Source organism: Falco cherrug, chromosome Z (assembly GCF_023634085.1).
Source record: "Falco cherrug isolate bFalChe1 chromosome Z, bFalChe1.pri, whole genome shotgun sequence".
In the NCBI taxonomy this organism is placed as follows: domain Eukaryota; kingdom Metazoa; phylum Chordata; class Aves; order Falconiformes; family Falconidae; genus Falco; species Falco cherrug.
This window is the reverse complement of record NC_073720.1, coordinates 65,517,925-65,662,103: the sequence shown is the minus strand read 5'-3', so window position 1 is coordinate 65,662,103 and position 144,179 is coordinate 65,517,925. Positions and strand designations below refer to the sequence as shown.

The 144,179-nt window shown below is 39.1% G+C and overlaps 2 protein-coding genes across 5 annotated transcripts in view; one reads left to right on the top strand and one right to left on the bottom strand.

The window, feature by feature from the left end:
* The first annotated feature begins 48,286 nt into the window (after window positions 1-48,286).
* On the top strand, window positions 48,287-131,422 carry SRFBP1 (serum response factor binding protein 1). Of its 3 annotated transcripts, none has more exons than XM_055699363.1 (8): window positions 48,287-48,442; window positions 76,251-76,339; window positions 77,387-77,459; window positions 104,950-105,021; window positions 127,702-127,783; window positions 128,707-129,448; window positions 129,865-129,902; window positions 130,640-131,422. In XM_055699363.1, the coding sequence occupies exons 1-8, from the start codon at window positions 48,413-48,415 to the stop codon at window positions 130,825-130,827; spliced, it is 1,314 nt and encodes a 437-aa protein (XP_055555338.1). In that variant the 5' UTR covers window positions 48,287-48,412; the 3' UTR covers window positions 130,828-131,422. The 3 variants fall into 3 exon arrangements, with proteins under 3 accessions (XP_055555338.1, XP_027667853.1, XP_014139338.1); XM_014283863.3 differs by lacking the exon at window positions 48,287-48,442 and adding an exon at window positions 48,804-48,950; XM_027812052.2 differs by lacking the exons at window positions 48,287-48,442; window positions 104,950-105,021 and adding an exon at window positions 48,802-48,950.
* Window positions 131,423-135,614: 4,192 nt separating this feature from the next.
* Window positions 135,615-144,179, bottom strand: part of LOX (lysyl oxidase) — a 13,730-nt gene continuing 5,165 nt past the window's right edge. The window contains exons 4-7 of one of the 2 annotated variants that reach the window (XM_027812078.2): window positions 143,790-143,946; window positions 141,235-141,330; window positions 140,939-141,054; window positions 135,615-139,378 (exon numbers count right to left, since the gene is read on the bottom strand). In XM_027812078.2, the coding sequence (XP_027667879.2) occupies window positions 139,372-139,378; window positions 140,939-141,054; window positions 141,235-141,330; window positions 143,790-143,946 (376 nt within the window). In that variant the 3' untranslated portion in view covers window positions 135,615-139,371. Of the gene's footprint in view, window positions 139,379-140,934; window positions 141,055-141,234; window positions 141,331-143,789; window positions 143,947-144,179 lie in introns of those variants that run through there. The other variant, XM_014283714.3, reaches the window with a different exon arrangement.

The following is a 144,179-nucleotide window of genomic DNA, read 5'->3' as shown; positions in this document are numbered from 1 at the left end:
TACACCCCAATGTCATCTGGAAATGCTGAACACAATATCTACCTTTGCTCTTACATGAAAGTTACTTTGATGTTTAAATTCTTCTTGTTGTTGTCCAGAAGCAACTAAATTTTCATGATACTGAGAAACTGAACACTTGTCTCATGCCTTGATCTTGTAAAGATTGTAATTTTCAGCATCTCTCTGTCTTGCCCAGGGACTTGGTATGGAAAGCACAGTCTGAAGATATGCTAAATAGCCATTTTATATGTAAAGATAATTAGACAAGCATCTTCATCAAAAACACAGGTATCTAAAATTTAGCAGAGAAAGTAAAGGGAAGTTCCACCCTTTGGGTTGATTCAAAACCTCTACCTCCATTTCCCAAAAGGCACCCTCAGTAGCAACTATTGCATACCTTCATTGGCTTTCAATCCCCCTTGCTGAAGGTATTTGACTTTACATGGAATAATTAACCATTAATGAGAAAAAGAAAGAAAGAAAGAAAGAAAGAAAGTAATGAAGAGAATGTGTGTTGGCAGTCATGATTGCCACTGACAGCACGGGAGACCTGCATTCCTCTCCCTCCCACTCTAAAGGGTTAATGAAAAATCACTAAGAACCATCTAACTGGAACAAGAAGGCCACAGTCCACCACCCGCCAAAGTATTATAGCAGAGTGAGGAGTCTACAGTTTCTGAGGTGCACAACTCTAACAAGCTATTGTGGTGCAGCTGCCACTCTGAGGCTATGATGCATGTCTGCTAGTAGGGCAAAATTGCTGCTGGAGCTGCCTGGTAAACTCAGTCTCCACCTCTGAGAAGAAGTGGTCTAGCAGAGGCTTCTGAAGATCACAGAATCACTGAAGGGATGAGCTTGGATGGGACCTCTGGAGACTGTCTTGCCAAACATCCTGCTCAAGCAGGGTCACCTAGAGCAGATTGCCCAGGACCATGTCTAATCTCCTTACGTGGAGACTCCAGAACCTCACTGGACAAGCCATGCCAGTATTCAATGACCCTTTACAGTGAAACAGTTTTTCTCATTTTTACATTGAGTTTATTGATTTGTGCCCGTTTCCTCTTGTCCTACCACTGGATACCACCAAGAAAGGTCTGACTCTGTCTTCTAGACTCCCCAGATTAGGTATTTATACACATTGAAATAAGATCCTGCTGAGGCTTGTCTTCTAAAGGCTGAACAGCCCTCCCTCTCTCTAGCTCAGGGGTCCTCAAACTACGGCCCGCGGGCTGGATACGGCCCCCCAGGGTCCTCAATCCGGCCCCCGGTATTTACAGACCCCCCCGTCCCCGCCCCCGCCGGGGGTTGGGGGGGGAAACCAAGCAGCCGCAGATGACTGCCTGCCACTGCATCCGCGCCGGCCCCCTGGTTAAACAGTTTGAGGACTCCTGCTCTGGACATATGATGTATTATCCATTCCCTTCAGCATCTTTGTGGCCTGTCATTGGACCTCTTTTGTCTTCCCATACTTCTCTTGTACTGGAGAGCACAGATGTGGGCCCAAAACTCCAGATATGTCTCACTGGGGCTATGTAAAGGGAAAGGATCACCTCCTAAAACCTACTGGTGACATTCTTCCTAACACTGACCAGGAAGCTGTTGACATTTTTGGCCACAAGGGCATATTGCTGGCCTTTGTCACCAGAAGCACCAGGTCCTTTCCTGCAAACCTGCCTTCCAACTCACTGGGAATTGAGGACAGGCTGACTGGCCTACAGTACCCAGATCCTTCTTGCCCTTCTTGAAGACTGGAGTAACATCTGGTTCCTTGCAGTCATCAGGAACCTCCTCTGATGGCCAGGACCTTTTAAAGATGAGCAAGAGTGGCCTTGCAGTGGTATTGGCCAGCTCCCTCAGTGCTTCTGGGTGCATCAGGTAACATGGACTTACATATATTTAGTTTTTAAATGCTCCCTGACTTGATCCTCCTTCACTAAGGACGTCTTCCTTGGTCCAGTCTTTCCCATTGGTCTCAGCGGCCTGGGATTCCTGAAGGTCAGTCTTACAAAGTGACTTTCCTGAACTCTCCTGGGACTTCAGTGCCACTGTGTCCACCCAAATCTCTCCTCCATCTGTCAGGTGAGGTTGCAGTTTGTCATTCCTTCATCTGCTGAGGTCTACAATCCTTCTGGTCACCTAAAAATGCTGTCAGGCAGTTCATGGTGATAAAGCCTGGCTACCTGCTAGGCTATCCAGAGATTCCTCTCTATCTTTGGCTTTGTTAGAATTTAGTTAAGTGTCTATAGCCCTTTCAGTGTGAAATACAAAACTTCTTTAAATTTGACAAGGTAAGCATCCTACCCTAAGTGCTTTGACATAAAAGCAGAAAGTAATTGGGAACTGTGAGACCTCCTACTACAACGGAGATCTCTGAGCTGTTGGAAAAGGGAGAAGTGCTGTGGAAGAAAATGTAATGAATTCTCTTGTGCCTGCATATGGGAAAGTATGTGTGAATCGAGGCAATATAACTTGCATATGGGAAAGTATGTGTGAATCGAGGCAATATAACTTGGACCTTTGATATTTTCTTAGTCATCTGCCAACACATATATGTATCCTAATTGATTCACTATAAATTGATTCATTAAATCCTAATGGATATATTTTACAAATATATGTAATGTAAATATTATGCAAAATTCTTCTGGAATCCTTATGACTTTTAATAAATTGAAAACAAGTACTCGAAAACAACACCATCAAAACCAAAACCAGTACTTTCTTAGGATCTTAGAAACTGTACCCTGCTAACATTTGTGCAATATATTAATGTTCATTCTGGTTTTGGTTCACTGCAGTGATCAATATTTCAACAAGTGATTCATGTTTAATATCTTTTGTATCCAGAATGTCTCCCATAAAATCAGGTTTGATGCAAAACCATTTTATGTTATACTGAAATTAAGTTATCTCAGAAACAAGTAGAAACACTTTGCATTTGTAGAAGCAAACTTGGTTGGCTTCACCCTCAGTTGCTTCTCTGTAATCTGCTGATTTTGAGAACATGATTTGCATAATCACTTTCAGTTATTTTTCAGTAATTTTACAGGATACTCATCAATACTCTGAGCAAAAGTAATACTGGAGTGCAGCGATTTGCATAGTCCATACAAGGCCATGCCAGTCTTTCTGTTAGGATGGGTTAACAATCTTTTAGGCTGTTTGCCAGAAGACAGAAAACACATTCATGTATCACTCCTCTGTGTTGAACAGGAGTTTTCACATTTCATAGTTTCCCTGTGTCTCACTGGGTTTTTAACACAAACATTTTGTGGTAATCATGTAACAGAAGACCAAAACTGATAAATAAAACCTTTATATAGCTAGTAGTAGTAGTAGTTGTAGCAGTAAAGAAGAAACACAATTACCCTAAAAAAATTGTGCAAAAAGGCAGCAGCAGCAATATGGACCCTTCTAATTCATAAAATACTCTTTCTCCACTGAGTATCTTCAAAATACTGATCAGCCACAGACATGGTTAAGAAATTTTTGCTCAAGCTTTCATGTAAGGAAGAGGTTCCCTTAAAACTTATAGATATGCCAGTCAATGAGTTCTACTGCTTAGTAGACAGATGCATATTTAAAAGATGTAGAGAAGAAATGAATACTGCCTGTCACTATTAAAAACCCTGAAATTTTATACAGTATGCTTTAAGGATAACCCTACTTTTATTGATATAATCATGTGTCCAAGAGTGGAATGAAGAAACAAAATGAAGTGACCAGAAAAATTGTTAAAGTTACGTGGAAAAACTACTCTGCAGCTTAAAAGATAAAGATGATCAATGATGAAGAGAGGGGAAAAACCCACCACAAATAAGCTATATCTATAGTAGCTATCACAGGAAATGTAGCTATGCTGTTAGAAGACCTTAATATAGACAAAATTCCAAAGCCTCTGAAGAATACTAATTTGATGTTTCAGGAAAACAAACAAGAATTTCTTAAAAATAGAGAATTTCTTCAGAAAATAAAGGAATAAAAAAGAAATATATTCATGTATCATATTTTTATGATGCATTGACAACATAAGAAAAGGCTTTGATGCCAACATGACATGTACATGACAGGACTGTCTAAAAGAAGGACTCTGTAGTTTAAAGTAGTCAAAAAGAAACAGCATGTAGAATAATCTAGTCTGTGCCCACCTGTGGATCTGATCCACCTGGGCCTCACAGCAGGCTGACTGCCTGGCTGGATGTCAGCCCTGCCTCCTGGCAGTGGACTCACCTCCCACCTGCTGCCCTGTGCAGGAGCTTCTCCCTGTTGCCCCTTCCTTAGGGACCACCAGATAGGGTCTGGACCGGTGAGTTACCTGCCCTGCTGGCTGTTGTCGCACCCAGCTCCTTATCCCTTGCTGGTGCCTGACAAATTCAGTATGAGATTCACAATGTTTATGAATGTATTGATTAAAAAGAAGGAAAAGGTAATAGACTTATAGCTTATTTGATGACACATATAAAGAAGACCTGTTAACGTACTGAAATACCAATGTCTTCTTTATGAATAAAACATGGACCTTGTTTACAGCATTCATAATTATGGTAATATTACACCCTTTTGATACTCTGTACTTGCAAAATAAAATTTAAAGAAGAAAAAAAGAAAAAAGAAAAGGAAAAATAAAGTTAGTAGAAATTATGGATTCTTGTTTAGTTCATCACATGAAGTGAATGGCCAGATGGCTACAGAGGAACATAATCAATAACTTCAAAGACCATTGGCTGGCAGAAGAGCAACTGAATAAAAGCCAGCAGCTCAGATTTGGAAACATGATATTCATATGAAATGGCAGATTTTTTATCACATCTCCTTATCAGAGACATATAGATCAAAAAATACAGTTATATAAATAATGCAAAACAGATTTTATTGCAGAAAAGTCAGAAAGATGGAGGTAGTTGAACAGATAAAGAATACATTGATTGCTCAGGCATCAGAAGTAAAGATATTTAATGAATGTCAGTTGCTCTTTCTTGATTACAGAATCTATGAAGCTGATCACTGTAACTGAGAACTGGCTACTATAGAAGGTAAATGTCTCAGGTTGAGGGTTGTTTGGATCTTAGGAAGTTTAAAACTTCAGAAGAAGCTTCAAGGCCAGTGATGCTGCTTTCAAAAGACATCTGAAGGAAAAGACTTAAGATTAACATTGCCTCTGTGTTTCCTCATTGGCTGACTCTCAGCGAGCATTTGCTCAGACTTCCATCAGTTTGCAGCCCCTGGACAGTACAGGCAGAGCAGGCACGTAACACAGGGCCTCTAATTCCATTTGAGAGGCCACACACTGAAAAGTTCAGATTTACAATGCATGTTTTATATATTTAACTCTTTTTACTCTTATTCCATGTCTTACTATGCTTTCACTTAAATGACTATTGAATATTTTTTTTGAGAGGTGTTGTTATTCATCTTTGTATCCTTTCATTAGTGTGACATTACCTAAATAAAAGTCCTGTTTCTAAAGAATCTAGTTTACTACTTTTAATAGACTCCTACATTAGTTGTAAGGTTATATTACCCACAAGCAACAAATAGTCAAAACACTTAACCACAGCACACTGCATAGAAATGAATAAGAAAAAAGTTAGGCATACCAATGGAAAACAAACAGGTACCAGAAAGCTGTCTTTCTGACACAGCTGAAAAAGGTGAGGTCACTAAATTGGTCAAAGATTGCTCGTATGTTCTCCAATCTTTAAAGAATAATTTTTATGATAAACTCAAAGAGATGTTAGTGGTACAAAATATCAGATTGCAAATGGCCACCCCAGCACAGAAATGTGAAATCTAGCTAGCAGGCTTACACAAAGAGAAATCATTGGGTTTCATATGTACATTATTTCACCATGGTGAATCCTAAAAGACAACTTCCTTGTGACCATGGTGACCTTCTTTGTCCACCTGTGAGATATTACTACTTCATAATAAGAAGTCAAAAAGTCCGTCCCCACCATGTTTAAAGTATCTGTGAAGAAACAATATCAGATGAAGTGAAATGAAGCTGTAAGTTATAACTTCCCATTAATGGAAAAGACTTTGAACAAATTTAGTCACTATGAAACATTTCTAAATATCTCTGACTAAGTCACTGGAAGTGCTGCCAACACTGGATTAGCACTGTACCACACACAGTTCCTCTTGTCATACACCAGAGGATACGTGGAGTGATGGGAATAAATTAAAATTTAATCTTTCAGATGACTGTCATTTTTCAGAACTCCCTATGAGTCTGTTTGTACAGAGTTCAAACAGAAGCCTTTTAACTGTGCTGAGGGCAAGCCAGATACCATTTTCTGCATACTGAAAAGACAGAAAGCTTGGTCCTTCTCATCTGTCATTAGCCTGCAGCTGATTTAGTATTCAAATGAATATTGGTTTACAATTATTTAATTTACACTAATGAGAAAAATAGTCACACTTTTTTAGAAAACTTAGGGAAATCCTTTGGTCTCAGTATATGCACCTAAAGAAAAACATGGAAGGAAACATAACTTCATTCCTTCACACTAGGCTGAAAGTATTTTAAAACTAATCAATGTTTATTTGTGCTATGAATTTCTACTGTACATCGCATTAATGACATATACATCTTCAACCTCACCAACACAAACATAGGCATCAGAGAGTGTTTTGATACTTTTGTGCTCCCCAAGACTCCTGACTGAACCAGATGACTGCTCCTGCAGAGAACACTTAGAATTCTACCAGCTTACAGCTGCGACCATTACTTGAAAACAGAAACAGCACCCTTCTGTCCTTCCTGTGACCAGAAGAAACGTTTATTTTGGGCCAGACATATATTCACCAGTGTTAGACAGAAGATCTGTTATTCCATCTAGCCCCCTTCTAGATCTCAGAAATGAGCAAAACAACATTATTTGATGTTTCTCATCGATACAAAAAATAGGATGAATATGCCCCTGTTATAAGCCAACAGGAGTTGGCACTGGTACACTACAGTGTGCCTTAAATTACGGAATAACAGAATACCAATTTACATGCCTTATGTTAATCATTTGCCAGCACTTGAAATGTTTAAAAATGTAAATGGAATGTACCAGCAAAAAAAAAAACAAACAAACAAAAAAAAAAAAAACAAAAAGAAAAAGAAAACCACATGCTACAGAGATGTTGGGAACCATTTCCTTCTCATTTATACAATGTACCACTGTAAAAGTAGCAGAAGACACTGTAAGGCTGCACTGTAAAGAACTAACAGTAAATCATTTAATGTAATCTGCCACATGATTCTTAGGTATACCAATTCACCAAGGCAGAGGAGCAAAGCTGGCTGTATTTGACCAATCTAGTACCGCAGCGGGATGAGGATGGAACGTATCTATTAGCCCTGCAAATTCTGGGCCATTACAACTTCCTCAGTACCCTAATGACTGTAATCCACTTATGAATCAGTCATGAGTTACACAAAAGAGGCAGCTGACACTGAGCTCACATCAGAAAATGCCATGCAAGAACCAAATGAAATACATCAGCCTTCACAGCCTTTGATAGGGAGAGCTGTTAATTTTACAGCCGAACAAGAATTACATAAGCAATTATACCATGAACTGTACATGCGTGAATTTTCACTGAATTGGCCCCACAGCAGAGTTCTAAGGAACACATTTCAACATTTATATATTTATAAAGTTCAGCTACAATGACCTCACTCAAAACTGTCTATACAAAATGCTGAGCATGATCAACCCTTTTCTATAAGGCACATAAAAATTAGAGAAAAACAAAACCAATATAAAACCTGCTAAAGATGAGGTTTTGAAAAGGTTGGGCCTGTGAGACAGCAGAGCAGTAGCAACCATGCCATATAGTCAGTGACATTACCTTGCAAAGCAAGAGTAGAAAGAGGGAGATAAAAGTATCTGACATCTGTTGCCCAAGTTTGAAGAGCAAAAGTTGCTGACAGGGTAATGAATACAGAAGACTATCTTCAAGCCTAGCATTACTGAACAGTGGGTGAACGTTACTGAATGATGGGGTGAGCCTTTGCTCCAAACAGCATTTAGAGTCCAGTGTAGCGATGATTTCCTGGAGAAGGAACAGAGAATTGCTAAGGTCTTCTAACTGATTTTCAAGGATATAAAAACATAGCAAGTCCTGCTCTGCCACTGACAGTGCAGTCTGTCAGCTAGCTAGAGTATATGAGATTCAGATCTTTAAAAACTTTTCTCAGATTGTTAAATAATGGTGGTACTATGAAGAGAAGCTACTTTATGTTATTTTATTGTTACGTAGGCTGAGAGGCTAGAGAAGGACACAAGAGAAATGGTTTTGCTCTGGATAATGGAGTGTGAAAACATGATTAGACCCATTTTACATGTGCAATTATATTACAACTTCTTTTGCGTAGGAGCTGGTTCATTTTTTTCAAAGAGCCATTTACAAAATTAGAACATCATGTTCATACACAGCCAGATCCATGCTCATTGTAGGCAATGAGGCATGTTACCAACCTGAAAATCCATCTGTGTTACTCAAGTTATTGAGATGTGTGGTAAATGGTTCATTGGGAAAACTCATACTTTGTTGCACATTAGATTACAGCTGAAAATGTGGGGTTTTTTGAAAATGAGTTATCTTCTTTGATTTCCCCCACAGATGGGACAAACCAATATGAAAAAAACAAACTAAACCAAATCAAAACTGGTTACAGCCTCCAGGAAAAGTTCACAGTGCATCATTTCTTTGGTATTCCACAATTAGTATCTTGCATCTCCCAGGCTTTCCATATTCAGCCAGTCATCAGGGCACTGTTGCCATGTCAATTCCCTTATCAAAACTTTCAGTAATATTCTGTAAATTCACAACAAAAGAGTGGGCCATCCCAACACAAAAACCTACAAGTCAATGCATGTATGTGGGAGAAAGGCAAACTCTTTTCACTGGTGAGAGGCCACAAAGGGGTCTGTCAGTGTTATGGTGGTTGGGTTTTTTTGTCTTCTACTGCTGTGAAAAGTTAGTATGCTCATCCTGTTTCATATTAATCTGCAAACTTGAAAGTACCTGAAATCCTGAATCTCCCTCTTCAGAATTATCTGCTGCTGGGAGGACAGGGGACAGTAAACGGACAAGAGACCAAACAAGTTAACAAGTATGGTTTCTTCTGTCTCTAACAAGCAGAAGCTCTATGGGAAAACCATACTTCCTTGTTTCTCCACTGAGAGGTTTCCCATGACAGTCTGCACAGTCAGACTTCCCCTCATTAAAAGTGGAGATATATGTCAGTATCTAGATACTTCTTATTACTTATTCTTAGATACTTACAAAGCACACTTAGATACTTAGAAATACACAACTGAAAAGGAAGGTTACAACACACACATAAAAAAGCCTTTATTAGGGCTTTTAATTTGATTTTAGAAATATTATGTCCATTTAATTAAGAAAGCTTTCCTGTTAACATTCAGCCTAGTGTAATTTATGTGAATGGAATGGAATGGAGGCAATTTAGAGCTGAGGGCATGGCCAAATGGTGGTCCAGCTTCTATCATTTCATGTGTCAGAGGGAAATACTACTGTGTAAACTGTCAGCTCAGATGCCCCTTTGGTGATGTCCCTATAAATGTGAGCTGAATGCTTCATTACCAACTCTGTGCAACCACAGCAAACTTGCTAATAAAACAGTAGGGTCAAGGTCATTCAAGACAGAAGTGACATTTATGGAGAGTTTTACATTTGATTAAAGAAGACAAAATTTAAGCTAAATAGGCATGACTAGAAGCACTAGATGCTAAATTAGTCTGTATAATTCTGTGATTCAGAAACATGAATTAGATGATGCTCAAGGCAATGAACTGTTGAAGTTTTAATGTGGAAAGTCCTGCCTGTTGCCATTAATAAGAATTGCCCTGACAAATACCCCTCTCTCACATGCTACACACATCCATGCAATTACACCCAGCAGGGCACAGGCACTAAGTAATTAACTGCAACTTCTCCTGAAATCTACCTTAATACATGCCAAGACTTCTCATAATTCTGACATTTACCTTCAGAAAATGAATAATACATGGTGATGAATAGGGCTGTGAAGTTCAGATTTGGGATTAACCTCTGTTTTGAATATACTATGTGGAGGTATGACAAGGGAAGATCCATCAAAATGGTGCACACATAACAGTGGCAGACCAATGAGGCGTAACATAGCCATACATCCCTTCTATCAGTAATGGTACGTTAACAGCATTTTTTTGTCACGTAATAATTATCTGGGATGAAGGAAGCAATTACAATATACAGTAATTGTTTTAAAATCTTCCTGAAAGTATGAGCTTAAATTTTTAACAGGTGCTGACATGCATATTCCTCCTTAAAGTATTGTCAGTGCTAAGAAGGGAAAATCAGGTTTGCATGCTTTAAACAAAAGAGCACCATGACAGTATTCTGCCTTTGAACCAACACTTTGTCCATTTATTTTGTCTAAAATTATAAACTGAAGTTTTATACGTAACATTTGGCTTCTCTTCTGGTTTTAATTCTTTAAACCACTTGTGTATTGTAATATGAATTTCAACCAAGTTCTCATTTAATTCATCTTAGTTCTCAGAAGATCTGCTTTTCTTTGAACTTTTGGTGCAATTTAAAGGAAATGAGTACCCAATCCAAATTATCTGTTCTAAAACAGCACAGTCACACAGAAACTACACAGCCACTAGTTGCATTTATATGCTATACTAACGGGTTTGTGCTATAGTTACTGTGATCCATCACAATATGGACTACCAATTTGTTCTTGAAAAAACTCTTACCACTAAAGGCAAAATGTAGATTTACAAACACTGAGCCATAATTTTGGAAAATGTCAGAGAATATCAATATAGTGGATTTTAAAAGAAAAACACCATAAAAGAGAATGCATCATCATCCATTTCCATTTTACTAGAGCATTTCTCATAAAGGAAAAGATCATAAAAATGAAACCTATTAGCATTTCTCTTACCTTTTTTTAATCACTAATGTGTTTTAAGAGCTCATCATATCAAGATTTTTATCTTGAAGGCTTGTCTTCATGGTCTGATTATGATAAAAAATGAAAGTTTTAAGTTCTTAAGTGCAAATATAGAAAGAAGCTACCAAGTCCATTTTCTTTTCAAAACTCAGATATGGGTGCAATTAAATATATTTCCAGATCTAATGTTTTAGTTTTCAGATCAAATGTTCAGAAATTTCAACTCTCTTGGCTGTACATGACAATTCCTTTGTACACTGAAGTCAAAGGCAAAATCCCAGCTGACTTCAGTGAAGTACTAGGAAATCTCATATGAACATAAAGAGATTTTAAAAAACAACAAAATTCTGCAAAAAACAGTACAGAAATATCCAAATTATATTAATTACATTATTATTATAACATTAACATTACTTATTATATTAAATATATTGACATATTTTTTTACATATTTTCCAAATAATAACAAAATTTTATGTTAGATAAACCATTATGGAATCTCTTTATCAAAAAAACTGCTGATTACTGAAGTTAATAAAACTTTAACATTTCTGAAAACTGCATTTTCACCCTCTGTAATTTTTAAGCCTTTCTTATACCTGTCAAAACAGCACATGGACACAAAAACATTGAAAGTAATATACTCAAAGAAAAACAGCTTATTTTTCACTTTTGTTATTACAAATAAAAAACTGGGAAAATTATTTTAAGCTGCAGCATAGTAGTAAGAAAGTGGTCTTCATTATTAAATGAGCAGATGGTAGAAAATAATAATGATTATGTTTTATCTCTCTTCTCTAGAAATTAATTAGCTCATCTTTTATTTTGTTGTAAGATGTCTTACTGCTATAGTTCCTCGCATATTCATTACTTGAAAGTTTGACTTTTAGTTTAATTCCTGTGTTTAATAATAATGAGGAGGTTACTGATCAAAGAAACAAACAAAATTTGTCCTACATCAGCTTATACGCAGTACTGTGTCTACAGCAAGACCAATTTTGGCAGGATTCTGGTTAAAGTGAAAGGAATGGCAAAAACCACAGTTACTTCAGTGGGATCAAGTCTGCCTAAAGTGGCATCAAATGTTTACAGTATTTTTCAAGTTGCACAAGATAAATTATCTGTAAAATAATTCATATTTAATGAAAGACTGATAACAATTCTTTAAGGAATATATATATTATTTTTTTTTAAGAAATTAGAGATGTTACCTGAAGTAATGTTACAGGAAAGTAATGTTTCTACTAGCTGTTTTCTGGCCAAGAAATAATTGTAACTGTGACTTATCTATCATCAGCAAATGATTATTCATTTATTCTCTTACATGCAGGAAACTACTCAGAGTTTCACTGTTACTCTATTTCTCATTTGCACTTTTCTCTGCCATTGTGTATATGTTCTAAAGCATTGTTCTTGAAGTTCTGACTTCAGAAAACAATTCCTTCAAGGTCTTTATGAGTCTTTTCACATATTTACAGGTTATTGATTTTAGTATTGGATATAGTTTAGAAATATGCTACTGTTACATTTCTCCCAGATCGTTTGTAGTATGAACTCAGAATAAATTTATATGGCAAGCTACTGCTTACATCCTAGTGAACTTATTAGTGTAACACACATCAGTGAATGACACTTCTAAAAGCAGACAGTACAGGAATTCAATATCCAGCTTTAAGTGTCACTGATGGATGGAAGTAGGTAATAGTTGAGGAGTTCAGTACTTCTAAGAAAAATGAGAAGGATTTAATACCCTTCTTCCCTAAGAGTAAGAAATGAAATATGGGGCAGAATGCACAATAAAATGTATTCCCCACTGCTAGGCTGTGGTTAAAGGTGAGAATTCTTGCAAAATGCTCAATTCAAGAGCAAAACCGTGATGACCAAATAAGTTTTATATTCAGTGCTGAGTGCTCATGTCTTAATTCATTAATTTTCAAACTAATCCTTGATTCTATCACCCTTGCTGCCAACATTTGAGCTGTTTGAGATTGCATTTGAGCTAATTGCTTCCTTCTTCACTGAAATTGGTTGTATACAACTTGACAGTTTGGTCAGAGAACCAGTGATCTGTTGGGTAGAAATACCATGCCACCGGGCTGCATAAGCCCCAGTGGGCATGTTAGACATAGCTTGGCAGTTCTCCATACAGAACATTACAAATTTTAATGGATTGTATGTATGCATAAAGAAAATTATGTTTATGAGAGCCAGTTGGTAGCACACTCCTACTTCTGGTTAGTCACTCCATTCAGACACTTCTGTCACTGCTTCTGCAACACAAAGCAATGTATTGACAGCTGTATTCATCTCTCAACCACAAAAAGTTAGAATAAACATAATTAATCCAGTATTGGGCAGGATAAATATTGGGGTGGAAGCAGAACAATAAAATTCAATTTAAAGTAGATTGTAAGATTTTGAGTTGAGAAAAAAAGGTGGCAACTACACTGCAAAAAATCTGCAGTTATAGTAGAGAACCAAGTATTTCATTTGTTGAAAATACAAAACTTCTCCAGCCAGCCAGCCACTGAAATAACTTGTTAGGCACATATAAATCTGTCTGAAGCAGGTTATTTAAAACTCCATCTGCAACCCTTAGCCTGGAACAACTTGTTAGTTTCTCGCTATTTATATCCCTTTCTTCTAAAGTTAATACTTGAGACAACACAGCAGAACTCCCAGACCAGGCATTGCATTGGAGAGGCAGCTCAGCCACAGGGATGGACAGTCTCCAAATCCAAAACTTCCAGCAAACCCACTGAAGAAAATGTGACTAGCTGCAAAATGTAGGTCTGGATCTGAACTTCTAAATCAAGATATCGTTTTCCATCCATTGATCCACTGTCATTACAAAACCTACTCCACCATTATACATGCTTTTTCTGAATCTACTTCTGCTCCTTCCTATTTTCTTATTTTTTTATCTGACTGTGGTCTTATTTTGACTAATTTTTGAGCAGCACAGTTTCTCTGGTTTCAGGGAAATGGAATTTGATTTACAGTGGTGGGGTTATATTAGAGTTAAACCAGTGATTTTGACATGATCATTGTCAATGCTAGACTCATTTCGCAAAGAGCAGATTTTTTTCCCCTCATTTGCTGTCACTATGGCAACAACATCCAATGACTTGCTGTGACAGCATGGGCAGGGGTGGGAGTTGTGATGAAAATTAAGTCATAAAAATATCCCTCTTGGCTACAAATTAAATCTGAAGTAGTCATAGTACTATTTTCTTTCCACACATCTATCTTTTACATGCTATCTTTCCACCAGTTTATTAAAAATCCCTGGTTGCTATTTCTAAATCATGTGATGTGTGAAAAGTTTTTTGCTTCGGCACTTTTAAGGTTGGAGAGTGCTGATGCAGAGTTCTCAGGCTAATAAATTCAGGATTTAGCATTTACCTTGGCTCTTTAAGGCAATATTTTATTACTTCTCGTAATTACAGGGAAGCCCTGAGGGGACCTTGTGTGATATATGCAGTATAAATGTGAATATGGATTCAGTCAGTCAATCAGCCAGGCATTATTTTATACAGTACATCTACCTTTCAGTGTTCATCTTTGGTCACTGTAGATAAATAATGCAAAGGGAATTAGAACTATAAATAAAGCTTCTGCACAGGAAGAATAGTTCTGACAGAAGATGTAGTACATAATAAATATGCACATGAGAGTAACTTATTAATAAGATAACAAGTATTCTAGCTTCTGTAGTAGTGCTCTCAATCATGCCATGAACCAGATGCCAACCACGTTCCCTAGAGGCCAGCTATTAATTCCTTGGCTAAGCAGCAATATAAGCAACATTACTTTAAACATGGGCTGTTTCTCTTCTACTCTTTAACTATCCCACAGTGCTGAAAGTGTAATGAAAAGAGATATGGAGCTCAGCCAGCCAGTCATTTGCAATCCAGTCGAGTGGATAGAACTGCGCAGAGACAGGTTTTTTCTTTTTATGCTTTTTTATCAAAGTACAGTTAAACACACCTGATTCTTAAAATACCTCCTTTTACTTCTGGAAGTATATGTAATTCAAAGTGACCTTCTTATCTGTAGATACACAGACTGGATGGGACAGACACATGCTGCATAGTGCTAATCCAGCAAAAGACAAAATGCATTCTTAACTTTAGGAGTAATCCAACTCTCATTGAAACAAACATTAACCCTCACCTTATTTTTGAGAGTGTTCGCTAAATTTGAAGTGAAATAGATGTATAAGTGTTTTGCTAGGTAAGATACAAGGTTTTGTAATTTCCATTATTTCCTTGACAAATAATTGACACCAAAACAAATAAATAAATAAATAGTGAATGGAATAACTGAAACCTGGTTAAATTCTGAATATTACACTAAATGTTGTTCAGTAAGAATAGAAGCTTACTGGTATTTCAACTCTCAAACTAGCACTCATATTTACCAGCAAACTGTGTCCTGGGTTGACCTTGAGAGGCAGGTAATACCCCACCCCATCATTCACTCACTCCCCCCCACAGCAAGATGAGGGAGATATTTGGAAAAGCATAAGTGAGTTAAAGAGAGTTTAATAGTGGGAGAGGGAGGGGAGGGGGAGGGGAGGGGAGGGGAGGGGAGGGGAGGGGAGGGGAGGGGAGGGGAGGGGAGGGGAGGGGAGGGGAGGGGAGGGGAGGGGAGGGGAGGGGAGGGGAGGGGAGGGGAGGGGAGGGGAGGGGAGGGGAGGGGAGGGGAGGGGAGGGGAGGGGAGGGGAGGGGAGGGGAGGGGAGGGGAGGGGAGGGGAGGGGAGGGGGAAAAAAAGAGCCATACAAAGGCAACCACTCCTACAAGTAGACTGATGATCATCCAGTCCCCATGCAATGGCTACCTACCCAAAACCCATCTCCCCTCCAGTTTTAATGATGCTGATGTTGTAATACAGTATGTGATATCCTTTTGGTCAGCTGGGTTCGCCTGTCCTGGCTGTGTCCCCTCCCAATCATTTCCCCACCCCCAGCCTACTCATTGGTGAGCCAGACTGAGAGCCAGAGGAGATCTTGACACTGTGCAAGCCCTGCTCAGCAATATCCAAAACATTAGTGCTATCAACACTCTTAGAGTAACAAAACCAAAACACAGCACCATAAAGGCTATGAAGAAAGCTAACTCCAACCCAGCCAGATCTCAAAGAACTGTAATTCCAGAAAAATACAGAGAATTAAAAAAAATTCAAAAATAGATTGTGACGGTGTATGGATCAAAGCACTGTTAGATAATTCTGCAAGTAAAACTGAGTATGTCCAATAACAAACAGAAAGTGTGAAGATGAGCCTGCACAAAGACCTAGACTAACATCATTCCACTGACTAACACTGATGACCCAGCAGGTTTTTTTCTAGCCTTACTTCCCAAGAATAGTACCTGTTTCACATACTGTTTGTTTCAGCAGGAGTACTTGTAAAGCTTTCTTCTTCTAATCAAGGCAGCAGAATTTTACATACATGGGATCCAACCTGAGGTCCAAAACCAGTTTTGAGAAATTATTTCTTGTTCTGTGCCCCAGTCTAGCATGAACTGTTACCAATTTACAGCTCAGTGAGTGGCCTCTGCTAAGTTAATCAGATCTTATCAACACTATTACCTATTAACAGACAACTTAATACCTCCTCCAAATCAGATCTGAAGCACTCTAATAACATAACACTGTCTTGTCACTTCCAATTTCCTATCTATACAACTCAGAAGCAAGGCTGTTTGTCAGTGATGCTGATATATAACCTCTTGGCAATATTAAATTATTTAAAGAAATGTCAATTAATGCCTGACCGCTTATTTCTTACTCTGTTTGGTAAACCTTTATGGGATTCTTAAATAACAGCTGAATAAATAACGGAGTTCATATAGAAAAAAGTAATTTACTAAGTTATTTCAAAATGGCATTTACCAGAATTATATTAGTGAAAAGCACATTATTGTCTTGCTTTTTCCTTGACAGTATACTGAAACATAAAGTACGCTTTCGAGGGGTCAATTACTTTGTTCACTTTGCTCAGTTAGATTGATCTTATTTCTGATTTGACAGTTGCTCTCCATGCCTTGACAACTAAGCTTATCCAACTGTATCACAGCAGGCAAGTTTTTAAACTGACAGTCTAGAGAGCAAAATGTAAATATCTTCATATTTTCCATTCAAGCATTCACATATTGACAAGTACACAACTGCTGAGATACAAGGATATTCCAAAAAATATGTAAAAGAGCTTCAGTACCAAAATTATTTGAATTCTTGTCAATTTATGTAAAAAAATATATAATTTATACTTTAAATAATATTTCATAAACAGGGAAATAATTCTGGAGACGTTCCTGTTTACTTGCCAGAGCTGGCCAAGAGGTTATTATTCTCAAAATCCCCAGAGCATCCAAGTGTATTCTCAGGTATACTCAAAACCAAGACTATTCCATCTGAACAAATTTGTTTTAATTGTCTTTGCTTTGAGAACTGTCAAGTAAATAACAAATTAACATCATTATTAGCATTGTAACTCTACTAGGATGACTGAACGCTGACTAATGTAGAAATGTAATGCATAAGTCTCATTTAAGTCTCCATTTATTAGATTCAGTCTGACCAAGATCTCTTTGCAAAGACTGTACAAACCATTTCCAGTCTTTTACAAACCTCTCTTTACTCATACATTGTTAGGGGGAAAACGTCAACATTTCTAATTGCCATTTAGAAGGACAAAAGAGGAGGGGAAAAATGGCACCACAGAAATCTTGCTACATACCTATCCTCCCAAATTCTGGCTGCCTTGGCAAAAATAGACTTTCAGACTATCTCATCTCAGCTATTTAAGTATATAGATACTTCAGAAGTAACAAATATGCTTCTCCAAGTAAGGCTAGTTAAAACTGAAGATGTTCAGAGATGCAGCCTGGCATTTTTATAGGATGAAGGTGAAAGGCACCTCACTGCGCAGGAGGAAGGCAGGCATCCCTGTTGGAAATGATTAAATGTAAGCTGAGTCCAAATAACACAAGGATTGTCAGACCTGGACACACTCTTCTTTACATAAGATTCCTCACTTATAAACTCTGGCAATTTGCAAAGGGACAGTTCAGGAATTCTTTCTTCTCGTGTTCTTCACCTGCCCCTATGCCTTGACAGAGATGACAAAACGAACAGAGTCTGTATGAAGAACACAGGGTCATTCTGGTGGGAAGGAAATTCAAGTCCTTGTCAGCTTCCTCATTGCCCACCTTGACACTACACAGTTTGGTCACCTCTTCAACAGCTTCTTCCTCTGCAGCTCTGCCAGGACCACCACCTCCTCTGGAGGAGGGGAGGCAACAACCAGTCCTGAACCCTCAAGACCTGGACAGCAACATCCTCCTTGAAGAGCTCCAGCTAGGTCAATGCCTCTGATGTGTCAGGACAGCTTCTCCAGCTGGTGCTGGGATCATCCTGACACATCACCACTGCATCACTGCACAGTGTCAAGCAATCCCATGCTGCCTAAAACAGAGTTTCTAGTGCCCTTTACATCCACCTTCAGTGCCCAAGTTGCTATTAGTTGTTTGTGTTTGCTGGATTCCTGTTAATAAGATAAATGCTCCTACACAGGCAGTCATCTGCTACGTGCAAATCATGCATCAGTTAAAGATGGAGACTTTCCTAACCAAGAAACCAGTTAATCAGGAAACACCTAACAGAAGCCATTCAATGCAGACTCTCTCACAAACAAATAAAAGCAGAAATCCAAATCTAAATGAAGGAAAAGCTAGTGGGCTACAGCATGGAGTAGGCCCCAGACCTTTGCAGAAAGGTCAGGAGTTCCTCATGAAAGGCTCCTCTTTTGCAGCCATTCTCAGCCTGGCATAGAGTGTTGAGCCTTCAGTGAGGGCCAAAGCTGCACATGGGCTCCAGCGTGGCCCACAGCTCAGGGGAGATGCCTGCAGTGGACTTTGGAGGCAAGCAGCCTTGTACAACTGTTGCCAATCTTTCTCACAAGTAGGCAGATCCAGGTTGAAGGCCACTTCCAAGTTGGTCCATCTCATGTTGACTAACAATACTGTACCTTCCAGGCAGCCAGTCTGTCCTTACACGGACAGGACTGTTGTCCTGCATCTGGCCTGGTGCCTACCTCATTGTGCAAGCAATGCTGGCCCTGCTCCTCCCAAGCCTCCATGTGCTTGGGTTTTTGCAGCCAGACCCAGAAGGGGTCTGCCCACCCCTTCCCCCATCTCCTTCCCCCTCTGTTCCTGGACATCTGTCTCTCATCATCTCTGCAGCTGAGCTAGCTATGCAGCAAACTGGCTACAAGGTAAGTCAGATTACTTTATCACTTAGTGAAAGATGGGATGAGAAGATGTGGCTGGTATCACAGGAAGACAACAGAAGAGACAAAAGGGGCATCATCTTGGGTTGTTAGATCTGTCTCATGGCATTACACTTGGAAGTCTTCAGTCTTCCCTGTTATCCAGAGAGCATATGCATTTTTCAACCCAGACCTGGCAAAACTTCCCACAACTGACCTGGCTGTTGTGGGAACAGTATGAAGTATGGAGGGCTAAACACTTTCCCCTTTTGCTCTGATCATGGTTACAGCCAAATTTACATGTTCCATACACAAAAAAATAGTCAATACAATGAATCTGGGATGCCCATTTAGGAAAGCATATCCTAGAGCATTCTTCTGCAAGAAGTTATTCATGCTTCCTTGTTTCTGATATATAATAATAAATTACAGTGGAATTTGTCTTGCTCTAAGTTTAAGAGAGATTTATTTATGTGTGAATGAATAAATGAACAAAATAGCATGATGTACTCTCTTCTAGTGAAATTCCTGCTTTCAAAAATGTGGTTAACAAATTTGTATACAACACTTATGCATTAATCAATATTCGGTCACGTTGACTTATGATGAGAATCATCTGTTAACACTCTTCAACAGCTATTAGAAACACTAGATTAAGGTGGCTTGACATAATACTGTTTATATAAATACATAATTAAAAAGCACTAGATATTGCAAGAATGTATAAATCAGCTTTAGTAGATAACTGGGACAATTATACCCTCAGCAAAAGTTGAACTGAGAATATAACACAAATTATTCAATGCTGTTTTTATGAAGGGTTTTTGTATGTCAATTTGTGATGCACAAAATAAAACAAAGTTTCTCTCAGGCTGCAAAAAATTATGCCTCAGTCTTGGATATTTGTTTCTTAGCATCTCCTTTCTAGAGATCTGCTATTTCCTGAGGCCAGAGTCTCCATGCAGATCTAGTAATTTTGCCAGACTGGCACACATAGAGCTTCTAATTAGATTCTGGTAAAACTACAATCTTTATAACTATAAACATTCAATAGATGAACTCAGGAAAAGACATTACTCTCCATAGACAGATACATGTTGATGACCTGTAGTTCAAAAGCTGATATTATCTATCCAAAATAACCAACTCGGGATGTTCCTTGCCAACGCACACACTAATAGTCATTGTCCATCTATCACTCACACTTTCAGTGTTTACATAAAGCAGCCACCATGATTTTAATAGACAAACACCACCCGTAAAACATCCAAATTGCAGCTACAGAGCCTGGGGTGAGGTGCATGCAGAGCAGCCTCTACGCTCTCCAAGGATTTCAGGGTGCTCACAGCCAGCTCTGGAGTGGTGCAGCCCCGCGGCCCCGGGGCAGCCTGCTGGGACAGAGCTGGGGGGGGGGCAAAACCTGCAAGGAACCTACCTGACCCCCCCACCTTCACTCAGAAGATGCATTTCAGCCGAGGCCCTCACCCTTTGCCTGTTTGTTCCCAGCCTCGTGCTTTCCTGACCCCAACCCGCTGGCTTGGCTTCCTGGCTTGGCCTCAGACCTGCCCCTTGGCTGGGGCTGGTGTGGTGGTCGCAGGTCCCTTGGCTGTCCCCATCACCCTGGCCCCGCACTGCTCTCCTCATTGGCATGTGGTGGGCTGGTGCCCTTGGTGCAGCACAGTGCTGTCAGCTTCCCTGTCCTTCTGGAACTGCCTGCTCTCTTGCTGTCTGATACCTGTACTCAAAACAGATCTGGTCTTGTGTGCTCAAAAGCAGTCAGGTGTGGATTTTTTATTTATAACTGTTAAAGATATGGCAAGTCAGGATGAAATCCAAAATCACATGCTGGAAGTACATAGGTTTAAATTAATCTCCTATATGTCAACACTAAACACAGGCCTGTAGTCAACAGAAAAATCATGTACAATTTCAAGTGGTTCACATTTCCAGTATCTACCATAATAAGAATCAAAAAGACCCTCAGGGCTCACATGTCTGCTTAACTGTGGTTTTGCTGCCACTAAAATACTGCACCGAACTGAGAACTCAAAACCCAGGACAGGCACAGGAGTTTCTTAAGCAAAGTGTGAATCTTTCCTATGGCACTGTCAAACTTAACTATACCTTTAATTCAAGAAATGTTTTTCATTACCTATTCTAGAACTATTCTAGAACTCAAAATTTGCCAGTGAGCCAAATGATAATGAGCCAGAGTTAATACACATACTTCATGTACTCTCATTTGGTTCACATTTTTACTTGTAGATCCCAGCTACCCAAAATGAATAAGTAACTAATTTCAGAGTCATCATGTCACAACTAGGTCAGAATCCAGGATACTGGAAGAAGAAATCAAACCCAGTAACTTTGCAGGGAAAAAAACTCCACAAACGTAATAAAGGTCAAATAATGCAAATAAGAATAATATAAATCATAACTTCACAAATATTTAACTGACCATTGCAGCACAAAATGTCACAACGTTGTCACCCAATACAATTTCTGTGACTGACTGGAAAAGAAGATAATTTCTGTCTCCTGTCATGAACTATTAAAATATTATAATAAGCTATGTAAGTAGTAAAAAGATGTTCAGCTTTATAAATTTTGACAGCTAAGCTCAGGAAACATTTTCTTCCACAATAGCTGGATAGTCTCATTACTTTGTTGTTTATACAATTTCTTACCTTAATTAGCTATCCCTGAGCTGTCCAAAGGTCCCACCTCTACACTTCTATAGAATATCAAAATATCTATACCATCAAGTATTACAGTATATAGACAGTATATAGCAAGAGTTTGCAGTGTCACTCATAATTCAAACTGAAAGTTTTAACATGCTTCAATGGGCAATAGAGCACTGCTGCAGAGCTCCTAAACTACAATCTTTTTGTTCTCTCCTCTCCCATACACAATCTGCTGTTGTTGGCTTTTAACTTCCTCAAAAACTAGATATTTTTGTAATCTCTATGATTAAAACTCTCCTACTAGATGCTGGTCTTCTATAGCAATTGTACTGTCACTTGTCTAGGTCATTATTACCTTTGTTTGTCCCTTCTCATTTCAGATAGTTACTATCCGAATAATCTTTCACACTTAGAAATCACAAAATATCTTACTTCTTATCTGTTTTTTTGATTTCTTACCTCTTGTAATAGAATTTTGCACTTCTCATAAGCCTATGTCATCCTGCTTAATTGCTTTTCTTGTTTTTCCTCAGTACTACCTTACCAATTCTTCAGTGTTACATCCTTTCCTGCTTAACTCACATGCCTTCCAACATACAGCTCCAACACCAGTTCTAATCTACTGAAAAATGTCATCTCAGAGAAATGGGTGCAATAGTACATATATGATCTATAAATGTCAGTGCACAACAACGAGCCATTAAAAGCATTCTGCATATTTGAAATGTGCCAGATAGCAAATTTGTGCTTCAAACACCTAGAACAGTCAGCCTGTTCTCCTGCACCTTGGAAATGGAATGCACATCCTCATTTTCTTCATTACTGGTCTGAGTTATGTAGCTACTTCTCATATCTTGTATAAATTGCAAAATGTCTGGAACAAGAAACTTACACTTTACTCACGTAGATAAAAGTATCATTTATAGTGGCCCTACATATATGTGCTGATTGTGATTATTTACTAAGTCTTAGGTGACATCTCCGTGCTTACCCGATTTGCAGTGAGCTGTAATGCAAAATTTAAAACTCACTGTAAGCTTCTCTGCTGGCTTTAATCAGCATTTTGTTCTGGACTTGGCTATACATATTCAAAGATCAACCTGTTTTCTAACCTACCTCTTCTATCTGAACCTCTGTAACTACTGCTAAAAAATTACTCCCTGCATAAATCAGTATAGCTTCACAAAATGTGAATTTGGCCCCTAATGTTTTGCATGGTCTTTTATTCAGGATGAACATTAGGCAAGCGGAAAAGTTATTCTGTCTTATGTTTTCTTAGTTCATATTCTTGCCATTGACTCATTCTTTCTTACCTTCTGAAATTAAATCATAGTAAGCAAGCCTAAAATGTTAACCTTTTATTCCAGAAGTGTGTATATAAATTTTTAAACAACAACTCACCAGTTTAAAAAAGTGTATGCATTTACTGACATTTATGTTACTCTGTTTCACTGTACCTCCTTTATCATCTATGCTTTATTACCCATGAAGCCAGTATGGTTTAGTCATATCTTCCCTCGGGGAAAAACTAGATTTAATACTGAAACCATTTAATTTTTTACTATCCTTTTCAATTTAATTTAGATTTCACCTTGAATTGTTAATAACTTTTTCCCTTTACTCATTTGCACTTAAATAAAGGCAGAAAGTTAATTGGCAATGAGATGTCATTTCTTGACTTCTGTTCTTTCATTTTAATCTACTTCACATGGGTTTTGTGTTTGTTTTTTTTCACTTGGAAACTGTTTAATATTATTTTTCAAGGCTCTGTTTAGCTAGCAATTAATTCCTTGACTCAGGTTCAACACACAGACAGCTGATGTTCCAGAGTCCCCATTAGCTATTGAAAAGCCTTCTCCAATAAGAGTCTTCCCTTTTATTACTTCCCATTGAAGTGAGAAGGCTCCGTTTTAATTCAAAATAATGTTTGATGGTGTTTTGTGAATATGTTTGCTTTTTGCAAATGTAGTCTTAGCTAAAATAAAGAATCCAAATAAAAGAAAGCATACAGGGAACAACTTGTAGTCGATTTACCTTTTGTAGAAAGGTGTTTTTTGAAAAGATTGATACACTCACTAGATCCAACACATGATAATAAAAGTCAAAGGCTGAATTAATCCCTCAGCAAAGAATGCCAAGAAACCTCTAAGATTAGTCAAACTGAGCAGTTCAAAATAAGAAGCAAAAGGCAATAGCTTCACCCTTGCTTGAGTCTATTACCTATGTAGCACATTCAGTCTACTAACTCAAGAGTAGGCTAAATGGATTTATACTCAAATTCATCAGCCACATGTGAAATGTGTAGTCACTAAGATACTATCATTATGTTCAAAAGATTATAGAAATTCAAACTTTTCTTACAAATCACATGTAGATAGATGGAAAAAAATAGATATGGCAGCAGGGGAGTTTAATTTTCCAGTATGCCTGAGACGATCAGCTGTTTTTAAAATTGTGTCTTACCAGGACTACTGACACTGGTAATTAGCTAAAAGTGACAAGGTACTCATTGTGACATATTATGACAGGGAAGAATTCGTATCACATCTCTACTTTACTGCTTCAACATATTATAATAAAGTAGCCTCATGGCCTTAAAAGGATATTAATTTCCTTCTTTAATGCTTTGAAACTCTCTTGTATTTTCTAGTGTATTGCTATAAGTATTTCCATACAATCAAGCTGTTTAGAGGAGTGTCTCTATAAAATAAGGTTGTAAACCTCCTAACCACTGACTTGATGACTTTCACCTAAATGCACAGCTACATAGAGTTCTTGCTAAAGCAGAAAAATCTTGCAGCATAATTTCCTGTTTACCCTGAAATAAAAATATCTTTAACACTTCTGAAGATGTACTCATTCTAAGGGTTGGGCTTTTGATTTTTTATTTGTTTGAGAATTATGAAGGTCTGATCTTTTTGCTTTTGTTAGTACTGCATTTTGGTGCATCCCTGAGAGAGAGCGAAAGCAAGAGAGTTTAGGAACACATTAAAACTGACCCAATACCTTACAATCTGTGCTTGCTTGAAGCTATTAATGACACATCATCAGAAACACTAGATGCCTACCTAAACTTTAGACTAATGCCTCCTAGATGAAAGGACTTTTTGACATGCAAAACAGCACAGACAGCCTAAGAGTACCTACAAAAAATACTGCATTTCACTTATTTTTTAAAAATTGGTTTCTAAAGAAAAATGTGGCTTTCTGACTTTGATCATTATGCACCAGTGGAGGGGGGAGTGAAAAGTGCTCCTTTGTCCAACAGTAGTCACAGCCTCTACTAACATAAACACTGTGAAAGTCTTCAGAACGTCCTATTGTTATTCAAGCAATAGTTCAGTGTCCTTAGCTGAATTGGAAGCTCTCTAACACAGGCAACGACCATTCAAGGATTTAAGGAAGTTACTGAGATAAACAAGTCTGCTTTTTAAAACTTTGACCCCATAGAGGAGAGACACACCTTTGCTCTGTGCCAGATGTTTTATAATTCAACAGCAGCTTTCTGTGAAAATTTCCACTTAAAAATCTTGATAGATATAAAAAAATATGATTCATAAATGTAAAGCTACAATATGTAACATCTAGGAGTTTCTTTGGGGTCTATTAAATCATTAGCCCAATTATAAGAGGATTGCTTCAGCGGTACTTTGTGTGCTCATTAAATGCACAGGAACATAAATGGGGGGCAAACTCCTTTGCCACTCATTTCTCTTAATAATAAATCACAAACTCTGGGTTCTCTGAATAAAAAGACTGCATTTGGCTAGCACCAGCAGTATCTTTTCATTCAGACTCTGCACAGGGATGTCAGTTCATTTCCTTTCAAAAACCAGTAAAGCAGCTCTTCAACAGGAGGAAGGCTAGGAGAAATTCTAGGTGATACTGCTAATCCTCTTTCCCTAGCTCTACTTACCAAAGTCAGCTTTGCAGCCCAGATCTTGTTTTAAAATCATATGCTTCTCTATGTCATACAAAACGTTGAAGTAGAAAAAGTCACCATCTGTGTTTCAGATCCTGTGTGAGAATTTTACACTTCCAGTGATAGGACTGGCACCATCTGGAAGGCTGTCATACAACTGCCTGAGCAGAACTGCTGATGGGGTCTCTGAAAACACTGCTAGTCTACCCTAGGCAGTAATAAAATTCTGAATTTCAAGGTGCTAAGTCTGATAAAATTACACTTAACAGCACTGAGCAAGGAACTCTTTGCACACATAACAGTAGCCTCAATCACACGTGCCACTAGATTAGTATCTGTGGTGTAGTAAGTCCGAGACTTTGATCACGCAGTATTTTCATAAGACCTACTGAGACCTGAACTTCTGAAGCAAATTCTCTTTTAAAAGTCTTTTTAATTTTAATTTACATATCATCCCAGTGCTCTTTTCCTGATGCCCGTCCAGTAACACAATATACACATCAGCCCACACATTACTTCCAGGAGACTGAGACCTAAAAGAAAAAGTTTGAAGTAATTAAGTAAATTAAACTCTTTTATTTCTTCAGCTATGTACTATGAATAGGAGATACAGTCTTGAAAAGATTTTCCTCTGGTCTGAAAGTCAACAAGTTTCAGTCTTTTCCTTAGCTCTGTCTCAGATCCTTAATAACCTTGGGATATTTTCCACATCTGAAAACAGTAACTGCCCAACAGCCTCGAAAGTACTTGTAAGGCTTTATTCTTCAATGCTATTAAGAGCAATTAAGTGTTTGTCAGAAGGCAATGAAGTACACAACTGTTCTTTCACATGGAGTGGACTGCAAGAACCATGACATCTGGGAGGACGTCTGACCGCTTTTGCTTCTGCGCTCATGTCTACAAGTATTTCAGACTGACATGTGGGCTTCTCCCATTTTTAACAATTTTTGAAATATCACTTCAGTTCTCTGTTTCTCTGAGCAGAACATGAGAAGGCCCTACCTGCTCTCCACAGGATTTTATTTCATAGCAGTAATGTAGGATTACTGATTACTGCTGAAATCATTCAAACGTGTCTACTGTCGTTTCCAAACTGTGCAGATGACTTTTAATATACAACTGTTGGCATACCTCTAAACAGGAGAGGTGAAATTGTGGAAAAAAAAAAAAAAAAAAAAGTTGCAGAGGTGTATAAATTAATCCACATTTGAGCACAAAACTAGGCAGATGCCATCTATGGAACCGAGCAGCAGCTTAGAACCAGATTATTGCCTGAAAACATCAGCTTCTAGTTGAAAATGCTTTTAGATTAGAGTAGTTGTAAAGGAAATGATGCCTACAAATGCTTCAAGATCAAAATTTGTAAGAACTGATTACTGTAGCTATGGGCTGAGAGCAGGGGGGAAAGCAAAGGTTTTGATTCATTCTTTCTGCGTGTTTATGGTTAAAAAGCAAAACTTCTCTTTTCCAGTGTAAGTACTCACAATGCTCATAGTTTAAATATGTCTATGACAGAAATTGTATGTAGTCTTTAGAAATTAGTTCCTTATTAATTTTTACTAGAAAGAACTGACTGATATTAGATTACCAGTTTCTACAGAGATGTTGGTCTTCCTGAAGGCTGTTAGATTCACATTAAAAATCTACTAGAGCTACCGCAGCTCCACATGCTTAGTGAATAAATGCTTGTGAATTTTCCACAAGAATGATTTTACCTAAAAACTGATTTTCTGATGTAAAGTTAAAATCAAATATTTCATTGTAGGTGTCTCTGTCTCATACATTTTATATCGCACCAAAAAGAACATTCTCATTTTTGAAATAACAAAATATTAAATAGCATTTACCAGGCTCTACACTGCATTACAGAAATTATGTCAGGTTTCTATTCCATTTTGGTCTAGGCTCTCTGAATAATGTTTCCCACAATGCAACATGAACTTCCCTCTATTCAAGTTGGCTGGTACTACATGACAGAAAAATCTGAAGTCATTGTAGAAGGAACTGGAAAACAGAAAGGGCCCTGATGCAAAGGCATTGCACAACATATTCAAATTAGTCTTTTCTTCCTTGTTGACTACTGGAACATTGAAATGCCATCATACATTAATTTAAAAAAGATGCAGGGAGTTGACTGATACCTCTCAAAGTAGTGTCTATCTGAACTTGTTTGGGCAAAACAGATCCTCACCTCCATTAATCTTCCTTTACCACACTTTGTGCATAGTACGCTCTTTTAACGCCTAGCACAGGTTTCACTTTCTGTCTTTGACCATGCTGCAAACACACCATGTTTGCTATCAAAGTGCATTCTTAGTGCCAGAGTAGTTCACACCAAGGCTCCCAGTGTCACAGTCCTTTACCTTGGCAGTCCATGACTGACCTAACAATGTGCTCTAGAGAAATTTCAGCTTCACAGGATTCTAAGAAAAAATTTCAGTCTTTTAGAAAAATATCATATACAATTTTATTCTTGCACCCCATTTATATGTAAAAACCAAAACCATTTAGAATTTTCTGACATTACTCATATGCTTTTTTTTTTTTTTTTTTAATGAAAATCCAGAGACATGTCAGTTTCACTAAATCTCCTTAAGAAACAGCATGTTCCTAAAATGTTTCCACTTGATGAGGTGGCAGATGGGTAGTACTGCAAGTTCTTGCCCGTGCAACCTGGACCAGATCTAGCAGAGTGCCACATCTTGACAGCTTTTCAGAGCGTCTTGGCTTTTCTGAGGTAAATGGTTTCAAAAGAAGGACTGCTGCTCACCGAGTCCTGGTAAGTGATTTTCCTGTGAAGGATGACTTCGTCCAGACCAACAGAGTGGCAGACCTATTTGCAGACCACAATCTCTAAAACATCGTTTGGAACCTGAGAATCATCTATCAGCCTTTTTTGCTGCCTTTCTTCCATCATAAAGTTGGCTAGACTTTTTCCTGAGAGAAAAAATGGTGAATAAAGGTGAACGCACATTCATGTCTGGTGGTTTAAAAAAAAACATTGCAGAACATTGTTGCCTGACCACAGTTTCAGGGGACCGGAAACTTCTTTCTATTTCTTTTTCCCTTTGGCAGCTCCATTTCACAGTGAGGCCCAGACAGGGCAGGGAAATAAGGGAATACAGAAAGTTCAAATGAGAAACAGATGTTGGGAAAAAGTGTTGAAACAACACTTAATGTCCCAACAGCTATTTGTTTCAGCACTCTGAATAACCCAAGAATGTCATGAAAATATATTATAACAAAGCATATGTAAGTATGGTAATGGAAATTAATAACATGTCAGCTTTTAAAAGTAACCTTCTGAAGTAAAAAGTACTGAAAACAGTATTCTCTATTTAAATAATTATTTATGAAATAATTAATTTATGATTTACATGATTACTTCCTAAGAATACAGAGTCTGGAAATATGGTTTTGTAAGTTATTAGACAGAAAAAATCTAAAATTAAATTCATAGGCAAAAACATAACCAAAATGAGAGTTAGCAATAAAATGCTAACTGTCCAGCAGATCCAGCAGGAGCTTTTGTCACTACCATGGTGTTAGTACCTGTAGAATAAATTCAATGCCATAATATTAAATCTCTAATGACTATAACAACTTTTCCAAACTGGAAGTCCTGTTTTGTTTCAAGAGTTGCAATGTAGACTGACCTAATATATTCATGCACTGCTTTTATCTCCATAGGCAAGCTAACTGCCCTTTTTAGTTAAGATCAACACAGTGACTTCTCCAGTGAGGGTCTCAGAGCATGCATAGCAAGACAGCTTTTCTACCACACCATTATATAAATTTCCCACTCCATATGAATCATGATTTTGGGAAGAGAACATGCCCTATGCAATACTTGCTCCTTCATTTTCTTCCCTTGCAAGAGGTCTGTGTCATATTATATTACATCGAGGTGATTGCAGGTAGTTGATTAGGTTGTCTAAGGTGTTTTCAAGGGCACTTTGCCCAGTTACATTTTTCTGAAGGTAATGCCACCTCAGTCCCATTACTGCTTGCTTCCATACCTTGTAAAAAGTCCAAAGGAACAATTAAAGAAACGTATTTCTTACTTTGGATGAGCTGTATCTGGTTATATATCTGACTACTTCATATACACATTCATAGATTTATTATATTGGTTGAATTGTATTACAGTATACTTCTCACTACTTCATATATTAAAAATCTTGAGTTTTGCTACCTTTTCTGCAGTAGTGGAGGCCTTCTCTAAAAGAGTTCAAACATTTGAGTAATTTTTTAACTCTACCCTCTAACTTCAACTGCTGTAATTTTATGTTGCAATTTTTCTTCCAGCTACTGCCCATCATATTCTTTGCCAAAAACCATACTGGCAACAACCATTTGTAATGACAGGTCTCCTACAGAAGGCTGCTGCAATAATCAACCTGGTATCAAGCAATTTGAAGTGAATCAACAGTAATATTATTGTTAGTAAAATTCTGTTCCTCACATGTCTTATGGGCTCTTCTTATGTCAAGAAGTAGAGATTGCAGATACGAGCTGGTATTCACATCTAAACCTGATTAACAGTGTCTTGTAGATAGAAGGATCGATTTTACATATTTCAGAAAATCCCAATGTTCTAACTGCAATTTATTTTTACTTATAAGGAGGTGAATATTAAAGTAACTTTTAAACAAACCTTGGTGGACTTTTTAAGGAAAAGTTTTATATTCCCAAGAAAGCACAGGATTTAAGGATGTATATATAAAACTGATTTCTACCAATATACAAAAGTACAATGCCTTCATGAAAGAAAGCAGTTTTATAGCTAAGTCACTCCCTATTAGTAAAAACCGTGGAATACATCCTTAAAGTCAAGATAATATCTAAGCATTACATTATATGCATATATGTATTTTATACATATGCACTTATATATGTGTATTATATGTAAATATTATATATTCTAAATAGACCAGAGTCCACGTTTTGGAAAACTTGGTTAAACTTGTAACACTAAAGAACATTTACCTTCAAAATAAAGTAAAAACTCCTGACTGGTTTCTTGTAACTTTAAACAATATCAAAGGTCTTGTGATTGAATTTAACTTTCAAAAATGTTTTGATAGATTTTTAATTTATTCAGATATTTTTTGGGTCTCAGATACTAAACACAGTTACAAGAAAAAACTTCACAGTAATAAAATGAATGATACACAAGTATAAAGAGTTTTTCTGTTTCTCTCATGACCTGAACATCTCTGCATCTTGCCCCTGCTGTCAAGATTTCCCTTGAAGATTGAAAAAGAAATAATTCTTTTAAACAGTGTGAACTTTTAGAAAAATAGTGTGAACTTAGAAAGCTGTCCCTTCTAGCAATGCAGAGTCCTTGAATGACTCCAGCAGTAGTCCCAATTTTCTTTCTTATAAATAAAAGGATTTCAGTATAAACACAACAAAGAATGGGACACACGTGCTCATAAACACCTAAAAGTCTCCTGTAATCAGTGAATACTTCCTTTCCAAAGGTTCTTCCAGGTTTTGGTGTTAGAAGACAAGGTATTTATTTGTTAGTGAGCAAAATTTGTAAGAACGGCTATAATACTTTATTAGATCTGACTGTTGAGTGATGTCTGAAGGCATTGCTCAGTGACATTAAAAGCTGGAGAATGTCTCCTTCCATATCCACTTTAATTAGTAGTTGCATAACATAAAATTTAAAATATCAGCTTTACATTTTTTCTCTTTCTCGAAAGAAAACACTGTTCCAATGTGGTGTGCCCCATGGCCCTTATCACGTGGCTATTTTCATAGGCTGCTATTCCTATCATGTAGAATTACCACAGATCAGACACATGATGTAAAACCTGCTCACCATAACAAGCACTTTCATGGATTTGTATTCATAAAGCAGATGGAATTTGGCCACTGTAACTTTAAAATTATTATAAGCCTGCTGACTTAAACAGACTGAAAATCCGTTTGATCAACCTATCACTAAAAATATGCTACAAAATGAATCTGAACATCCATGTAAATGAATGTTGGTGGATTTTAGAAATCCTGCTGGTAATAGCCAATAACACACTCTGTAGCACTTCTTCCCTTAGATGCATTAGCCTAACTGCAAATCAGCCTTCTGAGAGTCATATAAAATAAACTTTTGTGAGATCTGTTCATTTCTTCAGCTTTCCAACCATTAGGGGAAGTACTGACTTCTGCTGCCTTCTTCACAATCATTCCTCAATTTACTGAACATGTTCAAAATGTGTTTAAAACTTCTTGCCATTGAACTGACAAACATAACAATGAAAAAGGTTTAGTTACAGAGGCTCTACGTGATATGCTGCAGGGATAAGCAAATTTCAACAAAGTATTTGCTGAAAAAATCCAGCTGTAGCCAACTCAGGCCTATAAAAAAAAAATGGGTTAAACTTACTCATTTCAGAGAAGAAAAAAGGAGGAATAAAAACTAGAATTCAGAAACCAGGGGAGAATTGATTGTATAGTTTACTCAAAGTCCAATTGCTAGGTCCATTTTTACTTCATCCTTCACCACAGGCACCAGAACAGCTATTTCCTGTGACAGTATTCTAAACACCATGTTAGGGTATACTACAAGGTAGGGTGGTTGTTGTTGTTTTTTTTTTTCTTTTTGAAGTTGCTCCATGGCTGTTTTCATTAGGTCAGAGAGACAGAGAAAGTAAGGAAGCCTCCACAGACCATTCCTTAAGGAGAATACAGAGAATACCAAAACCTGGACTCTAAGACCTTGTTGTACTGAGCAGTAATTTGTGTAACTTCAGAAGGCAGATAAGAGATCAATTCATAGAATAGCTTAGAAGTTCATGAGGACAAACCAAAAGAAACTGCCATTCTTAATACATGATCAAATTTAAAATTAAATTGCTGTAACAGTCTTGATGGAAATATTCAAATTATTGAGGAGGTATCTTGTGTATCAAGAACACATATGCTCTCTCTAACGTTCAAGATGCAGAGGAAAATCTGCTTGAAAATCTAGATTTTTATAAAATTAGAAAGTGAGAATTTATTACTTCGTAGTGATAACGTTACAAGAGTAATCTACCACAGACAACCCAAATCAGGGATGTCAGGTGGAGGAGGCATCTTATGAGTCAATAGTAGAATCATCCAAAGCATCATACATGGCAGCAGCTGGGGATTTTAATCATTCAGACATCTGTTGCAAAAACAGTATGGCAAAACAAAGACTGTACAGCAAATACTTTGAGTAAAGTGGAAGTAATTTATCGATAACTTTTCGATAATTTTTCAGACAATAATACAAAGAAAGGTGTAGCAAGAAATTTTTTTTAATGCTTTTCCAAGTGCTATTCTATACAACAAGAAAGATGTGGTTTAAATGGGAAGTGCAAAATTGGTGTAAGTGACCACTACTTTAAATTTATAATTGGGTAATTTTGAACTTCTTTCTTTCCAGTTTCCAGATTTGACATGAGGCCACAAAAATAAATTATTCAAACAGCATTTTTCAGGCTATGCGTGCAAGGTGAATCTCCTCATTCTTTTGCTGTACTTGCATAGTCCATGGAGGCTCATGTATTACTTTAATGACTGTATGATCATTCAAAAAGCATTGTGGAAATTGGCTTCTGGTCCTTTTCACCGATTTTTCATTCTAATGGTATCATAAATAAACTCATCATCTCTAAACGAAATACCTCCTAGAGATAGTAGCAAAATCCCATCAGTCAATTTATTATAATGAGACTAACCCTCTTCCCCTCCCAAACCCCTGGGACTCTAAAGTAATCTTAATTAGTGAGCTTTAACAAGAGACTTGAAATGAATTTGTATCAAAAAGGTCTGGCTAAGTGGATGAATTACTTACATGAGCTGAAGCCAAACTCCTTAAGTGTGAAGCCCACACACACGGGTGCTTATGCACTGCAGATTTCAGCAACACCAATTTCAGCTTAGATTTTCTGGTTCCCAGTCGAGCTATGCTCAGCAATGGGGTTTTTGCCAGTTTTGAACTTCCAGCAGCTCTGCAATTGGCTTAGTTGACCCTCACATAAATTAAAGCATCCTGATAGCTTGCTGCCAGTAACGGCAGAGAACTCAGTGGCAAAGGACTATCCTGACCTTGCTTCCTTTCCCCAAGGATCTTCCATGTCAGGGTGAGGAGCACAATCGGAATCCATTATCATTTTTTACTCCCCTAGCAGTTATGCAGAGAAGTCATAAGGAGACTGAGCTACCAATTTTCTGTCTGCTTTCCAAACCTACTGCATTGCACAAGTCATAAGAGTCAAACCTTTCACCTATAAATAAATGAATGAGAAACCAGATGGACTGACATAACCTTCCTTTAGAAACCAGTGGTTAAAATGTTGTTAATGCAGTAGTTGTGTTGTAAAGCAAAAAAAACAGAAACCAGACTTATTTCCTTGGGTTGACCACAAATTTGAGGAAGACCTTTGAGCAAGCCACTCAGGACCTTAAGAGGTTAAATTTCTTAAATCCTGAGGAGTCTGAAAAGACCTTCTTAACATATCTATTACTGTGGCTCTCTAAAATTATCCCAGAGGTGGGTATGTATCATTGGACAGCAAAAATCAAAGAATGTGAAATCATTTCACAGGATTTCTGATTCATATATTCACTTCAAAATTGCTCTTGAAATATGCTTCTTTCTGATTGGAACAAACTGAATATACTCATTCATTGTCCAGGCATGACTGCCATGAATGGCAGAATTACAATCAGGTATTAATCAGGAAACTATATAGGCATAGGGATTTTGTACATTCATTGGCAGAGAACCAAACCAGATCACTATGTGCATGCATTTATTCACAAAAAAACTGCTATTCATTCAGAGGCTTATATCACCATAACTGCCATCCACTTACAGATATTCACTTACGGTGACTGTTTTCAGGAGAAATCATATGCATATTTACAAACCAGTCATCACTTTCCAAAACTGATGAAAAACAAGAGCCTACAACCAGTCCCAGAATATTGTAACTGAACAATTGCCTGCCACTGTTGTCAATGCTTTGGGGAGTTTTCTGTTGCAACAGAAGCAAGAGAGGCCAATTAATCCACTTGGCTCCTCACCTATTCTATTTGTCTCAAAAGAAACAAAATCTCTACGTAGCTGTGTTTGCACTAACTCAGCTGTGCAGATGCTGCTGCACCAGCCTTATGAAGACCTTGTGAATCAATTCCTGCAAATTTTTCAGAGTAGTACAAAAGAAATTTCTATTTATTCTGTCATGTAGTATCAAAACAAATGCACATGTCCATGGCACACATGCACTCACATAGAAGTCACAGAGTGATCAAATAGAAACACTAATGTATGGTAATATATTTATTAGCAGGCTTCACAAATATTCTAATGCTAAAAAATCAAGGAAGAAGGCAAATAAGGAATTAGAATATGCTTCCTAAAGTTATTATAAATCAAAAAGCAGGGGTTAATAAAATTACTGGAGTGCTAACCAAAAACTTCAGTGCATTTGCAAGAGAAAATCAAAAAGAAATCAACAGTTCACTACTTACAAATTCTGCTTCACAGCTTATTGTGTCATAGATAGGCTTTTATTACAGAAATGAAAGACAGACCAAGTTGGAACCAAGTCCAGCTGTATGCAATTTTAGCAATTTGAAAAAAAGACAGGAAGGAAAAAAAAGAAAATTCCTGACAATAACCAGACTGAGCCTGCACTAAGTCTACTCTTGAACAGCCTGAAATATCAAACTTATATTGCAGAGTGCAGGTGCCCAAACTGTTTATGCAGTAATGCAATTCATGAATCTTACATGTTCTAGCATATCTCTTCACTCGCTACAGAAAAAAAAGCCCATCTTCTTAGAAAACTATGAGTCAGAAAATGAAAAATCAGAAATAGAAATGCATCCTCTTTTGTTCAAATAATTCAAGTCTGTAGACAAACACCTCTTTACCGTTCTAGTAGAAAGTCAGATAACCAAAATACTAGAATCTACCACTGATGTGTTCCCCCAAAATATGACATTAAAATTGCTCAAAAAAAACCCAAAGAATTGAGCCATGATCATACACACTGATCAGTTAAGGAACAGGCCATTTTTCCATCATTTACCTATGTTGTGCTTCAATATAGAAAAAAAAACATGCAAAACTTGATTATACCCTAGGTTTTGTTATTGTTATCAGTTTGTGCCCACTGCCTCTTGTTCTATCAGTGGGCACAACTACTTCCATCAGGTATTTTTTACACACAGGTAAGATCCCCCTGAGCCTTCTCAAGGCTCAACAGTCCCAGCTCTCTCACATGCTCCTTGATGCTCTCTCACCTGCTCCTAGATGCTGTAGTCCCAGAGTCATCTTCATGACCCTTCATCTGACTTGATCCAGGATGTCCATGTCTTTCCTGCACTCAGGAGACCAGAGCTGGACCGAGCACCTCAGATGTGTCTTACCAGTTCCAAGCAGAGCGGAAGGATCACCACCCTCAGCCTACTAGCAATGCCTTTCCTCATGTAACCCAGGAGGCTGATGGCCTTCCTTCTCATAAGACTGCTTTGCTCGCGCACGGTCAGCTCATGTCCACCAGGACACCAAGGTCCCTTCATGCAAAGTTGCTTTCCAGACTGTCAGTCACCAGCATAGATGGCTGCAAGAGTTTACTGCTACCCAGCGGCAGGGCTTGACATTTTCTTCTGCTAAACTTCAAGAGATTTCCTCTCTGCCCTTTCCCCAGCCTGACCGTGCCCCTCTGAATGGCAGCAACCTTCTGGTGTACTCTTCCCAATTCTTCACCTTCTGCAAACTTCACGAGCACACGCTCTGTCCTATTGTCAGTGAAGATGGTAAATACTACAGACCTCAGCACTGAACTCTGCACTATACCACCAGTTACTGGCCTCCAGTTAGGTACACAGTCGTGCTGTTACCAAAACCCTTTTTGCTCAGCAGTCCAGCCGGTCTTTGACCCACTTCACCGTCCCTTTAACCAGTCCCTGCCCCCTCAGTTTGTCTGTGAGGATGTTACCGGATACAGTGTCAAAAGCTTTACTGAACTACAGAGAAACAACCACTGTGCATCTCACCCACCACACTACTCACCTCACCGTAGAAGGCTACGAGTCCGCCAAATGTCATTTGCCCACTGCAAATCTATGCTGACTATGCCCAATCAGCTGCTTGGCCTTTAGGTTTTGTGAATGGGTTTCAGTGTTACTTGCTCTGTCCATCACCTCAGCAACTGAGGAGATGCTGCCTTGCCTGCAGTACCCCTCACTTTCCACTCTGCCTTTCCTGAAGACAGGAGTGACACTGGCTTCTTCCCAGCTGTCAAGAGCCTTCTGCCCGCACACCCCAAGTTGGTCCCACCAGGACATCTCAAAAGTGACCAACACTGGCAACAAGGGCCAGCCTCCTCTTACGGGCACGCTCCAGCAGGTCCCATGGACTCGTGTATGTCTGCTTTGTTTAAATGTTCCCTAACCTGATCCTCCTCCACCAACCGCAAATCTCCCTTGGTCTGCACTTCCCCACTAGTTTCAGGGACCCAGGACTGCTGAAGGCTACTCTTGCCACTAAAGACTGCAATCGAGAATGATGGCCTACCTTGGCCTTTTTAATGTCCTTTATCAGAAATCTCACGTCTGCTTAACAGTGGGCCCACGGTTTGCCTAGTCTTCCTTTGGCTGCTGCTGTTTCCTGCAGAAGTCCTTTGTGTTTGCCCTTCATGTCCCTCGCCATGTTCAACTACAGGTGGACACCTGGATAGCGTCTCTATATTCCTTTCCGGCCACCTGTCTCTGTTTCCACCTCGCATACCTCCCTTCTACAGTTGAGTTGGTCAGTGCTGCCCCTGACCTTCCTCTTGCCGACCAGTTCTTCCCTCCTTGTATCTATCAGGTCCAGGGGAGCATCTTCTTTGAGTGGCTCCTCCATCACCTGTGTTAGAGAGTTCTCATCAGCCCTCTCCAAAAACCTCCTGGACTGCTCGACACCTGTGGTTTACACTGCTGCAGCAGCTGGTGGTGCTGTTCTTCTGCAAGAGGCTGTGGACACCAGGCCTCTTTCAGTGGTCTGGAGAAGGTCCCGCCTACGCCCTGGGCAGGGTGCGCGTGGCCATGGGGGAAAGCTGGTGGTGGAGCAAGCGGCGCCAGGCGAGGGGGCTTTGGCCAGCGCTGGCACCAGCGCAGGCAGGGGACAGCATGTGCAGCCACGCATTAACGGGCCCAGTCTGGAAAGCAAAGCGGGCTGGGCCCTCTCTGTAACGGGACGGGAGACTGCCTGGGGAAGCCATTCTGCCTCTGCCCCTTTCCGGTTTGGGTTTCCCCCCTTCCTCTCTTGCCCTGCATTTTGTTGCCCTAAAGCCTCCTTGCACACGACGTGGGAAGTGGCTGCCCAGGCGCACAGAAGCGCAGGGCCATCCTCCCACCTCCCTTTTCTCCCGCCCGCGTCACCGTCTGCAGCGTCGGCACCTTTGGTGCTGGCCTGTAGACTGGGAGCCACGTCCTCCACCTCCACCTCCTTGGGGTGGGGTGGGTGGAGGTGTGAGCAGGTCTTTCTGCCCCACCGAGGTGGTGCAGGGGCTTCCTTCGCCCCGTCTGAGGGGCTGGGGCAGGTCCCCAGAGCTGGGCCAGATGGAGCGCGGGGTGGCCTGGGAGGGGGTGGGAGGCAAGGGCACGAGGAGGCAGGCAGGGCACCCATGGCAGAGCGCCAGCGCTGTGGGTGCTGCTGGGGAGCACGGGGAGGCTGGACACTACCCAAGGCTGGGCCTTGCTGGTACACGGCTCCCTGACCGGGCAGGCTGCCACGGTGCTCCAGCCCACAGCACGGGACACGTGCGCACTGCCCTGGGCGGCATGGCGGGAGCTGCGTAACACGGGGAAGTTGTGCTCTGCCGAGGGGATGGGCTGCGTGAAGTCATCTGGAAGGGGGTCTTCATCTCTGTATCAGAAACAGTGTGGCCAGCAGGACCAGGGCAGTGACCGTCCCCCTGCACTGGGCACTGCTGAGGCCGCCCCTCGAACCCTGTGTTCAGGTCTGGGCCCCTCACTGCAAGGGGGACATTGAGGGGCTGCAGCGTGTCCAGAGACGGGCAGCGGGGCTGGGGAAGGGGCTGGGGCACAGGGCTGATGAGGAGCGGCTGAGGGGACTGGGGGTGTTTGGCCTGGACAGGAGGAGACTCAGGGGAGACCTTATCGCTCCCTACAGCTGCCTGACAGGAGGCTGTAGGCAGGTGGGGTCGGTCTCTTCTCCAAAGTAGCAAACGACAGCATGAGAGGCAATGGCCTCAAGTTGTGCCAGGGGAGGTTTAACTTGGATATTGGGGAAAATTTATTCAACAAAAGAGTTGTCAGGCATTGGAACAGGCTGCCCAGGGAAAAGGTTGGGTCAGCATCCCTGGGCGTATTGAGAAGATGTGTAGATGGGGCACTTTGGGACATGGTTTAATGGTAGGATTTGGCAGTGTTAGGTTTATGGTTGGACTTAATGAAATTAAGGGCCTTTTCCCATCTAAATGCTTCTATGATTCTATTATTTACCTGAGAACAAGCCCAAACCTAAAAAAAACCCCAATACTATCTACCTCTGGGGTCCCTCAGCTATGTTCAGAATCCACATTCCAACATTCATGAATCCCAGAACAGTTCTCTCTTGGTGACATTAAAAAAAAAGGTGGTTTTTTTTCCTAATTTGAAACTTCTGAAATATTATTTTTAAAACAACACTATCATTTTTGGATTCTGCGGGTAATACTGAAAGTCAGTTAAAAGTTCAGTGATTTTAGTAATGTGTATTTTTGCTAGATTTTCAAACCCAGCAAATCTCAAAGAAAAGTAAATCCAAAAGATGTAATTCAGAAATTAGAGGTTATCAGTAGAACAGATTAAGAAATACAAGTGTTTTTTTGGATACAAATTCCCACATAGACTTAATTTTTTTCAGTGAAAACACAACAAAACTGAAACATAATGTCAGCACGATAGATTACCTGGAAGCTCAAAAATAAGGAATATTTGTGTCTGTAGCAGAAATATTACAGCAGTGATTCCCTTGCCATCACTTTCATACCAGAATCCCTTCTCCTCAAACTGAGTATAGAAACAAGTGCGTAGTCACTGATGTTACTTTAAAACATTGCTGTAATAGAGAAAATATTTATTCAAAATGAAAAAATAATATATTTTAAGTCTTCAGAATTCAGGAAATTATGTCCAGTTTTTACTGGTTTCACAGCAAACATTCAACAGTTGCCTTGACATTGGAAAGACACCAGATTTTTTCCATCATTTTGTGCCTTGTTTTTACTGGTTTCACAGCAAACATTCAACAGTTGCCTTGAAATTGGAAAGACACCAGATTTTTTCCATCATTTTGTGCCTTGAAAGCTCAGGAAGTTTAATTTTTGGCAAAGGGTCAAATGTTACCTAAACTCAGGGTATATCACATAATGTACTCTTTTGCAATGATACAGAGTGCTTTTAAATTAAACCCTTTTTGCTGCTTTTTCTGGTTCAACCACCTTGTAAATTAAGAAGACTTACTAATTTTTCATCTGTATTTTTCAACTCCATTTATAAAAACTCCGAACCACATTTTTGCTAATACTGATGCAGTTACAGATTCGGCAGTCAGAATTTCCACTACAGACTTACTCTCAAACTGTACCATAAAATTTTGTTTAGATATTAACATAAGCTTCAGATTGCTTTCTAAGGCTAATTTCTTTCTTATGTGGCCAGGACCACATAAAAAAAACGCCAAAACATTAAAGCATAAAGTCTTCCAGTTTTTCTGTTCCTACAGGTTGTATAAAACAAAAGGCAGCCTGTTTTATAAACCACATTTTGAAGAGAGATTATACAAAACTTAGTTGGAACCTTCTGCTCATTTTAATAATAGAAATGATGGATTCACCTTTGAAAACCTGTTACTACAAATGAATATTCAGTGATTGGACTCACATGCTTACAAGTAGAACTTGCTGATCTGAAGTTGCTACAATCCATCTGTTATATTATACATATCTTTAAACTGACCAGTAATGTGTCCTCCTGTTCAGAGTTGCAACAGATGGCCAGGTGAAGACATATAAGGGCAGTTTATGAAATAGCTGTAAGAACATAAAATACAGTATGCACCTAATATTGCAAATTTTACTCATGTTCCTAGGCACCCACATTTTTTAAAATCTCCTTTAGTTCTGTAAGTAATTATGCTCTTAATTGTCAGCAGCTGTTTCTGTAAAACCAGTAATAGAAAAAGTGATCCTTCCAAGAACTACTGTGAATAACTAATTAAGAAGTCTTATAGTGTATCCTAGACTTTTGCTTACATTTTACTGATTTTCTTTGGGGAAAAAAAGTTACTTTTTTCTAATATAAATCTAGTTTACTTTGAGAAAAGGACACGAGCAAACAATCCCTTTAAGAAGCTTACGTTAAAATGCAACAATCCTTCCCACATTTTGGTAAAAACAACTGCAAATTAGTAGACTGCAAGAAATTCAGAGAACTTACACTATTACAAGTTTGTTCTTGTACGTCTGTTATCTTTCTCCATATATCAAAACTATGATTATTATCAATGCTGAAACAGGATTCTCCTTTATCACTACATAACAATATTGTGCAAATAAGCAATTCCAAAGCACTACTCTTCCAAACTATGATTATGAAAAACTCTAACCTTCTGAGTTACCAAAATAAGGCTTCATTTAAAAAGCAAGCAGGCTCCACCAAATCAGCTTCTCATCTGTGAAGTTTGACGAGTTCCTTTGACTTAACTCCTCTGAGGGAGAATCCTGTCTGAATTCTGCTCAGCTCCACAGGCTTAACTCCTAGATCAGTTTTAAAGGGGAAAGAAAGCAGAGAGCAAGCTTGATTAGTCAGGTGCCCCTTGGAATAACCTGTAAGACTCTAATCCCCAAACTACTTTTGCACATGAATTGATGAAAGATGACACTGACTCAAACACTGACTTTTCATTACTGTGAGGAGCACTCAAGAAAACACCTTGTGGTATTTGGACTAAGTCACATCTCTTTTATCATTTCAGACTTAGGTACACAGTACATACCAACCACACTCTTCACATTTCTGAGCTTTTCTTCACAGCTGCAACAATGATACCGATGCCAAGATTCATCCTACCTAATCTTTAAATCAAGTCACCCTAGACTTCTATTATCCTCAGCAGCAAGAACTTAGATAAGTTTAAGTACTCTCTTGAAGTATCACTCTGTCTCCCTCTGAAGGGAATGGAAGGGACAATTAACGCTGATTTGGTTCCTGACTAAACATCCTGCTTAAAAGCCTAACAAGGGGTGCGATGAACTTTGGCCTTCAGACTTTTTTATACAAAAAAATTATGCTTACAAAATTTAAACTAGAAGAAAATAATTTCTGAATTGTCAGAGTACAATTAAACTATGATGCTTTGGTTTATATTTTTACGTAAGTACCTAACATTATTCTGTGGATGCTAGATTCTTTTCTGTTTTAGCCAAGAAGTTTGTCATCTACTCATCTATCCACACCTCTGAATTTGCCCTAATGACTCCATGCTATTCCTTACCCCATTACTTTAATTTCACACTACCATTTATCTTTCCCTTGCCCATGCATTCTCTGCAGCTTTTTCTTTACATTACAGTCAGCAGACAGCCCCACTAATCCCATCAGTCACTCCAGCTACTATCCCATAGACTCCTTCCCCGTCCATCTCCAAGCTCCATCACCCACTTCCATATTCCCTCCCACCAACTTGATATTAGCACTCATTCTATACAGCTTTCACCCTACGTGTCATATACACTCCCAGTGCATCTTTTACTATGAATTCCAGCAACCTCTCTCTGAGCAAGAATCAGACCCACTTCACTCATGCCTTTCCCAGCATATCAGTTGTGTCCTTTAAGAAAGACCCACTGTTCATCTCAATATTGTATGCTCATGCAGCTTCTGCTCATTTAGAGTGCTTCTGCAGCTTAATTATCAAGTGATCCAGCTGCAAGGGATTTGAGATGGCTTGGTGTTTCATCCTTTTCTCCCCCTGAATCTTGCCTCTGAGTAATTTTTTTCTGCAGTCACCCCTGGACTGAAACAATACAGGTGTAGCTTTCTACTCAAAACTCACCCCTCATTAAAACTCATGTTTCAGCCTGTCTTCCTGCTCTCTTGTCATGAGTAACCATCAACTAGGCTACCACCGTAATTTTACCCTCTTGTCATTTCTCCCACGTCTTTTCTGAATCAATAATGACAGCACCACCATCCTTTCCATGGACATATACTGGGTATCAGAGCACAAATACTTACTGTGCCTTGAATATTCACACAACTTTGCCATACAAGGCATAATGATTTTACCTTGAACATACAGTCTCTCCGGCCCACTCATGGAGCCAATAGCCTCATCAAGGTTTCTGTTACCACTTTTGAATTACAATTATCGCCACACTGTAAGTCTGTGCCCTGGCACTGTATGCATAGATCATCTTCCTAGAAAGTAATTTTCGTCTTACTGCTCTTGCCTTTCCAGCCTTCCTTATGCATTAAACCCAAGCTTCTTATCCTCAACTTTCAAGATCTTAATATTCTTTCCCTGACACTACTGGAGTCAACAGAAAACTGTGTATAGACAATTATTACACTGAGCTGAGGGAGGAAGCAGTGTCAAACCTGAGGTCTGCCTCTCAGTGCTGCTCACTAGTGCAAGCAAGTAACTATAACATAAAGATCATGTTCACATGGTTTCTGGACAACTCAAGAGCCAAACAGCTTGAGTCTGCTTAGAACATGAGCAAACAGTATCTGAAATAGGCGAACAGAACTTTTTGTCATTGTTCACAATGTATCATGTATTTACAAGGTAATATGAAAAGGAGGACAGCACTAAAATGGCATTAAACTAGGAAATGCAAGAAAGCAATAATCCTTTGCAGAAAACCAACTATTATATGCTCTTTCTTCTCTGTCAGATGTCAGACTGCTTTCACACTTCAAAGAATCTCTATTTCTTAGTATTATTTGAAAAATTCTATTTAAGATTTTTTGAAATAGGCTTTTTACTGTCTTAGAAATATTATTAAAATGTTGACACCTTTGTCCCAATAAGTTTTGCTCTATGCCTTTGCGATTACTGCCATTGTTCTGGAATATCTTTTAATAGCAATTTCAGTTGGATATGTTGACAGAATCCACTGCTTGCAAAGCAGCTGCAAAACCTGCTATACCAGATGTTACTCCTCTGGTGGAGTGTTTCTAGAATGTCTCTTATTTAATATTTTATACTTTTACCAAGTCAGATCATATAAAAAAAAATATGCTTAACATGTGAAATGCTTTCCATTTAAGTTTCTTGTATTATATTCTCAACACACAGAATCTGATATGCCTTATATATATGTACAAACCCAGTTGTAGGTGGATCTTGTTTCATTCAAGCCAACATGCCACAAAATGTTAGTGTCATCATTTCCGTAAGGGTATGTTTTGTAAATGTCATGTAGTTGCTATAATATATGGGTGATTTAACTATATTAATTCACACCAAAAATCCAGTGAACATGCTCTTTATAAAGATTAGTCAGAAAATGTAACTGACCTTGTTTTTAACACATAAAAAAATGTTATATATGAATATATAGTGAACCTGGTTATTAATTTAATTATAATATTGAAATGTGATTTCTTACTTATATAAGAAAAAGATTGAAAAATATATATTTAAAAAATCCTTGGTGGCCTGTAAAAATGTTTTATGAAACGAGTCATTTTGACTTTTGGGACACAACAGAAAAACTGGCTCTTGTTATTGTGGACATATTTTTCTTATTACTTTCTTCACTTCTAAATTTTTTTGCCTTCATACACACTTAGCAGCTACTGCCCTTGTTATGTACACACTAGAACAGGTTTTTCAGGGAAATTCAATGTATTTCAATCCTAAGTGATCACATCCCTCTGTTATTAATGAAGCAGAATTAACTTTGAGATTGCTTCCTACTTAGTATTCATTTCACATATAGTCACCCTGTAAGCACTTACATTCCAAAAATATTTATGCATTTAATTAGTATTTTAATGTATAGAAAAAAACAGAGCCTGGAAAGATGATCTTGTGACAAACTCAAACCTGGGACATTAAATTTAAATGTGTACTGCACACTGTTTTCTTCTGCAACCCATCATAAATCAATTCCTATATCCTACATTTCCTTTTATAAGAAGCAGTTTCATTAGTTCATCTGGCTATTTCAGTTGTTTGTGTGATGTTGAAATTTTCTTTTACTACACATACATAGGAAGGTAAGTAAAAAACAGGATCCTAATGTCAGCTAGATCCTTTTAAGTTTTATTGTAATTGCCAAAAAAAGGAATGTAATTTCCAATAAAAGAAAGGGAGCAAGCCCAGAACAGATGCCTTGGTACCAGTAAAAAGAAACTCCAGAGCACAAGCTGCTATACAGGAAGCTACAAGTCACAGAAGATCTTCTGGCTTTGTAGTCCTCAATGTCTAATTAACATTATTAGCACTTTCATTCTGTGAAGCTTCTTAAGTTCTCTAATTTGGTTCACAAAACATGAACAATTAATCGAAATTTCTAACATTTACTTATTGTCATTTTCAATACAGAACACACTAAATGAATATTTCATTTCATCTGTACTGTTCTTATGAGTGCAGGTGTCTACAATAATCACAAATTTTAGTAAGTACTCCAAAAATATGACTTATATGCATGGCCTCTGGGATCAAGGCCAGATGTAGCTGCAAGATGGTCTGCACAGCTGCTACAACATCATATGAGCTTGGAGAATGCCAAGATAAAGGAAGGGAAATGGGTCCCAGACGCAACCCCTTTTCCTTAAATAGCTTACCAGTTGGACTTCCCTGTATTGTTCTGCAACATATTATGTCCTACAAATACATGCTGCCCTGCCATGTGCACATATAGGCAGCTGTTCTCCAAGTAGAGATAACAAGACAGTCCAGAACACTGAGAATGCATGCTAAAATATCTGCGTGAAATACCAACATGAAAGGAAGAAAGTCGGAACAAAGCATCAAAGTGTGAAAGTGTTATATGGGGCAATGCCTCAAAGCATCCTGACTATGAGAAGCTGAAAAAAAAACCTTGACTTAAAATTAATTTAAGTAGAAAACTAGTACCACAAACAGCCAATACATCAGGTGTGAGGCACAGTGATTCTAGGCTCTGGAAGGGCAGTGAGGTTTAGTAAGGTGCAAGCAACAAAAATACGTATCTTCATCAGTGACTAAGTAACAAGAAAACAAAATTGTTGGATGAAGAAAGGCTGTAAGTATGACATCAGGGTCTACAAGAAACGTCCAAAGCAAGTTATTTTGGTACTTCACCATCCAGAGGAAATGGAAAGGAAAATTGAAGTTACAACCCAGTAGGCTACACAGACAAGGAACAACTGATGGGAGGCCAGGCTGGCACTGGTTGGAGTTACAGAACTGCAGCTGGCTCCCTTGTCCTCTTTTGACTTTCTCTTTGCTAACGTGCACAATGGAATTTAAGGCTGACATATCTAAGAATTACTTTTGTATGAAAGTTCAAGACAAAGGGAAGCACCTCTTTATTCTCCTTGGAAAATCTTTCCTTATTAAGTTTCTGATTCCAATTTTACACTCAGTGGATACAAATCCAATCTAGATAGGAAATCATATTACTTGATTTTTAAAAACATATTAACAGTATTGAGTACATCACATCCAAACATGCTTTATATGCAGACATAATCAAATACAACTACTTCTTATGTAGGACACAATAGCTGCTTGCCATCAGTGGCACTACAAGGAAAGAATACTCTCTGACTTTAGGTAGGCTGGATACAGCCGCCCAAGTCAGAATTTTTCCAAGACAGCAGCTGTGGTAAATACCCCTCACCTGCAGTCAAGAGCCAAAGCATTTTCAGCAACTATACATTTAACCTGGAATTCAGTTCCTGTTAGAACAAAATACCTTTACTACATTCTGCAAGGATGGGTACAAAGTAGTATCAGTTGGCTCTTTATTAATCCAAATGAAATCCAGACTGCCACTGAACAACCAGTACCAGTTTCTGAAACATCCTAAATGGAACTCTGAAGTTTTACTTTGAAGGACTAGCCTGGCCTGATGCCACTTGCATGTAAGACTTGTTAAAAATTACAGCCAAAGGTGACTTAGCTGCAGTTCACTTACAAGAGATGCCCTGAGCACCAGTCAAAATCAAATATTAAAATACAACAAGATCTAAATACCAGATCCTGCAGAAAAAAAATGCATTACAGGGACAGCTGACAACAGTCCTATTTGTTTAAATATTCAGACTTCAAAGCAGAATTCCAGGCACAACAGTGCCATCCAGGGGCCAGCAAATCGCTGGTGAACATCCAAAGAATTTCCTGAAACTGATTTTATTCATACAAACAGAAAGGCTTTATACTTAAAACAATTTCCCCAAATATTTTTTAGTATGATCTCAGTTCTTATCAATACTGCACCAGATAAACTGTAATGTGAAACAATAACTGATTCACTCTCTAGACATGCCAAGACTTGCTTACATTTAGGCATGAGTTTTGTAGAAGTCCTGTTTCAGTAAAATAGAAAAATATTTCCGACTGTTTAAATCAACAGTCCCTTCCAGCACAATAAACTGGAAATAAGGAGGAAAAGTTCTGCCAAATTTTTTGAGACTGAGATCTCACGAAGAGCAAAACACATGCTCAGCCCCATTTCTCTACAGCTACTTAAAATCGTGTAGACAAAAATTTTAGAATGCTAAAGCTTCAGACAATATAATTGCTGCACAATCTGTACTGTGCCTTCTTCACAAATGGAAAAGTCGATCTGCAAATTTTAGAACAGTTTGGAAACAGAGTGCTCTTGGGCCACGGGGAAGGGGGTAGGGGGTAGGGGGTAAAGAAAAGCCTAGACATATCTGCCGTTTACTCATGTGATCTTTTAAAGCCGGTTCCACAACGGCAGCACGACAAGCAAGAATCACAGATTATTTCCAAGATTATAAACTACTCGGAAGGGCAGATGTTTCATGTAGTTTAAGGATTCAGAGTCGTACAGCTCTGCAGGTCTTGGGCTCATCCAGCCGACGAAGCACCGCAGCAGCACAAAACGCCGCTCGCAGCAAGGCGCCCCAGGCTGAGCTGCCCCCGAGGCGCCCCGCGCAGGTCACGATCGGCCGCACCGGCACCCACCGGCACCCACCGGCACCCACCGGCACCCACCGGCACCCACCGGCACCCACCGGCACCCACCGGCCGACCCGACCCAACCCAACGCAAGTCCCCGGCGGCTGCGGGCCGAGAACAGGTGCGCACGCGCCACCCGGAAGTCGTGTGGCCGGGGCGGAGTCGGAGGACCGAGACCTGCGAGAGCCGGCCTAGAGAGGCTCTACCCATAGAGCTGCAGCCTGGAGCGGGCCTGCCGCCGCGCGCGCCGCGCATGCGCGCAGTTTCGCTTCGCGCTGCTTGCGGTGCGGCGTGGGGGCGCTCGGAGGGGGGAGGGCCGCGCCGGGTCGGGCGACGGCGGAGCTCTGCGGGCAGGGACCGACGCCATGGCTCCCGTGCTGAACCTCAACAACGAGGTGAGCCCCCACGTCCTCTGGGGTGGCGGTCGGAGGGGGCCGGCGGGGCAGGCTCGGGCCGAGCGGGACCCGATGGGGCAGGTGGTGGCAGTGGCCGTTGGAGGGGGCCGGGACACCGGGAGGGGAGGGAGGTGGCGGAGCTGGGCGACGGCGGCCTGTCACCCTGCGAGCGGGCCGAGCCGGGATGGCCCGGCCGCTGCCCTCCGTGGGGGCGGCGTGGCCGCCTGCAGCGCTGGGGAAGGCCCCGCGGGCCCGGCCGCGGCTGCCGCAGCCTGGCTGGGACGGCCGCCGCCGCCCGCCTCGGAAGGTCTGCGCACCGTGCGGGCGCTCAGCGGGAGGGCTGCGCGGTGGAAATACAGATCTGCCTTGCGATGATAAGCTACCTTTTGGGGGATGCCACGCAGTTGTCCACATGTGTGCTTCGGCTCGACGTCCTGTCATTGAGTATATCTCGTCATCGTATCATGTCGTATCTTACTGCCTTTGTGTCAGCACTGAAGTTTTGCAGGTAATTCTCTCGGACCTACCAAAGTCTCAGCTGCCTGTCTTCTGAATGGCAAAGATACGATGTTGCCCTATTTTTTTGCAGAGAATGAGAAATTAATGGGTTAGCGCTAACTTTTTCCTATTCTGTAGGAAGTCTGGTGTTTCCTATTTCTTTCAGATTTTTTTTCCTGCTTTGTAGCATGGATTAAGTGTGTTTCACTTGTGTTGAGTTTTGGCTACACATTGGCAAATCATTGCGTGCAATTGATACAGCTAAACTGTCCTCTTTAAACTGCTGCTGCAACACCTAAAGAGTAGCTGACAGTTATGCTGACCTGAGTTGTATCAGCTTCTGCAGATTGCATTATACACTTCAAGGATTCTTAGATAATTCACAGTATTTGTCATCAGTAGAACAAAAATGACCGATTATACAAGCACTCTGAGATTACAGTTGTATTTAAAGTTAAGTTTTATGTTGTAGGCATGTAGTGGCTCTGACAGAGGTTGGTTTGTAAATCAAGAGTTTAGTGAGAGGTAGCCTGTTCATCAGAAAAAATGTAGTTTGATATTACATAAAATACAGATACTTACTTGGCATTTTATTACAAACTTTTGTTCCTAGCTGTTAACAAAGGTATGGTCAAGTGTGACTGATTACACTTTGAAATATGCCAATGAATCACTAAAGAGAGCATTCATCACTGAAACAGAAATTTTTTTTGCTTGATCAAGTTCGGGTGGTGATTTGTAGCCTTTCACCACAAAGTTACTCTTACAACACGGGATTAAGGCAGAAGCGTTATTTGACTGAGGAATGATCAAACAGTTCTTCAGAAAAAGACAGAATGCAAGGATTTCCTGTACAAAAGATATAAAAATTTCGGTAAGGACACTGGGAGTGCCGTAGTTCAAACATCACCCTGTCCTAAGAGGAAACTGATAATAAAGTTTGTAGATTTTCTGGAGGTGGCAGCTTTCATCGGAGCTCTTACAAAAAACAGGCATTCTCTAACAACAGGTCCATCCAAGATGTAAGGTAGTATAGAGACTGAAATCCTGGATGCCATCACATCAAGAGGGACAGCCGGTCAGGCTGGCTAGGAGTAGAATGGAGACCTAGTGTGAACTGATTAACAAATTTTTCCATTTCTACGCATACGCCTTTTCATAAGCATTAGAACTGTATTAATTACTATGGTGACTAGTCATAAAATCTGAAATATATTCTTTACCAATACCTGGATATCTTTGGTGGATTTATTACTAAGATGTCCTTGTAGGAATGTGTTTCAACAGGAAAAAGTATTTATATTCCTCAAACAAAGGTCAAATGGTGGAAATTGAGCATGAATAAAGTAAAAGTTTTAGAAGGGCTAATGTTTTAAACAATCTTGGACTTCCATTGTGTATTCTTCCAATTTGTGGAGGGAGATTTGCTGTAATTACAAAGCAGCTTTATACAGTGCACCTTTGGCATTCCACAGTCAACCAATGCTAGGGATCATACAAATTTCTTCCCCCATTAGACTATATCAAATAGGCATGATGGTAGTTGTTGCAGAAAGAACTTTGTGACTCTTACATAGCTGATAAACTTGTTTGTCTTAGCTGGGTTTACAGTAGTTCTGTGTAAGACCTGTGTAAATTCAGCTGTGTTATGTTTACATATTTTGGGTTTTAATTCTGGCTAAGGCAGACTTCTGCTATTAATTAATATCATAAACTATATTGGTTAGCTAAATGATGGAGTCTCAAGAAATTCTGGGGTGGTCGGTTTCAAAAAATTTTTCCCAGTTGTTATTTTGCTTACAGGTAGAACAAATAGTCGTAAGACCAGTGTTTCTTAGTGTTGTGGTAGTTAAGTACCACCCAGCCACTTGCTCACTCTCCCCTCACCCAGAGGGATGGGGAGGAGAATCGGAAAGGAATGTAAAACTTGAGGGTTGAGGTAAGAACAATTTAATAATTGAACTACAATATAAATGAAAGCACAATAATAACAATGATGACAATAACAGTTATAATGCAGAGGGGAAGGGACATAATAAAATCCAGAGGGAAAGGAAGAAAGGAACACGTGGTGCACAATGCAACGGCTCACCACCTGCCTACTGATTCCCAGCCAGTCCCTGAACGACCTGCCCGCCCCAGCCACCCCCCCAAGTGTATGTACCAGGCATGACATGCCATGGTATGGAATATTTCTTTGGCTAGTTTGGGTTGGCTGACCTGGCTGTGTCCCCTCCCAATTTCTTGTGTTCCTCCAACCTTTTTGCTAACAAGGCCTGAGGAACTGAAAAGTCTCACATCATAGCTAAAACACAGCACCATACTAGCTTCTAAGAAGATAATTAACTCCATCCCAGCTGAAACCAGGACACTCGGTTACAAAAATTGGCACCTTTCTTAATGTTAATTATTGATGTCCTAGAACTACTTTGTTCTGCAGTGTCTATAGCATTCCTATAAGCTGTATTGTCATAGATAAAAGTTGCACAGCATCTGTTGTGTACAGGTAAGGTATAGTTGTTTATATCTTACTTCTGAATGGGAAGTATAATTACTTACCACTTGAGTAGATAGCTTCAGTTCAGTGTCATTCAATGGCAGGAGTTGTTTGGGGTATTACTCTTCTGGTGAAAATAAAAAAAAAACCAACCACTCCACACTCTTAATGGAAAGTTTTCTTAGTACAGTGTAAAAATCAAGCCTTTGCTTCTAATATTATAATGAAGCGTATACATGTTTTGAAATTAAAGGCCATTTAATTGAGTGATAATTTAACTTTCTATCACCAAAGAAACTTCGAAGTTGAGTATTACTCTTAGTGCAAAAATTTAATCCTTCAAGGAAGTGAAACAAGTGAAGAACTGATGTGTGTCTCCCTCATGACAGTTTTTGAATTCATTGGCTAATTTCAGGGAATTTGGAAAGGAGTAGAGACCTCAGAAGTTGTCTTGTTTGGGTTTTTTAAGTATTATTTGGTTAAAGAATAGTGCCTCCATGAAGCACCATGCTCCAACTGTTCTGATCTAATAGGGAGCAAAGAATGAAAATGTTTTACTGTTTAGGTGACTGTATGAGTGGGATCTGAAGTTACTGTACAGTGGTCAGGATCCTGGGTGAAAATAAGAGGGAATTGCAATTGTGACGAGGTGAAATGATACAGAAAAATGTAAGAAATCAGTCATAATTTTTCAGCTATCCACAGAATAATTTTGGACAATCTGTTAATCATTTATTTTATTTTTTTATGCAAAGTTATTTTTCTATCAGTGTAACAGCTTCAGAAACTTAAATTATTTCTGTGTTAACAAACAGGTATTGTGCCAAAAATGTATAAATACTCTTTTTTTCTCTAATTGCATATATACCTAGTTAATAACAGAAAAAAGCCACATCTTGGCAGAACCCGCAGTTACCAGGGTCCAGTAATTTTAAAAAGCCATTGTCTTGCTGCTGGCAAATAACGTGGTGTAGTTTCAGTGTGACTGCATGACTGAAAAATTAAAATTGAAAAGAGTTAAAAAAACCAAATGTTTTTATAATTCAGACATCACATTTCTGTATGGGATTACTGAATTTTGATTTCTGTGCCCAAGGAACAGCTGGGGGCAGCGGGAAAGTAAAGACTGCAGAAAGTTAGGACAGAGTGAGGACTGGAGTGTTTAAGAAAGAAGAGCAAAATGCAGTATTTCTTACCATTTTCTAACCATGTTCTTTTATACAGGGGAAAATATAACTTGTAGAATGAAAAAGTTCAGTTTTGCAATTCTGATATATCAACTGCATATGATCATGCTGTTGAAGGGTTTGTCTGTATTAAGCCTAACTGTATTCTCATCTTGTGTTTAATTTTATAAGCTTGCAGGCTGAAGGAATCTTTCTAAAACACTGTTGCTGTCTTGTGCTAAGTTTTCTAAGAATATTCAGGTGTCTTGTCACATAATAGCTTTCAACATTAAACTTTTCTGGAAACATTTGCTAGATGGCAGCACATAATCATCCACAACCGTGGACAAGGGCAAGTTTCAAGGGAGATAGCTCCTGTAATGTGAAAAATTATCATTGTTGATCAGCAATATACAGTAGTATGAAACTGAAGCTTTTGAATGGGAACCAACCCAGATTTGTGTTTTTTCAGAACCTATGCATCTTAAATAATGTTGTTCTGTTTTTACAGTGATACTCTGGTACCAATACTGTATGATGACAACAAATACAGTTATTGCTCTGCCATCCTTTTTACTTTTTTTTTTAAATTAAATTCTGCTTACAACTACCTCAAGGAATGAAGCTGCAGAAAGCCCATGATGCTAGTGGAAATGATGACTGTATGAATTGCTTTGAAAATAAGTGTTCTAATCTGCATCTACACAAGTGCTGTAGTGGTGAAGTTGAACATTAGTAAGGCATCACATTATGTAAAGCAACTTTAAATCTCCGAATTGAGAGGTTTTTCTGTCAGTGGGACCTACGAATTGAATTTGCCAAAGTTGTTTGGGTATGGAAACTTTGGTATCAGGTGATTTTTTCTCTTTAAATCTGTATTTAATAATCAATTGCATGCATCCAAAATAATTTCTCTCTATAAAAACATTATGGACTTCTTGCTGAATTAGAAAAAGTTGAGCTTTATTTACAAAGCTATAGTTTTTAAGTAATAAGAGCTGATATCTACATAATGCTTGTCATCTGCAGCTGGTGGATTGTTCTTCTTTTTTTCCGTAAAAGGTAGGCTCAGGATAAAAGTGTATCTTCAGTGTAATATGTGTGCACACACGTTTTTCAGTCTGCTAAACAAAGTGCAGGTTTAAAAAATGTTATATAGGAAGCTTAGTAATGATGCTTAAAGGTGGTGGATTCCACTCGATAGTGTTTTGGATCCCAACAGCTTGTGTTGTGATACTCAGCATGACAATACTTGGCCCTTTTACTCTTTAGATTTAGGAATGACATCCTGATCTCTGACTTAATCTGGACAGCAGTTTAGGTGAAGACATATTCAGAAAGCAGTCTGGACATGTGCCTAAGGATTTAGACTAGTATACAGTGAAATCAAAGATGGATAGTGTAGCTGGTTACGAAAAAAATCAGACAAAAAGACAGGGGAAATGGCCTTAACTTGTGAAAAAAGACTGACATACGGTCTGAAAGTCTGAAACTGCAGTCTGAGTTATATTTGTAATCCTGCGAAACTTGCATGTGTTATCATAGTTGCAACCAGAAGTAAATGTATGTTTGGAGATGCTTATATAAAGACTGGATTGGCATGGTGTAGCATGGATAGGCTAAATGTTTGTCAGTAGATGGGCAGACGCAGCTAAGATAACAAACATAAATGGAAAGGCAGTTACTGAAATTGCATTTGTACATGCCTTCAGTCACAAATTGCTGAAAGGTGAAGCACATGCTTTTAAAACTGAATCACTTTCGGTGACCAAAGTTTCTGTATAGCAGTGAAAAAAACCATGGTCTGACTGGGGTATCAGGTGGAGTTATTAAAGAATGGAGAGGGGGCAATTTGAGAGGGTCATGCATTCCTCCTGAGACTGAGTTGACTTGTATAGCCAGGAACTGCTTTATGAATTTTGTAAGGTGCATTAAATGTGAAAAACCTGATTACTTACCCATGCTAGTCCTTAGTGCATTATCTATTTCTGTTACTGAAACAGTAGGTCCAGCATGTGAATTTTAAATTGATCTGAAATGAAATTAACTTACAGTATGGTGGTGTTTTTTTTTTTTAATTGATTATTTTTGCCAAGAAACATTCCATGCAAAGTGAGTTTAAAAATTTTCCATGGTATTTATTTGCAGCTACTTAAGGTCTTCCTAATAATTCATTCATTATTGAATTTAATGAACAACAAAATTATTCAGCCTTCCTCAGCATGCCAGGATCAATATTCAATGTATAGGCACTGGACTTGGCAGTGCTAGGTTAATGGTTGGACTTGATGGTCTTAAAGGTCTTTCCCAGCCTAAACAATTCTATGATTCTATGGTTGTGACTGCCGCATCACTCAGATATGATATGCTTCTCTATGTTTTCATTCACTTTGCTGTTCAGTGTGTCTCAGGTACGTGATGTGCCTCTGAAGGAGTGTGGTTCTCTGGCGGATTTCACAGGCAGCTGGGCTCACTGCTTCTGAAGCTGTGGCTTCTCAATCTCCTTGCTCCTCATCCATTCCAGCCACATGGTCCTACCTCCTTCTTCTGTGAGCAGAATAATTTTTTTGCTAGGGTAGTTTTCTGTAATGGATTTAAGGTAGCAGGGTCTTAACAGGGAGTGTGAGCAGCAGGCAGATGGGATCAGGGAGGAATGGAAGGGGTTTGGAGGAGGGGTGAAGACAGACTGTCCCAATGCCACCATAGAGAGCTGTTCAGTTGGCTTGTGGGGCTGGTAGAACTGTGCTGTTCTTCATCTCACTTAAGTGTTTATCTTTAAGCAATGGCATTTCTGTGAAACAAGCATAACATCTGGGGAGGGTGTCCAACCAGCAAAACTTAAAATAGTCAGGATGATTATATGATGTGCAGTTGTGTTCTCTGGTAGGTGTTTATGTTACAGAAATTCTAATGGTCAAGACTAGAAGGGCAGGAGAACTAGATGGTTCAAAGAGGAAGTCAAAGGAGCTCTTGTATTTGTCTGATCTTAATGTTACGTAATGACTTAATTGAAGAGTAGCTACAAATCAGCTTGAAAGAAGAATCTTACGATTTCTCTGTTACACTTAAATAAGTTTATTTTTGGAAAATGTGACCAAGGGTATCTCAAGGGGGAAAAAAACCAACCTGGTCTCTTGTCTGTTGCAAAAGAACTCTTAAAACTGGTTGCAGTCCTGTAATAAGTCAAGCAAAACATTAATTTTCAGGAGTTAGACTTCCCACAGTAATCAGAACCGTGAACACTTAGGCTTGCTTTCTTGGGATTTCTGTAAAATTGCTTTCCTCTATCATGAACAGGCTGATGCGAGCATTCAGTTTTTTAATGTATTATATCCAAATGGCTAGTGTTACCTAAGGTGTGTTCTGATATTTTTAAGTGCATTCCTGGACCTTCTTTACCAGAGATAAAAAAAGAATCCTAGGTGGAAACTTTCAAAGTAACGGTGACTGAGTGCTATAGGCCTTACAGTGTTTACAGCAATCTGAAGCGGGCAGCCAGCCCGGTGTGGTGATCCAGGCTCCACTGTGAAATAAAGTAGCTACCCATAAAGATCTGTTTCATGTGCTATCTCTTGGGCTGTGTGGGAATCTAGGAACTCCTATAGGGCAATTTAATATTCCTATGTGCAGACTTTATAGCTGGCTAAAGGGGAGGTGAGGCATGAGGTGAGCTATCTGACCAGTTATCTGGTATTGGACTGAGCTGTGAGATGTCTTACTACTCAAAATTCAAAGTACCATACTGTCTTTCAAGGCATGCTGATGTCTGATGAGGAAAATGCTTTTTTTTTGTTTGTTTGTTTAATGGCTTAGAAAACTTTCCAGTAGTTGAGAAAGCTGGTTCCCTCAGTCTTAAGATGTTGAATCCTGTAATCACAATGACCAGCAGAGTGCACTAATCACAAATGCTGGTGAATGCTAACGCTGGGCTACTGTCCGGCAAAGAAGGGAGATTTTCTGGGATGAGGGGAGCCTGGTCATGTATTTCACCAGTGGGAGCATTTCCGTAGGAAAAGTCCTTGGCAGTGCTCCAAAGGCTGCTTATCCAACAATTAACATAAAATACATGAGCTCCCTCAAAGGAAATACTCGAACTCGGAACTCTTTACCCCTGAGGAAATTCTTCTTGCTGGTCTACAGATGAGTTCCCTTTTGCTGTTTTGTCTCTGGCTCATGAGCCTTGTTTGTTCCAGCACCTACCCAGCATGCTGGCCAAGCCACTCTGAAGTAGAAACATTTGTCCTAGACTCTCTCACATTGAAGTAGGTCTGTAGTTTTACGCTTTCAGTTCTGCTTAAGTACCCCAACATCTAGACTGTTCCTCAGATGGTGGACACCAGTTCTAGTACTGTTATGAGCTGTATGCCAGTACAGTTAAGCTATATCTGCTTTAGGTTCATCTGTGATCACGTCAACATTATTCTTAAGGTGAAGTGATTAGCACTTAGGTACTTCTGAAAAAGTATGGGTACCTAGGATGCTCTGTAGTCAGAACTGAAGCTGTAACAATTTCTGGCACTGCCAAGACCTGCATATCCCTGGCTTGCATGTGGGCTTAAATACTTCCTTGAAACTGGTCATGCAGTCTCTTACATGTCACTGAAATAAGTCTTGGAAAGGCATATAAACAAGTTATGAGAACCAAGAAAAAATAAATTTCTACACAATTCAAAACAGAATAGCTAATCTTTTCCATCAGTTTATTTCTCGGTATACTGGCAAATCAGTACTTTTTTCTGTAAATTGTAAGTCTGTGCACAGTTAGAAAGCAAACGAGACTTTCTCTTTAAACTCTGGAATACTTGGCAGCAGTCATTTCAGCTCTATGGAAATGCATGTAAAAATTCTTGCATTACTTGCATTACTAATAAGTAATTCTATGTACAACAGTTTCTTGAAGGAGAAGAAAATTGGGCTGGATTGGGCTTGCATTCTGCTTAAAACAGTTGAAGTGTTAAATTACTGACATTCTTTTACAGACCATGTAAATGTCCTAAGGAAAAGGTCTTTTGAAAGCTTATGAAATTTCCAAACTTACACTCTGTGAGATAGAATTCTGAGGAATTGTGGCTTTTTTTTCCCCCTAGGAACTGTTCCAGCAGCTGTTTCTAAAGTTTCTAGAGTTGCCACATCATCAGTTGTACTAATATTAACAGCAAACTCTGATCTGCTATTTGCACAGATTTTGTTTCAGCAAATTACTGAAGCAATTAAACATGGCAAACTATGCAGGTTTTTTTTCTTCTGGCAATATTGTATACAGCCGTTATCAAACTACTGTACTTCAGAACAGAAATGAAAACTTTTCCTTAGCTCAAGTGGTTTATATAAAGTGTGTGTGGTAGGCCACGTAGACTAGTAAGATGCTGTCATAAAACAAAACATCTGTGGTTCCTTGGTGTGGTAGTATACACTAATGAAAAAAACATGCAAACACAGTCATGGGAAACTTTATAACTTTTATTTTAAAGGAACTGTGAGATACTTGCAGTATACAGTATAGTCTTTTATCAGATGTAATTTATGAGTATATATGCCTGCATAAAATACAGTTTTTAAAAATGGTTCTATTACCGTAAATCTGCTTAATAGCTTACTGCTGTCATTGCAGACATCTTTCTGCAGCCTTTACATTGCTGGGTTGAAGCTTGCTGCTAAACAAACAGGGAGGCAAGGCTGAAATGGGTATAGAAGGGAAGGGGGGTGTGTGTGTATTTTTTTCCTAATAGAATTCGGGGTTTTGGGGGAGGGGGAAGGTCTTAAAAGGAGAACAGTAATCAACTGCAAATTCATTGTGAATTGCCAATTGGTGTGGCAATGTTAAAATTCTTTTCAATTTGTCTTATGCTATGAGGGTTGATAGTGAAGAGCAATTGAGGGAAAAGTTTTTTAGTGAGGGTTTTCAGCACAAAAGTGGCCAGCTTCTAAAATTCAGTGACTTTTTTGATTGTCCTTTATGTCATATAAGAGTAGGGGATTTTAAATTCTTGCACTGATTTTCGAAGAAAAAAATTATATTATTTCTGCTACAAAGATGGGTCACAATGGTACATGTTAATCCATATGGCATTTAATACCGAAGGAAATGTGTATCTGTGTGTATATATGTCAAAAATTAACCACCTAGAATGTAAATCAGTGGGATTTTTTTTTTTTTTAGAATGCAAATATTGCGTTCATTTTTATTCTGGTGAATTTTCTGCTCTGTAATCATCTGACTTAGAATCATGCTTTTCTGTTTTGTGATTTTTATGTTGAGTAAACAGGTTGAATTCAGTCCAGCAGAGTATTTGTATAACTGCTGTTAGAGAACTTCATTTAAACCACCAGTAAGCTTGATAATGAGATCTCCATGACACCAAAACTAAGCTAGGAGTTCAAATTTACGTTTTGAGTGAACTGTCTAGAGATCTGGTTGGATTCCTTCAGTTGTGTTGGAAACTAGTTTATTGTATGTTTGTAGACATGTTTAAATTCCTTTTTATCTGTGGTCAAGCAAACATTGGATATAAAGTGGCTCTCAGCAGTTGAGTTGCATAACTGTCAATTTAAGATATTATTGTATAGCTGCTTGGTAGATTCAGAAGCCAGATCGCAAGGTCTTTAAAATTGAGGTAATGTGAAAGAGTTCAATCTCAAAAATTCATTACACTGTCTAGCAGCAGAAATGAGTAATCCAGTAGGAAGCTCAGAGTGAAGAGTAAAATGTGAAGGACTTCTTGTTTCCCATTTTTAATGAGACAAATATTGGAACTGGGGCTTGTCTTTCTCCCAGAAGATACTGTGTGTTAAGGTAAGATTCCAGTGAATCTGGAAAAGCTCTTTGTTTGGAAGCTATTTTAGAAAAAGAGTGCCATCTTATGATTTGGCTTGCTCAGTTTCCAAATAACTAATGAGAGTAAGCCAGTTTTAAATAAGTATCTCCAAACGTGCTCTAAAATGGCCATAAATTTGTGTTTATTCCTTTGTTTTTTCTGTTCTCTATTTTCTTCTGCAGTTCGGGAGTTCTTAGCTTTTTTTGCTAGATTCTGACTTTGATAATTTCAATAGAGAATGGAAACTAGCCAGCAAAATAAAGTTGACAGTGGAAAACAGAACTTATTCCTCAGGGTATAACTCTTAGTACTTCTAAAATTAAAGATACTGAAATAACATTTATTTTGTCTTGAAAGAAAGCGTTCACAAAAAAGCCCACCCGTTGTAAAGAAAATAAATAATTTAAAGCTGATGGTGGAGCAGGGCAAACAGAAATTAGTTTTTTATATAAGCAGTACATACCAGTATATCACTGGCATAGAGCTACCAGTGAATGCTGCATATGGATATCTGAATGTCTAAGTGGTTGGGGAAACATTTTCCATCGAATTTGTAGCCATTACGATGTGTCAGGTAAATGACAATAACAGGCTGTCTTCAATACGTTCAGAATCAGTTTTACCTTTGGAGCCAGAGTACTGAGGGAGCTGGAGGAAGTGCTCACAGCCAATTTCAATCAGCAGTCCTGGCTAACTGGGGATGTCCCAGTTGACTGGAGGTTAGCAAATGTGACATCCATCTACAAGAAGGGTAAGAAGAAGGACCTGTCAGTCTTGGTCCTGGGGTTATTGAGCAGATTCTGTCCACAGCCATCACACGGCATGTGCAGGACAACCAGGGGATCAGGCCCAGTCATCACAGGTTTATGACAGGCAGGTCCTGCCCGACTAACTTGCTGTTCTTCTGCGACAAGGTAGCACACTTTGTGGACAAAGGAAAGGCCATGGATATCATTTACCTGGATTTTAGTAAAGCCTTTGACACAGTTTCCCACAGTATTCTCCAGGAGAAACTGGCTGCTTATGGCTTGGATGGATGTGCTCTTCACTGGGTAAAAAACTGGCAGGATGGCCAAGCCCAGAGAGTGGTGGGGAATGGAGTCATATTCAATTGGCAGCTGGTCACAAGTGGTGTTCCCCAGGGCTCGGTGTTGGGCCCGGTTCTGTTTAGTATATCAATGATCTGGATGAGGGGATCGAGTGCACCCTCACTAAGTTTGCAGACAACACCGGATTGGTGGGGGTGTGTTGATCTGCCTGAGGGCAGGAGGCTCTGCAGAGGGATCTGGGCAGGCTGGAGCGATGGGCCCAGGCCAGTTGTATGAGGTTCAACAAGAAGTGCCGAGTCCTGTACTTGGGTCACAACAACCCCACGCAGCGCTACAGGCTTAGGGAAGAGTGGCCCCTCATTACAAGAAAGACATTGCCCCACCAGAGAAGAGTAATGTAGCTGGTCAAGGGTCTGGAGCACAAGTCTTATGAGGAGTGGCTGAGGGAACTGGGGTGGTTTGGTCTGGAGGACTCTCGGAAGGATCTTACTGCTTTATACAACTACCTGCAAGGAGGTTGTAGTGAGGTGGGTGTCGGTCCCTTATGCCAAATAGGAAATGATAGTATGAGAGGAAACGGCCTCAAGTTGTGACAGGAGAGGTTTGGACTGGATATTAGAAAACATTTCTTCACAGAAAGGGTTGTCAAGCATTGGAACAGGCTGCCCAGGGAAGTGAGTGAGTCACCGTCCCTGGAGGTATTGAAAAGGCATGTAGACGTGGCACTTAGGGATGTGGTGGACTTGATAGTGTTAGGTTAACAGTTAGAATTGATGATCTTAAGGATCTTTTCCAACCTAAAGCATTCTGTGATTCCTCTTTGCTGTTTTATGAGAGCATGTTAGAAGAAGTCTGAGGTCATGTACAGGTATGCTAATGTAGGAAGGGATACAGTGAATAGAAACTGGTTCTATGAGGCTGGTAAGAACTGTTCTGAATAGCAACTCGTTCAAAGTAATGAAGCACCCAGAGGCAAAAATCACTGAGGGACTGCTGCAAAGGAAATGAGTAGCATAGGAGCAGGAGGGCATAATTGACACTTAGTTGCATGATAAAGTAGGAATTCTTTAAAATACAAAGTGAAAGGGCAGGTAAGGTGATTGCTTGCTCTTGGAGCAGTTCAGAAATTACAAGAACTATGGAAGGAAGAGAGAGGGATAGCTGGTAATTCTTTAAATATTGCAACAGTCAAAAATGATAGGTAGGTAATGAGGTGTGTCGGACAAGAGGAAATAGAATGAGGAATTAGGAGGGCTTATAAGGAGGGGAGATGTGTATTTGGTATGAAAAAAATGGAGACTGAAAAAAGTATCAAGCTTCAGAATAAAGAAATCCCCCAATAGAACCAGCACTTGGTGTGGGAGAGGAGTTCTAAATGGCTGGACCATAAACATACCATACCTAAAATAGATGGTTGATATGAGAGACTTCTAACAAAGGGGATTTTGCAGGGACCTTTGAGTGCTGCTCTAAGTAGTTAGTAACTAATACTGGGATAGTTGCATAACCTCTTATAGCTCTGGTGTCTTGTTAACTGTCTGATGGAGAACTAATTGCTTGAAGGTATAGTTTTTAAACAAAAGAGTAGTGTCTGTAAGACCACCTGACAGGGATATTTTAAGCTCTTCATTCCTTTTACTTTTCATACTTGTCCTTTTCCTCAGTTTCTATTTTATGTCATGAAGAAAATTCCATGAAGAGTGCAGTTTATTAGATTATTTTTTCCCAAACACTATCTTTTCCATGTGTATCTGTTCATGAAAAATTCTCATAATGAAATTGTTTGGGTTTTTTTGAACAGTTCTCAGGGAATATAGAACTCTTAACTGCTATTGCAAGGTAATTCTCCATTCCCACTAGAAAGAATTCTTCCTGTCCTTCCAAAAAAACTGAAAAGTAAGTTACATGCTAAGATACCTCACTTTCTAAGATAGTTTTTTGGGGGGAGTGGGGGCCTCATCTGTAACTGCTCTGCAAGAGAAGGAGTTCCCACTAGTCACAGGATAAGTCATAAAGACATGATAGCAGAAATCACCTTAATGGAAGAGCAGGGTTTTTGTGGGAAGTAGGGTACTGTTTCAGAGTCTGGCAGGCCAGTAATATTCAAGCATGTTTGAAGCCAACAGAAGCTCACCTCAGATTCTAGTTAGTTTAGTAGTCTGGGACACAAGGTTGAGTAAGTCAGAAAAATACGAGTACTCAAGATCTGAACAGTGGTGGTACTCACTGGGTATGTTGTGGTATGTATATTTTACGTGCATGCTAGGTGACCTTGTACTAGGGGTAGTGTAGAGCACATGAAAACCCTTATGCTAGACTTTTAGTCCATTAGTAGAGGTCTGAAATCTGCTGTTGTTAGTTAGCATTTGTTAAGTAAGGAAAAGACAGTTTTTGTAAGAAGGTATGCAAAAGTACCAAATATTTTGCAAATCTAGAACTGCATACACATCTTTTCTGTTCTTTCCCTGTTTTCTTGTCTTTTTTTTTCTTTTTTTTTTTGTTAATGGAGTATTTCTTCCTTTGAATACATGAATGTGAAATCCTTATTACATGTTTATTGTCACAGCATTTTTCCCCTATCCAGGCATAGGAAAAAACTGTTCATGATTTATTTTCTCCATGCCACACACCCACCCACCCCACCCCCCGCAACCTTCACTCACTAACTTTTATTTGATCATTTTGTTGGACTAGACATAATTCTTTGCTTTCCTTATACTCCCTCATTCTATGACATACCTCTCTACTGTTCTCCTGATGGTTTTGTTAATGATACGGTGATGCTAGTTATAGACTTTTTATTTCCTCTTTAAACTTCAGAAGTGTTGTATTTGAGGATCACACAAGAAAGTAGACACTCTTGGGAGTTAAAGATGAAAAAATTATCGTTAAAGTGTACTTGCATGACAGAAGTTCCTTCAGCTTGTGAGAAGAGTGTAGTACAGAGAGAGTTGCTTATTCCTCCAAAATGAGTTAGTACTGGTGATACTCATGTGATGAAAATTAGCTTTAGCTGTTGCAAGATTTAACTTGGTGTGATTTGCTTCTATCCAAAAGTTAATTAATACTGTTTAATTTTAATAGTAGGCGTTGATAGTTGAGCCCTTGCTGTTTTTTAATGGGAGTTTTCACATGCCTTAATGAACCTCCCAGTCTTTTGGTTTCCTAATACTTAGTCCTCTTCGTACATGTATGGACAGGGATGAACTTTGTTGAGGAGGAGTTCAAATTCAAAACAAAAACTTTATTTTTCTTATGATAGTAATAACAGGGGTTTTTTATTTTTTACAAACACAGGTTATACATATACTTTATAGACAATCTAAAAGTTGTGGTATTTAGTTCATTTTTTATCCTTCAGATTTTTTAAGAAGTGATTTAATAAGTATTCCTTTACCTTGATCACTCCTCAGCTGATGCTGAGTTTTGTTTAATGATCTTGAAACCCTATTTCCTTTATGATTCCTTTATGCTGCCTGCATAATAACAACTATATAGTGACACTGAAATAGAAATTTTGAAGTGGGTGAGTCTTGGTATGAAATGAGTGGTTGTGTTGATGACAGATTCAAAAAAATAATGCGTTTTCTGGTTGTATTACAATATGGATATTTGGCAAATGTGCTGCTGTAATGTTGCACAGGCTTCCCATTCTTCCCCTGACTACTTGGCATGTGAGACTAGTGTAAGCTGAAGGTAACTATAAAAATGTCTCTTTTTACATGAAGTATCTTGCACAGAAGAACCTGTCCGTCTCCTGTCCAGTTCAGCAAGCTGTCAGTGTTCTAATTTCCCTTGAAGCTTCAATCACCATGTTAAAAACACAGTCCAAAGAATGTGGTAAGAATAATACAAACTGTATATTCAGGTTGCGGAACGTGGCATCTTAGGGCTTTGAGTCCAGTATTTCTTAAACTGATATCCTCAGCTGTTCCTTTGTCTCTACAGGTTTTTTAGTGTATTACCTTTGGAGTTTCTCTTTTTGAGAAACTTTGAGAAAAATCAGTAACTGTAGTTACGGCACATGTTTCCCACCTGTTTGGCTGATCAGGAGATGTGACTTGTGTTTTCTGGCTGATTCAGAGCCAGACGTGCTGGTGAATGAGTACATGTATAGTAATTGGCAGCCAAAATGGGAAAGATTTGAATTCTGCCTGTGTATTTCTTCCATGCTAGGCATACTAATTTTAGTCCTTATCTCCTACTTGGCTACCAGTTTTCACAAAACACGTAGGAGCTCTGGCCTCTGCTGTTTTGTCAAACTTGGTTTCTGTTTAGTAAGCCTGAAAGTTACTGGGGAGGGATAATGACAGGCAAACAATGTGCTGACAAACTTAATTTCCTCAGAAACCAGGTTAACAAATTTAATTCCAGAACACACACAGTTTTAATGTTCCAGTCTTTCAGGACAGCTGAGAAAAGTTATGTGTTTGCTCTCAGGACTTCTGAGTTTTTTCTTTGGTGATGTAGGAGGCTAATACCTCCATCTCTTCACAGAAATGATCAGTATTTAAAGTCAATTGGAAATGCTGAGCAGTAAACAAATGTTGAAAATCTGTGTTTTGAAAAAAGTTGAGAAAGTGGGATTTCTAGGATGTCATGGACACAGTAAGTTTTAAATGTAGGATAGTATATGTTTTCCTTCATTTTTTTAAGCATGTAAATGAAGTAGTTTATCATAATGTCAGTGTTGCATAAGTTACACAAATTGATGTAATACTTGAAGTCCAAGTAAGCAATTAAAAAGCAAAATTATACATATAAAAAAAAAGTCAGCTTGGCTGACAGTCTTCAGAAGTTCTTTCTTAAGCTTTCAGTCATCTCAGGTGCTGATTCTCTGCTTGCTTTTAAAGCCCATCGTAAGCTGTGCCACCTTTCTGATGCAAATAATTGCTTTCAGTGGATGTTGTCCAAAGCACTTCCAAAAGAAATGAATGCATAAATAACATGAGATCAGTTCTACTAGTGCAAAAAGGAGGGGCAGCATGCATTCTAGTAGGGCTAATTGGCATGCAGCTGCCACTGTCCCTATTTCCCCACTCCCATCCCATACCCCATTAGTACTCTAGTGCAGCAGGCTGATCTTAACAGGTGTAGCTGAGCAGTGTTGTTGTGGTTCAAAAATGGATCTTGATGTTTTACTTAATGACAAAGCACACTTGCATGCTAATCTGAGTGAGACAGTTTGACAGTTGACTTGGCTGTGTGGCCATAGGATACTGGAGGCCTGTTGATGAGGAATGAATGATCCACAAATGCTGAAGTCCTGGATTTCCTTGAAAGTGAACTGTAGCATGCAAAGAACAACTGGTTGGCCAGAGCAGTGGTATGAGGATGCTTGAAAAGCACGTTTAATCAAGTGCAATTTACTAGCCCATTATTTTGAACCTCATGAGGTTCAACAAGACCAACTGCAAGGTCCTGCACCTGGAGTAACTTGGATATTGGAGATACTTGGAGTAACCCCCAGTATCAAAACAGGCTGGGGATTAAGGGATTCAGAGCTGCCCTGCAGAGGAGGACTTTGGGGTACTGGTAGATGAAAAGCTGCCCATGAGCTGGCAATGTGCACTCACAGCCCAGAAAGCCAACTGTATCCTGGGCTTCAACAACAGAAGTGTGGCCCAGCAGGTCAAGGGAGGTGATTCTCCCCCTCTACTTCTGTCTTGTGAGACTCCACCTGGAGTACTGCATCCACCTCTGTAGCTGTCAGTACAGGAAGGACATGGACCTGTAGGAATGGGCATAGAGGAGGGCCACAAAAATGATCAAAGGGCTGGAATGCCACCTCTGCCATGAGGAAAGGCTGAGAGGGTTGGAGTTCTTCAGCCTGGGGAAGAGAAGGCTCTGGGGAGACCTTATTGCCGCTTTTGAATTCTTCAAGGGGTCTTGTAAGAAAGATGGGGACAGACTTTTTAATAGAGCCTGTAGTGATAGGACTAGGGGTAATGGTTTTAAACTGAAGGAGGGTAGATTTAGACTAGGTATCAGGAAGAATTTTTTTGCAATGAAACACTGGAACAGGTTGCCCAGAGAGGTAGTAGACACTCCATCTCTGGAAAAATGCAAGGTCAAGTCAGAAGGGGCTATGAGCAACCTGATCTAGTTAAGTGTCCCTGTTCATTAAAGAGCAGGTTGTGCTAGGTGACCTCTAAAGATCCCTTCCAACCCAAACAATTCTATGAATATTCAATAGTCCAGTGCTGTGTGGAAGTGAATGTAAATGAGGAAAGATAGAGAAGAATATAAGGGAAACAGCACTGTGTTTACAGTTTGCTAAAATTTATTCACTCTCTTACCATACCCTTCTTGTAAACATTTCTACGATGCACTTTTTCAAGTGCCTGGTATCCTGTGACTGAGACAATCAAACTGATATAGAGTAAGGGAAAACTATCTGATGAACTGGTTTGACCTTTCAGCTGAGCTGCCAACTGGTTGTTCTGCTGCTGCTTTTCTTGCAAGATGGAGTGATACCTGTTCAAATGCTTTAGTTTTACACTCTGTTGCAGAGGAGTTAGTGCTTAATAGACCTCTTGCTGGCTTCCATAGCAAGGAGCCTTACATCTCTTAGTTTTGTCAGACAAACCAGTCCCTTGATGTTGTGGGCCTTTGACAGATGGACTGAATTTAAGTTCCATTGAAAATGCTTGCTGAGCTGGTAGCAAGCAGTCAGAAGAGAGACTTGCAGCTCCTCACTGGTGGTTAGGCTACTACTGTGTTTCATGAATTGTGGTAAGTGAAAGGGTGGTGAGTGCTGAATAGTGTTACTTGAGCTCGTTTTTAGGTAAGAGGAGGTTAGTCTTTGAAAATTATACATTAACCTTAGTCATATTTTTAAAATACCCTCTGAAGAGAGGTATAAGTTTGTAAACCTCTTCTGGTTTTTTTTTAACCGCAGTTTCTACAGAAAAGCTCCTATCTTACTTAAAAGTGGAAGAAGAGGAAGCAGCAAATGGCAGTGCATCTAAAAGAAAAAAAAACTAACAGTCACACCGCACCCCTGAACTAATACTGGAAACACTGTTGTTGCCTTTATGGTTTTGTTATGTAAAACGGGTCATAGCCAGTTCTGCCACAATTTTCTTTTTATGATAGCAGTTCAACTCTATGGGTCTGGATGTTTCAGATCTGTGTAATTCATCCAAGAAAATGGCACAGGTTGTTTGTGAGTCGGTATAGTCAAGGTGTGGTGGTGTGCTTCATATTATGCAGCTAATGTAGAGATTCATAATGTTGCCATGGGAGCATTGCTGTCTTTTCAATCTACTTTTAAAAAGTTCACAATTTGAAGAGAGAAAGGGGAAAAAAACCTCACCACCCTCATTACTTAATCATGTGTGTTCATACTGATAATTCTTAGGTCACTACTGTAGCTTCTGCTATTACTGTCTTCCTGGAAAATCAAAGCATAAGGGGGTGTGAAATTCACATGTGGCTTCTAGCTAGAGCTCTGGTCTAATTAAAAAATCCTAGACAGAAATCCATTGATTTGATCTTGGCTGTGTTGACTGCCTTGATAACATCCCTCTGCAACATTCCATGGAAGTATTTTTAGCAGAGTGCTAGCTGAGAGTTTTCAAACTCGTGTCCAGCTGATCAACTAAATCCAATCAGATCAATTAGAAACTGCCTTCAGGAAGTTCTCTGTTTCTGAAGACTTGCAAAAATTTTTATTTCCGTGTGGTGACCTGTGTGCTGATTCATGTAATACAGCATCATTGTGCTAGTTTATCACAGTTATTTCTTATCTGGACATTTATAACTACTGCTGTTTTACTTAGAGTTTAGAAATGTGTCTAGCCAGCTCATGATCCTGGTTTGGACTTGAGACATGAATGCTTTCTGAAGTACTACATAGAGCCTGACTCCATACAGTGAGGCACCGACTTTGAAGCAGTAAATCCATTAAATTTTGGTCTTTGGCAACAAGCAAGTAATTCTAGACTAGCCTTACTCTCTCTTGACTATCTGAGATACTTGGAATTGCTTTTCAAAACTTTTAGATGAAAATGATCTTTGCTAGCAGTCCCAGTACTCTATTGTGGTTTCCACTTGGAGAAATTATGCTACAAATGACAACTGTTCTCCACGCAGGATTAAATACGGTGCTATATTGAAAAAAGAAACTCTTATTTCAGTGTTTCAGTTGAGAAGGTACAAAGAAAGTAGCATGGGCAGACAGTGGAAGAAGGGTTTGACAGTAACTTACAAAGAGTGTGTGCATTGCTTTTGCTGTGAGAAGGGTGGAAGTGTGCCCAAGTGGGGCAGTGTGCTTTTCCCATTCATCTTTAGCACCCCCCCTTGGGAACCTGACCATGTCAGTGAGTGTCCAGAAGCCTGAGAGGCTGCAGGTGTTTTGCTTTGTGGGTGCCTCCAGCTAGTGGTGGTGTTTCTGCCTGCTTTGGGCAGAAGAATGCAATATTTTAATCCAGGAAAAAGTTGCCTTATGTTTCATGAACTTTATCTATATTTTGTTAGATGTATCGTGTTATAATTCATTCCACTTGGTTCAAATCTGATTGCATGTAGCTGAAGATAGCGAAAGCAAGATTAACGCTACATTGGTATGGCCACAGACACTAGCTGAAAAACCTGTGTGTTCCTTAGCACTCTCTATGTTGGGATTTGTTCCTTATATTAAATACAGGAGTAGCTCATTTTTCATAGTCTGGTTGTAATCCATTTCTCTGTCTCCTTCTGTGCATTCTCACTTTGTTCTTTTGCCTTGGAATTAGCTAGCATTCATGTGACCATCAGACAAAACAATTCAGGAAACTGATTTGACTGAAAACTCACCTTGTTTTGGGTGTTTTCTAAGGTTAGGCTGTAGGGAGTTTTTCTTTTCTGTGGATATATTTGTATAAAACTGTCCTGGAACTGAACAACTGAACCCTGATATTCCACATAGGTGCATTTACATTGTTCTTGCTGCCTTTACCTCCTACTTATATATGTTTTTATAATGCAAATATATGAAGCTGTAATAAGTCTGACTGGCTATTTTCAGATATTTTGACATGTATAAAATATATGCTGTAATATAGTGATTCTTTTTCTAAAAAAGAAAAAAAAGTAAACTTGGCAATTCCCAGCTTTTCCTAAGTATCTAAAAATCGTTAGATCTTTCAAGCTGACATTCCAGATAATAGAAAAATATTTGTAATGAAGTTCCAGAAACATTTTTTCACTTAGATTATTCACTCAAAAGATTATGTACTATTGTTAGTTCTGGCTAATATGTGAGCCAGCTGCAGGTGTTTTGAATTTTGAAGCTCTGTTGCCAAATAGCACCAAAAATTAACATTTAGAATACGTTGTTGCCATGGTAACTTCTTGGTTTGAAGACTGCCAAGTAACTATAAAATGAAACCAATGCTTTTGATGTGCTCTAAAACGAGGAAAGGCAAGAAGATCAGTGAGAACTGAAACATTACTTAGTTCCATGTTTTTCTTGTAGGTGTTGGAGAGACTTTGAATACTCAAATACCTTTAATCCTTTTTCTTAAGCTAGATCTCTTGCTTTGACTTTTGTTGTTGCCTAAATTATGCATCACACACAACTGGTTTTGGTGTGTTTTTAATGACTTTTTCCCTTTCTACTTTTGCAGTGCTGCTTAAACCTGAGGGGGTTCAGAAGCAAATTTCTTAATGCAGTAAAATCAAGAAGCTGTTACGTACCTTTGGGCACATGCAAATATTTTTTTCCTTTTGCTTTGAGCCATTTTAATCTTAATGGATCAGACCATTATTTCAACCTGCTAGGGTTCTCTTGGCATGAAAGGGCTCCATTAGAACTGACCTATAGCTGCACCTACAATCTCGTTTATCACTATCTTCATTTACTGGACCCAGTTTGTGCAGATATGTGGTAATTACTGACAGTGATGTGGTCAGGTATATTTGAAGTAGTTTCTTTCCTGAGACGGAATTTAGGAGGTAGATTCTTGATGTTTTCTCATTGTCATCCCACTCTGAAGTGTGACCTCCATGTCAGATAAAGTCTGTTAGCCTTGAGAGCACAGGCAGAAAGCGAAGGAGAAAGCAAACTCAGAACTACACTCTTTTTTTCAGGGATCAAGTAATAGAAAAGACGTAAAAGACCTTATGTTGCAAAGTGGATTTGGACATGTCTATGTAAAATTACAGAACGTTGTTAGGAATGATACCTTCAAACTGTAAAGGAATTTTTTTTGTGATTGTGTCTGGACCTTGAAGACAGTCTTCATATAGGAGAGACTTCGCCATGCTGGGGGAGAGGAGGGAGGCCTCTGTTTAATGGGTGTGCGTTTGTACAACACTATAGCTATTTCACAATACTATACATTCTTACAGTGAGGTTTTCCCACTGGATGAGGTTCAGTGCAGTGTCCTTCCTTGAGGAGAACAGTATAATTTGTATTTTCTGGTTACTTGTACAAGAACTAGGACTAGACTGTGTGCTGGTATAAAGCAGAAGTGGATGAAGAAACTCCGGTCTGCCTAGTGGTGGTTGTTAAGGATTTAATAATTTAAGTGCATTATTGGGTCAGGACCAAAATGTTCAGCACCTTGTGGGCTGAAGCCCAAAGAGAACAGTTGTATGTGCTTCAGGCTACTCAGAGGAAGACGACATGGGCATCGGTTTATTGGCTTTCTTGCATTTTGGATAGCTGGGCCTGACTGCGTAAGTAAACTTAGAGTTAAGAAGAATTTAAGATATTCTGGGTCTTTCAGGTATTTTAATGTACATTACTAGCTTTTGTACATGGTAACATGAAAAAAACACTTTCCATATTGTAAGCCTACAGTATTTCAATGTTTTTGAATAAAGTAGATTAAAGAAGTCATGGGCAGAAAGATGTTATTACTTATTTTTTCTCTTAACCCTTTGAATGAATATTTTTTGAAGAATGGTTTCATTTTAAGGATTTTTTTCCAGGGGTGGGTTTAGTTTGGTGGGGTATTTTTTGGTCAAGTATAGTTGATACTACAGAGTAGACACGTACCTTTCTTGATAGATTACAAATCTTTAGTCACACTTTCCTTTATTTTTTTCTAATTGGCTGAACACTAGCTTAGTTTGGAGGCATGTTGCCTGTACAGACCTCAAAACAAGTTTCAGAAGTGGCCAAGTATAACATTTTATTCTAATGTAGTGTTCCTTTGAGAACTTTGCTGCTGTTGTCTTAAAAATGTGAAGGCAAATACCTTTGACTAGTCATGTGAATTTGCATGTAGTATTGTGTGCTGTTACTTTGTCCACATTGCTTAGTGTGTTTTTGTTGCCATCACTGACATGAGGACTGTTCCATAGTGATTTACGGTTTTGGAGCCTGAACCAGATTTTTTTTTTTTTTTTTTTTTTTTTGCTTTCATCTAAACAAACTTTAGATGTCTCTTAAAGTTTATTGAAAATTTTAATGTAAGGGGTTTTTGCAACAGCTTAATTGTGTAGGAGGCTCTTAAAATAACTTTCTGTTCTCTTACATGTGGTTTTTGTCTTGTCTTACATACAATAACCATATCCCATTAATTTAAAAGGGATAATGTATGTGATCAGAAGGCCTTTCCAGTAAGTCAAACACTGATGCAGGCACTGATTTAGCCCTTCCAAGATTTTAGTTAGTTGAAAGTAAGTTTACTTTAATTGTGACTGAAATTTCAGTATTTGAACCGAACTAATTTCTTGCAAAAAAACCTAGAAGGAAAATTAGATATCAAAGGTACCATTAAACAACCCAGTGTCAGTTTCTCTCACTTGGGGGCTTGGACGTGCTGAGAATTGGGGAAGACTTGATTGGATTACCACACAAGAGGACAAATTTCTAGGAATGGTTATCCACCCCTCAGAGGCAGGAGCGACCTGTAATAAGAAAGCAGTGCTTCGTTTCTCCTGTCCTCTGCCATAAATTCTGGGTTAAATACAGTGCTTGTGATGCCTTTAAACACACACTTGTTAGATGCATTGTTTGCTGGAAATGATCCCCTTGGTTTGACATGTACCCTCTTGTTCCTTTGTACCGTGCCAAGCATACTCATGCATCCACAGCAGGGCTCTTTTTATTGCCAGATACTGCTGCTGCTAGCAGTGAGTACCCGGAGCTCGTTTCACTTCGGTGCATTAGTGCAGGTTGTGCTGAAGTCAGCAGTTCCTGGTATAATCCCCCTCGGTAAGGTGCACTGCTTGGGCAAAGGTAGATAGCGAGGGAGGGTTCCTAGTCTGGCCAGTCCTTTGCTGATGGCAGGCTGTGCTCATTGCCCCTTCGTGAAGCGGCAGCTACTGTCCTGCCTGTGGCTTCAAACAGCTTCTGTGCGGTTGGCTGGCGCACATTGTGTGTTGTGGCAGTGCTTGCTGTAGGTTGCAAGCTGTTGGGATGGTGGAAGCCTCTCTTTGTGGAATACCTGCAACCATAGAACTTTTTACATTTCACCTTTGTTTAGGATCTGTAGTAATATAAATACTTACACTGTGGAAGGCAGAATGCAGAATGGATGTAATTTTTATTCCTAACAATAGCTTTTGAAGCATGCTCACGTGCTTCCAGGCTAGTATGTATTGCTGTCAAGGTTTGTTTTTAAAAGTGAGTTCATGTCCCTTATGATTTCTTTTAGATTTAGTAATTTATATATCATCAATATATATTCTTATTTTTATATTACCTTTGGTATTTCTGTTGTATTATCTATTATTCTATATTTCCTATTCTTACTGTGTAAAAATTGTAATTAATAAATAAGTAATCATCAATAAACACAGATGTTTGTTAGTATAATAACATAGTTAATAAATTGTAATGGCTTAATCACCTTGTAGATAATGTTTTCCTGCAGAATAAAGAAAAGTCTTCAACAAAGTAAAGCATCTCTTCTTTGTTGCAAGGTATCCTTGAAGTGGTTATTTCCACTTACAGTTGCAGGCTTCCTGAATTTCCAGGAATCCTACAATGCGTTCCTACTGATAGAAGAAATTGGTTGGTTCAAGATTTGCCTGTGTTTATAATTATTCTTTTTACTGTATTTACTGTGACCTCTGAGTAGATGAAAAATCCTTACTGCCCAGCCTTAAAGCATTGGTAGGTCTGAACCTGAAATACTGTGATGTGTCTTCAGTTTCAGTGTAAAGACGACTTTTCTTGTTGTCTTAACCTATTTATAAAAGAAATCTTATTATGAGTAAGTATTTGTTGTTATTTTTTAAAATCTACTGGTTCTGGTGGGGGAGGTTTTGACAGTATTCTTTTTTCACCAGGAGGGAACTGGCTCTCTCATTTTTAACATGAGAGGCAGATAGTTCAATGAGCCCTAGGAGCCACCCTAGGTCTAAGACCCATTGTTTCTGTAAATCTAAAGCAAAACTTTTTTGATTTCAGTCCCAAAGAGCTGACTGCTTTCTTATGAACTTTATGAGTACTTCCAAGAACACAGTTGATGCATAGTGTCCCATGTGAAAGAAGTGGCCATGGATTACATAAATTGATATTCCTAGTCTGCCAAAGAGCAAATACCTTCCTTCATTCCTTCTGTCATGTATCTATCTAGCCTTGATTGGCTGGCAGTGCAGGAGGCAAGGGTTTGGCTCATCTAGACCCCAGAAACATGCTGTGTCTGCATTAATATTTCTATTAAAAAATACATTACAAATACATTAAAATACAAATATTTTTTGAGAGAATGTTAAATATACTTCATGTTTGGATAGACAGTAACTAATATGTAAAGTATGAGTTATTTAAATTCAGATGTGTTTGTAGCTTGTTTTTAACAGTTATTTAAAAACAAAACAAAACCAAACAACCTCCCTCCCCAAACTTTCTGAGAAGGCATACCCAGTTTGCATCTGAAGTGCCAAACTCTTTGAACGTACATGGTATCTAAGATGTATTCAACCAGAAGATGTTTCCTTTTATTTCTTCCATTTAGAAGAAGGTGTGATATAGGGAGCTGTGTTAATTCCATTCAGTATCTTATAAAAAGAAATGTTCACGTGCTCGGCTGGCAAATGGTGATGTTAAGGATTTCTTCCCTAGTACTTGGCACATGGACACTTCAGCAGTGCTGCTGTCTAGCAGAGACTTGACACAGGTGCTTTTTGGCATGTGGTTTCTGCTGTTAATTAAATTAGAAAATTTTGTAGGTAGACCTGTGTGCACAGTTATATTTTCTAGGATAACCAAGGTAGGTACTGACCTTGGCTGTACCTATTTTAGAACAGGAGACCAATTCTAGGTTAGTCATTCTTGACCCAAGACCTTCTTTGCCTTTTCCTTTTCTTTCTGTGCCAGCAGTGCTGCACCAGTACAATTCCCTTCCCCTGCTTTTCAGGAGGGCACTGCTCCATACACTCCTCCTCCGCCCTGGCAGCGGTGGGGCGGGCAATCAGCATGTGCCCCTCTAGAAATTGTTTTCCTCTGACTGATTCAGCCTTCAGTAGAACCGCTGCTGTGAACAGCTCAAGGCCTAACCGCTTGCTTGTGTTGGGTAACCTAGCTACAAACATAGTCAGGTGTGCAAAATATGTTGGGTGGTTGTTTGGTGGGTTTTTTTAAATAATAAATTATATAGTCTCACCTTTATGGTCTCTGCACAGGGGATATGTACTAGCCAGGCTTTTCACCATAGGTGTGAAATATTCCTCTGTGAGCTCTGAGGATTTTTTTCCCATCTTTTTTTGGTCAAGCTTGATGCAGATTTATAATCCTAATATTCCTGGTGGAACTGACTTGATGGTGCAGTCACCATCAAGCAAACATTTTGGTGTTATCTCTGAGAAATTAGAAAATAAAAGAGAAATCTCAGGTAAAGAACTTCTTTGAGAAAGAGATACCAACTTATTTTGAAGCTTATCCCATTGGATACATTTTAAGAGAAATTCAGCTTTTTGTCAGGAAGACTGATCTTTTTTTTGTTTATTTTAATATTTTGTATTTTCTAAGATTAACTGTTAAATAAAAAAGCTTAATAGTGATAGTAAGAATCATCTGAATAAATAAGGAGGTTTTTGAGTTGTAAAAATGCAAGGTTATAAGTCACTGTTTACTCCCTGTATCTCCAAAATGTGCATTGAGAAGACAGTGTCTAGGCTTAAGGTTTCCTGTGATGAAATTAAATAGCAAAAGATTCCAAAGATTTGTCTGTTTATACCATCTGTCTAATAATAATTAGAATTCTGTTTCTTTTATTTTGGGGCAAGAAATAAAACGTTTGAAGTACATTTTGGGAATAGAGTACTAGGTTGGATACAAAGTTGAGAGACAGTAATGAGCTGGAAATCACTTTTTTATTTTCAACAAAAAACAGTTCAAACATGAAAAAAAATTTCATATCTCAAATTCTGTTCTAAAATATTTAGTTTAGAAGTCTTTCCTTAATCTTTCAAAATGTTTCATAATGAGAATGCTTTTGCATATTACGTACTAATGGAAAAGTACTGGTGCTGTTTTACCTGGACAAAAATAAAACAAGTGAAGGCAGAAGGTGACTCTTTTCAAACCTCTAGCTCAGTCTAGCTGTAAGAATAATATTAAACTATGGCCAGTTAGGAATGTCTTCTGTTGCGACCTTGGACACATATTTAGACTGCTGGTTATTCTTCCTCTGATGTTTATTGAAGCAATTGGATTTTAAATGAAATCTGAATTCATTTGACCTGGGATTTTGTTAGTAGGTGAATGCACTCTGTTTTAAAAAATAGTTCAACAAAAGGGACTGATTTCTATAATAAGGCAAATGTAATTAATGTATTGTTTTCCTTGATTGGTTTCCATATACAAGCTTTATTAATGCCTTCCATCTTTCTGACAGGTTGTGAAGATGAGAAAAGATGTGAAGAAGGCCAGAGTCCTGACTATTCGCAGACTAACCAGACACATTGGGAAATTGAAGTTGAAAAAGTCAGTTTTAAATATCAATGTTACTTGTGTGTTTTTAAATGATTCGATACCTTAATTGTTTTCCCAAAAATGGAGAAGTGAGAGAAGCATGTATTACATTTTAAACTTAAGGCACTATGATGCATAAATTCTGTTTGTCTTAATTTTACATCACTTTAGATAGAATAAAAATAGTATCTAAAAAACAATTTCATAAAGCAGAATTGGGATAACTTTTTTTTGAGGGATTTAGTGTATTGGAACTTAATCCAAATCACTTGTAGGACCTTCTACAGCACTTTTAACAATGTCAGATTTGATCTGCTAGGTTATTCAGCTGTTGAAAGTAAGTTATGCAACATTTTCTCACTGCAGTTGTCTTTAAGGTTCTATAGCAAAAAACACTGTTCAGTTGGCATAGATATAGAGGTCATACTTGTTTTTTTAATAAAATAAATTTAAATTCTATTTAATTAAGTTTATTGATTAATTAAATAAAACAGTTTAAAGTTTATAATTAATTTTAATTAATGACTTGGGGTTATAATTTTAAATAATTTATTTTTTTAATAATGAGTAAACAGATAAACATTTTGTAGATTAAAAGATAACTGGCCCAGAGTAATTTTCAATGTGGCTTATTGGAGACAATAGAAGATACACCTGTGACTTTGTTCAAAGTGTAAATTGCCCATACTGGTCTCCCATGAGTTTAGCATATTGTGCAAAATAGGAAGCAAGGCCAATGATCTTTTAAGTATTATACATCTTAAAATGTAATTCCAGTTGAGAGATCAGTGTCTCCTGTACATTGTTGATAGGAATTGTAGTTACTGTTTTCTAATGAAATAACATTTGTCTGTCTTACTGTTCTAGTAAATCCCCTGGTTTTTTCCTCTGTTCAGAACAACAGAAGCATTCAACTGTTTGCTAAAACATTCATTTAACAAGGGAATCTGTTTATGCTCACTCTTGTGATATTTTTATTTTGCTACTTAGTTTTAGCGCACAGGGAAATAAAGTGAACAAAACCCAGATTTTTTTAATGAAGACAGACTTCATTTGCAGGGGTTCAGAAGACTTGAAATTGAAGAACCAAAAACGAGTTGAGAGATTAATTGAAGAAATCCATGCCATGAAGGTAATACCATGTTTAGATATTTAAATATTAGAGGCAATTAATTTTCGTTAGGAAAAAGCTTGGTCTGTTTTCTGGGACTGTACTACTGGAACTTAACTGAAATATTTCTAGAGTCAGCTTGGTCATTAATGTAACATAGCTGGAAAATTATGAATATTTGCATATTTCCATGTTTGTTTGCCACATCAATCAGAGGTGTTATTTGATTCTCAAGATTGCCAGGCTAAACATGAATTTGTTTAGAAATGCATGGTGCTTGAAGTTTTTACTGTAACAGTTAAAGTGCAGAAGTTAAAGTTCTCTTGCAGCTCAGGAGTATGGAAGGCATTTTGTGTGCCTGACAACACTGTATCCTTACTATCAGTTATCTTAGTTTAAGTATGATGCTACTTGTATTTTACTTTCAACTTCAAAGTTCTGTAGTAGTTTGAAATTTTAGCTGCAAGGAACTGGTAACACTTGAGTCAGACCTTTTTTCTCTTCAGCCTAGCTGTGTTCCTATGCAGCACAGGAGTCCTGCATAGGCCAAGATAACTTTTCACATGAAATGGGTGGGGGTTTTGTTTTTTCTTCATGGTTATAGTCATTAAATCACCCTTACCGTTCTGTTTGGTTTGGGTGGGTTTTTTGGTTTAACTTTTATTTTTCTTTTTCTTCCCTGATCCTTTGGGGTTTTTAACATTTTTTTGTAGTTTTTCTCCCCTGATCCTTGCGCAGATCTTGGTCTTCAAGAAAGCTGGTAACTGGAAAGCCTTCTTTGACCCATTTATATATGCTTTGTGCCAGATTCACCAGGTGGAATCATAGGGGTGCTCAGAAATCAATAAAGAGGAAAAGAAAATGGGTGGCACTATATTAAAGGGTAAAGCACTGGTCAAAGAACATGACAGTCTTATTGAGGCTTGCTGTCAGTCTTAAACTTGGTCTTGTGACTTTTTTTTTATTGACATTTATGTGTCTATTGAAGCATGATGAGACTTCTGGAAACGTTTCTCAATTTGTATGAGTAAATATCAAGTGATAAGGTGTGGTGTAGGACTGGAGCTCACAAGCCCATGTTTTACAGGGCTTCCATGAGCACTCCTGAGAGGGTTTTACTGCAAGATCCATTCTGCACGTATCTTCCAGAAGTGTTTGCTTTGTCCACATTGTGCTTTTCCTTCCAGGATTGGCTAGTGTAGACATCTTAAAGGCTATGTGCACTCAGGACTATATTGGCCAAGTACATTCAGGCCGTTTCTTCGGTTGGTGTTAATGAGTGCAGGACTTGTAAGTGTTAACTTTAAGGGTGATTGTCAAGGGAGGACAGATTTGTGATCTGGAGAGCTGAAAGCAAACAAATTTTGCTTTGAAATAGTTTTATTAAAGGGAGGAGTCTTCAAAGTGAGCAGCTGAGAAAGAGGAAAGGCTCTCCCATTTCTCAGGCCGGTAGCTAGTAAATGTGCTCGGTTATCTGAAATTGTGCTGTAAGTGGTCTTTATTGTTAAAAAAAATGCACTCTTGTATTAATTATTTTTCTATAGCAAAAGGATTGGCTTTTAGTGGGTTTTTTCCTTTGAAAATTAACAAATAAGACACTTACTATCTCTACAATGTATTTGTTTCATAGACAAAGGAGAAATTCCTGTTTCTTATGAAAAACCTAAAAGGCAGTAGTTGTTTACATATTTTCACCACTTGATTTCTAGAGTAAGACAGCTTTTTAGAGTTGGAATAGAAAATTTTTTCATTCATCATGGAAGAGTAACAAGACAGTTTTCACAGAAATTGTTGATATTATTTAAGATAGGGGAAATTTTATGTTGGTATAAGAACACTCCTGTCAGCCTTTTGTCTTAAGTTACTGATCATAGGATTCATAAAGAACTCTTAGCATAACCTGAATGGATATTTGAAAATTTTTAGGAAATAATGGACAGATTAGAAATTGTGAATGAAGCAAACTGGTAAGCAGTCTACGAAGTTCCAACTTAGAGCAGGCTTGTATTATCCAGTCTATTCTAGCAGTTTCCGTGTGTGGATCTCAAACATTTGTCAGAGGAGATGCAAATCCTTTCAAAAGCGATTGACTGTGTGCAGAATATAGGAGTTGATAATTTTCCATGTAACATGCAGAAATAGTACATAAATTTCTATCTTATTTGTTTTATCTAAAAAAAAAAAGCCTTCTTGCTTACTGAATGTTTAGTCTGGAGGAGTATAGCAAGCTGCAAAGAGAAGTTCAATTGAAAAGACAAAAACCAGTAAAAATAATTATGCTAGCCATTACTCTGGTTTGGAGGAAAAAGCAGATGTTACAGCAGAGTTTGACAGCATGTGTATTTTCAGATCAAAAAATATCTTGAGATTGCTACTTAAAACTTCTAGAACTTCTTTATTGGTTGGACAAAAGTATGAGGGGTTGCTATAGACTGAAGAAAATACATCTTTGAAAGAAAAGGCAAATACTACAATTTTTCCTTCATTTTTCCCAGTTGTCAAAGATGGCACACCTTTTTCTAAATAGACATTTTTCTTTTAGTCGGGAACAAACTCGGACTACCTTTCTCCTGCTGCATATCCAGAAAAAAACCCCACCAACCTTCTGGGGACTGCTGGCAGGAATAGTCTTTTGTGAAGGACTTCATATATCCTGATGACCTCAAAAGCCACAAGAGGAGGATTCCCTTTCACAGAGAATTTGTTTCAAGCTCAGGGAAGAGGGACTGAAATTCTGGGACCTTCACACTGTTTTCTGTTTTACTGAAGGTTTTAATGTGATGGCTTAAGTTTCTTTTACTCAGGAAAATAATCTGAGGAGTTGAAATCTTAATAAATGAGAATTCCTTGTTGCCTTAAGAATTACATTTCTGCATTCAGCTGCCTGTAAACCCACAAACCTTTTGTAGTAGTTCATTTACTGGGGGAATCTGTTTCTTGGTCAGCACAGTGCCTTAATATGGCTGCTGCCACTTCATGGAAACTGTTATCTTTCATCCAGACCGTAACAAAAAAAAAAAAATTAAAAAAAAAATTAACTGATGGTTCATCTGTTTTTAGATTCTGGCTGCCTTCAGCTCAGCAGGACTTGTAAGAGCTGCTGTCCTTCTGAATGAGGCAAATGTGAACTTTGAATTATAAAATCTTACCTTCTCTTTCTAGTGTGGATCGTTACTTATTACGAGTCTGATGTTATAAGGAGGACATAATGCATACAATTATTTGATAACTCTTGTCTTATCACTAACTTTTGGAGATGCTTTTTTCCTGTCTTCAAGTAGACTCTAATTGGACACAGCTGACATAATTTCACTGGAAATATATTTCCTTAGGAGTAGGATGTAATTAGATGCTCACTTTTCAGTAAATACTGTGTCTGTTTACTTTTTTTTTATATCCTATACATAGTCACACATGCATAGTTCTACATATATTGAAAACTTCGGAACTGGTGCTGGGCTTCTGTTATTTGAATTTGCAAATAGCATATATTGTTGTATTATTGTTGGAATTATGTTTAATTTTTGATTCTATATGTTTTCATTGTTAGAACTGGAGATTAAAAATAACTTAATTGGCAAATACAATTAATAATTTCTCAAGCACAACAACCAGAGGTAAACATTGTGGGAAGTGAGAACAGTTAAAAATTGCAGCTACGTGGATGCAGGAACTGGATTAATTGTTTGCAGGAGTTCGCAGTGCTATTGGAATAGTACGCTGTTTTCTGAGGCCTTCAGATTTTGTTTTGCCAAAACTGTTTAAAGTATTTATTTAACGATTCATGAAATACGAGAATAAGGAACAGTATGATCCTTTCTAGTCCTTCTAATAAGATACTATTTTTTTTAAAATATAAAATTGTGTATACTTACAGGAATTTTTTTATTTGTTCATCAGGGTTGATGATACTTTCAAAATGGATGAATTATCCATTGTTGAGTACTTTTAACCATATTTAGGAAGCTATGATACTACAAAAATTTCTTTACACAAAAGTAACTGTCTAGTGATGTCTTAGCAATGTGTAGCTTATCTTGAATTGTTTCAATTTCTTGACTGAAATTAGGTTTGAATACAACTTTATATGTATGTTTTGCTGTGTATTTAGGAGTAGTGTTTGCCTTTACCTTACAATGAAAACCTTGGTATGATGGCAGGTGTTGCTACAGCAATATCGTGTTTAGAGGATGCCTGTTAATGAAGTACAGAAGAAAGGCTGTTTGCAGTGCTTGAAGGGAAATATGTCTTCCAGTTGTTGTGAATGGGCAAAAACATGGGCAGCTGTTTACAACCATTGTTAAATGGCTTGGGAAGACACTTCCTTGGTCCTGAAAATAATCACTGGAGAATTGGATAAGGCAGTACAACGTTCTTGTTTACATACACATAAAACACAGTAATTATCACAGAATAAAGAGTTTAGTACGAGAGATACAGGGGTGAAACAGTGTTTCATTCTAAATTATTTTCTCTTAACTTTATATTTTAGCAAGATATGAACAGGAGTAAAGTATGAACTCCAGTATTATCGTCAAGCTTTTGAAAGCCAAATTGTTACATAAAGGTAGAGCTTCAGTCTGAAGGATGTTTTCACAGTCTTTGGCCTTGGAACAAAAATTGTCTTATTTCATGAAAGTAACAGTGATATGGATGAGAAAGGGCTTTTGCTTAGGACTGGGTAACTGATAATTTTAGAGTAGGTCAGCCTAAGGAGCTTGATAGATCTTTCTTCTGTCATCTTTTCGCATGGAATTTTTGTCTCTGGAAATGCCCAGCTTTTTCAGAAAGCCTTATCATTTTCTTCTAACAGTAGTGGTGTCTTTTTTGGTTAATGCTTTAATCCTGTAGCCTTGGTTTCAGGTAACATTTCACTGTAGAATTGCTTTGAGTAAGAGTGAGGACTAATTCACTTGGAGTTTTGCTTTTTCTTTCTCCTAGTGTATGTTTCCCACAACAGTCTTCCATATTTTCATTCATAGTAGATAGCAGACTTTCCTATTACTATTACAGAAACTTTAAAGCTTTTTTTGAAAGATTAATGGAAAGCTTTTAAAATCTAGTGTAGTCATCTTAGGAACGGTCCTTGATGCTTCTCATTAAAAGGCAGAGGCAGGGGTGGTCCAACTTGCACAGTGGTGTGGGTCAGATGCCACTTACAGACCATTTCATGGAAGCTAGGAGTAGAACTCAGTCATTTAGCCCTCCTTCAAAGGAGCAGTGCACATCCTTGCCTTGGCAAGTGTCTTGACTTGTTATCCATACATGATGCATTTCTCTCCAGTAATGCAGGAAACTTGGTGCTTTGGGTGGTGGATAGATCCATGTGTGCATTGGTTGGATGTACATGTGCAAGAAGTCAGGCACTTTAATGAGACACTGAATTTTGCTGCTTATGTTCTCGATAGCACATTGTACTTTGTCAATGACGTTATGTGGCTCTTCTAGGTAATACATGCATTGTAAGGCAGATAATTTTTATTTTACGAGGTCTGAATATTCATTCAGATACCTCAGATTCTGTCAGGGCTGAAGTAGAAAGCTCTTCCCAATAAGAAACTGTGCAAAGAGTGCTTAACACAGAAGATAGCATGGATAGACAGTGTGTTCCTAAGCCCAAACACAAAAAGGCAGTCCACCAAAGGTGGAAGCAAGGACATACTACCTGGGAAGAATATAGTGACACTACCTCAATGCACAAATAATGTTAGAAAATAAAAAGCTTAAATGGATTTCCAACTAGTGAGGAATGTGAGGGTCTGCAGGAATCATAGAATCATAGAATGGTTTGGGTTGAAAGGGACTTTAAAGATCATATAGCTCCAACTCACCTGCCATGGGCAGGGACACCTTCCACTAGACCAGGTTTCTGAAAGCCCCATCCAGCCTGGCCTTGAACACTTCCAGGGATGGGCCATCCACAGCTTCGCTGGGCAGCCTGCTCCAGTGTCCAGCCACCCTCAGAGTAAAGAATTTCTTCCTAATACCTAATCTAAATCAACCCTATTTCAGCTTAAATCCATTACCCCTTGTCCTATCACTTCACGCCCTTGTGAAAAGTCCCTCTCCAGCTTTCTTCTGTAAGTACACTGGGAGCAAAAGTAAAGCTAAAGGAAAATAAGGGTCCACAGTTCAGTGAGAGGCTATGGAAAAGGGCAAGATATTCAGGGTGGGGGTTTTTCTCTTGTTTTTTACTGGTTTGTTCTGCTCTTCGGCCTCTCAGTTTCCAGAGCCTACAGGCAGAGTTTGTGGGAGTGAAGTGTTACCCACAGCAGAAAATGATGCCATTAAGGAATGCATAAGTCAATTGGGCCTGTACAAGTCCATGGGACCAGATACCTTATACTTGGGATGCAGAAACAGCTGAATTATATCATGATGAGGCTGCTTTCATTGTTTCTGAAAGGTCACAACTGAAAAAGGTTACTGATGTTTGGAAAAAGGCAAACATCCTATCAACTTCCAGAAGGAGTATCTGAGAAAATGCAGACTGGTTAGTCTCAGCTTAAATCTCTGGAAAAGTTGTGGAGCAAGTTTTTCTGGAAGCCAATTTCAGGCACAGGAATTAAGCACAGGAAGATGACTGGGAGTAGCCAGAATGGATTTACCAAGAGTCAATTGTACCTAACTGACCTGATCCCCTTCTGTGATGAGGTAATTGTGCAGACAAGAAGGAACCAGCAGATGCTGTGTACCTTTTAGACTTTTAGACTTTTAGAAAAGACTGTGACACTGTTTTATGTAATCTCCTTATAGCCAAAGTAGGGCCAGGAAGACAAGGAAGGGAAAGTTGCCCTTTGTGTGAGAGAGCAGCAGGAATTTATAGAACTCTGCCTTGAGGTGGATAATGAGGCAGTTCAGAGCATAAAGGTCAGCGCTAGCAGCCAAACATAATACCGTATCTACTACACCTACCCTGATCAGAAACAAGTAAAAGAATCACAGCATCATTTAGGTTGGAAAGGGACAATCACTTTCCTAGTCCTGCTGGCCACACTGTTTCTGATACAGAGATGAAGACCCCCTTCCAGATGACTTCATGTACCCCATCCCCTCGGCAAAGAACAACTTCCCTGTGTTACGCAGCTCCTGCCATGCTGGGAATTTGTATCCAAAAAAACACTTGTATTTCTTAATCTGTTCTACTGATAACCTCTAATTTCTGAAGTAATTACATCTTTTGGATTTACTTTTCTTTGAGATTTGCTGGGTTTGAAAATCTAGCAAAAATACACATTACTAAAATCACTGAACTTTTAACTGACTTTCAGTATTACCCGCAGAATCCAAAAATGATAGTGTTGTTTTAAAAATAATATTTCAGAAGTTTCAAATTAGGAAAAAAAAACACCTTTTTTTTTAATGTCACCAAGAGAGAACTGTTCTGGGATTCATGAATGTTGGAATGTGGATTCTGAACATAGCTGAGGGACCCCAGAGGTAGATAGTATTGGGGTTTTTTTTAGGTTTGGGCTTGTTCTCAGGTAAATAATAGAATCATAGAAGCATTTAGATGGGAAAAGGCCCTTAATTTCATCAAGTCCAACCATAAACCTAACACTGCCAAATCCTACCATTAAACCATGTCCCAAAGTGCCCCATCTACACATCTTCTCAATACGCCCAGGGATGCTGACCCAACCTTTTCCCTGGGCAGCCTGTTCCAATGCCTGACAACTCTTTTGTTGAATAAATTTTCCCCAATATCCAAGTTAAACCTCCCCTGGCACAACTTGAGGCCATTGCCTCTCATGCTGTCGTTTGCTACTTTGGAGAAGAGACCGACCCCACCTGCCTACAGCCTCCTGTCAGGCAGCTGTAGGGAGCGATAAGGTCTCCCCTGAGTCTCCTCCTGTCCAGGCCAAACACCCCCAGTCCCCTCAGCCGCTCCTCATCAGCCCTGTGCCCCAGCCCCTTCCCCAGCCCCGCTGCCCGTCTCTGGACACGCTGCAGCCCCTCTACGTCCCTCTTGCAGTGAGGGGCCCAGACCTGAACACAGGGTTCGAGGGGCGGCCTCAGCAGTGCCCAGTGCAGGGGGACGGTCACTGCCCTGGTCCTGCTGGCCACACTGTTTCTGATACAGAGATGAAGACCCCCTTCCAGATGACTTCACGCAGCCCATCCCCTCGGCAGAGCACAACTTCCCCGTGTTACGCAGCTCCCGCCATGCCGCCCAGGGCAGTGCGCACGTGTCCCGTGCTGTGGGCTGGAGCACCGTGGCAGCCTGCCCGGTCAGGGAGCCGTGTACCAGCAAGGCCCAGCCTTGGGTAGTGTCCAGCCTCCCCGTGCTCCCCAGCAGCACCCACAGCGCTGGCGCTCTGCCATGGGTGCCCTGCCTGCCTCCTCGTGCCCTTGCCTCCCACCCCCTCCCAGGCCACCCCGCGCTCCATCTGGCCCAGCTCTGGGGACCTGCCCCAGCCCCTCAGACGGGGCGAAGGAAGCCCCTGCACCACCTCGGTGGGGCAGAAAGACCTGCTCACACCTCCACCCACCCCACCCCAAGGAGGTGGAGGTGGAGGACGTGGCTCCCAGTCTACAGGCCAGCACCAAAGGTGCCGACGCTGCAGACGGTGACGCGGGCGGGAGAAAAGGGAGGTGGGAGGATGGCCCTGCGCTTCTGTGCGCCTGGGCAGCCACTTCCCACGTCGTGTGCAAGGAGGCTTTAGGGCAACAAAATGCAGGGCAAGAGAGGAAGGGGGGAAACCCAAACCAGAAAGGGGCAGAGGCAGAATGGCTTCCCCAGGCAGTCTCCCGTCCCGTTACAGAGAGGGCCCAGCCCGCTTTGCTTTCCAGACTGGGCCCGTTAATGCGTGGCTGCACATGCTGTCCCCCTGCCTGTGCTGGTGCCAGCGCTGGCCAAAGCCCCCTCGCCTGGCGCCGCTTGCTCCACCACCAGCTTTCCCCCATGGCCACGCGCACCCTGCCCAGGGCGTAGGCGGGACCTTCTCCAGACCACTGAAAGAGGCCTGGTGTCCACAGCCTCTTGCAGAAGAACAGCACCACCAGCTGCTGCAGCAGTGTAAACCACAGGTGTCGAGCAGTCCAGGAGATTTTTGGAGAGGGCTGATGAGAACTCTCTAACACAGGTGATGGAGGAGCCACTCAAAGAAGATGCTCCCCTGGACCTGATAGATACAAGGAAGGAAGAACTGGTCGGCAAGAGGAAGGTCAGGGGCAGCACTGACCAACTCAACTGTAGAAGGGAGGTATGCGAGGTGGAAACAGAGACAGGTGGCCGGAAAGGAATATAGAGACGCTGTCCAGGTGTCCACCTGTAGTTGAACATGGCGAGGGACATGAAGGGCAAACACAAAGGACTTCTGCAGGAAACAGCAGCAGCCAAAGGAAGACTAGGCAAACCGTGGGCCCACTGTTAAGCAGACGTGAGATTTCTGATAAAGGACATTAAAAAGGCCAAGGTAGGCCATCATTCTCGATTGCAGTCTTTAGTGGCAAGAGTAGCCTTCAGCAGTCCTGGGTCCCTGAAACTAGTGGGGAAGTGCAGACCAAGGGAGATTTGCGGTTGGTGGAGGAGGATCAGGTTAGGGAACATTTAAACAAAGCAGACATACACGAGTCCATGGGACCTGCTGGAGCGTGCCCGTAAGAGGAGGCTGGCCCTTGTTGCCAGTGTTGGTCACTTTTGAGATGTCCTGGTGGGACCAACTTGGGGTGTGCGGGCAGAAGGCTCTTGACAGCTGGGAAGAAGCCAGTGTCACTCCTGTCTTCAGGAAAGGCAGAGTAGAAAGTGAGGGGTACTGCAGGCAAGGCAGCATCTCCTCAGTTGCTGAGGTGATGGACAGAGCAAGGAACACTGAAACCCATTCACAAAACCTAAAGGCCAAGCAGCTGATTGGGCATAGTCAGCATAGATTTGCAGTGGGCAAATGACATTTGGCGGACTCGTAGCCTTCTACGGTGAGGTGAGTAGTGTGGTGGGTGAGATGCACAGTGGTTGTTTCTCTGTAGTTCAGTAAAGCTTTTGACACTGTATCCGGTAACATCCTCACAGACAAACTGAGGGGGCAGGGACTGGTTAAAGGGACGGTGAAGTGGGTCAAAGACCGGCTGGACTGCTGAGCAAAAAGGGTTTTGGTAACAGCACGACTGTGTACCTAACTGGAGGCCAGTAACTGGTGGTATAGTGCAGAGTTCAGTGCTGAGGTCTGTAGTATTTACCATCTTCACTGACAATAGGACAGAGCGTGTGCTCGTGAAGTTTGCAGAAGGTGAAGAATTGGGAAGAGTACACCAGAAGGTTGCTGCCATTCAGAGGGGCACGGTCAGGCTGGGGAAAGGGCAGAGAGGAAATCTCTTGAAGTTTAGCAGAAGAAAATGTCAAGCCCTGCCGCTGGGTAGCAGTAAACTCTTGCAGCCATCTATGCTGGTGACTGACAGTCTGGAAAGCAACTTTGCATGAAGGGACCTTGGTGTCCTGGTGGACATGAGCTGACCGTGCGCGAGCAAAGCAGTCTTATGAGAAGGAAGGCCATCAGCCTCCTGGGTTACATGAGGAAAGGCATTGCTAGTAGGCTGAGGGTGGTGATCCTTCCGCTCTGCTTGGAACTGGTAAGACACATCTGAGGTGCTCGGTCCAGCTCTGGTCTCCTGAGTGCAGGAAAGACATGGACATCCTGGATCAAGTCAGATGAAGGGTCATGAAGATGACTCTGGGACTACAGCATCTAGGAGCAGGTGAGAGAGCATCAAGGAGCGTGTGAGAGAGCTGGGACTGTTGAGCCTTGAGAAGGCTCAGGGGGATCTTACCTGTGTGTAAAAAATACCTGATGGAAGTAGTTGTGCCCACTGACAGGACGAGAGGCAGTGGGCACAGACTGAAATTGAAGAAAGTCTGTTCAAACTTACAAGATCAGTTTTTCACTGTAAGAGCGATTAATCTCTAGAACAGATTGATCAGAGAATTTCTGAAGTCTGCATTCTTGGAAATACTCAAAACTTGTCTGGATGTAGCACCGAGGAATCTTTTAGTGGAGTTGCTTGAGTAGGTGTAGTTGGACTAGAGATAGAAACTGTAGTGGGAGTAGTACTCCAGACCTTCCTTTGCAAACTCTACAACTCTTGGAATCTGTGGAGAGAGATGAAGTGAAAAACTGGGCAATAAGTGTGGGTGAAAATCTTTCAGGTCTGTCAGGTTCAAAGGATTATGATCAGTGGTAGAACATCCACGTGGTTGCTGGTGACTAGTGATGTCCGTTTAGGGGTCTGTGCTAGCAAAAGTACTGTTTGCTGTGTTAGTAGTACCATAAACTATATGGGTTGCATTCGCTGCAGGTTTGTGGATGATACCAAGTTGGGGGACATGGATGATATCCCTGAGGGCAGGGCTGCTATTCCGAGGGATCTGTGCAGAGTAGAAAAAAAAGCTGAGAGGAACTGCATGTAGTTCAAGAGAAGCAAATGCAGTTTTGTGTCTGGGATGGAGTAGCTTCATGCAGCAGTCCAGGCTGGAGACTAGTTGCATAGAAACCAGCTTTGTGGAAAAGGATCTGGGTGTCCTGATGGACAGGAAGTTGAACACAAGACAAAAGTGTGCCCCTGTGGAGGGGAACTCCAGCTGCGTTCTGGGCTAAATTAATGTATCTGGCAGGTCCAGGACAGTGGTTCTTCCCCTTTATTTGGTTGTGGTGGGACTGCAGCTGGAGTGCTGTGTCCAGTTCTGAGCTTTCTAGTAAAGGAAAGACATGGACATACTGGAAAAAGTCCAGCAGAGGGCCACCAAGCTGGTCAGGGGCTGGATCACATAATATATAAGGTAGGAGAGCTGTGTTTATTCATGCTTGATGAGAAAAGGCTAAAGGCAAACTATATTACTGGCTGTAGCTACCTAGGGTGGCCTGGGAAGATGGAGCCATTCTTTCTTCAGAGATGTCCAGAGGAAAGATGGTGGGCATAAGTTACATCCTGGAGAATTCTGACTTGCTGTGTCAGGAGGAAGGATGGAATTCACCAATGGGGTTATAAAATGCTAACACAGATAGCAAAGAGAGGGTATAGGATTTCAGCCTTTGGAGAGTCAAAATTCAAGGGCCCTGAACAACCTTCTCTGTCTAGAGCTTCTTTGGGCAGGTTGCACTAGATCTGGAAGTCTCTTCCAGCTTACATAAGTCAATGTTTACACAATTGTAAGTAGGAGGAATTTTCAAGTTAGGAACTTGAAAAACTGTAGATGTACAATAAAATTTTAGCTTTAGTTAGGAGTAAAAACCATCTTATTTGGTGCGTTATTTTTCTACTCTTTGAGAAATAGCTTTGGGAATAAATCAACAGAGTTGCATGCCTAGGTTTTGATACACATGAATAACTGTGTATGAACTATGCTATACTGTAGTTTTACCTTCCAAAGAGTGTGTGGAAGAGCATCATAAACAGTACTGAATATAGGCAGCTAGATCAAGTGCTTGTGAATATACTGTGTGGAGCAATACCATACCTCTACTTGTCTAGACATTGGAATTTAATGGTGTTTCATTTTATAAACTTAGGGATATTCTGTGCTGTGCTAGTTTGTATTGTTAAACTGGTACTACAAATAAACAGACAAAACCTGTACACTTCCCGTACAAAAATGGCAGAGAAATTTATATGACAATCAATGTCTCATGACTGGAGGCAGGGAAGATAGTGTTATGTATTTCTGTATTTAATTAGTTGCAGTATAGTGTTTTATTGTCCTTTCCATATGAATATTAACAAATCTTGGGCATTGGATTAGAAGGGGAAAAGGGTTGGTTGCTGTAACTTCAAGGTCAGGGTTTTGCCTCTTTCACTTTTACAGTATGCTGTCTCTCCAGCTTGTCTATCAAAACCATCATGATAGGTGGTCAGATGTGCTCACTGATACCTTTTGCTTATTTCTAGTCATGTAGTTCCATGGAATTACTCTTCTGTAATATCCTTGTAGGAGATAATTCCTCAGTAATTAATGAGCATTTTGTTCAGAAGAATTACGATCTTCCGATACTGAACAAATTCTTACTTAAAAAACCTAACCTCATTCTATTTCTGAATAAAAACACTATATTAACATTGAAATAACGAGCAAAGATGATGTAACGCTTCCAGAGGGAAGTACAAGAGTCTGAACAAATATAAACTATTCCTGGAGCCGATGCTGTGTGTATGTAGTTGTTCTCTAGTCAAAACAGCAAATATGTTGCTTTGGAATTTATTTCATGAAAATTTGGTTTATTCCTATCAATCAATATGTGTGTGGACTTATCCATAGAAGTGAATGATGACACCTTTTTTTATGAAAACACAAATGTTTTGTTCTTCATAGCTGAGATGGAGTAAAACTATACAGAAGTGATGAACTGAATGACTGTTGGGATGCCTTTCTCAGAGTTTATAAGGCTTGGCTTTTGATATTCTTGACTAATAAGGATGAGGGGGGAGTGCCTTGTCAAGAGGCTACATAACCATGTCTCCCCTCTATACCCACTTTCCTTGAATATTCCTACCTACCATCTTTTTCTGACACTCATCTTAAAATGGTGAGAAGGCAGGTTGGTATGCTCTGACTGAGTTCTGTTCTGTTATTAATTTTCATAGCATTATATTTTATATTCACTGATACCTCACTTCTATTCATGTTTATGCTACAGTGAGAACCCCCATACTTAATATAACTGTTTTCTCAAGTCAGTCTCCTGTTTGCTGCTCTTGCTAGGTGAAAACAGGGCAACCTTAACAATCCTAGTGTGAGAAAGCTGTAGAATATGATAGATATTTTTTTCTAGCATAAAAGAATACTTCGAATCTTAAGGAAAACTGAGAGAAAAATAGTGTGCGGGGCGAATGTTGCACTGTACAATTTTAATTTGAAATGAGAAAACAACTGACAGCCATTTATACTGTTCTATTTCATTATGATAACAAAAGTAAGGCTTTTATTTTTTTTACCACCAAATACTCTTTTGGATTGCATAAAAAAGGATGGGATGCATTTCTTAAATATAAAAGTCAATAAAAATATCACCAGCTTCATTTTCAAGACTTCATCATTGACAAGATATTTAAATACAAGCAGTTATATGCTTTTTTTGTCATGCACTAGATTCTTTGCTACAAAGTGAAAAACAGATCACAAAGGCAACTTTTTGTTGGATTTGAGTCAACCTAAGGAAAATATTAAAAGTAGGTTCTGAGTGAAGGTTGTCAACTCTTAAAAATATGGCTTGCAGATGAAGCTTTTTCCTCTTGAGTCTTGCATAAGGGTTATACTATCTTGTTTTTTTGTAAGGATGCAAAATAAGTTATTTTCACTTTTTAAAAAATATGGCTTGCAGATGAGACTCCATCTCCTTTCAGAATTCTGCATAAGTATTTTTATTGTTTATTTTAATAAAGAGGCAACCTTTGCAGTAGTCAAAAAACAAATTAATGCAACCCATATGCCTTAATTTATTTGAAAATGGACCAGTGACAGCAAACCGAAACACTTATTGTTATTACTATTCAAAATAACAACAGAAGTGTCAGCATGTTTCTGTGCTCATTTTGAAAATATTTATGTATATTCCAAACAGTTTTGGGTTTTTTTGTTGTTGATTTCTTATATCATCCCAACATGTATTTCACTTCAGTGCACCAACTTGGGCCTCTTTGTAAAACTTCTCCATAATTCATGTAAACCTGAGATATAAAAGAACGTTTCTCTAAGCACTGCATACCTTTTCTTTACATTTTGACCATCCCACGCCAAATTGTACTAATACTTGCCAGAGAAGATGGTCCTTGTGAGATCTCTGAGGCAGTTCTAATTAATTTCTTCCTGTATACTAGCTGATCTTTGTACTTAATTTATTCTGGAGAAGCTAGGAAAAGTATCTCTAGAAAACAGTGAATCTGCTTAGTATGGTGGATCAGTGTTAAAATGTCTCAATATCCTTGAACAACGTTTGTCTTTGGGACATTTTAATCTGAAGAAGTTTCCCACAGAAATTTGGTCTTTTGTTCTTCACAAAAGAAATTATTCTTGAATATTTTAAGAAAGGTTTCATTCTTAATTCTAGTTGGAAGGGAGAAAAAAAGAAACAGGAGACCTACTGTGAATATCTTTATAGTCACTTGGAAACTAATTAATTCAGAATGGTGACTGCAGCTGCTATGATTCCTTATTCCAATTGATGGTTTTGTGTGTAAAGTCTTATTTGCCCCATGGTTGCCTCCTGCTTACAAAAAAAATCTTTTCTGGGAATGTAATACCAATGTAAATATGACTTCAGTGCTGGACAGACTCATTGGCACTTTTATTAAAGAATGGATTTTGTGAACACATGGATGAATAGGATGAGGCAGAATAATTGTACTTTTAGGAGATGAAAGTCATGCCTTGCAAATCAGTGGGAGTTCTTTGAAGGAATAAATACATACAGACAATGTTGCTGATTGAATCTGTGTAGTGTGCCAAATTTCTAAAAAGCCATTGTCCAGCTTTCACCAAACTCTGGTGTTTTTTCATGATGTTTTGTTTTTTAAAGCTGTTCGTGGATATGAGTTTTCTTCTTTTAGTCACAGAGTTAAATATAATAAGTGGAAGAGAGGAATAAATGGTTAGCTTTCATAGTGTTGGAAAGCTAACAGTAAAGTTCTGTGGAGATCAGTGCTGGAAATTACTCAGAAAAACAGAATGGATGACAGAGCTTGATAATCCAAAATTTCAGGATAGTGAAGATACTAAGACACTGCAGAGCAATATTACAAAACTAACTGGGCAATAAAATGACTAAACAAATTCAGTGGTGATAAATGCAAAGTGATTCATGTGGCGGTGGTGAGAATTACATGTCAAATGGTTCATTTTCACTGGACTGAAACTGACTTTTCGGTGAGGAGATTAGTATTGAACCCATAGGTAGTTTTGTGAAAATGCTGTATTGATGTTTGGCATCTTGAGGCAGAAGACAGTCTGTTCCTATTTAAATGAATTGTTTTACCATATACTGCGTAAGTCATCTTAGTCTATTAAAAAAAAAATAATCTAGTAAAAACATAAAGAAGAGCAAAGGCAAACTATTGATGTTGGAGGTTTACACAATTCATGTATTTGTCCTGGATAGTTCTTTTGCACTCCATATACCAATATTTTGCCCAGGAGCTTTTAGCAGCCACTTTGAAAATCTGTAGGTACTGAAAAAAAATGGTGTTTTTCATGTTTTGTTGCCAGATCTCTTCTTTCCACCTTTACCCCTCACGTTGGGCAAATGAAGTAGCAGGTTTGTCTTGCTCAAGTTTCAAGATCTCTAGGAAAGGGCAAAAAGTAATTTTTCTTCTTCCGCATGGTGCTTTTAAGAAAAGACTAGATCCTGGAGATGTACTGGGAAGGGGAATGGAAAAAGGAAATTATTTCTTTCCCCATTGTGTCTAAACTTTGAACTCTTTTCCTCTATGCCCTCTGGAAACAGGCAAAGGGGCCCCGTATATTATATGACTGTGTGTATTCGTACTCTTCTACATCTTTCTGCATCTTTTCAGGTTCTTCTGTTTTTCTTAGTCAATTCTGTTTCCATATCTATTTCAAACCAGAATCTAGCGAGTGGGGATCATTAGCTGGATTGCAGTCATTTGTCAGTTGCTGTCTTCATTGGGAACGTTGTGAGAATATAGCACATAACTTTTCCTGGCTGCTTTGGTGGCAGTCTTGCTGGCTTAAGCTCCTGCTGGGAGAAAGGAGACTAAACCGAGTAAGAGACAGCTTTCTGCTGGTTGTGCATAGCGTCCCCTTCTGGCAGGTAACACTGTTTTTCTTTAATTTTTACAAAAACAGTTCATCTGGCAACCAGCAATACTGGCAACAGTTGTGAATACCGGGGATAGTAATTCAAAACCGAAGATAGTTCCAGCCAACACAGGACTGCTTGGAAATATGTTAACCCTGAAATTGCATGTGGTTGTTATTTTAATATTAGAAAAGCAGCGTGGAACAAATTGCCAGTACAGAGTGAAATTACAGATTGTACCAGTGCAAATGAATATTGACATTCAGAACTAAAAGATGTTTGAAGAAAAAAATAATATTCAAATAAAGATAATTTTGGCATCATCATGCTCGCTGTACTGAATAATCCAGTGAGCTCATTTTTTCCTTTTTTGTAACTTTTCTTTTGAATGTTTGTAAATGTAGTTTACCTTCATAATACCTTCTACTTCTGAAATTGTCACAAGATTACAGACTTGCTAACACTTCTTTTTTGTATCCTGTGGTGAAAATGGTTGCTTGCTCCTTGAAAGTGGCTACTGAATCAGATGGGAACCTCCAAAATTAAACAATTCATTTAATCTGATTGACTAAGTAAAATGCCAAGTTCACAGTGTTCGTCTCAGTGGACTGATGTAATTGCTGGCATTTGACTTGCATACCTCTTGAAATATTAAATTAGTTTATAAACGTGGCAGAAAAGAGCAGCCTATACTTGCCAAATAAAGTTTGGGTATTTTACAACAGCTTAAACAAACTAGCCATGTTAAGTTTTCTTTTGGGGAGTTGTTTTTGCATTTTGTTTTGTTACCAAACTGTATGAATTAGTAGTCTTTGCCTCAGCTGCATGCTCTGCTTTTGAGAGAGCTTGTACAGCATATCAGAATAAGGATATTTAGCTAGATGAAGGTGGTAACCATTTGGGCAAAATTATGTTTATAGAAATATTGTGTACTTTTGATTGACTATTTTAATAACTTTAACTTCCCAGAGAACAATAAAAAACTGAAAACTATAAAATTTTGTAGTGTAAAACTTAGTAGATGAAAACTCACAGGTTGACATTGAATTTCACTTGGATCTAAACTGAGACAGCAATACTGTAGACATTTAGTAATGTTTAAAATCAGTGCCAGCAAAAACCTGACACCAGTGTAGTTTACAAAAAGTACAATTGCTAGACAAGTTCCACTTGAAATACATTCTTGCGTTCCCAATGATTAACTGTAATTTTGGAGTGCTCTTTTTTTTAACAGGTTAGCAATAGTTAGTTCCCATCAAAATCTATATTTTCATCCAAAGTGAGATCTATATTTTCATCTAAAGCCATATATTCATCTAAAGTGAGATAGTTCTACAGGTTTCATTTTTTTGGGAAGTTCTGTTCTAATAATTTCCTCTAGTTACTTATTTAATTTTGATTTTTTGAAATGAGAACTAAGTTGTACTATTTTTTCTTAATCTGTTCAGTAGAATTGCTGCCCAAGTTGTTATTAATCCAACAAGGCTGAAAATTAATTATTTTAAGGAAGATTATCTTTTATTTTGAGAAATCATACATTAAATTAATAGACAAGTTAAAACCACTTTAAATTCTATAAAGCTTTTGAAAGAATAAGGCAGTCGATGAAACACGCAAAGTCATTAAAAAATCCATGATTTTTTTAGTGTATACTTTAGGAAAATTAGCAACTGTAGAACCATTTCTTTTTATGCTTTCCTTCCTCTTTGTAATAGAGAATCTAGATATTTGATAAGTGAAAAATACTGTAATTATGGTAGGACATAATAATAATAATCTTCAACCCTAACAATACAGGGGAATGTATTTAAATTATAATTGACTTAATTTGTCTGCAATTAGAGAGAAAATGTCTTCATTTCTACTGGATAAAACCTCTGGTTTCAGTATGTGATGATACAGAAGCAAGTCATCCAGTCAGGTTGCTGGGAAAAGCTTTGTTGGTTGGACTGGTGGAACAAAAAAAGATCTGTGGAATCTTTTTTTGTTGTGGTTTTGCTTTCCTGTAGTTGTCTGTTCCTTATAACACAGGTATTTACACAGTATATTACATTATACTAGATGAAAAAGATTGGGAACCCATCTTCCCAAACACATTCACCCTACAGTCGTTAATTATTGTCTTTTATGGTCTCTGTTAACACTTAGTAGAGTACTGTGTATTTTTATAAGCTTTACATGTTTGCATGGCTTAGCTTTTGTGCCCATCTGTAATTTTAAAAGTAAGGATTTATTCCAGTGAGGTGCTGCCAGTGCCTTGTCTTTCCTTACCTAAGCATTTTATAAATGTTTCTATGTCTGTTTCGAGTATTACAAATAAATGCTTTAAATTGAATTTTATTTAAATCTAGCATGAACTGAGTGTGGTTTGGGAGGCATAGCAAGGCCATTATGTGTGTAGTGGGGGGATTCTGTAAACTGGGGGAGCTGAGGTGCTGAAGTTTCCCAGCACATCCTTTGCCCTGACCCCCAAGTGTGATTCAGCCAAGAACCCCAAGAACGAACCCCCATTTCAGCTACATGGGCCAGTGGGTGAGCTGACAGAGGATTGGTGGGTGCAGCTTTTTTTCCAAATTACTGTTGAGGAAGAAAAATAAGTCAGAAAAGCTTCTAGCATGGAGGTATCTAGATACCTGACTCATGAAGGGCCGTAATATTCTGAGCAAGTGACTTGTGACAGGGATGGCCCTAACAGCACCATCAGAGACTCCCTGTGAATCAGTCTGTGTGAATCTGATTCTCACCTGTGAGTTCAAGACCTCAGTCCTCCTGAGCAGTAATTTGAAACCCTTGCTAACTGTGGTATACACAGCCGCGTTAGGTATATTGTCTGCCATGTGCTGCAGCAGGAGGCAATGGCATGGGGTTTCAGTATTGAAGTGCTGAATTGAATTTCTGTTGAAAAATACCTGGGTTTTGCTTGCCATACTTTCAGATTGTGCTGTATTTTTAGTAGAAATATATGGGTGTGAAGACTGGAGATTTCTAGGGGCGGCTAGCAACAGAATTTTTAGTAACGAAGTAGTGCTAGTATATCCATTTAAAGTAATGTATGAGCTTGTGGTTTTGTTAATTAGAAATGAAACAATTTAATGATTATCCAACCAATTTATTAGCACTAAGTAAAATAAATGGTGCAGTTGCATCATTCGGGTGTTCTCATGTTATTTGGTCAGAGGTGATAAACAGGGTTTACTTGTCACTGTCAACAAAGCAGGAAATCATTAAAACAAAACTCTGAGTCTTTAGGTGTCAAAAGCTTTACTGCAGAAGGTGCAGTCACAAACAAGTAATAAATACAGTGTTCTGAGTTTACCTAACGTCAGGTTACAGTTAGAGAAATTTGAGACAAAGCAGTAGACTTCTCTGGAAGGATTTTACGTAATTTAAAGGTGATGGATAAAGATGAGAGTGACCTGGATTGCCTGGATTCCATTGAGGAAAAAAGTAAAGCCAAATGGAAGATTAAATTTCCAGGAGTAAGGAAGACTAGAAGTTTTTTGTGTAGAATGAGAGTTCTCTTCTTTGTATTACCAAGATAAATACTGTATACCATTTTATTCCTATTTTAAAAAGTTATAATTAAAAAATGAGAGCAAATGCAGAAAAGACTTACAGAGGTTGCATACGGACGAATGTTTATTCTGTGGTGCAGGAAGGTCAGGACTTTACTCAAAAGAGGGCTTGAGAGGTGACTTGGTAATAGTGCGTAAGTACTGGTAGGAAGGCAGCCAGCTATTCAAATGTGCTTAATTCTGTCTGTTGGTTAAATTACATAGTGATTTTATAATAAAGCAGATATCTCAGTGTAGTGCTGATCTGTTCAATAGACTTTATTAATAAGCTTAAGACATGCTTAACTAGACAATATCAGATTTTTACTTACTAGCTTAAATTTTCTGTCCTACTGTTCTGTTTATTGATTTTATCCAAATGCCCCTCCTGGCAATACTATTCATCCTGGTTTCACATCTGCTCAAATACGGGCTTGGGAGAATATGGCCTGCGGGGTGGATTTATTTTTTACATAGGCAAAGTGCCATTTAGTTTGTTACTGGTGGTCCACTAATGAGACTTATATCTGTAGAAATTCTTGTGTGTGTGTGTTTAGATATATTTGGGTCACAGTTACTGACAAAGGATTTGGATTTGTAAACTGTCAAGGGAAAAAAGTGTCATTTTTTTCTTCATAATCAGTTTGGTGTGACCAATTAGAGCACTGCATTTCTTGAAAACAGGCCTTTGTAGCTGAAACAAACTTGCAGTGTTATCATGGATTTAGTTTCTTTTTGAAAAGCATATGAACTTCCAGGTAAACCATGGCTGCTTTATTTCACTGCTTTGAAGATATACCTTTTTTTTGTACTTTCACAATGGTAATATTTACACTAAAAGTCGAAGACTACTTTTGGTCTGAATGACTAAAATACTGAACTTTTATAGACTTAGGGGAACAAATTGGTTATGACAGGAAGCCATGCAGTAATTAAGTTATAGGGGGAAAAAAACCAAGTTATGTTCTGAAATGAGGTTTGGGGTTTTTTTCTCTATCCTTTTCTCCTTACTGAGGAACCTGGAAAAATGACAGAAAACAGCAAGTGCAGTAATGGGTAACAAACTGCAGTTGAGATTTCACCAGAAATATTTGAAGTGTTCTGTTATGTACTGGTATATACCCTGATTCTGTTACTTATTTTTTTGCATAAATTACTCCATTTTAAGACAAAAATCATCTTCTGAAGGTGGTCTGCATGGAGTGGTTTCGTAAGGAAAGGCTTAACACGTAGAACTGAGAAAATGTGAAAAAATAATGAGGAAAATGAATGCATTGCATGATAAAGGTAAAAGGAAAATACTAGTCAAAATTGAAATAACTTAGTTTTTAATAGTGTGAGGACTCATAAATTGCTTCCACAGGCCACTACTGGCAAACTTTTTTTTTTTTTTCAGAGTCACCTAAAACTGCTTTCCACAGCATAGTTGGGAATACATTTTTTGTGAATAATCTTGTGTTTCTGAGATGTGCCATCCGACAGGGGGTTTTTTGTGTCTTTTCTGTCTTCCAGATGCTATTCGATAAATTACATTTCCATACCCATTAAGTCAGAAACTGTGTCTTCCTCAGTATCACTTGGATAAAATGCTGTCTGAGTAAGCATTAGTCGTGTTGGCATGAAATCCTATTTTCAGATGCCATTTATGCTTGACATACTTGTGTTCGATATAGTCTTGCCTTCCTGTATAAGGCAGCTATAGTTTATTGAAATAAGTTCAGCATCTAAAAAATGAAAACCCCAGACTTTGCTGTTCTAAGTTTTTGTAAGCAGTGGGGTAAGTTTGCTGTCTCTGGTATGGGACCGGCCTCAGAGCTGCATGGCTGCCCCACAGCTACCCCCGCTGCCATGTCCCTCCCTTCCTGAGCCCCAGCACTCCCTTTTCCCAGCCCAGGCCAGTCTTTGCCCACCCATAATTAGTTTTTCCCCAAATTTGGTATTCCAGTGACTTTGTAGGCGGTCTTGGCTTCATGTGTTATTACCAGTGTGGTTACCTTGGTACCATCAGCCTTGCAAGATGGCTCCCCTGAAAGCTGCCCTGTACTCCACCTTTCCATGGAGCTTGTCTGTTTTTCATGTAACTCTGCCTTAATCATCTGTAAAATCCAGCCGCTCTGTCAGCTTCTCGCATTATCTGTTACATCCAGCAGTTTTCTTATGTCATGTCCAGTAGTTTCTCACATCCTGTTTATTCAACTGAACCTCAGGCCAAGGCCTAGCCCTGTGCCGGCAGCTGTGATGAGGTCCAACCAGCTGGCGGGCTGCCTTGCCTGGCGTCCCCCCGCTGCCCACCGGCGTGCGGAGCAGCTGCTTGAGCGGCAAACACCTGGAGGAGCCTCTGTCTCCACATTGTGAACATTGTTGAAAAATAGTGCAGGTCCCAGCTCTGAGAGTCAGGCTGGTCCTGCTGCTGCCACTCAGTTGCCTTCGCCACCTCCTTGCAGTCTCATCTGGGTTGCTCCTGTGGCAGTTGTTGGCTCAGCTGAGGCACCAGGACAGGGCGAGCTACGGCGTTGTGCTTTGTGTTGTGTACATCAGCCTCTTCTCTTGCACAAGTCCCCGTCTCTGAAAGGGCATCATGACAGAAGTTGAGATAGGAGTGCAGTCTGTAATGAAAAGGATTGGTTCCCCTTGTTGCTCTACTACGCGTTATCCATCAGCGTGCCAGCATTTGCAATCTAGGGCACTTGGTGCTATCAGCGCTGGCAGTGTGTCTGCAAGTCGGTAGCTCTTGTATTTGCAGTCTCTTTCCCACAAGAGAAAAACATGGTCAGCATGCAGGGAAGCATGCATGTTGATTCCAACAGTTGATTTTCTGTCATCTCTCAAGAGGCAGTCACTACTTCAACACCTTACTTTTAAGGCTTGTTTTTTTTATAGGTATTTGGAGGTTGTTTAAAATATTTCTCAGAGATGATTTTCGAGGGAAGAGAAGTGTCTGTGTTGGTTGGGGGGGCTGGAGGACTTTGTCTGTATTTGTCTAATCTGGGGTTATCGTGGACCGGATACTTCATGAGGTATCGTATTATCTGGTTCCCTCTTAACTTTTGTATTCCCTCAGCACTTGTAACATAACTTCTCATTAATCTTGGAAACTTATTGGCACAGGATATTATGATACCATTTCAGAAAGCAGCTGTAATGTGTGAGGGCATGTGGAACATGGTGAGAGCTTCATTATGAGCCTCCAGTAGCAGACCTTTTCAAAGCTAAGGGTATAGTAAGTGAAGGGAGAAGGGTATAAACAAAAACAGAGAGCGGAACAGAGCTGATGGACAAGGGATAATGGAGATAGTGACAAAGACAAAAAATCTCCAGTCACTAAGTAATGGGCCATTAAGAAGCTACTGGTATTGCTTTGGGGAAGGTCAGCCTGGACTTTGTAACTGATAAGGGGAAGCAAGATGACCTTGAGGATTTTGGGATACCAGGGGACCTGTGGACTGTATGAAATTTACTAAACAATGTTTAGGGGGCATCAGTGGGAACAGGTATCAGAGGGGGCAGTCCCAACCAGTGCCAGTCAGTACACTTACCTGACCAAGCCCTGTGTCTGATCGCCACAGTCTGTATTTTTTGTATAAATCCTCGCTTAACTCTGTGGAATCTCACTCTTCACCCTGTGTGTGCGAGTTCTGTGGGGACTAGGTGCCAGCTATGGGAGGGACTGGCATGAGTGGGTGCAGGACCAGAAACTGGAGTCAGACAAGGGTGTAGGTGCCCCAAGCCTGTGGTGTCAGACGCAGAAACAGGTGAGGGTCTTGGCTCCAGCCACGGGGGCAGGAGCAACACATGTCCTAGCTGGGAGGACAGGGACTGTGTGTGCTCTGGGTACAGCTGTGGGTGAGACTGCAGGACAGGCTCTCAGCCCAGCATCTGGACTGGGACCGGACCACAGGTCGCAGCCCGCATGCCTGGTGTCTGCTGCTGATGGAGGCAGGCAGTGTCTGTATTTTCACATGGTTTGACCTCACATGTGTCTGTTTGGTATGTCTAACTCATTAACAAACTTCAAGTTGTACTAGCAGTGAGTGGGAGGCATTGTGTCCCGGCAGGGGTATCAGGTGGACAGAGGGCCTATGCTGGTGTTTGGGATAAACCTGAGAGCATGGCGTACCTGTAAGACGAGAGTGTGAGTGCGTGCATCTGCCTGCTAGTGATTTGCTGCCAGCCAGCAAGTAGGAGGCCCGTGAGATGGATAAAAGGGCTCTGGACGTAGGCAGAGGATTAGATGGACAGGGCGATATGCTGTGCTGATATTTGAGGGATTCATGAATATGCATGTATGCATGTGCTCGTGAATCTAGAGGGGGGTAGGAGGGAGCACACACAGTATCCTGACAAGATGAAAAGGAGGTTGGCTGGCTGTACTTAAGTTCACGTGAGTTGTGGGAGTATTACACGTGGCTGCTGTCAAAGGTGGTGCCTTGTTTATGGCAGCTCACTCATAGCTGAGCTTCACTATTGGTTGAACCTGCTACATCTGTGGACCTGTGATGGAGACCTCCAGATCTCTGTATGCACCAGGCTAGGCTCCAGCAGCAGGGCCAGAGGAATCCCTGGACTGGTCCCAGAGATGCTGGAGGTGACAGCCGCTTATAACATCCTGTAGCATAATCAGTGAAAGAAGATTTCGTAATAGATATTCAATGCAAAAGTTCTCTTTGTGAGTTGGGAGTTCTTGAGCTACGGGCAAAGTTGACAAAATTATGCTGGGGAAGATACCACCATAACCTTTTCCTATTTTCTTGTCTGCTGCTGACCATTAATAGATGCAGAAGAAAGGTCTTTATTCCAATAACTTGACTTACATGACTGCTTTTACAAAACCAGGGTGCTGCTGAAAACTATTAAGTCAAAAATGCTTGGTTTGCCTTAAATTTAAGAGACATGAAGGAAGCACTTTATATATTTGCGGCTTTAAGCCTTAACAGGAGGTTCTTGGCCTCATTCTGTATTCTAAGCATATCAGTGAAGCTCCATTCATTATTTCACATTCCAAACTGTAATTCTTTCTTTGTTATTATGCTTGATTCTGCAGTATTAAGGGAGTTCTGCAATATTGTCATACAAAATTTAAACCTTTGACATCCTAGTGCAGGGATTGCTGAAGTTTACCTGCCTCCCCTCTGAACCAGGTTGCTGCGTTTGAACCCTAAAGAGACAGGATATAGGCAGATTTATTTGGGATGAAGATCAGATAAATTATCTTTTTTTTTTTAATAAAGCAACAGCTTGATTTAATGAATAGTATTGCGTTCCAGAGCTTCATTCATAGCCCCCAACCAACTATGTGACAGTAAGCATGTCACTTAACCACTGTGTCCTACTTTCACCATCTGTGAAATGCTTTGAAAAGTCATGGAAAACTGAATCATAGGTCTTTTCCATCTCTAGATTCTGTTAGGTCATCCAACTGTCTATCTGCCAGTAGAAGATTGTTTCCTATATCCACCAGTGTTTTTCCAGTCTGGATTCTGTCCTCCAAGTGATTGGTCTTCCACCAATGTACCTCTGGGAGATGATTTTGCAGACTTCTAGATCTCATTGTCAGGAAGCTCTTCTGACATTCACAAAAAGAGATTTATTTTTTTATTATTAATTTTTTTTGTTACTTTGTCCCCATTATTATATGTTTTGTTATAGTTGTAAGACACATGCTATTTACACAACACCTTAAAGGTCTAGGTAACATATAGAAGGAAGGACAGCGTAGGGTTTTGAAACATAAAGTGTGACTGTGTTTACAAAAGTAATCTACTTGGTTCTTTCTGAAATTACGTCTAAGGAAGTGTGCAGACTGCTCCAGACTTAGGACAGAAACAGGGTAGGATACGGAAACTTAATAATTGAGCAGGGTATTAAAGTGTGGGAATACTCATCAAGGATAATTAAGTAGGGAAAAACAGAGAAAGGAACAGATACAACTTAGTTGTTGGACATTACAGTCTTTGCTATTATATAGTACACATTTTTTTCCTAGCCATTTGTAAATTATCATGTCTCCCGTAATTTGATTTGCATTTGAATCTTTGCTAATACATTAATTATTCTGAGCCAATAGTTACAGTAGTTGCTTTTAAGGGTTTTCAGTTTGTGCCTTGCTTGTCCAGATCTGAGTGTAACGTTAACTACAGGTGCAGCCCAAGCACCTGGACATGTCTTGTTTTCTCAACTGTAGTACCTTGCATGGGCGCTTCCAGTTTAGGTTTTCTTCTTCATTATTAACCACAAGTGTTGCAAAATTAGTGTATTTTATATTTAAGTCATCTAGTTTCCTGGAATTTTAGAAATTCAGCAAACAGATAATTTTCTTCAAGTGTTGAAACCACCAGCATTTTGATACAGGATACATCTAGTTGAAAGCTATCAGAATAACTAGGTTTCTTTGTACAAAGTTTCTCATTTTTCAGAACAATAAATGTGTGGAGTTATTTGGGTTCTACATAACAGTAGTTAAACTGCTTTTAAAATGGCTGTCTGACAAACAACTGGTATGTAACATGATTTGACACAGTGCCCTTGGAGGAAAAATCCAATATTCAATGCATTCAATTGATAAGGTTAATAGGGCATTTTGTAATACAACGTATATAAAGAATGTATTTTTAAATAATGAGAAGTCTGCTATGGGGGCATGTTTCATAAAATATTCAACTTTTAACAAAATCCACTTGTCCAGGATTTTCATTCCTCTATTTCAGCTGCCAATGGAAATGCTTAAGTCCAGGAATGAAAACTGCATGTGTAGTCAGTCTCTTCAGAAAAGAGAAATATTTTATTTTTTTTTTCTCCTCAGCTTAATTTTCTTTGTTTTAAACTTACGCATTCATGTATGTTGATAAGTTCTGGTATAACTTGAGAATCTAAGATCAGTGAGGCATTTAAAACCTTCCAAAGTTTATTTGTAGCACAACTGTACAATTTAGACATTTGTGTAAATAAAATCAGCCTTCTGCATACTTTGCTGTTGAAAATTTCTGTTGTCCTCAGTAGTAGTAGGTAACAGTCAGATTAGTTGTAACGTTTTGGAAGTCAGTAAATGTAGTATTTTACATACACACAAAAGAAATCTCTGTGTAACAAACTGATTTCCTTCCTGTAAGAGATCAGAGGGGGATTCCATGAAGTTAGAATGTTTATGAGGAAGGTGAACCTTAGAAAGATTTTGTGAAGTCTGTTCATAAGAAGAATAAATATGTCTTTCATCCACAGGAGATAAAGCCAGATGAAGTTACCAGAATGGCTCTTAGAACAGAAGTTAATTTCGAAACTGTCTGCAGAAAGGTGAGGTTTGATGTTTTTTATTTCCACTGCTTCTGTGAGTGTGAGAGTGCTTCTTAGGAAAAGGTGCATATGTGGGTGGGAGTACATGCATCTGCAGTGTGTTCTGTATGTTAGAGTGCATCTTCATTATAGACCTTATTTCCTTTTCTAAGGAAATTTACCCACTAAGACATACCTACAGAAAAAATTGTATAGCTGTTTAGTACAAGTGGCTTGTCATCTAGACTGGTGGGCTAATCCCTAGTAACTAGAACAGAATACCAGGAAACATAGTAGTGGTTTTTGAGTCTTCATAAATAGATTCATTTTATGTAGTATATATACGGTTCAGTCAGTGTAAAAATATCTAAGCTTTCAATAACAGTTAGAAAAAGACTAAACACTTCTAGATGCAGTTTCCACATGTGAACAAAATGTGACAAACAGGTAGAATTTTAATAACGCTGTGGCTCACAAATTTCAGTGCAGTGTTTCTCCTGAAGCCCACCAGTGGTACATTATTAAATATTACCTATCTAACTACTGATGTTTGTAAGAGATAAAGATGTACAAGTGGGAAGACGCTTGTTGAAATAAGCAGTTGAGGTTGCGGATGCTCTAGAAGAAAAGTGAAGAAGAGCAGAAACAAGTACTGGTTTAAGGGATGTGCTGCAGAACTGATGTCAGAAAGCAATTCTGAATCAATTCCTTCCCATCTTCCTGAATTCTTATGGGTGGGTCCACTGAGGGAGTCTGAAATCTGAAATATTTATAGTCTAGAGGCTAAGTTTTCATGTAGAATAGAGTCACTTCGTCCTATAATGGCATCATTGATTTGTAATATAGCTATGCTGTTGCAAAGCACAGTCATGTGTGATACGGTTAAGTTATTAGCGTAGTGTGCAGTAGGATTTCCATGCTTCATGTGAGCAAAATCAAGTGAAGAGGAAAGTTTTATAGGAATTTTGTATTTCATGAGCAGTGTTTGGATGGAAGTATCTTACTGCTTTTCCTTCTCTTAATGATAAAGAAGAGTAAAAAAGGTAACAGATAAACTGATATGGAGCCTAAAAGCAGCATTCTTCTTTTAAATCTATTTGACGGAGGTTTTCCAGTCTGAAGGTAAGCTAGTAAAAAACTCGTTGCTGTAATATTAGAAATGGTGCAGAAGTGAAGATTCTGGATGTATGAGGGCACATGGAGAGGGATTTTGTGCTTGAAAAGGGTTGCTAAATTCAAACAGTAAGACATTTTGCCACTTCCTGTAGGAGATTCTTCTGCCAAGAATTCAAACGGGTCAGGATTATGCTGGCTACACAAAGTATAGAAGCCCCAAAATTAAGTAACTGATGCTGTTGTTTTAAAGGAGTTTACATGTTTGCAATTGGAATTTTATTTTCTATGAGGACAACTTTATTGCTGAGAATACAGAAGGAATATTATTAATCTTACTAGTTTATTTTGTCCCATTATTTTTGATGTATTCATAGTCATGGCTGATTGTATGCTTTCCATATTTACTTAAAATAGGCTTCAATTAGCTGTAATCCTTGAAAGCAGGTTATACAGGTATCTTCATGGAATTGTTTTGGGGTTTAGAACTGTTATGTCTGTTACATTTTGCTGGTCTTGTTGTTCAGTGGTACAAAAGTCTGTTGATCTCACACCTTGTAGTGAGTGTATCTCATCTTTCATACCAAGTTTGTGGATAGGTGCTGATGCTTTTTTAAACCCATAGAGAGTTTTTAACCTCACTGCAGTGGAAGAACATGAACAATTCATTATTACAGTACTGTTGACAAGTGGTGGCTAAGCCATCATAAATCTGTTAGTTGCTTGGTTGGCCATAGCATATCCCCAATGAAGAAGGTGTCCCTTCTGTTCTTTAACAAAAGTTAATTTTCCAATATATTATCTCTTCTTTTCCCCCAGTTACTTATTAAACACAATAAAAAAAATCATTGATTTTCTATTCCTAGCAATATTCAGTAGGTCACATGAAATGCAGACTATACTGTTTACCTTTTCATTAACTTGAGTTTCGAAATATTTGAAGAAAAACATCCTGTGGCTGTTTTCATTTTCAGAATACGTTTGTTTTCATTGATAAAATGCAATCTGCTTTTAATTCACTGTGGAATGCTGAATATTAGTTTTTCATAGTGGACATGTAGTCAAGATATTTGTTTAATTCCTTTTGCCCACTGAGATTTTATGTTCCATTACTATGTTCCCCCAATATTTTTTTCAGAATAAGATAAGCATACTTTCCTCTTTTAAAGAGTTTGCATATGTTTTAGTCAATAGCAAATGGCACTGTAACTTGAGTTCTTATGATTTAGCTGTCAGTATTCTGTACTGGTGGTTGCTAATAAGCAAATGAGATTTATCATAGTTGCAGAGTGAGTTGGCAAGAGTCACCAGCCACATGACACAAGACTTCTTCCTTTCTGATTTATAAAAATGTTACAGGACTTACCACATTACTGTAAGACAAGAAGCAGTAGGTGCATTTCTGCTGAAATAATTTTAATCCATTTTAATATTTCTGCAGCTGGCACCATTGCTATCAACAGATGATAAATTATATAGTAAAAGTTGTAATGAAGTTGCCGTGCGACAATTAACTAGACTTTATGTTGTTGGTGCTTAGTTACAGCTGTTGAAAAATGGAACCTTTATTTTCTAGGGTTTGACTGGGGTTTTTGTGCACTTTCTGTACGCAGTTTTATACTATCTGCAACAAATGTATTTGCCAGCCATTAAAAAAATTAAAAAACATGGCAAATCTGTTGTCTAATGTTTTTTCAAACTGGAATTTCCAGCTGTGATTGCATTTTGAAGTGTTCCGTATAGTATATGTACCTGAACTCTTATGGGAGGCTTGGTTTGTTAGTGGTGTGCTCCGGCACCCTGAAGTTACCAATTGGAATCTCATCCTAAAAATGCTGTGCATTACAAGCAGGAAACTGACTTAGGAACTGACTAAAGTCTGAACTGTTATCTTCAACTTATTGCTAAAATAGTTTTAAGGTAACTTAGATGGGTTAACACAGGCAGGATAGATAGGTTAATATGTATTAGTATTTTTCTGTTAATAGAGAAATTATACAGGGAAATTGTATCTATCGTCTGTGCTGTTTCTCCCGAAAAGGTGACATTGGTCCACCTGTGAACGCCTTCGTCATAACTGGTTTGTTTTGTTGCCTTTGCACCAGGTGCTAACAGATACTGACTTACTGTAGTATGTCATTTAGTCTTCCTTCCAGTAAGTCTCTGGGACTTAAGTGTTTTAAGCACTGAGAATGACAGAATTCTACTCCAGCATAATCAAAACTCTACTACAAGCAACAATCTGGAATGTTCACTTGCCTTAAGTCAAAATACTTCTTAGGTTTTCTAAGTAATTCAGCAACTTTCAAATGGGGGTGGGGCGTGGGGTGAAGATTGAAAGTGCAACTGCAAAGAACTATTTTATTTTTCTTTGAGTGAAAAATAGAGTACCAGTATATGTTATTGTCAGGGCTTGAATTGAGCACATGCTTCTGACTTGCAGAAATACCAACAAATACTTACAGATGATAAATACATCTGTTTTTTGCTCCAGATACAGTCTTCACATAACCTTAGTAGCATCATTTTCCTTATTTTGCACTGAGCTCTAATCTGTGGTTCTTGAGAACAGCAGCACCTTTTCCTACTGAGCCCTGTATTTTCAGCTGTTACTCCAGTCCTGCCGTGTTTGAATCATGCAGATGCTTGTCTGCAAAGAGGATTCCACACAGCAAATTTTGAGTGTATTGTGATCTTCATGAGTTCATTGGGCCGTGCCACATACCTCGTGAGTCTCAGAATTACTGAAAAGCTTGCCACAATTTCTGTGTTGAGAAATTTCTTCTAAACCAGAAATGTAAGCCATTACTAGCTGTTAGAAGTTTTTTGGGTTGTTGGGTTTTTTTGCTAATGTAAGGCCTCGTGAGCTTATTTTGGATTGCTTCACATTCAGAAACCAACTTTGTCTTGTTTGGAATTTTAAAAGGAATTCAAAGGCTTTAGAAACAGGATCTCAGGCAGCTCATGTACGGCCATAGAGACGTGCCAGGATTTGACTGAGCAGCCTGATGCACAGTATGATTTTGACCATTAAAAGTCTAAGCTGCCTGATGAGGACTGCTGTACTTAACATGGTTTCAGAGGTGTGACATTAGGGCTATGTAGCTTCAGGTCCAGGTATTTTTAATGGATGCCCAGGGACTGTTATGCTACAGTTAAAGTTCTGGGGTTTTTTTCAGGGATGAGTGAATTTAATATCTGTGGCTCTTAACCTGTATGTCTCAAATGGATTTGGGATTGGGAAACCAGCTAAAACACTGACAGTAATCAGAAAAGGTTTTCTGTGATTTACCAAAGGAGAGTTCACTGTTTCACATGTGAGAAGACCCTGTTTCACCTCCCAAACTCCTCTGAATTCACTGAATCTCTGATACAGGATTAAGGAAGTCCTTGGGCAAGAAGAACATAAGAAAGAGGTAGAAAAACATTTCTGCACAGGACAGATGAGAACAAAAAGGAGGAAGTTACAGGACTGATTATATATTACCTTTATTTCTTTCAAAAGAGTGTTGAAGTTGCATATCAAAATAGCATTTCTCAGATTTGTATCGCATTCCTTTTAAATTATGCTGGTGATGGCTTGCGATTAGTCTGTTTATCAGAAAGACAACCTCTTTCTTATCAGTAACCAAAAAAAAGAGTGAGAATAGGGTGGTCACAGTGCTTGTGTTGTCCTATGTTCTTCTGTTTAGATTTACACCGAAAACCTGTTTTACACCAACAATCTGTGAAAGGCAGTTTATGACAGGCTTCTAGCTTTGAGGCATTAACTAATAGTCTGTAAGTAATTATTTGGAGCATCAGTTTCCCCAGAGTCTATCACTAGATGGTAATCTTTGGTAACGAGACACTAGCACATGCAGGATAGGGTTACACAATCAATAAATGCATAACATTCATTCTAATGAATACAGTTATTTATTAATGAAATTTTAAACTTGATGCTGCTAATACTTTTTAACTGTGAGACAGAAAGAAAGGAAGATGCAATTTCTGAATCAAGTAGAACTTTTGATTAAACACATCTGCATCTGAGGAGGAGCAGTCATACCTGTATTTTCTAACTTGTAAAAATACAAAGGTTTCTATTTTAGCTGAGAATTCTAAATGTACACTTGTAATATTTTACTTTATTTTTAAAACTTTTTCTAGTGGAAAATATATAAAACCAAAACCTCTGTATTCTCTGTGGATTAATCTGAGGAAATGCACTAAATGATAAAAGGGGCCTGATGCAAAGTGTTTTGCAGTTTAGTTGAAGACTTTCTGTTAACTTCAAAGACTTTGGGTCAAGCACAGAGTAGTTGCTGTCTTGCGTTTAGGCTTTGGGGGATTTTTCCACAACCTCCTCCCTTCTCCACCCCCCACCCCCACCCTTCCCCCTCACCTCCCCCGAAGAAGAATTCTACTGACCACAAAAACATATACTGATTAGGATAGATGTTATTATTGGTATAAATCTTCCGTTTCTGTTGTTACTGCCTTTAATAGCAGCATAACTAGATAATTACTGATGTGGATTTTTAACATTCTTTGCTTATGAAAATATTTTGTTTGCAATCCATAAAACCATAGGGCGAGTACTACTGTATGAATCAGTCTTTTGTCTAATACTTATATGATAGTCTATCAGTTTTGTGTAATATGCTTATCAATAATTCTTTGCGCTTTGGTGTTTTGTGGTTTGATTTTGGCTATGTGGGGGTAAATGCCTGGTATTTTGGGGGAACCCATGAAAAACTTCACCCTCTTTTTTTTTTTAAATCTAAATTCTATTTGTTACACTCTTCTTAAATTAGAAATTGTGTATAGATAATCAGAGCATACTTAAAAGAAGAACATGTGATAACTTAATAGTTTAGTGATGACCTACCCAGACTCTGTTAGCACTACCTCCATCTCATTCCCACCCCACCCCCCTTCTTTCTTTCTAAGTATCAGTTATTGGAAACATCAACTTCACCTACTTTTGCTAAGAATGTATTGCCTTGTACCTGCAGGGATGTTTCCATTCTCCAACAAAGTGTTTATGCTGTGAATAGTAAAATAATAATACTCTCTTTCCTACAAGTTAAACCGTTACGTTACTTACTTGTTTCAGTATGGAAATGAAGGTATTAACTTGCATATCAGATACCAGGTATACTTTTCTGTATCTAATAGTTGCATCTGTCAACATTTTACATTTTTGGAAATGTGTTGCATTAATTTAATGGCACAATTTCCTGTAACACAGGCTAAAATCATTTGCTTGATGCTGGGAATCAGTGTTGCAGAGTTGAATTCTTTTTGTCCGGAGTATTTTGACTTTGAATGGGAGTTACACTGAATGTATGAAGCCACTGTTCCCTGAGAATTTTCCATGTCAAACACCAGATGTTAACATTAAACAGGAATGTCTGTGGTCTTCCTTAGACTACTGATGAAGTGAAGAATTTTGCATTCAGTGATGAATATCACATTCAGGCGTAAATACTTTCTCTGTGTGACTGATTGTTTTTTGTTTTCCTGAAGGTTCCCCTTCTTTTGGATTTGATCACTTGAACTGCAGGTTGTTTAGCCTGTCTTCTAAATATACTTCTCTACATTTTAGAGCCTGGAATCAATTCCTACAGCTACAATTGGAAGTTTTTATGTCAGTATAAAACTAAGTCTGTCAATTTTTGACAAATCTCTCTCCGCGTTTCTCTCACCACCTTCTGCACCCAATTGTCCATCTGTTTGCTAGCCCAGCCAGTATCATTCCCTTTCTAGGCTTCCAGTGGGGAAGTTCAGGCTCCTGTCTATGCTCTTTTCTGTCCACTGCCCTCCCACCTTTGGTTAGCCATTCCTTCTGCCCCCCTGCCCTTTCCCTTACTTTCTCTGGGCCATTTTGTAGATCTCTTCTCAGTTAGCCCTTTGCATTCAAACTAGGCTGCCACACATGTGCCTCAGTAGGGTCAGCGTCTGAGACAAGGAGATAGACTAGACCAAAGATGCCATCATCTTCAACAGCAGGGTAGCAATTGCAGTGATCTCAGTCTAATTACAGCTTGGATTTTTTCCATTCTGGAAAGAATGTGGAAAGTTCAGTATTTAAATAAACTGCTAGTAACTTAGGCAGTTTTTCACAGAGATACTATGTTTGTATCTGACAGAAAAAGGCAGTCTCCTGTCAATGTTAAGTTACTGTCAAACTAAGTTACTAGTACAGGGATCTTTCTACCATTCATTTGCATTCCTGTGAAGCTGTCCTACTTAATTTTGTTGCCTGACTGAACTGACTGTTCAATACTATTCCAGTGTATTCCTGTCCTTAGACAAGGCTTAGTCTCAAAAGTTATGGGATTGGTTTTGATTTGAATATGCTCATTTCACTTATTTGGTGTGTCAGACCAGAATGTGGGCAGGCATATTGTTGTTAGTAAAGCTCAGAGGGAGTCGATTCACATTTTTGAAAGTGATACCTAGCTTGGATCATACGGGTGATTCAGATACAATGAACGTGCTTGCAAGAGCATAAATGGACAAAATGGTGGGTGCAGAAGAGCCGTCTTTTTAAGCCCAAATATGCTTGTGCACATGCACATGGCTGGTTTTTTTCAGTCCCAGAAACGTTTATATCACAGCACTAATGAAAGACAAGCAACTCTCAACCTAATTCCTATTTTTAATGAGTATTTAAGTGATGTCTGTAAATGTCTTAATGGATATGAGCTGTCATGGGAACAGTAGAGGAAAACATTAGAAATAGTTTTGGTTTTATGCTTTTCTTGAAGAAAATGCAGGGGGAAAAATGTAGTGTAACAAGAGGTTCTCAAGGTGTGGTGATTCGTGTGGCTTTTTTATTGGGGGGTGGTGTCTTTATTATTTTTTATTTAAATAAAAGAAGGCCAAGTTACTGATGTCCAGAATCTCCTTGGTATCCTTCTCCAAAATACTGTTCAGACTTGCATACAGTGCCCAAGAGGCAGGCAGAGGTCCTGAATCTCGATGTATGGTTGAGAGTCTGGTATAAAAAAAGAGTTATTTAGGTGTTTGGAGAACCTGTGTTGGAAGAACTTGATACAAAAGATGCATTATAACCAAAATTCTGCCAGGCTGCTAGCATGAAAATTTTAAAGGTCATAAAGGAATACTTAAACTAAAAGCATGGGGAAGGCAATATGCATGGGGAACATCTGTTTCACAATGACATGACCAACAGGGGCATGCAACTGCTTTTCAGAATGCTTCGTAAGGGCCAAGGAGGGTACAGCTTTATCCAATAAAAAATGAAGGTGAATCAGACTGCCTACAGTGCCAGCTGATTGCCATCTCCAATACTAAGGTACAGAGAAAGGGTTTAAATTAGGAATGCTTCCATGCCAATCCTTGAACCAAAAAAATTAATGGAGGGAGAGTAGGATAGCTGACGTATAGCGTTATCATATAATAGATGTCCTCCTTCTAACAGGTCTTCAAGATAATTAATGGAAGGTTCCATCTTTACATTCCATCTTTACAGGGGTAGCAGAGTAGGGTGTATGTGCATGAAAATGTGCTGTGTTATGAAGCACTGTATTTTAAGTCTAACAGCACAAATGTATTACAGGAAAAGAAAAGCACTAAGAAACCTTTTAAACAGAAGTTCCAACTGTCATAAAAGTTTGATAGTAGTAATGTGCTACAGCCTTGTCATGATTTTGCCCTAGCACATTCTCCATCCATTATTCCATGTCATTTATGCCATCCTCAAGTACCACACTATCCAATACATCCTCATTAACCACCATCCCCATTCCCATCCTTTGATATAATACACAGATATCATTCCCCTAGTCTGCGGACCACCTCTGTAAAATGTTTGTCAAATGTCCACAAAATGTCCTCTGAGTTAATTTAATCCATGAGCTTGGGCTCTGTCTTGTTATGGGTGTCACTCAGAAGAGGAGAGGTGGTGTGTTGCATGGAGTTACTGGACACCAAAGCCAGCTGAGATTGGGTCACAGCTGCACTTGCACTGCTTCTTGTGAGGCTTGACCTCCACTGGTTTGGGTGGCTCCTGCTGTAGTAATTCCTCTAATATGCAACTCAAATAATGGGTTACAATAATTTAAAGGTATTTCCATTACAATCTCCACCCCTGGTCCCTTTGGACCAGGCCATAGGGTTTAACGTGGCAGTGACTTCCTCCCCTTGCCCCTGCTCCAGCTTGGATGTATCCACAGACTGCAGTCCCTTAGGGTTGTACCTACTCCAGGTAGAGCCTTATCTGTGAGCCACAGTCTCTCCAGGGGGACACCTGCTGCGGCATAGACTTACCCACAGCCACAGCTGCTTTGAGGTGCCCCTGTTCCAGTGTGGCCTTACCCATGGGCCACAATGCCTTCAGAGACAGACCTGCTCTGGCGTGGCCTTACCCACAGTCACAGTCCCTTCAGGATTGACCCTGCTCCAACGTGGCCTTACCCCTGGCTGCAGTCCCTCCAGGGGTGTACCTGCTCTGTTGTGGGCTTTGCCAAATGCTTTGAGGTGCTCCATCATGACCTCATGCACAGCCACTGATGCTTCAAGGTATATCTGCTGCAGCATGGACTTACCCACAGCTACAGATGTTTCAAGCTGTACCTTCTCCAACATGGACCTGTGCTTGGGCCACAGTCCCTTCAGAGGTATACCTGCTGCAGCACAGACATAACCATGGCCTCAGAAACTTCAAGATGTACCTTCTGTGGTGTGGACTTAATCACAGCTACAGACATTTCGGAGTGTGCTGCTCTGAGGTGAGCTTATCCACAGGTCAGCCTCCCCTCGACTCGAGTTCACGCTGGAGTTCCAGCCTGTCCAGCACAGCAGCGCAGACACAGCAGCCATGCCCTGGCCACCTGCCAGCCCCGGCGCATCGCCATGGCTGTTACCAGCATGTTCCTGGGCACAGCACAGTGAGATGATCAGCAGTACAGCAAGCAGCGAAAGCAAGAAGCAGCCACTAACAAGCACTAGACTCTAATATACAGTGAGGCAAGCAAACCCCGTGGCAAGCACAGAAACTTGCCCATTAATAGCTAAGCAGCAATAACAGCTATAAATTCAATCTTTCACATTCCAACTAAATCTGTCATTATCTCAAACCTTTTGCCCCATGTTGTGTGCCAAAAAGGACTGTTGTGCTTTAACCCCAGCCTGCAACTAAGCCCCACACAGCTGCTTGCTCACTCTCTCCCAGTGGGATGGGGGAGAGAATCAGAAAAGTGAGAAAACTCTTGAGTTGGGATAAAGACAGTTTAATAGGTAAAGAAAAAGCTGTGCATGCAAGCAAAGCAAAACAAGGAATTCATTCACTATTTTTCATTGGCAGGCAGGTGCTCAGCCATCCCCAGGAAAGCAGGGCTCCATCACACATAACAGTTACTTGGGAAGACAAACACCATCACTCCAAACATCTCCCCCCCCCCCCTCCCCTCTTCCTTCTTCTTCCCCCAGCTTTATATGCTGAGCATGACGCCATATGGTATGGAATGTCCCTCTGGTCAGCTGGGGTCAGCTGTCCTGGCTGTGTCTTCTCTCAGCTTCTTGTGCACCCCCAGTCCACTTGCTGTTGGGATGGTGTGAGAAGCAGAAAAGGCCTTAGCTCTGTGCAAGCACTGCTCAGCAGCAACTGAATCATCCCTGAATTACCAACATTGTTTCCAGCACAAATCCAAAACATAGATGCTGTACTCACTACTATGAAGAAAATTAACTCATCTGCAGCCAAAACCAGCATAAGCCTCCAGTCAGAATGATGATGGTGAACAGAAAATGTTAAATGAGATTAGAGAAGCTACAAATTTAGGACATATACTAATAGTGAGAGTTTTCAGTTACCCTTAATTCACTTAGGTACTAAAGACAGAATCTTTGAATTGCATCCTTTAAATCAGTTTATAAAGTTGATCCACATGAAGAGGCAGGGAGAAGGGTATGCTCAACCCAATGAGAAAGTAAACCCTGTCTTGTCATCCATCTGTCTGCAAATGCTCTAATTATTGGTACACTTTAAGCAATGTCAGCCAAGGTTACTGAAGGTGGTTTAAAAAGCATTAACTTCCAGCAGCGTTGTTTTTTGTGTGAGAAATCAAAATCAGTGTACCACTGAGGGAAAGGTGGCCATGGTTCATTACCTCTTGATCTTGTTTTGAGAAGCATCATAGAGCTGGCACAGAAGGTAAGTGCAAGGAGAGACAACATAATGTAGAACATACATAAGTTAAAATCTTTCATTATTTTGGTTGCTTAAAGAACTTAAAGTGTTAAGATGTCTTTAATGTTATATAAACAGTTGTAATCTTTTATGTTAAAGACTGACAGCTACTCACATGTTACTAGCTGGAAAAGCTCTTTCTGTACATATGCTTTGTAGTGTGACTCAGAATTGCATTACAAAATCAGAAAGAAATAAGTCTGACATTCCTGATGTTTCTGAAAATGAAAAACAGCTGCTGCTGTCTTTTGCTCTTTTTATTTTTATAAATGAAACTCTTATCAGTTTTTCATTATATATCATACAAAAATAAAGTACAAAACCATTCTGATTTCTTCCTCTCTTCCCAAACCAGATCAGTTTTTTGAAGTGCTGCAACTCAGAATTAAGAAATAGAGATTTATAAAAATAAAAATCATTTTTAAAAAGTTATGGAATTAGATGGGCCTTTTCAGCTCACTATGAAGCCCATCAAGTCTCTTAACACTGGAAAATTAGACGAAAAGTGCTAGAGGGTACTATTGCTTGAACCTTTAAAACTTAACTGGAGAAGGTGAAAAATTAGATCTTCTTGAATTTTTTTAATTCTGTTTAAAGAAAAAACTCATCTATTGGGATGTCAATGTAGCTGCTAAGACCAGCTACATTAAAAATTTACAGCTTGGTAAAACGAGAGTATCAGTTTACAGCATAGCACTCCTCTATGGCAAGATTACTAGGTAAGAGAAAGTATGGGAAACATGAGGTAACTAGTCATTTAGTGAAAGTATAACAGCATTAAATTTAAAGCGTGATAGTCTAGTTTTCCTTGGGTTTGGAATATGAATAACTGCATGATTATTGAAATGGTTGGGTGACTACACATTAGGAAAATTCTGCATGCCAGAGTTAAGCAATAATGTAATGGCCTCAAAGATGCCGGAGAGCCTCTAAGCATAAAGGTGACTGTTCTGTATGCCATATGGTGAAATACCTGCTATAAAATGTGGACATCCAGGATTTCCATTTATGTTACATCCATCACGTGCTGACATGCTCAAGTAATATCAGGGCTTCCATATATAACTAACATGTGTTTATCATTAGAGTAAGTTTCGAATGCATATACTCCCTCAATAGACTTAATGATGGAAAATCTACGTTTTGGTGCCAAAGAACTGGTATGTTTATCTCAGATGTTTTAATAGTTTTTCAGTGAACTGAATTTATATTTCCATTGTCTTTTTCAGAAAGTGGCTGAAAAAACATATAGATTAAAAGAAATCTGTTTTCAATTGTGCACAAAAATTGCAATGTGGTATGCCAAGAAATTCTGTCTTGTTTTGAATAGCATATTATAACATGCCCTACCCCTGGTTAGGGTGTGCGGCGGTTGTGAAGTCTTTAAGTCATCTGCGCCTCCAGATCTCTTGCTCTCATATTTAGTTCCTTCAGCAATGCTCTGAACAGAAATACGTCTCTCCTGAGAATTTTATCTGAAGGCATTGACCTGACAATAGTTATATATAGGTGTGTTCCCTGGTGGCGGTGCTTGTAAATGTGAAGGTCTGAGCAAGACAGGGTTTGTTGGCGGGGATAAATCAATTACTTTAATTTTATAAATTATCTAAAATTAAATGGGAGTTTGTTTTTGGGATGTTAGCTAGCTTTGAAGCTTTGCATCTGTTTTAAATTTGAAGATCTGAACTATGTCTACTTTTCTGTGTTATAAACTGTTTTTCATATGTGCTTATACATGTTGTGCTGTATCAGGCTGCATCTGACAAGTGATAATTTGAGGTCTGAGCATCTGTTTTACAGTGAAATATTGTAAGGATGTCTCAAGATTACATCCCTGAAAGTTCAGTAGAGTTTTGTCACCAAATTGACTTCACAAGGAGACTAGCAGATATCTCAATTCTTAAACTTCTCAGGTTCATCCAAGGCAGAATACTCTGAACTTCTTGGCCCATTAAAGAGTTTTATTAATATGGAGCTCATCCCTGTGTCTCGCCAATTTATTTGCTACCATGTGCTTCCACTCAGTCTTCAGAGATGCCTGTGATACACAGCTGGATCTGGGGAGCTCAGATGCATTCAGGTCATAGTGAACCCAGAGAATGCTGTTTCCTGCTCAGCTTGCAGCACTGCCTGACTTTGTTGGTCTATTTTGTGTTTCTGCTCTCTTTTCTATGACAAATAAGTACAAGTAACGCTTAACTCAGGATTCAGAGCTAATAAATAGCTGCCTATCTTGAGTCTCTAGACCCTCATTCTAGATGGCCAGTTACAAGCAAATGATCTGTCAGCTTCAGTTTTCTGCAGAAGTCAGTCGTGGGTTTAGATCTGATATGTAGTGGTTTTCAAAACTAATTTATATATGACCTTTCCTCCAAATTTAATTATGTTCTCTGAAGCAGTCTATGTGAATTTTGTGGCAAAGACCTTTCTCTTTGTGTTGTTCACAGCTACTGCCTGTTATCTGAGATGCATTTTGTTTCTATTCCCCTGAAAGTACATTTTTTGTTTCAGGCTTTCTGTTTCATCGTATTTGGCTTTCCAGTTTACTTTCTCAATATAATTGTCTTTTGTCTGATTTAGGCTGTGGTAGGGGAGGTTGCTTGGTTTTTCTGTGGGATTTGTTGGGGTTTTGTAGTGGCATCTATTTTACTGTTCTGTGTGCTGGGCTTTTTTATTCAGTTTGGCAAGATGCATATATTTTATAGTGATACAGTGCCTCAACCATTCAAATGTCAAAACATATAAAATGCATATATTTAATGCAAAGCTATATATTAAAAGCAAAAAACATGTAGCCTTTATATTGTTACATGTTATGTGTTTGCTTTTATGTTGCTGTAAGAACTGTACATATTTTAGACTGGTTAATTGTACTGGATATAAAATTCAGATTATGTAATCTTTTTATGTTACAGATATTTCTTAATACTGCAGTCTGAGGGGCACTCTTTTTTACTACTGCTTTCTGCTGGGAATTGTCTACATCATAGACAGATTTGTCCATAGCGTAAAGTAATGTTCAGCATGCTTCTAGGTTTTCTCAAAGGCCAGCAGAGGTTTCAGTGTTGGTAGTCACAGTGAGTTAGACCACCACAACTGAGTGGGGGAATTAGCACAGTGCTCGCTTTGTATCCTCATTCATAACCTTAAAAAGTTAACATTTTAACATTTTTTTCTTTAAAACTGTGTATATTGTTTCTGTGGGATGCCAAAGTGAGAGGATTACAGACACATATTCTTACTAGCCCTGGAAGAAGTGAATAAGAGTTAGCAGCATTTGAGTTTACCCATAATCTTGCGTTGCAGTTTACACCTAGAGTTGATCCTGTTCTCCATGAGAAGATAACTAAGAATCCATGCCTGCTTTATTCTGGAATTTTTTGCTCTGCCTTTGTTTTTTGAAACAATCATAGGAATTATTTTATGCATAAAGAGAAGAAGGAAAGTATTAGTAGAAGATTAAGTACATAATTTGTACTTGGGCAGGTCTGGGGTTTATGCCAAGCTCTGCTGTAGATCACCGTGGTAGTTTGGGATGAAACACTCCATTTCCCTTTGACTATTTCTCAACCTGAAAAATAAGCATTTACCTCACGCTTGTATGGCTGGCTAAATTAGTTGTGACAGGTTAATCCAATGAAACTCTATTGGCTCTTTTATACTGCAATTAAATGTGGTCTTCTAACACTTGTAAAGTGCTGCGCTTCTTAAAGGGCCTTTAAACTTTTTCAGATGCTTGGATGGTAGGTATTTTTTATCATGCATGCAGCAAAGAACAGCAAGAGATACATTTTTGTTTGAATTTGTGGCCTATTTTGCAATTCTTATTTTAAAAGAAGAGGTGATAATGATAGAAACCAAGTTTATACTTCATACACTTTTTTTTTAAAAGACAAGCCAAAATACATGTAGGAGTGAAGGGAAATCTAAGTGAAAAAAATTATGGGGAAAAGAGCAGCTTTGGTCCAGACATGCAATTTAAGTTAGGGCAGTGTAAGCACCTTGATAGGATTTAGAAGAATCTCATTCTTCTCCCTGACGCTGGATTGAAGAGTCTGCGGAAGTCAGTGATGAGTGCACAGTCAGTGCTTCTGCCATCAACACAATGTCAGCTAGATTCTCCAGACCTCTGTCTTCTGTTGTGTACAGTTCTGCAGATGGGCAACAGTTGTTCAGAGTACCCCATGTATGGGTCTTCAGCTTCCATAATCCTTCTGTATTGGGTTTGTGTGGAGGTTTTCGTAGCAGGGCTGCTACAGGTGTGGTTTCTGTGAGAAGCTGCTGGAATCTTTTCCCATGTCCAATAGAGCCAGTGCCAGCCAGCTCCGAGACAGACCTACTGCTGGCCAAGACTGAGCCCACCAGCAACAGTGATAGTGCCTCTGTGGTAAATAAGAAGGGGGGAAAAGTTACTGTGGAACAGCAACTGCAGCCGGAAAGGAGTGAGAATATGTGAGAGCAACCGCTCTGCAGACACCAAGGTCACTGAAGAAGGAGGGGCAGGGGGGGCTCAAGATGCTGGGCCAGAGATTCCCCCCAGCCCATGGTGAGGCCCACGGTGAGGCAGGCTGTGCCCCTCGCCCATGGAGGCCCACGGTGGAGCAGATACCCACCTGCAGCCCATGGAGGACCCCACACTGGAGCATGTGGATGTCCAAAGAGGGTGTGACTCCATGGGAGGCCTGTGCTGCAGGAGTCTCATGGCAGGACATGTTGAGAAAAGAGTCCAGGCTGGAGCAGGTTTGCTGTAGGACTTGTGACCCTGCAGAGGGCCCATGCTGGGGCCACCTGTTCCTGAAGGACTGCACCCCATGGAGGGGACCCATGCTGGAGAAGTTCATGGAGAGCTGTCACCCATGGAAGGGACCCCACACTGGAGCAGGAGAAGAATCTGAGGAGTCCTCCCCCTGAGGAGGAGGGATCAGCCACAAACCCCATTCCCTGTCCACCTGTGCCACTCAGGGGGGAGGAGGTAGAGAAATCAGGAGTGAAGTTAAGCCCAGGAAGAAGGGAGGGGTGGGGGGAAGGAATTTCAAGATTTAGTTTTTATTTCTCAATACCGTACTCTGATTTGACTGATAGTGAGGTAATTTTTCCCCAAGTCAAGTCTGTTTTGCCCAAGATGCTAATTGTTGAGTGATCTCTGCCTGTCCTTGTCTCAACCCATGAGGGTTTTGTTGTATTTTCTCTCCCCTGTCCAGCAAAGGAGGAGGAGTGATGGAGCAGCTTTGGTGGGCACTTGGCCTCCAGCCAGGGTCAACACACCACAGCTTACAAGATAAATAAAGTAAATATCCAAATATTTTCATGGTTGAATTACCACAATAACAGAAAACAACCTAAATAAATATAAACTGTGGCAAGCATTGAAAAAAATAATAAGCAAGAAGCCAAGGGGGACTCCAGGTTTACTTGTGTATCCTGATGTTTTGTAAGAAATTGTCATTTCTTTGTTGTTCTGTTACAAGACATTATCGTGCTGACATTTTTTGCAAAGCTTTTAGATTTGTTAGGACATACACTCTAGCTTCATTTGGAAATTTTTCATTAGACTGCTTCAAAACTTGTATATAGTCCAATTAAAAAGTCTGTTGAAATTTGCATGATTTCCTGAGATCCATACAGAATTAATTGCCATAAGAACTTCTCATCTGCCTTGCTATTAAGCCTGTATAGCAACTTCTTTGTAACACCTATACCCTCATTTTGATACTATGTGAAAAAATTGGGAAAGCTTGAGTAAAAACTGAGTAAAAGTTGATTATTAATCTTGACAGGTTTGGGCGCTCCATTTCCAGTGCAGAGTCTGAAGCACTGAGTGCGAATGTTTCTCTCCTTTGAATACTACGGGATTGCTATTTCAGTATTTAGGAGAACCACCCTCTTTTAAACTTTTGCCACATGTAACAGAGACCTGCTTACTGCAATCTCTAGTTGATCCATCCTCCTATTACCAAGATGAGGCACAGTCAGCAAACAATCTCTTGCTCTCAAGAGCTGAGAGACAGCAGTGCTGCCATGAGAGATACCATTAACCAATTCCCTCTCATACCACACTATTCACAATGTCTGATGGCCACAAATCACATCCTGTATGTCTTACAGACAAAAAGGAAGAGGGAGAACTAACAGCATTTCACAGTCAGAAAGTAAATTTTTTCAAGGGTCTTATTCCAAAACCAGTATGAGGTCATGGGATGGACTTGGGTGGCAGCCATGATTTGGCACCTTCAGCCACCCTGTGACTCCACATTAACCACATCTGCTATTATGAAGGACAGCTGTAACTAGTTAGAGCTCTGGGAAGAACGTGTGGATTAACAGGTTTTCTGTGTGGTTTTTTTTAAGTACAGAGACAGCTCTTCTCCTAAGCTGCTACAAAGAGTATTGAAATGACATCTTGTTTTGGCCCAGGATTGGGTTTTGTTTTTTTTTTTCTTTATGCTCTACCCTGGTTAGTATTAGCTCTGCCATTTTTTTGCTTAAAATCAGGCTGTTGTTACACCCGACATTAAACTGCACTTCCATTTAGTTTAGGAACTGGAGTATGACATGCTACAGGGTTACTTTTCATGTCGTGGCTTTTGCCATGTACTGCATACTTGTCAGTGGGGTTGGGGTTTCTGAACTGTCTCCATTTGAATGTTGTTATTTTCAATAACTGAGATATGATCTAAAGGGACAGATGCAGGGCCACCAAGCATTACCAGTTTGGTCCTTTCACCCAGCTGAAATTCTGGTAGCAGTCTTTTTCTGTGAGACGTGTAACAAGGCAATCCCCTTCTGTACAGAAGTCAATGGAAGTATGACCTTTTTCTTTCCTGTTACTGATTACAATTATAGCAGAGAGGGTACCAACAAAAGTAGGCTTGAACAGGAAGAGTGATCAGAATGGAGCAATGGTTAGAAGTCACCATTTCACGTTCCTGAGTGAATCCCAGGTTTCTGCCCTGTAATTCTTCCTGAAGCACTACTGTCTCAAGTATGCTAACAAGGTATCCCTTTCAACTCCTGCAAGCCCATCTGCCCCAAGGTGCTGAGACACTCATTTTCTCATTCTCACTTACTTTATCACTTGAATTGTATGAAGCAGTTACTCCCCAGACAACTTCAGCCTGACATTTCCATCATGCTGCTTTTATGTTTGTTTTTGTTTTACCCAGTGCTGCCAGCTCTCAGAGCCATTCTGTACTTCTGACCCTTGTTCCAGTGCATCTCAAAACTTGCATTGTGAATCTGTTTTTATCTTAGGAAGTTTATAAGTCCATTCTCTTCCCAATCATTGCCACATTGTACGAAGTTTGTCTCCCTTAAGTGGGGCATACATGTGTGTTTCCACATGTGTAAGTTATACAACTGTTGCTTTATTATGCTGTAACTGACAAGTTATGTTCTGAAGTTTGTGCATCTGTGTGCACATCTACCCCTCAGGATGAAGAATGCTTGTTTATGCAGTTTGGGTTTCTTTTCATTTTAAGAGATTTCAAACTGTAGAGATCAATGCAGTTAATTCAGTTAAATGTCCACATGGAATTTAATGAAACATTTCGGTGATGATAGATAGACGTCTTCAATACTATATAAAGAAATAATGCATGACTTACCAAGACAAGAATTGTGAGAAGACTGACTTTCAGGTGGTTCTGTATGTAGCTTACAACTTCTCACTGAAAAGTGTGACACTCTACACTGCTTAGTTGCTTTGTTCACTTTGCAGTGCCTCAGTTGCACATTGAATGAGAGAGAGTGTTCCTGTGGAAAGTACTAGGACATTCTTGTGTGACAAAATGGACAGTGCAAAATAATACAAGAAATAGCAGGAATATTTGAGAATAAACATGTCCAGTTCCAGTGTCTGCATAATTACAGATACTGGGGGCAAGGAGGAGGGGGAAAAGGTGTTCTTGCTGTAAATACAATTGACGTTTTTCTATTACAATTTATTTTCTGCCAGGGTTTTATATACTGGAAAATACTTAAGGAAAAATACATTGAGCATTGGATATGCCAAAAAAACCAAACAGAAAAGTAGGAATTTTTAAAGAATGTAAATGTCATATTGTATGTTTGTTGGCTACTGTCTATCACTGTAAGTAGTGGTTTTGATGTATTTTGCTATAAGGAGAAGACGTGGTTATTCCATATGGATTGGCATGTATGTGCTTAAACCTTTTCTATAAATATTTGAATTAAAGGACACCAGGTTTTGCACAGAAGCTGCTGCTGCTCTCTCAACTTCATGGTGTATTTTTTCAAAACCCACAGGAAGTAGCTGAAGGGAAAAGTGTATCAATTAAGTTCAGAACTAGATTTTCCAGCTATAGAAAAATATCTGAAGAAAACAGCATTTGAACTTCAGAAATGTGAGCTGTGAGCTTGCTATCCCAGGAATCTGGTGGCACATGGGGACCAAAATTCAGATTTCAAGTTCTCAGAGCTAGGCTAGCCTGAAAGTAAGCCAGTCAGTGGCCCTTGGAAATGGACCCACCTTTTGACCCATCTCCTCTGGCCAGTGTTCATAGTTTTGTAGACAGTCTACAGAGAAAACTTTTTTCCAGTTTTTCTTGACATAAAGAAAGAACATTGTAATAGCAGAGACTTGAGAAGAAAGGAAAGTACTAAAATTCCCAGATGCTCTGCACTTCAAACATGTAGTATGATGGATATACCTGGAGTATATTTTGTAAGCTCTAGAACTATGAAAAAAAGAAATACGAACAGGATTTGCTTTGCATTGCCTGAGGAACAAGATTTACATTTTGCAAACCAATTAGTTTCTGCATTGAGAAGTACTGGCACTACTGTAGATGTAGTGTCTTCTGCTGTCTTTCCTTCAGGCCAAAGCACTGAAAGTGACTCTGCTGCACTAGTAGTTGGCATGAAGTGTCCCTCTGTCTTTTTGCAATGAATACATATTTTTTTATATTAAGTGGCATAATTCTTCCGGAAGAAAATGTATATGCAAACAAGTAAGATTCCCCACTGAGCACTCTTAGGTCAAGCAAATCAGATTCTTTAAATATGCATGGCTGATGTGTTAGGTAGCATTTGTGTTGTAGGTTTAACCCCAGGCAGCAGCTAAGCACCCAGCAGCTGCTCACTCACCCACCCGGCAGGATGGGGATAGCACCAGAAGAGCAAAAGTGAGAAAAACTCATGGCTTGAGATAAAGTTCAATAACAGAATAAGGAATTTATTTACTACTTCCCACCAGCAGGCAGATGTTTAGCCACATCCCAGAAAGCAGGGATTCATTTCACATAACAGTTACTCAGGAAGAAAAATGTCATAACCACTAACATCCTTTCTTTGAGCTTTTCTTTGCTGAACATGACTTGGTATGAAATAGAATACCCTTTTGATCGATTTGGATCAGCTGCCACAGGTGTATTTCCTTCCCAACCTCTTGCCCATCCCCTGCCTACTTGTTTGGAGGGCAGAGTGAGAAACAGAAGGCCTTGATACTGGGCAAGCACTGCTCAGTAATAACTGAAACATTGGTGTGTTACGAACTCTGAGATGCTTTAGTCACAAATCCAAAGTATGGCACCATCTTGGCTGCTATGGAGAAAGTTAACTCTGTCACAGGGCAGAGCCAGTACAGTCTCCTCCCCTTGTTCTCTACCACTTACATACATGTGACTTGGGCTCCATCCGTTGCAGTGGTCTCTTGGGACAGGACAGGCAGTGTGTTAACATTGAGCTGTTGGCTGCCCAAAACAGCTCAGGTTGGGTCATGGGGCACTTGCCTGGTCCTTTACAAGGCTCATCGTCTGTTGGTTTGGGTGGCTTCTGCTGTAGTACTGCCTGTACCATATAGCTGAAATCACACATAGCAACAATTTAAACATACATCCATTACAGTACTGCTAGGAGGAAGGGAGGAAGGTCTTTCCCTCTCTTCAAAGAAAAAAGAAGACAAAGCTATCTTTGGAAGTCTTAGATACCTCTCATTTTGTTCTTCAAGCAGAGTGATGGCAAGAACCTGAAAATGGCATAGCTTTTACAAGTGTGTTATATCTAGGACTTCTGATATATAAAAGAGGAAGTCAGGTGCAATTCCTACCTTTCTCCTTTTCCTTTGTGTTAAAGCATGAATACCGTATTTGTTCTTTGAACCGGTCTGGAAGCTGCCTGGCAGAAAAGGGCCTGGGGGTGCTGGGTGACGGCCGGCTGGGCAGGAGCCAGCAGTGTGCCCAGGGGGCCCAGGCGGCCAGCAGCACCCTGGCTGGTGTCCCCAGCAGTGTGGCCAGCAGGACCAGGGCAGTGACCGTCCCCCTGCACTGGGCACTGCTGAGGCCGCCCCTCGAACCCTGTGTTCAGGTCTGGGCCCCTCTCTGCAAGAGGGACGTAGAGGGGCTGCAGCGTGTCCAGAGACGGGCAGCGGGGCTGGGGAAGGGGCTGGGGTACAAGTCTTGTGGGGAGCCGCTGAGGGGGCTGGGGGTGTTCAGTCTGGAGAGAAGGTGGCTGAGGGCAGACCTTCCCGCTCCCTGCAGCTGCCTGACAGGAGGCTGTAGTGAGGTGGGGTCGGTCTCTTCTGCCACATAACAAGCAATGGGACAAGAGGAAATGGCCTCATGTTACACAGGGAAAGTTTAGATTGAGTATTAGGAAAAATTTCTTCACTGAAAGGGCAGTCAAGCTTTGGAAGAGGCTGCCCAGGGAGGTGGTGAAATCATCCCTGGAGGTACTTAAAAAATACGTAGATGTGGTGCTTAGGGGCATGGTTTAGTGATGGACTTGGCAGTCCTGGGCTAGTGGTTGGACATGATGATTGTAACAGTCTTCCAACCTAAATGATTCTATGATTTTGTGCAGAATTCCAGTATTCCACCACATCAAATTCATGGTCGTTTGTCTTTTAAGATCAAGTTTGATCTCTCAACCACATTTAATGTATATTCTTTCAATACCTGCTACGTAATTTTGCCTACTTCTATGGCATCTGTACTGCATTTTTTGCAAGCTGCTGTACTCCTTGATGCAGAATGCCTTCTACCAATATGATGTTCTTTATTCAGGGGATTCATTAATTTGCTTTGTATGTATAAGAAATAGTGAATGTAAAATCAGTATGTTAGCTCTGAAGGATGTGTCTGGTATGCTTTTAAAATAAAAATTGTATTATCCCTATTAACTACCTAAGAAACAGCAGATTTACATGTCTGTTACATTTCTGTCAATGTTTGGCAGTCAAAATTTTCCTCATTTAAAATGACAGTAATACCGGAAAGGTAAGAAATATTCAGATATTATTAAGCTTTTCCTCGTGTTCATTTAGTAGTCCGGAATCACATTAGTATGCATTGTAGCATAACTGATACAGACCTGTGTAAGTATTCACCGTTCTATTGACTTCATGCCTTTGAATTTATTTTGTATAGCCAAATTGTACTGCAACTGAGCGAGCCATTGCAAGACTTGCAACACACCCCATCTTGAAATCCAGATTTGTTGAACTGAAAGGTATGTAATATTATATTAACTTGTTTATGACTTCAGTAGCTTACTGGTGTGTTATCTTGTTCCTGTACATTCCTGACATGAACAACCAGTATAAAAGAAGTAAAAAACTGGAAAAGCCCCTGTAGTTACCTTAACTAGGTGCAGTGAACAAAGTGTCACAACCTTGTAGTCATTTATATTGGTTGAAATGGGCTTATACATGATAGTATACTATATGACATTTAAGATACAGGTTGTAGGACAAACAGGGCTCATAAGGGGTATAATGGAGTATCTCTAAATGAAATAGGACTGAACTGGCAATGAGTACATAACAGGCAGATACAAAACTAAAGGGGAATTAAAACTGTGTTCCAAAGGCAGCTAAGAGGTTTTGCTCTGGAAGCTGTCCCCAGAATTCTTTGGGAACATTTCCTGGTTCTTTAGGTTATCTCTTGTTCTCTTTAAACTCAGTCTTTCCAACTGAAGTTGATGTTAAAAAAGGACAAGTCCTAAAAAGGGACAAGTCCCAGTAATAATGTCACAAAATTACATTGTTAATAACAGAGTATGTCAAATACTCATTTAATTGTATCTGAGCAATTTACTATTTGTTTGCAGTTTTCACACACAAAGTAATGCCCTAAATGAACATGATTATCAACTGCAGATTATTTGCTGAAAGAAAAGCTGACAGTTAAATCCAAGTTTAATAGTGTATTCAATCAGTAATAATTTCAAGTTCTTTTCCTTACTTTTGTTGGTGCTGTACTCTTAAGGTATTTCTTGACCCATGTGTTCAGTAAATGATTGATAGGGACGTTCAAAGTACATTTACTCAATACAACATATTTAACTTGCAAAGATATTTTATTATATTAAAATAACTTATGTAAACTCATGGGTATCTGCAACAAAAGGTTTTTCTTCTGCTCCTTGTATAGCTGCTGTAAAAGCTTTTAAGGATGCAAGAAAGAACCCAGACAAAGCCACTCCTTCAAAAAAGGCTAAGTCAGAAGAACAGCCTAAATCAGCACATTTCAACAGGAATTTGGATGACCAAGCTCTTAAACAAGCTCAAAACCAGCAAGGATGTGAACAAAAAACAAAAATTAGTATGAAAATAGAAACTGACAGTGTGGGTGAAGAACTTTGTGAGAGTGAATCTGAGCAGAAAAATGTGAAAATGAAGACAGCATATGCTACAGAAGAATCTTCATTTCAGGCAGTAGAAATGCAAGCAGGCAGTCAGAGTAAAACAGGAAAGAAGCTCAACTTTCAAAAAAGGAAAGAAAATATGAGCATGAACAAATTCAGTGCCATAAAAGAAAAAAATAATGATGATAGTGACCAGGAACATCCTAATGAAGAGGAGTACTTTGATGATAGTACTGAAGAAAGGTTTTATAACCAGTCATCAGATTCTGACAGTGACAGCAGTGATGATTTCTTCATTGGCAAGGTAAAAAGAAAGAAAAAGATAGCAGCAGTTACTGATCCTTCTTCAGCAAAAGAAAAGGATAGCCTTCAGAAAAACATGCTGAAGAAAGGAAAGAACACAGCACCTGGGACAGTACAAGATTTAATCATGGAAAAAGGAAAGCCACATGCAAAACCAAGCAAGCTAGAATCAATGTTTTGCAGTTCTTTGTCTACCTCTGATCAGAAATCTCAAAACAGAAGAAGGTAAACCTTTTCTTGTTATGTTCTCCATTCCCTCTCTCCTTCCCAGTAATGGAAATTGTTGTGATTTTTAGTACCCCTTACCAAACAAGGAGAATTTCAGCTAATTACAGCTTAGAACACTTTCACATAAACTGCTCTGCAGTGTTGTTGGGCTTTCGTGACACGTATTTTTCATATTCGCATTAGCACTGACATATTCATAGGGGTTCTAAATAGACCTGCATCCAAATTAAATCATGACTGAATACTTATATTTTTACTTCTTGATTAACAAAGAGGAAACAATATATAAGGGTTTTGCACGTTATGCTTGAAAAGTCTTCGCACAAGTGTTTTGATGATAACTATTCTTTACTCACAGGTGTCTGTTGTCTTACAAGTTTCTTGATAAATCTTAAATTATTTTTTTTTTTTAGAAATTCTAAAGATCAGCCTTTAAAAAATGGAAGAACAGGTATGTATTACTTAATCTGATGAAGTTATAAGAGTAAAAACCTTCTTGAGATTTTGTTGCTTCTGCAGTCTAGTCATGATAGGCTAGTTTTCTGTTTCATTTCAGTTTTGTGGCACATATTTCAACATTTGTTGTTAAAATGGTCAAATCGTTGAGATTTCATTTTAATCTGCAGATATGGTTTGCTATTTCCTATTTTTTAATATTATAAATATTTGAAGTGGGGAAACATAGGAAAGTGCTTTTCCATCTTTCTTCATGTTGAGCAGTTAGTGTTATGTGTGCACAGTTAAAGGTGTCAGCTTATGATATTTCACAAGTAGTTTATCTCATAATTAATACCTTTAACGGCTCCTTCAATATTTTATTCCATTTATTATATATGGTACCATTTTGGAATTCATCACATCAAGGATATCATTTCATGCATACAGAGTTACATTGTGTAATATCTTATTGGTTTATTATGAAGAAAAAAGCTGAGACTGTGCTGAGTATTTGTCTACACAAATTTTAGATGTGGTCAGTAGTAATAAACCTTACTATTTGCAGTCTACCAAGTGACAATTTATTGGACTGCAAGGTGAGGAAATCTTGCTGGGAACATTCAGACGAATGTGCTCCCTGTGGCTCATTAAGAAATTCTTGAAAACATCTGCAATCTCCAAAGTAGTTTTAGCATATTTTTGTGAAGGTTCATGATGTAGTTAATATTATATTTTGTACTTCTTGCACAGCTCTTCTTAAAAAGGAACCACACCTCAAGAAGCAACCATTTGCAAAAGCTACCAGTATTAAATGCGACAATAAGAAAGCATGTTCAGAGCAGCCTCTTCATCCGTCATGGGAAGCAAGCAGGCGGCGCCGGGAACAAATGTCCCAAATTACAGCATTCCAAGGGAAAAAGATTAAATTTGATGACTAGACTATGTATGAATTTTATTAAAAAAAAGGATTCTTGCATGTTTGCATCCTGTGGTATTTTTTTACAAAGTAACAACTGCTGTTTGAACACTTCTGTCATACTGCCCTTATCCTTTGCAACCTATAAAATAGCAGCTGCTAGAACTTAACATCTATTAATAATTGAGATTGCTTCATTTATTCAGTGTGCTGTCTGTGTTAATGTATGGTCATATGGTGTTGCTTTGTAACTCCCATTACATAGTGCCACCATTTACAAAATACATTCCAGCATGAATGAATGTTTTTTTAGGAACATCATTTGTGCCCTGTGGGAATAGTACAGATTCTTTGGAGCTTTTCTTTTTTTTTTTTTGTGGACATGTTCTTTAAACTATATGAGGACTTTGATGTCAAAAGAGGGGAAAATACAAAATATTGAGGTGATAATCCTAGGACTATATTATCAAGTACCTCTCAGCCGAGCAAAAGTAAGAGATTCCTAAAACTGAACAGACTTCACAAAATAATGAATGTATAGGGTAACTGGAAGAGCCAATCAGTATGCTGCATGATATGAAAATTTCTGGAGAGCAATAAAATAGTTGACTGTTGAATTATGATCTCTGTCCTGTGATTGCACTGCCCATTTCAAGAACTGAAAGGCTGTCTTTCATGTTGTTCAGGTGGATATATCTGGGTGCTCCAACAAGTCTGTCTTGCACTGTCTGAAAGAATGCTGAAAAACTGAAAGGTCATTGTACACTAAGAAACATATGACTTTCAAGGGCCATTTTGAGTTTGGGCGTTCATTTGCTTGGGATGAGGTTAAATCTTCATTGTATTTTTCCTCAGGGGCTTTTTGTACTGTTACACTGAAACAGGTTCCGAACTTGTAATTAATCTTTGGCAGTGTTGTTTATTTAAATATATTTGTCTTTCAGAATCTTGTATCTTTCATAATCCAATTAATTCAGAAACTTGGTAAATGACTGCAGTAGGTGTAGGATAATACACTGTGCAATTCATGTAGCATTTTGTAATGCCTAAGAATAGCCCTGCATCCAATCAAAAGTCTATGTAGCCTAATATTTTCAACAATAGTCAAGAAGGGATGGTTTAAGCATAGTGATAGAATTAGCACAGTGATATATCATCCAGCTTCCAACTCATTGAGCTTCCAGTTTTATAGCTCAGGGACATCTTGTGATATGTGCAGCTTATTGTGTTCAGTAATTGTTGATGGATTTCTTTTCTGCAGATAAATCCATGTAAACTTGTAGAATCTGTAATCCTTAACAATGTAGAAGTCATTCCTACGTATTTCACTCTTCTGAAAAACAGTCCTTTTCTATGTCTCAGCAAAGAAAGCCAGCAGCCCCTTGGGGGTGCATTAGAAAGAGTGTTATTAGCAGGACAAGGGAGGTGATCCATGCACTGCACTGAGCACTGGTGAGGACGCATCTGAAGTGCTGGGTGCAATTCTGGGCGTCCCAGTACACGAGGGATAAGGACAGACTGGAGTGAGTCCAGCAAAGGGTGACCAAGATGATTAGAGCTTGAAGCATGTGAGTAGAGACTGAGAGAGCTGCGACTGTTCAGAAGGAGAGAGGGTCAGGGGGGAGGTGGATCTTGTCAATGTGTATAAATACAGGGAGGAGGAGGCAGGGCAGGGGGAGTGGGGGGTGGGGGCTGGGCAGGAGGAGTGTAAAGATCTAGCCATACTCTTCTCAGTTCTGTTGAGTGGCAGGGCAAAAGGCAATAGGCACAAACTGAAATATAAGAAATTCTGCTTAAACAAGAAAAAACTTTTACTGTGAGAGTGATGGAGCACTGGCACAGGTGCTCAGAAAGGCTGTGGAGTCTCCATCCTTGGAGGTATTCAGAACCTGGCTAGACACTGTCCTGGGTAACCATCTCAAGGTGACCCTGCTTGGACAGTGGGTTTGAACTAAATGATCTCCAGAGATCTCTTCCTACCTCATCTACTCCTTGTGATTGTTTATACTTGGGACCAAGCCAAGCAATGACTCCCTAACCATCAGCAGCTCCACAGGGGAGTTACTGGACGTGTCTAAAACATGTAGGTGCTGTGTAAAACCTCAGTGTATTCCACCTGGGATAACACTAGAGTCAAATGGCAGGAAAAACTTCAGGGTTTTTTATGTAGTGTAACTCGGTTGCTGGTATGCCCCCCACCCCCTCTTACAGACTCTGCATCCTAATATTTATAGCCCAGCTATTTCTGCCCATTCTCCCATCCTGTGTTAAGTTCTTGAAGGCTAAATGTTCCAGTTGGTCCATTTTGTCTGCCTCACTTAGTTAGGCTTTCTTTTCTGCATCTAAACAAATGTCAGTATATGTGGTATTACCTTCCTGAATGGCATTGCCATTCAGAGGAATTAGAAATTAAAATAACACTCCACTTCCCAGTGTTCTTCATTGTTGTTATTTTCACTGTACTGTATCGAAGAACATCTAAGGTCAGAAGCATCAAAATAAAACGTGGAAATTACGTTTACTGTGGTTTTGTAGGGAAGGATACTATTTTGCAGAAAAAGCCATGCATTTACCTGCTATTTACAAACTTGGAAGTTTCCCAGATGCAAACGCTAATCCTTAATATTTCAAATAAATAAGTTAATAAATCCTAGCTGAATGCTACACCAAACAGGTGTTTGGTATGTTACTTCTCTGTTTCCAGTAAACAGCAAGAAAAATTTCTTTTGGTAGATGTCATCAGTTTATATTACAGTTCTTCATGGACCTGTTATAGCAGATGAGCACCCTGTTTTAAGAGTTGATTCTCATTAAAGACCAAAAAGTTAAAGATTGCAAATAGGGTGGGGTTTTTTTTGGGGGGGAGCTCTTTAAGGAGCTTATGTTCTGAAGTGCTTTTTTGCATGTGCTTAGAGGTCTAGGAGCATTGGTTTTTCTTGGCATTTCAGCAAGCTGCTTACTCCATTCTTACAGCTGTAATTTGTGGCCATAGAATTCTTCCTGAAGGAAGCCTGACTTATCAAAACATCTTTTTTTTTGTCTTCAAAACACTTCTGAGCTCCCACTTTAAAGAAAAAGATAACATAGGGGGAACATGAATGAGAGAAGAGAGATTAGGTTACTGGCATTGCTTCATATTTTAATAGGTTGCTACTGCTTTTAGCTGGTGCTTAGTGACTCACCTGGATCACAGCCTTCATGCATTATACAAACTAGTGATGATTGAAACTTGAGCATTTTTTGTGTGTAACTGGGCAATTTTTTAGTGAACTGATAAACCTAATGAACTTGCCTGGAGGTTGTTGATAAAGTTCAGAACATTTTCTCATTATACCAATGTAACATTTTCAGTATATACATGATTTTAACTTTACTTGTATCTGTAATACTGTTTAGACAGAGGCTTCTTACAAAGTACTACCAATTTATTTTTATAGTGATACGGAAAGTTACTTCGTCCTGTGATGATTAAATTTAAAAAATAAGAACCATGCTTCTAGTTGAGTACCATACCATAGAAGAAATGTTCTCAGTCAAGGTACATACTGTCAGTATCTTTTAAGAGAATTTTAGTTTAAATGTGATTACTCTTTTTTTTTTTTTAGAAGAATGACAGGTGTACTATTGATAGCACCAGTTTGAAGATTTCCAAACAGGCACAAATATTTCTCTCATCAGATTTTATGGACTGATTAGATCAGGAGAAATAAGGCTTGAATGAAAATGCAGTTATAGCCACACTTTCTTAACTGAATGTGTTGAGCTGTTTTCCAGTTGTAGACTGGCAATAGATCATTTTGCAATACTAGGCAAGTGATCTAATGTGAAAATGAAATTGTAGAATAGCAGATAGAAGTTACTTGGAAACTAAGAGATGCTTTATTTTCAGGAAGTTTTAATATACTTTCTGCAATAATTGTATGCACTTTTTTACTGCATTTTTTGTATTTGCATGGATTCTGATCCACACAGTTCTGCGGTTTAGGGATAGTACTTGCAGGAATTCTCAGTTTGAAGCTCTTAGCTCTTAATATGTAGCACTATAGGAATATTTTTTTTAAATTAATTACAGAAATGTTGTCACAACATTGTTTATATCTGAAGTAATTCTACATCTATTTTATGAATTGTAAAAGATACTACATCATATTTGTCTCCACTTACTCAAAGCTGAGAGTGCCATTAGTTGATAAATTTAAGTGTTTGATAACCTCTTCTAGAGTGAACATTCCAAAGTTTTTAACCATGCTCTTCTGTATTAATCCCTCAGTGAAGGGACAAGAGTTGCTTCACAGTTCAGCATTTTTTAACCAATGTAGCATATGGATTGAAGAGGCAGCAGGACTTTTGTTTGTACTTGGGGTAAACAAGACATGTGAGGAAGGTAAAATGTTTTTGGAGTAACTGAGTGTTAAATGCATTAGTCAGTTTTCTAGAGTACATAGACTTTCTGCCATGGACTGCACAAATGTTCTTTCCATGAAAGTTAGGTTTCTGGAGCAGAAAAGTGGTTTCTAAGTTCGTGTGCCTACAGAGACAGATGATATGGTAACGAGAAGTTGTATCCAGATGAACCATACCTCATCCTGTTATGCTTTCATGTGTTAAGCCTTTGTGTAGTATAGGAGGCAATTTATCATGCCTTGCAACTTTTTCTTTCTTGCTTCTAACTTACTGTGATACTTTTCCTGAGACCATGTCAGCATGACAGAATCTTCCTCATTTTCATATAGATATAACAGCTTTAATTGAATCTTTCTCATTGAGAGATGGATCTGGCCTATGCATTAAGTATAATACTTCAACAAGTAGAACGCTTGAAACATTTTATTCAAGTCATTTTCACATAAACTTGCAACCATAATACGGGCATGTAACACAAGAATATGAAAGTGCAATGAAGAATACAAAGCTAGTGCCTGAATATTATAAATTAGAGCTCTTCAGATAAAGATGCAAAGTTATTGAAATTAAGAATCTTGGAAGAAAAGTGAAGGAAATAATGAAAACTTTTTAAAAAGTTGCAAAAACAAGTGGCATTTCACTGTATCTGTAGCATTTAGTTGCATAATAAAAACCTCCCAATAACATACTCTTTGGTTTTAATTCAAGTTAAAATCTTTCAGCACCTTTTAGGATTTGGAGAAAATGAAAATGCCGTATCGGCATAAATGTGAGACACAGGATAAACCACCTTTCAATGTCTCATTTATGAAATTCACCCTGCTGGTTTTGAATGAGCACACTGCAAACAATGCATGAATTATTATAGGAAAGTACATTTGGTGTTTGCACTCATTCGACACTGCACAGTAAACTTTGGAGCATAGAGAAAATGAGTAGACTTTTACTAACACAAAACATCTACACAATATGTTGGTTCCATTGGTGACCAATCTGTCATTTTTGTTACACTGTTGTCTAAAAATATGCAAATATCAGATGTATTTCAGGATTAAAAAAAATACATAACAAACCCCTCTTGTAATGAGCCTGACAGACAATACATTGCTTATGTGCAATTTTTATCTAAAGATCTGAAATGTGGGAGGTAATTGCTTCACACACATTTTCATGATTTGGCTTTTCAAAGGAAATTCAAGACTGCAAGACATCAAATTTGTACTAGAATTCTCACAAAATTTAAATCTGATTTTGCTCCCACTGAGACCAATGGCAAGATGCCTTTCAAAGATGATGGGAATAAGCCCAATGTCTGGGAAAAAGGATTCCAAAGTATAATTTGCTGTATGAAATATGGTTTTATCAAAACTTTTTATAAATGTTTTTCAACAAAAATGCATGTAATTCCACAAATATATTCCAGTATGAAAAAGGCAAGTTAAGGTGTCTGGGTCAAAACTGCAGAGCCAAGTTACTGAAAATACTGGTTGGCACTCCCCTATTTAGAACTACTTCTACAGATTCTATAATAAGCTCTTCTACTGCGTTGTGATTTACTATAGTTAAACAGGGGAAGTTAAAGTCACATTCCTTCATTTTTTTTAATCCTAAAATCCCTTGGTTTTCTAAATAGACTGTTCATGTCATTATAGGCAATTTTTGTGCTATTGTACATCACTGTCATGTTGCTTAACACACATTTCAAAACAAATACAATATTTTGCTACGGAAAAAAAAGCTACAGTTTTGTAGCTACAATATCCCCAATATTCAAAGTTATGGCGTTCAACACCTTTCCGAACCAGGCCATTCCCACTGAAAGGACTAAGTCCAGTATTACAACGTGCTCTGCCTACAGAGATACTCAAGGTCCTCTGGTTCCTTGCTGACTTCAGTGGAGTTCTGCAAGTAGTTTGGGTATAGACATGTGAGCAGGTTATTGCCTCGTAAGCCGAGGGATAAACTGAATTCCTGTGGCTGCTCTGTGTCCAATTAGTGCTCTCTTATCCCACATTCAGCATCAGGCACAATGAGGTACAAGCACACAACCTCTAACCAGGAAGCAGCCCGTGCCCACAGCCTAGCTTCCATTACAGTAGCTTTTGTGTCCATTGCCCAATCTGCTGTCAGGACTTTCACCCCAACTGTGACCTAAGGCTGTAGAAAGGTGTATGCACTTGCATCCCTTAACACCTTTTAATCTTAAAAACTCTTTGGGCTGAGATTGCAGAAGCCTAAGCTTTAAACAGACCCTCTTTTGTGCAGGCATATGTAATAAATGGCTTTCTAATAAATCTAGTTTCCAAATTTTGCTTCTGTTTGATGCCCATGCTGGTGACCGATGGCTAAAATGGATCTCTCAGCAAACAAAAAGGGACCTGCAGGTATAGATGGGGTTTGTTCTGCACACACTCCCAATGTTGAGTGATTACCATCACCGAGTTGCTGGTTCTTAGATTAAGTATACATACTAGTTGTGCAAATTTGTAACCCAGTTATGATCGAGGTGGAAATACTTTATAATTGTGAAATAAGCTTAAATATATGTAGTAAAGAAAAAGCTGATCCTTAAAGGGCAATTCATAAAACTTCCGAATTAAGTCCATAGGGTTTTGCTGCACAAACCTCTCCGTACTCCTCAGATTTTTCGTTTTTGACTACACCGAATAGCACAAGTATATTGCAATTTTTTTAAAGATACTGACTTTCCCGTGTCTCATTAGATGTTTTGATCTGCTCATTAAACTTAACCAATGCCAATCAATATTTCTAGGTCCCTTTGTTTCAAAAGTAGATCCTTTATTTTACGTGATCAGAAATCTTATGAAAAAAAAACGCCAGATCCCCTTGTGATATGTTATTTCACAGTTTAAAAACAAAATCACAGCTACTGTAGCTTACAGCAGGGTGCACTGCAAAAGCAAAATAATTTGGGGATAGGAGGAGGAGTGGTGTACCCAGCACCAGTTAAGCAGTTCAGCAAAATCTTTAATTTGGGCTGGAAGTTTTTCCCTTTTGAAAATGTTGTATTTTGTTCCTGAACAGCCTGAAGTAGGATGTTAAATACATTGACTTTTTTTCTCCCTCTAAATATAGTATATTTTCAAATTCATTGTTTGAGTACTGAGATACTCATTTTTAAAGTCAAATACAGTACTTAAGGGGGAAGCAGGTAGTAGGCTTTTGCTAGAGATTCTAACCTACTTCTGTTTGTGGTGCCACCTGAGTTTATCGCCTCTATTATTTTGATGGTTAACCTGTTCAAGTTGGATGTTTTTCACAGATGACTACATCAGGAACTCTTCATCACTGCTAAGAGCCCTCTTCTTAACAGGTGTTTATTTTTATCCACATTAAGTTTGCAGAAGTCTTTTAAAAGCCCCACCTTGAAAAATCTCTTGAACATAGAAAGGTGGCTAAGTTACTTAAGTCATTTCCACAGATGAAAAGGTTTCTTTCAAAACCCCATCTGTTTTTTACTTAAGAAAATGGAAAAACTTCTAAAGGTATTAAAAATGTAAACATAACTTTTCTTGCAGGGGTATAACTGATATATATATATATATGTATTTCTCTGCTATATGTTAATATTCCTTGAAAACTGAACATACTTTTTTTCTCATTCGTATCAACATGTCCTAGCAAGTTTTATTTTAATGGTACTGTAGCATTACTCTTAAGCTGTTTTTCATTCTGGTATTTTCTGAGATAGCTGACATTAGTACTTCCTATTGCATTTTATTATTGCATTCATTATACATAAATTTTTGCTACCTTTTAAAATATGTTCAACTCATTCACCAGTAATATTCCCACTGAAGTCTATTATCGCCTTAACTCCAAATTTTCAGGAGTTAAGAAATGCTCATGTTTTACGAATGAGTTATGATTTTCAAAATTTCAAAGTATCTGTGCATGAATCACCAGTTCCACACATTTCAATAGTAATAAAAGTAACACCAATTTTTAAATGCTTAAAATCCAGTTACAGATTTGGTTGAGAAGCAGCTGAAGTGCTTCAAAAATCACATAAGGTGTGTGGGTGTATGTGTGTATGTTCTGTAGTTTTGTTTCTATAGTGTTTACATCCTATTGGAGTTTATATAATGATACTTCAGTTCAAAACATTTGGCACGGTCTCATCCATCATCTTGCATCTTTCTCAGTATCTGTGGAAAGAGGAGAAACAATGTTATGCAGATGACACAGCACATACAAAAAGAGTATCTGCTAAATAGCCTTTTGCCAGCTTGAAGGCTAGGTCAACAAAATGGAACAGAAATTTTGTTTCCTCACCCTGCAAGAACATATTTACTTGTTAACATTCACAGAGGTACCGTGGGGAGACTAGAAGCTGAAGCCGTGAAGCATAAATTTATATTTCCCTTCCACCTGAAGTTAACAGAAACAGTGTTGCTAGAAGTACCAATTAGTCCATCCTGTTACAGAGAAATGCTTTAAAAGCTCCTGTCACAGCTCCACCAAAAGTAATCTCTCATGACCTGCAGGACGCCTGCTCTTTTTCCTGTTTCCTGCAAGTCTGACCAGCACATGACAAGAACAGAGGATTTTGTTGAAGCGATTTTGTTGAAGCCATTTGATTTGTCACATTTATGACCAAAGTGTGATTGCAAATACAGATCTCCACATTGGCACGGGAAAACGTTTCTCATTTTAGCCTCGTTTAACTACTGGTCTTCCTAATACAAAGTAAGGAATCTGTATTTTAAAGGCTAATTAAGCAATAATCACATTAATTCAATATGTTTGTTTCACTGATGCTGTTATAGCACACTACACTGGTCATTTATTTTACTTTCCATTTACTGGTCTGGAATTTACTTCACATAAACTTTTATACAATCTAAATGAAGCCCCTTGATAAGTATTTTGTATGAGCAACTACTATATTATCCCGAGAACTGCTTACCTCTGTGTTGCAGAAGACTTGATTGCTTTTTGTGTGTGTGTTTCACAGATACTAAGCTACAGTAGATCCAGTAGATCTACCATGAGAACATTAATTACATGAAATTCTCTTTCGGGGGGGGGGGGGGGGGGGGGGGGGCGCATAATTGTGGCATTGATTAAACTTTTAAAGAACTAAACTGTAAATGGGCTGTGTCTGGAAGAACTGTTTACAGGGAGGATGGCTACTGTGTCAGCAGCAGCAGCAAAGTAACATACATGTGTGGGATTTTGCAGAACGTCTTAAGAGCTATGTAACTGCTCAACAGTTTTGTGTGGATGCTATAAATGAGCACAGAAAGGTTTTAGTGCAAATGCAAAGAAGGTGTGGGCCAGAGGTAGTTACTGAGCAGCCCAGACAGTAGCAGCAATTTTGAAAGTGCTATATATCCTGATGACACACTTGCAAGAGTGAAAATCTCACAATTGTTTTTCAGGACTAAATAATTTTTAAAAATCAGGGCTAGCCTTACGGAAATAGTTTAGTTAGCGGAGGCCAGGATTTGGAAGCTATGCATTTACCAAGAGCAAAGCAATCGTTCCCATCGTTCCTGCCAAAACAGACTTTTGAAAAGTACCATCTGAATTTTGAATTAACACACGAGGTCCTGAAACCACAGCACAACATACTGAAGAAACTGGTATCACAATGGTGGGAGCTACTTTTTTCAATCTAAAGTAAATCTCCAAGCTTACAAATCTCTTTGTCAACTCAGTACTGTCAATATGAAACAGTTGCAAAAACAAAGGAATGTACTTACGGTGAAATTGTACAGCCAGAGGCATATGCATGGTGGCCTGTATAGCGTATATCACAGCGTACTATATTGTTGGAGTAATCAGATTCAGGCACCAAGTAGCTGGGGTTTACACTCACCTTGAGGGGAGAAAGCACAGTGTTGTCTACTTCCAAGTTTAAACTGATAACTTTCAAAAGTTATATAATCAAATATAATCAAAAGTATAATCAAAAGAATATATGCATATAATTTGCTGCTTTAAAAAACAAACAAAAAAAACCCCAAACCCTAAAATGCCCCACTCCCAATACGCTTACCTTCAGAATATAATTTCCAGGTTTTACATCTGTAATATCAATCCACTGGCAATCTATATCAGCATTGTAAGTGTCGTAGCAGCCAGGGCTCAGTCCCTTAAAAACGAAGTTAAGATGGATGTAAAAAAATCATTAGGAATAGTAACATTCTAGACATTAGGGACTCTCAGACTGAAGTTCACTTAACTGTCATATTTTTCTAAGAAAATTACCTCAGTAAATGAGGCTTGTTCTTTCTTGGCATTTTATTTGAATATTAAACTAGAACACATAAGTCTAACACACTACTTTTATAGACAGCACTGTATTACTGCTACATAAGAAACACCTATACTATTGATAGTTGTTCATCTGCGAGATAGCTGTACTTGTTACAGTACTCCTTTTATGTAAATATTGTTGATGCTATTAGTCACTGTTCATTACAAAAGATGAGAATAAAATCAAAACCGACCAAAGGCTGGACCTAAATATCTGTAAATCTCAAGTAAATAGCTTCCAAGGTCCTTGAGTACAAACTTGATCACTGTGTTGGAACGTGTCTCTACTCTTAGGAATAATGCAACTTTTTTGCTATAGGTGTGCTCTGCCACAGTGCCATCTTTGAATAGTGCAGTTTACGGCCATTTTCACATTGAGTTTTGCATGGAAGTGTCGTCTCTTCAGGCAAATAGTGACACAAGAATCTGAGAGAACTGAAAATGTAGCCTTTCTTCCAAATGAATCTTTTCTGAAAACTTTGCTGTTAGGAACATTAGTAAAAATCTCCATGTATGAGTGTATCAGTGGTTCAAATCTGGTGTCATTAACTGTGGCCAACATAGATTGCTCTAGGCAAAGCTGATCTGCTCTGGCGACACACAGTGCACAAAACCCAAGTGTTGCAGGAATTCCCTCTTGACCCAGCTGGTGATCAGCTCAGACTCTCGCACGTATGTGCCAAGTCTGAGGCTGGAGGAAAGTTTTACAGCCCCGTTACAAACCCCTGAAATATGGGCTTCCAGTGGAAACGCTGACACAGCCATGATTCTAGTGACACAAATACTGCAGCTGTAAAATATGTATGTTGCTTAGCTAGATGTCATTGTTTACAGAAGGAGAAAAGATATTTATAAAACCTCTTCAAAGCCTTTCTTTATTGCAGATCATTCATTACATTTAAAATTCAAATGTGGACACGTCAGCCAGTAAAGCATAGCTGCCATTTCTCTGTGATAAAATAACTACCTTCTAGATTAAAAACTGCAGAATAAGGGATACAAGTTTATGTATAAGTATGGCCACACCGAGTTAAACCACAGATCCATCAAGCCTCAGTATCATGTCTCTGACAGTGGTCAGCAGCAGATGCTTGAGGAGAAAAGAACGTAAAAAATGGGATGTGTAATGTCCTTTACCCAGGCAAATTCCTTCCACTAGGCATTGAATTTAACTGCATTTAAGACATGGCGTACCATCAGATTTTTCTGTTTAATGGTCTCCATTACTTTGGCTACATTGTTTTTGAACCCATGTAGATATTTATGATCTCTCCAGCATCCTACAGCAAGGAATTTAATATTTTATTCATGTGTCAAAACAGCACCCCTGTGTTTTAAAGCTGTTATCTGGCAGTTCTTTTGGATGTCCTTAAATTCTTTTATTGGGAGGAACAGTCGATATCAACAATTTCATCTTTCCATCCAGGACTACTCAAGATTTCCTATTATTTCTGGTTTTCCAAAAGTGTCTATGGGCATTTCCATTGTCAATGGGAATAGTCTATGAAATCTTTTAAGTGTGGTAGCCATACTACACTACTGATCATCCTTGTTTTCCTGGGGTTAGTTGGTTTGATTTTTTTAAGGTTTTCTGTAGCAGTTTTGAGAAGTGGTGACCACAGCTCCATGCAATATTCAAAGTAGGAGTCTACCATGAATTTGTGTGATATCATAATGGTACATTTCATTTTTTATCTATTCCCTTAATAAGCCCTAAGACCTTGTTTTACATTTGTATATGACGCATCATTATGTTCACGTAGCTGCCATTCTCTTTAACAGCCTTCTATACACACATAAAACTATGCTCTTAAGTTTTCTGTGTTGGACTGCCAGCCGGTAGCTATAGGTATTAGGGAATTCAGCACCTCACAGCCTCATGCTCTGTAAGGGAGAAAATACTGGCTACAAACTCTGGGACTAGCCAAGGACATCACTGAGCAGTCTGTGGGGAATGAACACTGGAAACCACTTCTTTACTGACTCTGTCTTGAGTTCTCTTTAGCTTTCTTGACTAGCCCTATAAGCACAAGAACTTGTGGTGTGTTTTAATATAGTTCGGTTACCAGTGATGCTAGCTAATGAGTGTCCCTGCATTTTAATGAGACACCCACGTTTAGCAGCATCTGCGTAAACTGTAAGTCTCCAAGTGGCTATCCTGGCCTCTATGATGGAGAACTTCAGAGCTAGTTAGGGCATCAGTTGATTGGTAGAAAAATACCCAAAATACCCAAAGCACCCAAAGATAAATTAGAAGGGGGGAAAGAAACTGGTTGTCTCCAAACGAAGTCTTACCTGTGTATGCGCAGTACATGCATACCGTCTGTAATATCCATAATCACAGGAGGTATCTTCGAGACAGAAACTTGCTTTGTGTCCTTCAGCAACCTTTCTATGTGAGCTTGCATCCAACAAGTCATAGTGGCTGAATTCATCCATGCTGTGATAATGTCTGTAAAACCATAGGTACATGATTAAAGATGGATCAGGTCTTGTCAATAACAGTTCTAACATATTCCTATTTGATCTACCTTCTGTTAGATCTGACCAAATTTTATTTATTACATAGAACTTCAGTGTTAGTATACTTTACTATTGCTGCCTATTCAGTTAAGGGTTTTTTTCAGCATTCTAATTTTCAATTACTATGGAAATGCCATCTTCTATAAATAATACATTTTAATT

What these genes read in the sequence shown, in the direction of transcription:
- SRFBP1 (XM_014283863.3), top strand. Translation starts at nt 48,855, where the DNA reads ATGTGTGCTTCGGCTCGACGTCCTGTCATTGAGTATATCTCGTCATCG. An exon ending in TCAGCACTGAAGTTTTGCAG is followed by an intron (nt 48,951 to 76,250) that starts GTAATTCTCTCG and finishes TCTTTCTGACAG; the next exon opens with GTTGTGAAGATGAGAAAAGA. An exon ending in GGGAAATTGAAGTTGAAAAA is followed by an intron (nt 76,340 to 77,386) that starts GTCAGTTTTAAA and finishes CTTCATTTGCAG; the next exon opens with GGGTTCAGAAGACTTGAAAT.